At 35.8% G+C, this 144,179-nt stretch overlaps 3 protein-coding genes and 1 pseudogene across 3 annotated transcripts; 3 read left to right on the top strand and 1 right to left on the bottom strand.

Moving 5' to 3' along the window:
• Positions 1-37,434: 37,434 nt before the first annotated feature.
• On the bottom strand, positions 37,435-39,571 carry LOC113196506 (septin-2 pseudogene; annotated as a pseudogene).
• A 1,736-nt stretch (positions 39,572-41,307) lies between these two features.
• Positions 41,308-58,153, top strand: LOC113196518 (albumin-like). Its single transcript, XM_077803531.1, has 15 exons — positions 41,308-41,431; positions 42,105-42,162; positions 43,104-43,236; positions 45,176-45,387; positions 45,919-46,051; positions 46,868-46,965; positions 48,464-48,593; positions 49,500-49,711; positions 50,750-50,882; positions 52,013-52,110; positions 53,520-53,658; positions 54,258-54,481; positions 55,830-55,962; positions 56,571-56,639; positions 57,999-58,153. Exons 1-14 carry the CDS (start codon positions 41,353-41,355, stop codon positions 56,610-56,612), a joined length of 1,824 nt encoding a protein of 607 aa, XP_077659657.1. The 5' UTR covers positions 41,308-41,352; the 3' UTR covers positions 56,613-56,639; positions 57,999-58,153.
• Positions 58,154-74,386: 16,233 nt separating this feature from the next.
• Positions 74,387-96,729, top strand: Afm (afamin). Its single transcript, XM_077803532.1, has 15 exons — positions 74,387-74,481; positions 76,503-76,551; positions 76,843-76,975; positions 77,680-77,891; positions 78,874-79,006; positions 79,605-79,702; positions 80,171-80,300; positions 86,000-86,214; positions 89,202-89,334; positions 91,618-91,715; positions 92,630-92,762; positions 93,593-93,813; positions 94,596-94,728; positions 95,843-95,904; positions 96,661-96,729. Exons 1-14 carry the CDS (start codon positions 74,394-74,396, stop codon positions 95,861-95,863), a joined length of 1,797 nt encoding a protein of 598 aa, XP_077659658.1. The 5' UTR covers positions 74,387-74,393; the 3' UTR covers positions 95,864-95,904; positions 96,661-96,729.
• Positions 96,730-99,887: 3,158 nt separating this feature from the next.
• On the top strand, positions 99,888-141,059 carry LOC113196504 (alpha-fetoprotein-like). Its single transcript, XM_026408454.2, has 14 exons — positions 99,888-99,972; positions 101,356-101,407; positions 101,548-101,689; positions 103,364-103,575; positions 106,017-106,149; positions 109,135-109,232; positions 110,187-110,316; positions 114,433-114,647; positions 116,263-116,395; positions 118,422-118,519; positions 121,325-121,463; positions 123,013-123,239; positions 133,965-134,097; positions 141,015-141,059. The coding sequence occupies exons 1-14, from the start codon at positions 99,888-99,890 to the stop codon at positions 141,057-141,059; spliced, it is 1,842 nt and encodes a 613-aa protein (XP_026264239.2).
• The last annotated feature ends 3,120 nt before the right edge of the window (positions 141,060-144,179 follow it).

Raw genomic sequence — 144,179 nt, 5'->3', positions numbered from 1 at the left:
CAACTACTGTGTAGAATCATAAAACTCGAATAAAAATAAATGAATAACTTTTTTTCTTTTTCTTTTTTGGTATCAGGGATTAAACCCAGGGGCACTTATGAGTTTATCAGGATGAACCCAACTATTGTGTAGAATAATAAAGCTCTAACAAAAAATAAATAAATAAAACAGATTAAAAAACCAAAAAAAAAGTATTTCCACTTACCAATTGGAAATATTTATCTAATTTCTCTCTTTCTTGTTTTCAACATTGTTGAGCAAGTAATGTGAAGTCCTTTTGGCTTACTGTGTGAAGACTCTAAGAAGCAAAAGAGAATGTCTTAAATATTTTTCAAAGATTATCTAAATTATCTTGCTTATTTCTTATTTATATGAGAAATGATTTGTTATGGTAAATGTTCTAGGAATTACAATATTTTTTATAATGATGCAAGAAACCTTATAATTTTAAGTACTGATACAAATTCTTCCTTTTGTTCTAAGAGGAAGAGTTCAGAAAGAGATCTGTTTCTTCCAGCCCAGTCCTTTTAGGCCTGGGAAGGAATGTACCCAGCCAGGGAACATACCCAAGGAACACAGTGTTTGCTCACTGCTTTCTGCTTGTTGACTGCAGTTCTCTGCTTACAACTAAAAATGTGTGTGTATGTTACCAAGAAATTGATCTGTATGCATTCCAATTTCTATACTTTGAATTTTTGTCATAATGTCACTTAGGACCATAGGCTTGACTTTCCTTTGGGCATAATATAGTGTCTTGAGATCCTGTGTCTTCTGAGTGAAGTTTGCAGTGATCATGGAGCTTATAACTATTCATCTAATCATACTTTTCAAAACTCCATTTAATATTTAAAATCAGATCTGAGTTTCAATTCCCATCGGTGCAGGCAGATTTAGTTCTTGGAGAATTAAGTGGAATAAATGAAAATCGAACCATCAACCCTGCTGTGGACCACTGTTGTAAAGCAAACTTCTCCTTCAGAAGGCTCTGCTGCAAGGATTTGAAAGCTGATGAAATGTATGTGCTGCCCTCCTCTCAAGATTTCTTTACCTCTTGTGTGGACTGGGGTCAGGCTTAGAATGAGGACCTTCAGAGAAAGACAGATAGGTACAAACCTGCTCTTCTATGCCTGTTGTCTTCAGCCAGGGGGCAAACCATGCAACCAGTTATGTGCTTTTGGTGTTCCTTCTACCAAACTGTCTACTCTCCCCTATTCAGAAAAACACCAATGCGTATTTATTACCACTGTTTATAACAAAATCCTGTTTTGTCTTTTCCTCTGCTAGACACTTGGAGTGCTTAGCAGACTGTGATTTGGAAATGTGAACTAAGGCAACTAGGAAAACGTTCATGGACAGGTTCACAATGAATTGGATTTTCTTAAGAGAATGACAAGAATATTTGTCTAGAGTATTTCACTTAATGATTGAAAAAAGTAGGGGTCGTAAAGAATTTTACTCTCATTCTTTAAAGTGATATTTTAAATGCCAAGAAATAAACCCATTTTTAAATTTATTTACATAATCTGTTTGTCAAAAATAGTGGAAATTATATCTTTACTGAAGAAGGGAGATTGGAGTTGTTTTGGAGATAAATTTTCTGGAAAAATCAAGTGTCGTTGTTGCCAAAAGCTTGCTATTGTCCCCCATGCCAATGCAATAACAAGGACATGGTTTTTGAGAAAAAGGCAAAGAAGGTTTATTGCTTTGTTAGCAAAGGAGAAATATAGGGGACCCTTGTCTCAAAGGCTATGATTCTGCCCATCAGTAGGAACATGGGGCTTTTAAAGAGGTGACTCAAAGGCTACATTCCTTGTGTTCTCTGTCTGCAGTTGTAATTCACTTGTTAATTTGGGAGCTAGTCATTTCTGAAATCTTGAGGTGTCATCGATCCACAAAGTCTGGATTACTTTGTTCCTTGGGTGTGTGTGTACTCAGGGATAGTTAACTGTGTGTAGGATGGGAAAGAAAGGTCATCCTGTTTCCCCTGAGATTTGGGAGGGGAAGAGTTTAGGGAGGAGCAGGGAGACCAGAAGAGAAAGAAACATGTCCATTTAAAAAATAAGTTGCAGTGAGCGAGCAGCAAAGGGTATATTCCAAGCATCAAGTGGACCACTGTTACAAAGTCGTTTATTTTATAGTTCTGCTCATTTTTATACCATTTTGCTTGTAGTTCCATTACCCTCCAAAGAGTGCATCCTAGAAATTTAATGAAAAAAAATTTAAAAAATGGAATATTTTAGCTCTTTACATTTCCTCAAGTATTGAGATGGCCAAGACATGTGATTCTCCAAACAAGCATTTTGGAAAAGAGGAGTGTCAGGAAGAAATTGAATTAATTCTGTTTGATTTCTTTGGGCCATAGGTTTCTTGTCAATTTGGTGAAGCTTAAGCCCTGGACTCTGTAAGCACAGTCAGGCTTTGGAGGGGCTCATTTTCTGGGTGGAAAATGGCCCGTGGTTACAGAGGGGCTCTGAGTTTTATAGGTTACAATGAGGGTGAATTAATCATTGGGGATTGAAGCAGAATGTGTTGGTTTGGCCAATCAGGAAAAAAGTTGTGAAACATCTGAAACTTCTTGTTACTGGGAAGAGCCAAAAGCCCAGAACCCAGCAGGTGTTCACTGTTTATCTTCCTCCTCTGGAACTTCCTCCTCTGGAATTTCACTATTTGCTTTTCTCGCAGAAGGACTCATTGGCTATGGAAAAGGGTGAAAGTCCATGGCCTCAGGCTCTGTCCCTTCCGGATTCTTTGTTATTGGGAAGGGTTAAGGTTTGCCTTACTTTTTCTCCCTGCTCCGTCTCTAAACTGCCCTCCCGTTTTCCCTGGGGGCTGTCTTGGGGGATGTTTATTTCCCTAATCCTTCACACTTATCCAGGAGGAGCTGCAGTCTTTGTTAACAAACTTCTCTAATTTGGCAGAGAAATGCTGCAAAGTGCAGGAGCCAGAAGCCTGTTTTCTGGAAGAGGTAGTTCTGTTTCTTTTCCACTAAGATTTAACTGGTATCTCTGGTCAAATATAATCAAATGGAGCTCCCCATGGGACTCTGCCTTCTCTGTGCAATGTCCCTGAGTCCTGTGTTTGAGAGTATAGGTGTTGTCTAGCTCACCAGCAGGCACCTCTCTGATTCAGGTATTGGGAACTGTCTCCTCCATGAGCACATGGTGTCAGGAAAGCCAGGGTTCTAATCCGTGCAGCTTTGGTCATGTCATTCAAACTGAATTTCAGTCGATCCTATGTAAATGGATGGGTGATAATGCCCTTGAGTTATACCACTGATCCTTACTCACCTGTTTGGAATCTCTCATCATAATAAACAGAGTCAAGGTGACCTACAAAGGAAATCCTGATCTGCTTCAAAGGAAGGAGTGTAGGAAGGATATGAGAAAGGGAAGCCTTGCAGAGATAGCAGTCTCACCTTCCTGAGCCATCCAAGTAGCCCTAGTTGAGAGCACATGAGGGAGTGGAAGGGAAGGAGTGGGGGTAGGGGTGCCCCTACTTCCTCTTGCTCCAGTGACTGCAGCAACTCCTGTGGAGTGAACCTCAGTTACTCGAGAATGTTACCTGCAATGGGTGATATGTGACCTCTAACTCCTGTGGTATTTCATGTCCAGAGCCAATAAGTTCTCATTAGGATTTGGCAAAGTTTTGTAGGAGAGAACAGAGTAGACAAACTTGTGTGGGGATTTTCTGGGAGAAGACACAATGTGAATGTTCTAGATGTTTTTTCCATGTGACGTTTGACCTAGTGATAAACTGCTGCCAAAGAGACTGTTGCCATCTAATGACATGGGCTATTCTTCCTGAGACCTTCCTAGAACACCATGTTCTTGTCCAAAGATAGTGTTATCACAAGGACAGCCTGATATCAGAATGATGGTCATTTTTCAGGACTTTATTTCCTTTCTAATTTGGGGCTCACCTAAAGGGATGATTAAGATTTAACTTCCCATTCTGCCAAGTATATATGGTTCTATGTTTTACTCCTATGGAGTACTTTTCATCTTTTCTCCACTGTGTTTAAATCTAATTCTCTTATTGCACAGGATTCTATAGTGTACTATCCACACAGTGAACTATCCCGTGTAGATATTTCAAACTCTTTGTAGCTGAAATATGCCAGGATTCAACTTTACCTAAGATGAAGCTTTGGTGAGGACTGTATTTGGCTGTCCTCACAAAGCATGGCAGATAAATTCACCAAATAGGGCTGTCCTACCCCAACTTCAGACCCATGAGCTGGCCTACGATCTTAGTTCATATCTTTCTCATCCACTCACGGGACATGTGATCATCAATATTCAAGGCACAGTGATAAAGATCCTTTAAGAACTCTCTTGTTACTATGTGATTGTATTTATATCCACTCTCTAGGAGCCTCCCTGGGTTGGCCCAGGCAGTTATTTTGTGAGAGAATTGTTCTAAAATTTCCAAATAAGAAGAGACGTGGTGCAAAGTTGCTTTGGGCTTTCTCCTAAATCTATCTAAATTTCCTTCATCTTACATCCGTTTTAAGGGACAATAGGTCGCAGAAATATTCTTCCTATTGTCATTCTTTTTGAATGTCTCTTTTGCTTTCCTTATTTTCCTCTGGAAAGTCTCTCCATTTTGTTTTTAGGTAGAATGGCATGTCCCTTTTTTACATTCAGAGTTCTAGCCACAGAAATCAACAAAAATGACATTAAAAAAAAAAAAAAAGAATGAGACCATTTAGCTTTTGCTTTTGATATGTAGATGAATAAGATTCAAGTGTAAAATATTTCTCTTCTGTCGAAAAAAGGTCTCAAGATTTTTGCATTCTGAAAACTCTATAATGACAGATGGATAGTAGCATTTCTTTCTCTTTTATTCCTGCTATAACATTTTAATCTTCCCTAAAGCATTGAACACAGAGAAGATAATATATAAGGAAGTAAAAATAAAAACTATTTCAAAAAATTATCCTTTGTAAATATGTATTTTCATGTCTACATATATTTATTTCCTCTGCCTTCTTCTTCTTCCTGGTTTTAGTAAATTAGCTTTAACACCCAACATTTGTTTCAGAAATAATTGTATTCTCTCATTCTCTTCTCCCTTCCTTTAGAGAAGAGGTTGCATTTTTTCCAATAAAAATAAGCCTATGATGTTTTAAGAAAATTCAATAGAAGAACAGAATTACACTATCAGAAGTTGAAGAACACCTTGAATTTTAATGCAGAATATTATAAAGTATAGCAAATAAAGTTTATGATATCATAATAAGATATTTTAGCATTATTTTTAAGTAGCTGTAACTCAAGATCATGCAGGATCATTCTCTTGAAGAAAAAGCAGTTTTTCTATTTCACGGAATAATTGGAGGAGTATTGGTACTAATTCTTCTTTGAAGGTCTTGTAGAAATTGGCTGAGAATCTCTCTGGTCCCAGGCTTTTCTTGGTTGATACGCTTTTGATGGCATATTCTATTTCATTGTTTGAAATTGATCTGTTTAAGTTGTGTATGTCCTCAGTTTGGATGAATCATATACCTTTAGAAACATGTCAGTGTCTTCAAGATTTTTTTATTTTATTGGAGTATAAATTTTCAAAATAGTTTCTAATTACATTTTTATTTTAATTTGTTTGTCATGATATTTCCTGTTTTATCACGAATTTTGGTAATTTGAGTTTTCTCTCTCCTTTTTGTAGGATGGCTAAGGTTTATCAATTTATTTTTTTCAAAGAACCAGCTTCTTGTTTTGTCAATTTTTTCAATTGTTTCTTTTGTTTCAATTTCCTTGATTTCAGCTGTGATTTTAATTATTTCCTGTTTTCTACTACTTTTGGTGTTGATTTGTTCTTCTTTTTCTAGGGTTTTGAGATGTAATATCAGGTCATTTATTTGTTGAATTTTTATTCCTTTAATGAATGAGTTTAATGCAATAAACTTTCCTCTTTGCATTTTATAGTGTCCCAGAAATTTTGATGTTGTATTGCTGTTCTCATTTACCTTTAAGATTTTTTTATCTCTTCCCTGATATCTTTTGTTATCTATGCATCATCAATAGCATATTATTTAGTCTACAGGTGTTGGAGTAACTTCTATTTTTTTATTTTATCTTGATTTCTAATTTCATTCCATTATGGTCTGATAGATTGCAGGGTAATATTTCTATCTTTTTTTTTTGTATTTGCTAAGACTTGCTTTGTGGCATAACATATGGTCTATTTTAGAGAAGGATTTATGTACTGCTGAGAAAAAAAGGTATTTGCTCATTGATGGATAAAATATTCTCCATATGTATGTTAAGTCTAAATTATTGATTATATTATTGAGTTCTATAATTTCTTTGTTTAGTTTTTGTTTGGAAGATCTATCCAATAGTGATAGAGGTATGTTAAAGTCATCTAGTATTATTGTGTTGTGGTCTATTTGATTCTTGAAATTGAGAAGGGTTTGTTTGGTATACATAGATGCTCCAGTGTTTGGGGAATAAATATTTATGATTGGTATATCTTCTTGATGTATGAGTCTCTTAAGCAGTATGAAATGTCCTTCTTTATCCCTTCTGACTAATTCTGCCTTGAAGTCCACTTTATCTGATATGAGGCTGAAAACCCCTGCTTGTTTATGCTGTTCATATGAGTGATATGTTTTTTCCCATTCTTTTACCTTCAGTCTGTGAATGTCTTTTCCTATGAGTCTCTTGAAAGCAGCATATTTTGGGGTCTTTTTAAAAATCCAGTCTGCCTATGTCTTTTGATTGATGAATTTAGGCCATTATGGTTTGTATTCTTGGGCATTTTGGTTTATTTTTGTTTTTTAACTTGACCTGATTTCTCCTTTGGTTGGCTTTTTCCTTTAGCATAGTTTCTCCCTTTGCTGATTTTCATTGTAGTTTTTCATTTTCTCCTCATGAAATATTTTGCCAAGAATGTTCTGTCATTTAGATTTCTTGTTGTAAATTCTTTTAACCTTTGTTTATCATGGAAGGTTTTTATCTCATCATCAAATCTGAAGCTCAGTTTTGCTGGATATAAAATTTTTGGTTGGCATCCATTTTCATTCAGAGCTTGGTATATATTGTTCCACAATCTCCTAGCTTTGAGGGTTTGGATTGAATAATCTGTTGAGATCTGAATTGTTTTTCCCCTATATGTAATCTGATACTTTTCTATTGTGGCAAAGAGAAAAGAAGAACTCAAATTATTACTATTTGCCAAGGACATTACTCTATATTTAGAGGATTCAGAAAATTCCACCAGAAAACTTTGAGAACTAATAAACAAATTTAGCAAACTAGCAGGATCCATAATCAACACCCATAAATCAAATGCATTTCTATACATCAGTGATGAATCCTCTGAAAGAGAAATTAGGAAAACTACCCAATACACAATAGCCCCCCCTAAAAATAAAATACTAGTGAATCAATTTAACAAAAGAGATGAAAGACCTCTACAATGAAAACTACATAGTGCTTAAGAAAGAAATTGAAGAAGAGTTTAGAAGATGGAAAAGACTCCCATATTCTTGGATAGGAAGAATTAATATTGTCAAAATTGCCATACTACCAAAAACTCTATATAGATTTAATGCAATTCCAGTTAAAATCCCAGCAATATTCCCCATAGAAGTAGAAAAAGCAATCATGAAATTCATTTGGAAAAATAAGAGAACAAGAATAGCTTAAACAATCCTTATCAGGAAGAGTGAAGCAGGAGGCATCACAATACCAGACCTTAAACTATGCTATAGAGCTACAGTAACAAAAAAAGGCAGGGTATTGGCACCAAAATAGAAGGATAGACCAGTGGTACAGAATAGAAGACACAGAGGCCATCCCACATAAATATAGTTATCTCATACTAGAAAAAGGCACCAAAAACATACAATGGAGAAAAAATAGCCTCTTCAACAAATGGTACTGGGAGAACTGGAAATCCATATGTAGCAAAATGAAACTAAACCCCTATCTCTCACCATGCACAAAACTCAACTCCAAGTAGATCAAGGACCTAAGAATTAGACCAGAGAATTTGCACCTAAGAAGAAAGAGTAGGCCCAAATCTGAATCATGTTGAATGGATTAGGTGACAATTTCCTTAACAAGACTCTTAAGAAGTAAAGAAGTAAAAACAAAAAACAAACAAACAACAACAACAAAAGTAAGAAGTAAAAACAAGAATCAATAAATGGGATGGATTCCAATTAAAAAGCTTCTTCTCAGTAAAGAAAATAATCAGTAATGTGAATAAAGATCCTATAGAGTGGGAGAAAATCTTTACCACATGCACATCAGATAGAGCACTTTAATTGTCAGGGTTCTCTACAGGAAAAGAATCAACAGGAAATATAATTATATATAGGGGATTTATTAGGTTGGCTTATGTAACCAGAAGTTGGATAGTTTACAATGGCCATCTGCAGGCTGGAGAGCTGGAAGAAACAGTAGCTGCACAGTCCAAGAAGCTGAAGCCAGAACAAGAGGAATCAACGGTGCTACCCTAGTCTGAGGAAGGCTTCTGGGGAATCACTGGCAGAGTCTGCTTTGGAATAATGAAGAAGGGAGAGTCCAATATCCTCAGATGATTACAGCAGGAATCAAGAACCTGTTCAAGAAGAATCAGGCTGGCATCTGCTACTGCTTTCTTATTCTTCCAATTTTTATTCCATCCAAGCCATCATCCTATTGGACAGTGCTTCCCACAATTAGGGAAGGTCTCCACTTCAGTTGGCTATCACACATGACAATCATTCCTAGACACACCCTCATTGACATACCATAAGTGTTGTAATCCTTGGCATCTCTTAATCCAATCAAGTTGACAATTCAAATTAATCATTGCAAGCACTAATCTCCAGGATATATAAAGAACTAAAAAAACTTAATACCCCCAAAACAAATAATTCAATCAATAAATTGGATAAGGAAATGAACAGAAACTTCTCAGAAGAAGATATACAATCTATCAACAAATATATGAAAAAATGTTTAACATCTCCAGTTAGAGAAATGCAAATCAAAACTATTTTAAGAGTTCACCTCATTCTAGTCAAAATGGCAATTATCAAGAATACAAGCAACAATAAGTGATGGCGAGGATGTGGGGAAAAAGGAACACTTAAACATTGTTGGTGGGACTGTCATTTGGTTCAACCAATCTGGAAAGCAGTGTGGAGATTTCTTAGAAAACTAGGATTAAAATCACCATTTGACCCAGCTCTCTCACTCTTCGGGCTATAATCAAAGGACTTAAAATCAGCATACTATAGTGACACAGCCATATCAATGTTTATAGCAACACAATTCACAATAACTAAACTGTGGAGCCAACCTAGGTGCCCTTCAATGGATGAATGGATAAAGAAACTGTGGTATATATACACAATGGAATATTACTCAGCATTAAAAGAAAATAAAATTATGGCATTTTCAGGTAAATGGATGAAGTTGGAGAACATCATGCTAAGTGAAATAATTCAATCCAAAAAACCCAAAGCCAAATGTTTTCTCTGATAAGAAGATGCTGATCCATTACGGGAGCAGGTAGGGAAAGAATGGAGGAACTTTGGATTGGGCAGAGGGGAGTGAGGGAAGGACAGGAGGTATGGTTAGGAGAGATGGTGAAATGAGAAGGTCATCATTACCCTAGGTACATGTATGATTGCATGAGTGATGTGACTCTACATCATGTATAACCAAAGAAATGAAAATTTGTGCTCCATTTGTGTAAAATGAATCAAAATGCATTCTACTGCCATGTATAACTAATTAGAACAAATAAAACAGAAAGGATGGAGGTTTATTTTGGCTTGTAGTTCTAGAGACTGAAAATCCAAAATTGGACATCTGCATCTGGTGTGGGCCTTGTTCTATGTTATAATATGATGGGCAGATGAACGTGGGAAGAGACAAAGCAGGAGGGATGGTCTTAGCAACCCTCACTTGTGGTAAATAATCCAGTGCCAGAGAATAGCATTACTCCATTTATGAGGACAGTCCCTATGACCTAAACACCTCTTAAAGAATCCATCCCTTCTCCGTATCATTACATTGTCAATAAAATTTCAATATGAATTTTGGAGGTGAGAAATCACGGTCAAATCATAGCATTCTCCATGAATTTTATTTTATTTTATTTTTTTATCTGAGTATTTGTTGGCTATTTGGGTAGCACTGATTTTATTTGCAGAGGATGTGGAGTATTAAATTTAAGTGCTGTCACTTAAAAATGGACCCATTTGCTTTAAGAGCAGTTGAGCTGATAGACACATTTCTTACAAAATAAGGTTCTTTTCTCCTCCATTTATTTTGAGGAAGGTGTTTTTTTTTCATTTTTCATAAACATATTGTTTAGTGGTTTCTATTCTGCAAAGCCTTCTTATAACCACCCAGCAGAGTTGATTTTCTTTGTATGTAATTTTATTATCTTACCTGTATGCATCATACATACATTATGATCTCACTTCACTACCTTATATTCTAATTATATGTCTGTGCATCTCCCTCTAGGCTATCAGTGTCTTAAGGTTAGGAACAGGTATCATTCATCTTTTTGTGTGCCTGTGCTCCCCAGGACAGTGTCTGACATGATGTATAAAGAACAAGTATAGTGAGTATCTATATATGTTAAATGAATAAATGAAGGACACCCCAGTGTTGAAGCCTGCCTCCAGAAGATTAGCACCTCATGCCCAGTATTCTGGATGTAGCCCTTAAAACTTGCATACTGTGTTCATTGGCAAATTCTTGAAACCTTTTTCCTCTTAGCTTATAGAGAAGCATCCTGATGTGTCTCATTGTGATCTGACAAGTGCTTGCTTGATTGCTTGTTGATAATGAGTGGTGATAAGTGCCCTCATAGCAAGGTCATATCTTTCTATTGGTTAAATATAAGTGGGTTTTACATTTCAAGATGTAGACTTATGAAATAAAAAGAAGAATAAAGCAGCAAGGCAGAGGTGTCTTTTCATATGAAATGTAGGTGACAGAAAAGATGGGAAATCTGAGTACTTTTTCAACATGAGGATTAGAAGTTTTAGTCTGTACTTTTCCACTATATTCCTAACTCGTGAAATGTACTATTTCAGGGGACAACACCTCTTAAGCAGCCTGTGTGTATGTCCAAGGTCTTGTTTAACTTAAAGAGATACAATATCTACCAATTTCCACACAAAAATGATCTGTTCAAAGTTCTGTGACCAGTGGCATGTAAGGTAATCCAATCAGGGCAACTCTGGTGATGCTCTGTTAAATTTCAAAGGTTACCATGCGTGGGCTTTAGAATTTGTTTAGAGAAGCTGTGATAACCTTTACTCCCTTTTGGCAGAAGCACAATTTTATGAATCTGAGACCCACCCCTTATGTTTGAATCATTAACGTTTACCTTGAGTTTCAGGTAATAACATCATTCTACTTCAGGTTACTTGATTCTTGAAGCTGGGTGACTATATCTTGTTTGCTTTTCTTCATGCTCCACCATCTTAAATTATCTTTCCATAATTTAATATTACTTCAGATTATTAAAATTAATGAAAGATGGTCAAATGCAGTTAATAGGGGTCCTTACTAATCTCCTTGTAAATAATAAGATTGGGCTTGTGACTTGATTGCTAAACTCAAGTTTAGGCATTCGTTTTTTTGTTGAAGAAATGGAAATAGATCTTAATTTCATCTTATAAATATTCCACTTTTTATTGGAAAGGTCTTTTGTATACAGGTCAACAAACATTTCTTTCAAAGAAAAATTTAAAGATAAATTGGTTGAGATTGAACCTCATCAAACGCAGTAAAGAGGTGTTTAATGTGCAAGAACATATACTCCATGAGTGCCTTCAGGTTTCTCACTCAGGCTTCCCCCTTCCTCTTTTTCATGTGATCAGTTCTCAGTTTTCTTTTATGGTGTCTGAAAGGCAGATTTGCATTTCACTTTATGATGTGTAACAAAACCATAATTGTTATCTTCTGTTAGTTGTGATCTCCCGGTTTCATCCTTTCACGTGCCATAAAAATAAAGCTTTTTTTAAAAAAATTTTATTTTGGTAGATGTTGCTGTGACCACCTTTTATTTGACATCTATATTTAATACACATTTCTTGGATATTGGTGCAGAAGGTAATAAATCTGCTCTTGTATGCTTTACATGTTTTAAATGAATACTAGGAGAATGGGAGGATACTAGACTCCAACTTAGAAGAACCAGGTTTTCATCCTGCTCTACCACTTACTAGTATTTGAACTTTGGGCAAGTTTACTCTTCTCTCTGAGCTTTCTTCATTGCCTTCCAGTGCTGTTAGAAGAGTTGTATTCAATTAATTGTGTTGCATAGCTGGTAGTGTTACAGTTCTTGTTAGGTCCTGAAATTAAGAACAAGTGCCTGTTTAATTAAATTATGAGGGTCATATTTTGAGCAAAAATCATTGTCAAACCAAAGATTTTTTTCTTTATGAATTTAAATGGGAAGACTTAAAATGTATAACATGAAGTCATATTCACACATGCTTTTATCTTTATTTTGAAAGATAATTATGTAGTTATCTTTATCTGGAGATAATATTAAATAGAATAGAATTACATAAAAATTAGTTTGTCTCAGAAGATTTAGATGGTGATTTGTCACATGTAGGAATCAAAAAGCAGTAATTCGATCGTTTAAAATACTTTGAGTAACATTTCTCTCCATTACATGTATTTGTTTTGTTGCAATGAGAAGAAATTGTAGAAAATCAGCTACTTTTATAAAGAATAATTTAAAAATTTTTGTTTTTAATTCAGGAAACATTTGTTGCATATGTGCTCACTCACTTAAGAAATACTTGTTGAATGTACAGTATTTCCCCCCATGGAGATAGAGTAAGAATTAAGATGGGTTAAGTCCCAGTCCTCAAAGTGCCTATCGTCTTCAGTGAGAAATGTTTCATAATAAAGAAACCAGATCCATTGAAGGCTTTCAAGAAGAGGATGGGAATTCAGAATATAATAAGGATAGTCAGAAGAACATCTAAATTCTTCATGAGACTTCCATTTTCAAAACATAATAGCAACTATTATTATAATGTCCAATGGGATTTCAAGGATATATAAATATGTGTGTATGTGTGTGTGTGTGTGTGTGTGTGTATCTCACATTTTTTCAACCCTGCCCTTTGCCTTTGGTTAATATTTAGGGAATCTCAAAGAGTTCTATGGTCTTAAATGAACAGCGCTTTTCATGTGGATAAAGTATGAGGTTTCTGTGACTCTAAGGCATGCATCAGAGTAGAGTAATTAAGAGAACTACTTTTGAAGCCAAAACTGCCTGAATTTTGCGTTTTCACCACACTACTTGCTAACTATGCACTCTCAAATTATTGAGACTAATACTTCAGGCTCTTCATCTGTTGAATGGGCATAATAATAGTACTACTTTTTAAATGAGAATTAAATATGTGCATATGTGTAGGGTGTGGTCCATTTAGTGCTATTTAGGGGTTTCATTGGGGGAGTTTAGACAGTTTTCCTGGACAATCTTTAAAAGGATATATAATATGAAAAGGTTAGAATGAAGTCTGTCATATAATTTCCACTTTTCCTGATGCTCTAATTATTTTACTGTTATTACATATCTCTTAGAATATTTTTTCAAGGTCTCAGAATATAATGTTTTATTTAAACCATTTCTTGAATTCATTATTTTTACGATTTCTTGGTTTGAATAGAAAGCTTGCTAAAGTAAATATATAATTTTCTATAATTTAGTTTCAAATTTTTACCTATTGAACAATTCCTGGCACACTGCAGGTACTCAGAAAATATTGGTGGACTGATTAACTAAAACAATGAATATTTCAAAGGAGCATAATGTATTTTAAAATGAGCTCAAGATTTTGCTAAAGAATTTTACCAGGGTATTGAATAAAGCCTACAAATATACTTAATAGTGAAATAGAAACAGAAAGATACCAGATTAACAAATTAATATAATTTAGAAATCATAGAATATGTAATGCTGAATAATTAATCTGTTTGATCAATTTCCCCCATTATACTCGATAGTTTGGGTGTTTATTTGCATCATAAATTTGTGAGTCCTCTGGGGTTTGTTGAATGTGTGGGGAGATGTAGAAAATCTTTTAAAGCAAAATTAGTTTTAATTTACTTGACTACATATAGGTATATGTATGTTTGTGTGTGTTAGATATGTTTGATGTATGAGTGAGAGGGTTCACGTATGTTTTGTAAAAAGAGCAACTGTACAAGAATGTAACTTTCCTTAATTGTAAAAATAGGTTACATTTTAGAGCAATTTTAGGTTAATAGCAAAATTGAGCAGAAATTCAGAGACTTTGCATATTTCCTCATCCCCTGTACTTGTATGTATCCAACGTCTTCTACCAGAATGGCACAGTTGTTACAACGGATAAATCTACAAGGACACCTCATTATCACCGAGAGTGCACTGTTTACATCAGTCAGAGTTCATTCTTAGTGTTGTGCATTCTATGGGTTTGGATAAATTTATGGCATGTATTTACCATTTTAGTACCACACAGAGTAGTTTCATTGTTCTAAAAATCCTCATTGGTTTGCCTATTTATCTTTTCCTCCCTACCAGTCTCTGGTTATCTTTGTACTATCTTCATAATTTTGCCTTTTCCAGAATTTCATATAGTTGGTGTCATATGGTATATAAACTTTTCAGATGGGCTTCTTAAACTTAATAATATGCCTTTAAATTTCCTCCATGACTTTTCATGGATTGATACCTTATTTCTTTTGAGTACTGAATAGAATTCTATAGTCTGAGTGTATTGTAGTTTGTTTATCCATTCACCCACTAGAGGACATCTTGGTTGCGTCCAAATTTTGGTGATTATGAATTGATGTTTTACAAACACTTAAGGTTCTATAGTCATCTGTGCATTATGTGGACATGTTTTCAACTCCTCTGGGTAATCAGCAAGGAGTAGAATTTCTGGATCCAAATCAGCCTCATGAGTCATTGAATGACTGTTTTATTATTAAGAAACATCTGAAGTGTCTTGTAATGTGGCTGTACATCTTGAAGTCTCACCATCAATGAATGAGAGTTCCTGTTACTCCATGCTTTCTGACACTTGCTGTCATGAGAATTCTGGAATTTAGCTATTCTAATAAGTATGTAGTGGTTTCTCACTGCTATTTTAATTTTGTATTTCCCTGATGACATATGACATGGAACATCTTTTCATGTGTGTATTTGCCATCTTTATATCTTCTTTGGGTGAAGTGTCTTTGGTCTATATTTTAATCAGACTGATGTTGCCTTATTACTGAGTCTTAAAAATTCATTGTGTATCTTGGATAACAATCCTTTATTAGTTGTCTTTTGCAAATATTTTTTCCAAGTCTGTGGCTTGTCTTTTCATTCTTTTGGCAGTGTCTTTTGCAGAGCAGAACATTTTAATTTTAATGCAGTTCAACTTATTCAGTTCTTTCATTTATAATTTTTTTTTTGCCTTTGGTATCATACCTAGGAAGTCACTGCCAAAATTGAGGCCTTCTAGATTAATTTCCTAGAAGTTGTATAGTTTTGTGTTTAAATTTAGGTCTGTAATATTTCTCAAGTTAATTTTATCAAATTTATAAATTCTGTGCCTATATTCATTTTTTTGACTGTGGATATCTTTTCGTTCTAGCACCATTTGTTGAAAACACAAACTTTTCTCCACACTATTTCTTTCAATCCTTTGTCAAAGATTTGTTGACTATATTAGTTGACTATATTTATGTGGGTCTATTCCTCATTCTCTATTTAGTTCCTTTGATAGGTTTGCCTGTTCTTCTGCCAATACTCCATTATCTTGCTTACTGTAGGTTATAGTGAGTCTTAAAATAGGGTAGTGTCAGTTCTCTGACTTTGTTCAATATTGTATTGGCTATTCCTGATCTTTCATCTCTTTATAAATTTTAGATTCACCTTGTCAATATCTACTAAATAACTTGCTAGGATATTACATTGACTCTATTAATCAACTTGGGAAGAACTGACATCACAACAATATTGTTTTCCTATCCATGAACATAGAAAATCTTTGAACTCTATAATACACTTTGTAGTTTCTTATATAGATCTTGTGCATGGTTTCTTAGATTTTTTTATCCTAAGATGTCCTTTTTTGGGAGGTGCTAAAGTAAATGGTTTTGTTTTTCATTTCAAATTCCACTATTCATTGGTGACATATAGGAAAGCAATTTACTTTGGGGTATTAATATTGTACCCTGAAATCTTAGTAATTACAACAAAATCTTCCAGATTTTCTATCTTGATGATAATGATTATGTCATTTGCAAAAAATTATCTTTTTCCTTCCAAATTTGTATACCTTTTCTTTTCTTTCTTATTTTATTACATTAGCCAGGGCTTCCAGTACAATATGAAAAAAAAATTATTGAGAAGAGACATCCTTGCCTTATTCCTGAAAACACTCCTTAACTTTGTATAAGCCAAACTTTTTTTCTATTTTAAAGTGGAGACACTTTAATTTTTTATGTGTATGGTTATTTTCTAGGCCCTTTGGATATACTTAATCACTGAATACTCAAAATAAACTTTTGTTCTTAATTTGTGGTTGAGGACTTTGAGACACAACAGAGTTAATTTGTCTAATAGCAAAAACTAGTAAATGGCAGAGAGAGAATCATACCCAGGCAGACCACATTCTTAGTCACTTCTTTTTCTGAATATAGAAGGCAATATCAGGGCTGTATGTTCTTATTGAATATCATGTTTTTTTTTTTTACATTGGGAATTGAATACAGGAGCACTTTACTACTGAGATACATCCCCAGCCTTTTAATTTTTTCATTTTGAGACAGAGTCTTGCTAAGTTGCTGAGTATTTTAGTAAATTGCTGAGGCTAGCCTTGAACTTGCTATCCTTCTGCCTCAGCCTCATGAGTCACTGGAATTAACAGACATGCACCACCACGCTAAAGCCTACATCATGGATTTTTGACAATGGTTTAGTGGGGAAAAGAATTATTTACATAAGCCAAATATATTTGGAATAATTTTTCTAATTTGTGTGTAATATACTACACATTTATATAGATATAAATGTGTAATTATAATATAAATAATTAATTACACATTTATATATATATAAATGTGTGTAATATAGCACACACTTATATATATATATATATATATAAAGGTTCGTCATATGATGATGAACCTTTATTTATTTATTTTTATGTGGTGCTGAGAATTGAACTCAGTGCCTCACATATGCTGGGCAAGTGAGCCACCACTGAGCAACAACCCCCACCCACACATTGCAATTTTTAAAAATTTTTTTCCACATTGAAATACATAAGTGATCTTTATAGATATTATAGAAATATGACATAACCTCTGGTTTTACCTTACCACATTGTCCCTTACAAATCTTTCTCCACTTATGTCTTTAAAATTGGACTTGATAGAACATGAAACTTTAACAATAAAATATGATTTTGGTGTTTCTTCAAATGAGATCTTTATATTTAATTGAATGACTGTTTTATTATGTTTTTCACTGGAGGTTTTCAGAATTTTATACTGTCACCCACATTAGAGGATAATGGGACTCATTTATTGACTCTCTGCCTGTGAGATATCCCAATTGATACACAAATGCTGGACTCAGCATTTGTCCTTCCTCCAAACTCATAGACCTTGGAAGGCATGCTTTTGTGTGTGGACTTTCTGTAATTCATTTGCTCAGTGTATACTTTTCAATGGACATAGTTCAGTCTTTGTCAATTAGGATTGTAGAGTATTTGCTGTCTGCCTGGATTTTGCAAATTATCTGTGGCAAAGGATTATGGTGTAAACATCAGGTCAGAGGCCTTCAGAGGTAGATGGACTGGCATTATATTTCTAAGATGTTTAAATGAATTCATCTTTTACTATTAAAGGATTCCTACAGGAGACTTGTATGTCAAAGTCTCTAACTATGGTTAGAGGTGATTCTAAAGTTTAAGGTGTTGAATATTTCTTAATTTCAAAATTTGAGATTACTATGAATGGGAATACATAATGTTTGTAACTCTGGCACTCATGGCTTTCTATCATGTATTATACAGTTTTCCCCCTGCTTTAGTTTTTAATTTATAAAATCCTTACAAGGAATTGATGCACACTTTTATATTTTTGTATGTCTCATAAAAACTCAGAACATTAACTCTCAATAAAACATTTGGAGTTAATTCTTTGTCCCAGTCAAATAACTATAAATCTACTTTGTTCTATTATTTCAATTTTGGGATCAGGATATAGAGGCATGGTCACCAAAATAGGTAATATGTCATCATGACATTGGTTAGTGTGATGTGACTAACTAATAATTGTCCATGAGGATAATAACCAAGCGATGTTACACAGAAATATCCATTGACAACTCAGTAGGACTACAAATAAGTAAAATAGAAGTTTATTATTTTTCATATAAAGGTAAATTTGGTTTGCATTGGGTTACATAAGTATTTAATCAATCAACAATAACTTAATGAGTTCTCCCCATGTTTCCATATAGTCAGCTCCATTAAATAGTGTTGGTGATAGAGAAATAAAATAATTTAAGGCCTCTGCCAACTTCAAGGTGCATATAAATTACTTATAAGGTGACAATAGAAGTCTGGGCTGTGCTACTAACCAGCGACATCACAATGCATGTGTGCCTACATCCTGCATGCTCCTGGCTTTTCAGTGCTTCACTGCTCCTTTCTGTTGGCTTTCTCCGTCTCTTCCTCTAACCTCAGACTCTAAATGGTACAGTCCTGAGGGTTGCATGCTCAGCACCCAACTCTTTCTTGTCTATACTCCTTTCCTGGGTGTATACCTTATTCAAATCCATTGCTTTAAATACTATTTATGTAAGATCTTTTTTTTTCAAATTTTTATCAGTGGCCTGGATTTCTCCCCTAAGTTACAGATTCGTATGTGGAATAACATGACATATCTCTCAGGATGTCTAAAAACTTCATACTTGATAAGATGATACAGAAGTATTGATTAGCTTCCTTAAATCTAGTTTATATCCTCCCACCTCTGCCCATCTGCCCTTACCCTTAACTTTCCTCACCTCCATAAATGGCCTTAGCATTATCTCAGTTGTTAGGTCAAAACCTAAGAGTCATCATCGAGAGAATATTTTTTTCTCCTTACACTTCAATTCTGATTTGTTAGTTACTACTGACAGCTCTAATCCCAAAGTACATTCAGAATTTTGCCACAGTTTATCATTTCCTTTGCTATAATCCTGGTACTCTGGACCTTTGTCTTCTCTCGCCTGGGCTATTGCCACAGCCTGCTAGTTTTCTGATCTCCAGTCATGACCACTGTGGATCTTCACATTCAGTGATCTTTCTAAAGTTTAAATCAGATCTTCTCATGCTGCTTCTTAAGAATTGACCTAAAACACAACAACCAGAATAAAGTTCAATCTCTTTACTGAGGTAGAGAGAGCCTAGCTTCTGCCTCCCTCTGGGCTTCATCTCCCTCGCTCTCCACTTGTTCACTCTAGTAGAGCCACCCTCTATTAGACCCTTTTCACCTACTGTGTCTTTTGCATTGAGTGAACTTGCCCCTCATCTTCCCAAACATATATTGGAATGTGTCATCATTCCAATCTCAGCTGAAATGTCACTTCCTCAGACAGGCCTTCTCTGACATCCTTCAGTAAAGTTTCTGCCTTTCATTGGTCACATTAATTGAATACTTTTTAAATTTTATTATCATCAACTTAGTACACAAAACTAAGTCATTTGCATTTTTGTATTTACTTGCTTATTTTCTGTTTTCCCCAACTGAAATGTCAATTCCTTCAAGTCAAAGAATATGCAACCAATTTTCTCTAATGATTATTTTTAAATTATTATTAGATTTTTAAATTATGTGTGCATCATAGGACTAAAATCTATTTTATTGTTTTAAAACTGAATTGGTCTGAATAATGAGGATAGTAAAATGTTCAAGCTGTACTTTTTTTTCTAAAGACATTCGAATAAGTCACATCTCTGACCATGGGGACCCAAAGAAGTTTCTCCCATCCTGTGTGGATAATCTTAGAGTACCTATAAGGCAATCTGCCTTGATACTTAAGTGCTTTTGTGTGCATATCTACAATGCCATTTTTTTAAATATCAGGAATTGAACCCAGAGGCACATAACTACTTAATCACAACCCAGTCCCTTATTAAAATATTTTATTTATTGCTACATTGCTTAGGTCCTTGCTAAATTGCTGAGGCTGGCTATGAACTCATGATCCTCTGCCTTAGCCTCCTGAGCCACTGAAATTACAGGCATGTGCCAGGCTACAAGTGCAATTTCATTTGAACATCTCTGAAGCAAGACCCTCTGCTGGTCCCAGTCTTCTTTCTCTCACAGTACTAATGATAAAGTTTGTTAAAATTTCCTGAGTGTCAGCTTGTGCCAGACATTGTTTATATTGACATGTATTAACTAATTTAGCCCTTATTGCTACCCTATTAATTAATATTATCCCTAATTATCAGGAGAGGAAATCAAGGTGCACAGTGTTGAAGTGACATATCCAATTACATACAAGTAGTAAGTAGTAGAGTTGATATTTGAATTTGAGAGTCTATTTCCAAGTCTGTGCTTTAAAAAATACATAATAATATCTCATATGGTATTTAGAACAGACACATGAAATAGTGGAAAATATAGCATACACTAGACAAATATTCGAATAAATTTGGTGAATAAATAGAAAAGAAATACAAATGTGCAGCTTTGTGGAGTGCATGTATATCACATATGTACTATTTTACTGAAAATAGTAAATTAATATGAAATAGTGGTTTCCATCTAGAATCTGTTGTGAGAATATCTGAAATTTGAAATGGTCATAGACACTTACAAAAATTCAAAATAAATTTATTTTTAACTGATAAATAAAAATAAAAGTTAGCTTATTAATGGAATATTCTATAATGTAGTGATACAGGTATATATGGTGTAATGTTTAAATCTGGTTAAACACACACACACACACACACACACACACACACATATCCTCAAACATTTATCATTTCTTTGAGGTGAATACTTTTAAATTTTCTCTTTTGACTTTTTAAAATGCCCAGAACATTATTGTTATCTGATGTCATCCTGTTATGCCATAGCACACCAGCGCTTCTTGCTCCTATCTAACTGCAACTTAGTACACATTGATCAATCTCTCCCCACCCCTCACTTCCCTCTACACTCTCCATCCCCTTATAACCACCATTCTACTCTCAACTTCTATGAGACCAATTTTTTAGATTCCACATATGAGTGAGATCATGCCTGCTTCGGAAGAGAAACACATTCCCCTTACTATATATATATCTCACTTATTACATTTGTTTGGTTTAACAAGAAGGGGATCTATGTTAACATCTAGCCAAACCAGATTTGTTCTTTTGAGTGAAAGAATGCCACCAATATCTGCCCTTCCTTTTCTTGCAAACACATTTTATATTTGATATTTCCCAGGATTATTCTCAATTTTAAGCCATAATGAGAATGAGCCAAAGAGTAACCTCTATAAGGAGGGATTAGGTTGTTGTGGCTGACATTTCAATTTGACTTTCAAGAACCATCAAGAACCATGGTGAGTGGCTATGAACAAGTTTCTCTACAACAAAGGCCCTTGTTTTGCAGGATGGTTGAGTTCCTGGAAAGATTTTCATGTTTGACTTTCTTGAGAGTCCCTTTTGCTTACTAAGGTAACAGAATACAAAAGAATGTAAGTGGGAATTACCATTAGGTTGGGACTTAGATTTGGGTGGGGAGGGCAAAGAAGTGTCTGTCTTAAAGGCTCATTGTAAGTAAGTATTGACCAATATTCTTTGCAATGAATGTATCTACTGGGCCAATGGGATAGATCATCAACCTGTTTAAAGAGACCCCAGTATATCTAATGCTAGAGTGTTTTAGCCTCTTCAGTTGGCCATGGTGAAAACAAGAGAGCTTCTGCTAACCTGTTTACCTCCATTTTATCTAACTATGCTAATATTCATGGCATTCTTGTGGAAAAAGACAAGTGTGGGAGGATGCATCAAGTTGCTCAGGCCACTTGCCACATGGGTGAGGTTGTCTCTTTATCAGTCAAATTAAATTAACAACCAGTGAAAATTTTAAATAGCTCTTGATTCAAGATATGTTCTAGACTGTTAGATATAGTGAGCATGAGACATGGATTGTGCTTTCAAGGACTTTATGCTGGGGATGTAGGACAGAAAATGAAGCATTTCACTTGTAAGGAAACATTAATCTATCAACCTCAATGAAAGAGAGGAAGGAATTCCTGACAGCCAAACAAACAAACTTTGGAATCAAAGTTTGCACATCAAAGTTCAGGCTGTAATGGCTATTTACAAGAGTCAGTTAACCTGTGTCCCAGTGGGCTAGGACCTGTGTGATAAGATCTGAAGCAGCACAGAACTACTGCTTTAGTTTCTTCTCCACTTTGTCACCTCACTGAGATACCCTCCATTAGGAGCTCACAGAGACTGTAGCAGCCCTTTCTAAAATTCCTCTACTTCTAGGAAGGTTAGGCGTAGTTTGGGAGTGGAAATAGAAAATCGTGAATATATGTGATTTTGAGGTAGGGAGAGATAGTCAGGTTTTGTGAAGCTTGTTTAATAAATTGTTGCTCTTCATCACCTGTCTGATTTTACCATCAAGTTAAGAAATGGAAATTTCTGTCATGTGGTATGCATTAGAGAAAAGGCACATGGGAATGACAGGCTGGGTAATAGTGCAGGACTTGGTGCCCCTAAGAGATTGGGGTTGGGGGAGACCAAGACAGGCCTTTGAGGTAAGGGTTAGGGTTATAGATTTTTCTTACTTTTCAACATAGCCCAAGGCAATCAATCTCTCCACTCAGGACTCTCTCTCATTCACTCTGACTGCCTCATGCTTCTCCATTTCCCTTAGTATTCAACTCCAGGCTCTTCATTCTTAGGTGCCCCTACTTTAAAGACAAAACACTGTAGGAGTTACAGATGGATTTTGATTCTAAATGTACAGTTCTAACTGTATCTACATCCATTCAATCCTGCTTCCCTTCAGTTTTGCTAGGTAGACTGCTCCTCTGCTCAGCTTCATTTGTACTTTTGAGCTTCTCCTTTCAAGAATTCATCCACTATCTCTTCTATTTTCTATGTTTAATACCTGAATCTCAGTGGAAACTTCTTTTGGATTTCTGTATGATCTCAAGCAAAACTTTTCATTTACCCTCAACTCTCAACACCTGTCCACTTCACATTCAGATTTTTTGGGAAAGTTATCTAAGCCGGTTTCTTATCTTTCATATTTCAGTCCTTTCTATATCCACTCCCGTCTGGATTTTGGTCTTATCATTCTAACCAAAGTAGCTGTATTAGGGATCTCAGTCACCTTCATGCAACAGATGGTTTTTCAATTCTCATCTGTAATCCTTGCTGGTAATATTTGTAATTCTTGAACTATTCCTTCTCAAGCATTCTCTTCCCTGTGCTCCTTAATATAAACACTACCTTGACCTACCACTCCTCCTCACTTCTGTGGGCCACCTATTCTTGATTCCTTGATTTTTCTCAAGACTCCATCATGGAGCTCTCCCTGTTTCACTTTCCTTTCTCTCTAGGCTATTTCAATCTTGCCCTTCTCGAACATTCACAAATAATGTTTCAAGGTTAGGCTTACCTTTAGATCCTTATATCTATAATACTTACTTGATATCACTTCTTAAAAAAAAATTAAAAATGCCTAAAACTCAACATGTCCAATCCTACCAAAGATTTTTCTATAGGAAGACTGACACTTGCTAGACCATTTTGTTGTATTAAAATTATTGCATTATACAAGGCAAAAGGTCTAAATCATCACACTTGGAGTTTTGTGCTGGGGACAATCAGGCCCCAGCCCTGGCCCACATCTCTGCTCTGCCCATCCTTGGCTCCCTCATGCATTGTGTGGAAACTTCACTCCTCCTTTCCCAGCTCCACCCTTGCCCCTGTGAATAGCTGCCTCCTGGCCACTCCTCAGGCCCAATGGTAAACACGTCAGTGATATTCTTTGCTCATGGTGGGATTTGTGCAGGTCAGAAGCCCTCTCAGGCTCTAGAAGAGAATTGTGGCTATTTGGATAGGGAAACCCAGAATCAGTGTGCCCAATCATGGTCTAGAAGAGGAGGAAGGCAGACTTTGGTGCTCACATAGACTTGGTTTTGTAAACTTTTTGCACCATGGGGCAGAATTGAGATGGAGAAGGTCATGGGGAGGTCTTCTTCTAAGCATTAACTTTCAGAAAGGGGACGCTCTTGCTTAGGTGAAAAGTTAGTACTCCTCCTCAATCTAATATTTTTCCTTCTCTCCATTTCTCCACCATTGATGCAATTCAAGATGTCATTCTCTGTTTCTCAGATTGTTGCTTTAGTTTCCTGATTAATCGTCCTATATATATTCTTGCCCTCTTTGAGTTCTTCCCCACATGGCAACCAGAATAACCTTTCTGAAGCATAAGTCAGATTGTATCATTGAGCTAATAAATTCATTGCATGTCTTATCATGAATTTCGAATAAAAACCAGATACTTACTGTAGCTATGAGGACATACAAAGCCACCTCCTACTCTTGTTGTACTCACACTATACTTCCCTCCAACTTGGTGTAGTGTCCTCAGTTTCTTTCATGCTGTTTTTTAAATTTTTTTTTTAAATTTTAATTTTTTCCCCACAAGTATTTGCACATGTCATTCCTTCTACCTGGAAAGCTATTTTTTTCCCTCTCATTGTTCATGTGCATTTAAAATATACTCAGCTCAGAAACACATCTCCACAATGGCCCTTTCAGATTCCCAGATGTATGCTATTGATAAAGAAAATGCTGGCCTGGCCTGGTGGGGCACACCTGTAATCCCAGCGGCTGGCGGGGGATGGGGGGTGCTGAGGCAAGAGGATTGCGAGTTCAAAGCCAGCCTCAGCAAAATTGAGGCTCTAAGCAACTCAATGAGATGCTGTCTCTAAATAAAATGTAAAATAGTCCTGGGGATGTGACTCAGTGATTGAATGCCTCTGAGTTCGATCCTTGTAACCCCTCCCCCAAAAAAGAAAGAAAATACTGCTTGAAATAGGAAAACTGTTTCATCCTTAAATAGTCATCTACAGACTTTCAATCATATTAGATAATCTATATCCCCATGGAACTTTTGTAGTTTTCTATGAGGATATTATTCTGTGGTGGTGGTGGGTCTTATAATATTAAAATGACCACATTCTCTTACTTAGCTTTGCCTGGAAACCCAAATAATTACAAATTCTGTTTTTCTTTTCTGCTTGCTAGACTGTTTTTCTTTCTTTTTTAACATTCCTGCAGGATGTTCCATCATGTTCTAAGTTGGAGCCGTTTGCTTTTTTTATTTGTTCTTTTTAGCTATACATGACCGTAGGATGTATTTAATCAAATTATCCATACATAGGATATAACTTATTCTATTTAGGATACCAATATTATGATTATAAATGATGCAAATTTTCTCTGGTCATGTATTCAAGTAAAAGGCTGGGAAAGTTATGACTGATTAATTCTACTGTCGTTCCTTTCCTCTTCCCTCCTCTCATCCCTTAGTTTCCCTTTGTCTAATCTAGTGGATTTCTATTATTCCCCTCCTTGTTTTCAGTTAGTATCCATAAATCAGAGAGAACATTTGGCCTTTAGTTTTTTGGGGATTGGTTTATTTCACTTAGCATGATATTCTCCAATTGCATCCATTTACTGGTGAGTGTCAGTATTTCATTCAACAGCTTGGCTATTGTGTTGTTGAGCTGCTATAAACGTTGATGTGGCTGAGTCACGGTAGTATGCTGTTTTTAAGCCCTTTCATAAAGACTGAGGAGTGGGATAACTGGGTCTAATGGTGGTTCCATTCCAAATTTTCTAAGGAATCTCCATATTGCTTTCCATAGTGGTTGCACCAAATTTCAGTCCCATCAACAATGCATCACTATGTCTTTTCCCCCACATCTTTGCCAACATTTATTGTTACTTGCATTCTTTATAATTGCCATTCTGACTGGAGTGAGATAGAATCTCAGTATAGTTTTAATTTGCATTTCTCTAATTGTTCGAGATGTTGTAATTTTTTTCATGTGTTGGTTGACCATTCATTTTTATTCTTCTGTGAAGTATTTGTTTAGTTCCTTCACACATTTGTTAATTGGGTTATTTATTCCTCTGGTGTTAAGTGTTTTTGAGTTCTTTGAATATCCTGGAAATTCATGCCTTACTTATCTGAGGTACTGGTGGTAAAGATTTTCTCACATTCTGTAGAATCTCTGTTCACGTTTTTGATTCTTCCTTTGCTGAGAAGAAGATTTTTAGTTTGATACCATCCCATTTATTGAGTCTTGATTTCAGTTCTTGTGCTTTGGTCTTGTTGAGGAATTCAGTTGCCAAACTGACATGTTGGAGAGTTGGGATTACTTTTCCTTCTAGAAGTGCAGAGTCTCTGATCTAATGTCTAGGTCCTTGATCCATAGTTGAATTTTGTGCAGTGAGAGATATAGGGGTTCATTTTCATTCTATTACATATAGATTTCCAGCATCATTTGTAGAAGTGTCCATCTTTTCTCCAATGTATATTTATGGCACCTTGTCTAGGGTGAAGTCACTGTATTTATGTGGATGTATTTCTGTGTCTTCTATTCTGTTCTATTGGTCTGCATGTCTATTTTGGTGCTAATACCATGCCATTTTTGTTACTATAGCTCTGTAGTATAATTTGAAGTGTGGTATTAGGATGTTTCCTACATCACTTTTTGTGGTAAAGATTGTTTTGGGTATTCTGGGTCTTTTATTTTTCTGAATAAATTTCATGATTGCTTTTTCTATTTATGTAAAGAGCATCTCTGGATTCTTTATAGGAATTGCATTAAATCTGTATAAGCATTTTTGGTAGTATGGCCATTTTGATAATATTAATTTTGCCTATCCAGGAACATGGTAGATCTTTCCAATCTGAAGTCTTTTTCAATTTCTTTCTTTAGTGTCCTGTAGTTTTCGTTATAGACGTCTTTCACCTCTTTTGTTAGGTTCCAAAATATTTTATTTTCTTTGAGGCTATTGTGAATGAGAGAGTTTTCCTAATTTCTCTTTAAGCTGATTTATCCTTGGTGTATAGAGATGCAATTAACTAATTGGTGTTAATTTTATTTATTTATTTATTTATTTAATTTATTTATTTTTATTGGTTGTTCAAAACATTACAAAGCTCTTGACATATCATATTTCATACATTAGATTCAAGTGGGTTATGAACTCCCATTTTTACCCCAAACACAGATTGCAGAATCACATCGGTTACACATCCACATTTTTGCATAATGCCATATTAGTAACTGTTGTATTTTGCTACCTTTCCTATCCTCTACTATCCCGTTACTTTGCTGAATTTGTTTATGAGTTCTAGAAGCTTTCTAGTGGTGTTTTTTGGGTTTTCTAAATGTAGAATCATGTTGTTAGTAAACAGGGGTAGTTTGAGCTCTTGTTTTTCTGTTCCTATCCTTTTACTTTTTTTGTTTTGTCTGATTACTCTGGCTATGGTTTGGAGAACTGTGTTGAATAGGAATGGTGAAAGAGGACATTCCTGTCTTGTTCCAGTGTTGGAGAGGGAATGCTTTCCTTTTTTCTTCATTTAGAATCATATTGACTTTGGGTTTAGCATAGATAAGTTTTACAATGTTGAGGTATGTTCTTACTATCCCTAGTTTTTCTAGTGTTTTGAGCATGAATGGATGGATGCTGAACTTTGTCAGATGCTTTTTCTGCATCTATTGAGATAATCATGTGATTCTTGTCTTTAAGTTTATTGATGTGGTGAACTGCTTTTGATTTCTGTGTGTGGAACCAAACTTGCATCCCTGGAATGAACCCCAATTGATCATGGTGCACTATGTTTTTAATTTGTTTTGTATGTAATTTGCCAGTATTTTATTGAGAATTTTTGTATCAATGTTCTTCAGGGATATTGTTCTGATGTTTTCTTTCCTTGATGTGTCTTTGTCTGGCTTTTGTATCAGTGTGATACTAGCTTCATAGAATGAGTTTGGAAAGGTTCCCTCCTTTTCTATCTCATGGAATAATTTGAGAATTATTGGTGTAAGCTCTCATTTGAAGGTCCTGTAGAACTCATCTGAGAACCATCTAGTCCTGGGCTTTTCTTTGTTGGTAATATTCTGATGGCATCTTCAGCTTGATTGTTTAAAATTTCTAAGTCCCCTTGATTCAGTTTGGATATTTCATATGACTCTAGAAATTTGTCAATGTTCTCAGGATTTTCTATTTTAATGGAATATAGATTTTCAAAGTAGCTTCTGATCATCATCTTTATTTTGGTCATGTCATGGTGATATTTCATTTCTCAACATGAATTTTATTTATTTGGCGTTTTCTCTTTTTATTTATTAGATTGGCTAAGGGTTTACCAATGTTGTTTATCTTTTCAAAGAACAAACTTTTTGTTTCCTTGATTTTTTTTTTAATTTTTAGTTTGTTTGTTTCACTTTAATTAAATTTGGCTCTGATTTTTATTGTTTTCTGTCTTCTACTGCTTTTGTTGCTGGTTTGTTCTTCTTTTCCTAGGGCTTTGTGATGTGAAATTAGGTTATTTCTTTTCTTTTCTTTTCTTTTAATGAATAAACTCAATGCACTGAAATTTCCACTTAGAACTGCCTTCATAGTGTCCCATGGATTTGAGTATGTTGTATTGCTATTCTCATTTAATTCTAAGTATTTTTAAAATTTCATCCCTGATTTCCTCAGCTATCAATTATTCATTCAATAGTGTATTATTTCATCTCCATGAGTTAGAGTAGCTTATATTTTTAATTTTATCATTGATTTCTAATTTCATTCCATTATGATCTGATAGAATGCAAGATATAGTCTCTATTTTTTGTATTTTCTAAGAGTTGCTTTGTGGACTCAGATGTGATCTATTTTAGAGAATGTTCCATGTGCTGCTGAAAAGAAAGTGTATTGAGTGTTGATGGATAAAATATTCTATACATGTCTGTTAAGTATAAATTAATATTTTTTTAGCTATATGGTTTCTTTCTTTAGTTTTTGATTTGAAGATCCATCCATTGGTGAGAGAGGCATGTCAAAGTCATCCAGTATTATTGTGTTGTGATCGATTTGATTCTTGAAATTATGAAGGGTTTGTTTTATGTACATAGATACTCCATTGGTTTGGGGCATAAGTGTTTAAGATTGTTATGTCTTGTTGAAGTATAGTTACCTTAGGCAGTGTGAAATAGCTTTCTTTATCCCTTCTGATTAATTTTGACTTGAAGTACACTCTATCATATATAAGAATAGAAACCCCTACTTGGTTGTTATGTCCATATGAATGATACATTTTTTGCTACATTATAACCTTCAATATGTGGATATCTTTACCTATAAGGGGAGTCTCTTGGAGACATCATATTCTTGGTTCTGATTGTCTTGTTTTTTAATCCAATCTGCCAGTCTATGTTTTTTGAATGATGAGTTTAGACCATATACATTCAAAGTTATTATTAAGAAATTATTCTTATTGCCTGTCATTTTGAATTCTTTCTGGTTTTTAATTTGAAGTAGTTTCTTTTCTGATTGTGTATACTTCTCATGTAGTTTCCCCCTTTGCTGCATCTCATTTTTATTTTTTATTTCTTCTTCATGAAATATTTGGTTGAGAATCTTTTATAGTGTAGGCTTTTTGATTGTGAATTTGTTTATCATGAAAGGTTTTTATTTCTTTGTTAAATCTGAAGCTTAATTTTGCAGAGTATCGTATTCTTGGCTGGCATTCATTTTCTTTTAGTGTTTGATATATATTATTACAAACCTCCTAGCTTTAAGGGTCTGGATTGACAATTCAGCTGAGACCCAAACTGGTTTCCCTCAAAACGTGACTTGATATTTTTTCTTTGTCAGCCTTTAGAATTCTACCCTTAATCTGTATGTTAGTCATCCTCATAATAATGTGCCTTGGTGTGGGTCTGTTGTCATTGGGTATATTTGGGGTCCTGTATGCTTCCTATATTTGATTGTCCAGTTCATTCTTAAAGTTTTGGAAATTTTCAGACATTATTTCATTGAAAAGATTGTGTATTCCTTTGTATTATATCTCTGAGCCTTTGTCTATTCTGATAAATCTTAACTTTGGTGTTTTCATGCTATCTCATATTTCCTGGAAGTTCTGTTCATGGGTGTATGTGTGTGTGTGTGTGTGTATACACACACAAATATATATATATAAAACATTTTTTGCATGCCCAACTATATTTTCAAGATTATATATTTTGTCTTTACTGCCTGAGCCTATGTCTTCTAGTTGGTCTAGTCTGCTGGTGATACTTTCTAATGAATTTTTTATTTGATTTATTGATTCCTTCATTTCCTTAATTCTTGTTTGTTTGTTTGTTTCAGAATCTCTATTTCTTTATTGACACAATCTTTTGTTACCTATAATTGTTCCCTTACATCAGCCTTCACCTTACATATCAATTTAACTCTGAATTTCTTCTCTGACATTTCCTCCACTATGGTGTTGATGGATTCTGTTTTTAATGTATTTTGTTTGTTTCAGGCAATTGGTTGCCTTCCTATTTCATGTTATTTTAATGTCTAGCCATCTAACAGTTGATTTTGAGGCAGTAGAGTTTCTACCTTGTGGACTTAAGAGTGTCCCTGAATACTGAAACCAGTATTTCACAGTTTAGGGGGAGATAAATAGTAACAACAAATTATCCAAACAATTACAGGATTAAACCAAGTGCCTCTTGTAATGAAATCTACAATGCCAGTTGTTACAATACTGAGAAATGATATGATTAGTTATTGCCCACATAAAATCAGTAAGTTTACGTAAGGGTTTACAATGTCTTGTGATATCCAGTGAAATAATAGAAGTGATGTAGGATACAATGATTATGAAGGAGGAAGAGCAAAAATAGAGGTAAAAAATTAAATAATGAGTGAAAGAGAGAACATTGAGGTTGGCTCTTAGTGGAGGAAAAGGAAGAAAGAGAGTAAAAGGAAATTGATAAATGAGAGAAAATTAAAATAAAATAAAAAATATTTTTAGAAAACAATTGAAAGAAAGATAAAAAATAAAATATACAAAATAGAAATAACAGTTTACAAAAACAAAATTGATATATTCTAATTAAATATGTTAGTCTTTAAAATATTGATCCATGAAAAAGAATTGCATTCTAATAAAATGGTAGAAAGGAAAAGAAAAAATGAATATATGAGTATGTATATATATCCAAAGATAGAGTTATTTAAGAGGAAAAGAAGGCAATATGGGGCAGTAGAAAATGGTTTTAAGATTCAAAGGGTGAGTAGGGTCTATATAGAAGCCACAGGAAATATTATTAAGAGGTGAGAACAAACAAAAAAAATAAGTAAAGAAAAAAATAGACTAATAGAGTTAAAGGTAGAGTGAGAGAAGGAGCAGTACAGTTTGGCTGTAAAAAAGAAGTATAAATAAAGGAAAACAGAATTGTGAAGGAGTCAATAGGAAGTCAATCCAACAGATACTAATTCATGACCTAATCTTACCAAATAAAAAAAAATTAAAAACTGAAAAATAAGAAACTTAAAAAAAAGAGTGTGAAATAATTTTTTTTAAAGCTAAAGGCTAAAGAAAAACAGAAACAAATATATGTGTGTACAAACACACATACATCCTTCATTTGTCAATCACAATACATTCAAAAATAAATCAAAATGTACCAAAAGCAAAAACAAATTAGCAGAATAGTCAATGAAAGTCCCCCCGCCTCCCATACTCTTTTTGTTTTTTGAATTTCAAGGGTTGAGGGGAGGATTTGAAGACTGAACTCAGTCATTCAGCCCCATTCAGTTTCTCCCATCTGCTGGTCTTTCTCCCTGTGGATTCAATAGAGTGGAGGAGGGAAACACAGACTTTCTCTGGCCTCTCTCATCTTTAATGCCCCCAGGCAATATGATTTCTGTGACAGAGACTCCTGATTTCTAGGCTCACTTTAGATCTTGCAGTTTGGGCTGCTGGATTCATGTGATGGTTTTAGCTTGGAATTCTAGGATCCAAGCATCCGGGTTGAGTTCATGCTTTCACATGGAGATGTTTAAGTCTATGCATCCTGTGCAGAGCTGGCTGACCATACCTTTTGCTTACCAGTTTATTTGGCCAAATAGCCTCTGGGTCTGCCCAGGGTGGTCCGCCTCTCCGATTCTGGGGTTCCCCACATCAAGATATTTCAGGACTTATAGATCTTTTCAAACCTTGTATTTTTCTGTTTTCTTTTTTTCCCCACCCAGCTCTCACCTGGAGCTCAGCTCCAATTCAGTTCCATATCCTTGTCTAGTGTTCACCAACTTTTCCAAGGTTCAAGGCTTTCTCTCCCACATTGAGTATAAGCACAGTGGCTTTTTCTCCCCCCTTTTTCATTTCTTGGAGATATGATTTCCTTGCTATTTGAGTCCCAAAGTTGTGAGAACTGCCTCTTCCAGTTAATCTTCCATCTTTCCAGTTTGCTTTAATCTTTTATCAAATATACAGAAATTGCACATCTTGATCCTCCTTACCTCCCTCAGTACTCTGCTGACTCACCATTTCTGCAGGCAAAATTCTTTCACAAGTAAAAATGAACTCATTGACAAATTTGAAATTCAACAGTCTGTTTAATTGCATATGTAGCTGAAGAGGTTAAAGCCCACAGATCTGATTTATGGACAAGATTGCCTTTCTCCAAGTCCTAACTTGTATTCTACATGTATAGTAACTTATAATGTTGCACTATAATTATCTTCCAATGTTTGTTGAACTGTGTGCTCCTTGAAGTCAGGGAATATGCCTTATTAATCTTTTGTATCCTCAGAGTCTAATAAGGCTTGACATATAGGGGACACTCAATAAAGTTTAAACCTGAATAAGAGACACCACTGAAAGCATGGAACGTTATTTAGTGCCTTCTGCCCTGTCAACAAGAACACTGTGGTTCTTAAATAAATAGTTACCTAACCGTTTACTTCACATTTCTCAATTATTTACTCTGTAGATAAATTCAGTTCAGTGTCAGTTTCTAGCTGCAGACTTGAACATGTAGATCTGAATATATCTCCATGCTATATGAGTCAAATTGTGTTAAATTATCTTTAAGGCAATAATCTAAACAAAGTGTTTGCTGTGATGCCAGGGCATTGTTTGCTTCAGATACCATCATTCCTGATGTGCTCCCACCCTGCCCCAATATTCTATATAGCTGCAAAAAGAAGTTTGGACTAATCAATACCACCACTTGCTTTTAAGACATTAAATGCAGAAAGGCTAACATATAATTTTAATGCATGAAAACATAAATTGTGCAAATAAAAATTGAAATTACATTGAAATAGTAAATTATATGTATTTAAACTACTTATTGAAGCTGTTAATGCTAAATATACTTGCCATGTCACAACTATAAATCAGAAGCATTTTGAAAGGACATTACCATTATCAACATCCCATGTTACTAAAATTAGTTCTTTATTCTATTTGAATATGTTCTTGTCACAGTGTATTAAGTGGACTATTTTTAGAAAATACCTTCAAACCTACATACATTATTCTAATAAGAGAAATTTTTCTATTCAATGTCTATATAATTAAAAACTAATTTGAATAATTCAAAACTTATACATCCTATAATCATATTTAAAAATCACTTTAAAACATTTACATTAAGTAGTTTTACTATAATTAAGCTAGAGCAGAAAATAGACCAATTATTTATTTGATCTATTTTTTTTAAAAAAAATATTCGTAGTTGTATATGGACACCTTTTTAAATTTATTTTTACGTGGTGCTCAGGATCAAACCCAGTGCTTCACACATGTAGGCAAGCACTCTACCACTGAGCTATAATCCCAGTCCTAGATCTATTTTTTAAATGTTTCAAGTTTTTTTTTTTTAGATCAGATAATTTATTTTTCAATGTTATCCCATATGGAGCTGCTTGAAAAGATACAAGAATTCCAGGACTTAAATTCCCAGCTTCAGCCAGGGAGCAGGTTGGGAAAGATTTAGCTAAAACCACTGGAAGATCACAAAACACTGACGATTTGTTAAACTTTAGAAGATACTGAGGAGAAAAAATTTTTTACCCTGTAGTGAAAACATTCTGAATCTGATCCACTAAAATTTAAGGAATGGAACATTGTAGCTATACAAACTTAGTACAAACTATGAAAGTTTATTTTTGTAACTTTAAACTTCTTTTAGTTAGTAAGTCTCTTGATTTGTATTTGGACAAAATATGGAATGTGAATAAACTCTCAACAGTGCATTCATTTCTGCTTGATTTCTATCTTAGCTATCATTATGAGTGGAGTCATTAATATTAAATTGTTTCTATGTTTATATTATATATTCTATTTGCTGTTAATTTTTGAAAAAATTGATATGCACAGATTAGAGGCATTAGCTCTATTTTTCTTTCATAAAAGTTTGATAAAAAAGTATGGGAAACTCTCATTTTATTAATACTGTTTAGAAAGTTTGCATATTTCCTTTCTTAAAAATGTTAAGTTGATCTGTATAGAAAGTGATGCCTGCAAAGCAACTGTTTAGTTTAGGAATGGACAAGCTCTCCAACTTGAGCCCCAATTTCCTAACTTGTTACATTTTCCCCTACCATTTAGGACTTTGTCTCATTTAATAAAACCATCACATGGGAAGCATGGAATTATTAAGTATTCAAGGTAGAAGGATCTTTAGGGATAATTTGATCCAACTTGATCCATATAACATAAAGATATACATAAATCTACCTGTACAGACCTGAAGCTAAAAATTATACTATACTATTTATACTATAAATACTAATTATACTATATATTTACACAGAGTAAAATAATCAAGAAATTTAAAGTAAATGGTTAGTAAATCTGAGTGGAAATAGACAAAAATTCCAGAGGCTCAATTTAAACTAAGAAAAGGGCAAAAACAAACAAACAAAAAACCAGGAACCCTTCACCAAGGGAATTTTGGGGGAAAGTAAGAGAAGGGACAAGCCAAAGATGATAATTGTGTGTGTGTGTGTGTGTGTGTTTGTGTTTGTGTATGTTTATAAATACATAGACAATAGTGCTTTATTGAAAATATTAGTTTAAATAAATATAAAATTGTTGTGTAAAATGAGTGTTTCAAAATACAATTCTATAGGTATAAATTATCTTTTAGTAAAAGAGCAACTATGAGCAAAATTATGTATTTAGATTTGGGTATCAAAACAGCAAGGATTAAGAAGTATGGCTATGTAAGCCCTCCCACCCTTCATAACCATTATTAGGGGGCAGTTAATACAGTTTTACTTGAACATACATAGAGTTTTCATTGATTACTTGAATATTTGATTTTCTTTTTTCTTTTTATTTTTTTATGAGAAAAGTCAATAAATACCAAAATAACTGTAGTAATCAACTCTGCACAGATGTACTCTGAAGTCACATAACACTTTTCTTGGTCAGAACTTGACACACTGAGTGTAAACATACAGTCTTTGACCATTCACAATTACGTAACAGTGAAGGGGCAAAGTTAGAATGGCAGATTATTTTCTGTAGTACATTTTTGTAACTAATATTTCTTGATCAACACTGACTTCATTTTATATTTTTCTGGTCAAAACAGCAGCAAAAATAAGAGTTGCTTTCTTATTCTTGAATGAAGCATTTTTTTTCCATTTCAAAATGATAGCACTGACCCAGCACTTGCCTCCTCTTAATGAGTTGTCTCCTTTCTGTGGGCCCTCTCTGTGGTCAGGTTTCCTAACATTAGTATAAATGATTACCAAAAAAAAAAAAAGAAAGAAAGAAAAGTGACCCTTGAAATGTGTCACAGGGAGACAGAGGAAGAAAGCACAGGAAAGGGGAAGGACAAGACCATAGTACACAGAAAACAGACCAGGAGCAGCTTTGACTGCTGTTGATAGCTTAGGCTACAGATTTGAAATGTTTTTCATTCTGCATCTACACAAAGAAAATTGTACTACACAAAAGGAGAAAACGACAGTGGCTGAAAATAGAGGAGACAGTCTGCACTGTCATTTAAAAGTGATCATTGCTATTTTCCTCCTAACAGAAAAAGTATTCCAAAAGGAAACAGTTAGAGAAAATCCAAGACAGAGAAAACTGGTAGGGATCTGGGCTTCAGTATCTGGAGGCTTGGAAGCAGGAACCCCGATCAGTGACAAGACTAGGTTCAGGGGGCATGCCTACCAATGGACCTCAATTTTCCATTGCTGAGGTGGATCTTGTACACCTGCAGATACAGAAAAGGCATTAAAGTGCAGTATGAAATACAAAAAAAAAAAAAAGATGCTTTCTAAAGAGATAAATTGCCAATTTTTCTTAAAAAATTATTTTCTAATTTAGTTGAGTAAAAATAGTTTGCAAACATAATTGCAGTATGAAAACTGGAGCTCAGAGCTGCTTTGGTTTTCTCCATAGCACAGTAATAGCAGTATTACTGGAGAACACTAAATAAATTGGCTTGTGGAATATACTCTGCACAGTGGTATGAGAATCTGGAGATTTCTTAAAATTTATGCCTCAAAGTGTGTTTTAAAAAGCTATTTAAATGTAGACATTTACCTCAGATAATTTTATTTTATTTCACTAACAAATGTGCATATGTATATATGAAGTAATGGTATTGTTCTAGCAGCAAAACTGGTTTTGGATGTTGAATATAAACATAAAATTGAGGAAGTTAATTGTCTCCACATGGTGTAACTTAATAAGTAAATAATTTTTGTACCAAATCAGCAGGGCTTTTTTTCTTACTATTTGTTTTAGTTGTAGATAGACACAATACCTTTATTTTATTTATTTATTTATATGTGGTGCTAAGGATCTAACCCAGTGCCTTATACATGTTAGGTAAGCGCTCTACCACTGAGTTACAACCCTAGCCCTAAAACAGGTTTTTGTATCACCAGATATATTTCTCACAGGAGCATTGTGGGTAAGTCTGAATCTTCTAGATGTAAATTAAGAATGCTTCTAAATGTAATTATTAGACCAGTTATATCAAAGAAATTCAACATGAACTATACATTCTGACTGATTCTTGGAAATCATTTCTAACATTGGTGATTAGTTAAGGAAGAAGAAAATGAAAGAGCACCTTCCAAAATATAACATAGCATGTAACATAGCAGTAAAATACAAATGTTAAAAGCACTTTATGGTGGGAGGGGGAAACCCACCACATCTAAAGCTAAAAAAAAAAGAAAGAAAGAAAATTAAAATTCAGACAGAGGAAAATGTGGATGGGCACCTGTCCAACAATCTCATGAAAACTCAGAGCTCTAGCACTAATTTAGGGTGTTTTCTTCTTTCTTTCTTAGTGTGTGGTATCCCAGGTCCCCACCTGGCCATCCCTGCCCTGCATTTAGAGTAGCTGCATCCTTGCAACCACCTTTTCGTGATGACAGAGATCAGCTTCCTTTCCAGCAATATGTGGTTTTTATTCAGGCTGTAGTTCTCCACTTTGCTGCCTCCTCTTTTGGGCCTCACAGAATGGAGGTTTTGTGGTGAAGGCCCTGGCTCACTCACTGGAGATCCAGGATGTGGGTGATGCAAATTGTTCTCAGCTCCAGAAAGATGTGTTCTGAGTTCTCCACCTCCACAGTACCCATGGGTGGAGGTGGCCTCTGATTTTCTTGCCCTTGGTTTCTATCAACTGATTGGATCCAACCACAGAGGGCAGGAAACCGACTTTAAGTCTAGTCTTCTCCTTAAAATCTATATCTTCATATGACTCTTCATTAGGTGAGTGATGGATCTTGGTGCTGTTCTTCAGTTCATCCAGCAACCTGTTTTATTTTTTCAACCGCTCCAGTTCCTTTAGAGTGAGAGTGGGAGCTGTTGCAATGACTGGCACAGCTTATTGTGCGCTGTCTTCATAAATGTCACTTCTAAGGGCTTAACTGTCCAAATGGTGAAATAAGACAAAAGCAAAATAGTCTAGGTTATGAGTGATGTGCTATCTACTCAAGCTCCTCTTCTCATGCAGGTACCCTTTACACTCTCATCAATGTAGGAGATAATCTTCTTAAAATAATTTCTGCTATTGATGGCATCACCGTAGCTGGGTGTGTTCACTAGTGTAAGGCAAATCCTGAGTCCCTCCTGACCTCCTTTCAATCTCAACAGTTGAAACTGCAATTTGGACAGTTCTTTCAATTTTCTGTGCAGCCTCAGGCATGATTCTTTCTGGGCAGAGATCTGTAAGAAATAGGTTGTTGATAAGAGTTGATTTCCTAGACTTGAACACCATTATTGTGAACTGCACATTTTTTTTTCACTCATTTTCCATGAACTTGATTGGGAATATTGCAAATCTAGTGCAGCCATTTCTGGATATATAAGTTGAGCTAGTTGTGACACCTTTCACAATGTTTCCTCTCTTAGTGGATCAGTTAAAGAAGAGGTGAATATTGACTACACCATGGGCTTGCCCCTCTATCTTGATTTTGTGATGTAAACTTTTCTCTTTCTCATCCCTAAAAACACCTTCAGCAAATTCTATATTTCTCATTAATCCAAGTGGATATTTTGGAGACATTTTAGGGTTTATGGGAGTAATGTGGGAAAAATTGATATTTGGATTATAATTTTTAGTTGCATTGGAAAAGCCTGTATAAGTTTATACATTTTGAGCAACTGTCTTAATTTTTATTAGGAGATATATCTCCTTTAGTGAATATGAAATTAAAATTCTTATGTTTCCCTAAGTTACTCTGATTCTTTAATCTTTCACTCTTCTACTATTATGTATTTTTAGAAAATACTTCAGGCCATTCATGATAGGTGGGGTCTGCATATGTACATTGTATCTTGAATGAATGCTAGGAAAAGATACTTTCCCTTGTGTTCTCTCTAAATAAATCCAAATTTCCTGGTTTTTTGGAATGACTATAAGTTCAATGGTTGTTTTAGAAATTCCCTTAAAATATCAAGGATATTACTAGGTATTGTTGTCATGTTTCATGTCTCTGTTTCACTTTATTTCCAAGAGGAAATCCATGAGTAGTAATCTCTCCCAGAGGGATATGGCATAAGTCTGGGCCAAGCAGATTTCCATGTTGGGAGCAAGCCTGGTTTGAATGACTCTGTGAGAAGCTTGAGGAATCCCAGGGTGGGTTGAAGGTATAAGTTTAAGGTTATGATTGAGGTGGTAAGGAAGTGAGACTAGTCTAATGAGATACATCATGTTCTTTCAACCAGTGCCTTTTCCACCTTGTTAAAAGGAATGAAAAACAAAGGACAAAAGGAATAAAGGCTCAGGTTATTTCCAGTTATATTTGCTTTTCAATTGGGATATTTTTTTCTCTTCTCAGTGATTAACACACAATTATACTTTCCAAATAAAGTAGTTTTCTAACTACTCTCTATTTTTAACCTCTCCAATAAACATAAGAAAACATTTAAAAATTATTGAAGCTATTTTATTCTATTTAGGTGGAATTTAGACTCTCTAAACCATATTTAAAATTTTTAGTTTAAATGTTTGCATTTACCTTCATGCCAAAGTTCTCTGATGATTTACTAAATATAAAGTTTAAAAATTTGAAGAATAGGATATTTATAAATAACCAACAATGATGTGGCTTTATTACTCCTAGTACAAATGTACATGCAGAAATCACACCAGGATTTTCAGAGAAAAAGGCAGGAATTCTTACTTTGAGAATCTACAAAACACAAATGTTCAGAATTCTCTTATTAACTAAGATGAAATTTATGCATGGAGATAATGTTAAGAATTATGTATTTTAATTTCTCAATTATCAAATAATCATTAATAAGGATACATGCATGCAAACCACCATATTGGAACTGTTAAGGAAAGATTATTTCAGGTATTGTCATTTTATATTTTAAAGATATTGAATCTTTATTAAATATAGAAAAATCCATTCAAAGTTCCTACTCTATCATAATGAATCATTTTTAAAGGTTTTTGATATTTATCATTGTTTTACATAATAACTTATTACAATATCAAGTAGATAGATATTATTCTTTTTGTTTGTTAAATTAAAAATATGCATAAAGTATATATGTGAGTGACAAAGGCCTGAATTTGTGAATTAGTAATATGAATATATTGAGTGCTGTGATTGCATGCCTGCTTATATATCTGGGCTCACATGAGGAAAAGGCTAGGTTTGGCCACTGACTTCAATTAATTATCACCCATTCCTTGGAGGAGATTAAAAGAACAATTCATAATTTATCAAAGAAAGAGTTATCTTCTCTGTTTAGAAATTCAGATCAGTTTCCTTTTTTCATTTCCAATATAAGTTTTCTGGCTTTTTAAAAAGTAGTTTTCTTCAATGGAAATAATTTCATGAGCAAATCTTCTTTAACTTTTGTTCATTTTTGGCCTGAAAGACCAGGCTGGTATTGCCTTTCAGAACTCCTTTGAGTCACTGAAACAAAGACAAAAACAGAAACAAATCAATAAAAACTCCTTGGTCTCTCTCATCTATTCTAGGCTCTTCTGTGCATAACTATTTAAAGTAAGGTCATAGAAAATATATTTCTTTCATTATAAAGTGTCTCTTGAGTATTCTTATTATTTTCTGTACCTGTATGTGTCAGGGGCATTTTGACTGACTCAGTTATTTAGTTAGGTTATTTAGTTTAGGCTTGTTTTTTTAGGCCATAGCTAGGATGGAAACATTGAACTTATTAATATCTATTTTAGTTGTTATTGTTTCTATGCTTTTCTCCTAGTTTGTGTTTGAGGCAAAAATAAGACTTTTTTTCAGATGGTTTCAAAAAGAAATAGAAGCCCTATAAGATGTCTGTGCATATAAATATTTCATTACTTTTAGATAAAAATCATACTTGGAATTAATAGTAGTAGATGCAATTTGGATCTTAACTTTTATTTAATATGTCTTATTTCCAAGGAGAATCATTGGGTTGGTTGCATTTTTGCAAACATCACAAACCAAAATGTTCAAATGGGAAATAGCAGATAAAGAACATGGTAATGAATAATAGGTACAAATCGTTTAAACTGTTATGTAAAATTTGATAAGGTGTTTTACATAACTTTAATAAATTGACAAAGTGTCATGGAGAAAACAGTTCCAGATGGCAAACATATGCAAGGGATCTAGTCAAACAATTTTTTTTGGCAAGAATCTTATGATTTTGTAATCAGTTGGGAGCCAATGAAATACAAAGATGAATCTAGTTAATAATCTACAATTATTGGCTAAAGAAGTATATTAGGGCTAATTTCCCTGCATTCATCCTACCTTTTCTATCAACCCCACAAGCCTTTGGCACAATGAAGTGGGTAACCTTTATTTCCCTTCTCTTTCTCTTCAGCTCTGCTTATTCCAGGGGTGTGTTTCGTCGAGAAGCAGGTAAGAATTCATTTTTTCCTTTGTACAACTTTTTTCCCTAGGAAAAGTTTCAGTAAGCCCTGCATACTGAATTAAGTTTCCTTTTAACATTTATATCTAGAATGTGATGTTCTTTTGTTTTTGTGAATGCTTATGTGGTTATTTAATTAATGTGGTTCGAATATCTTAAGTAGAAACAACATGGTGAGAATTACTTAGTGAAAGTAATTTCTTTTCTCTATAAAGAAATGCCAAGCAGAGTGACTTAAACTTCATAGAACAGAGAAGAAGATAGGATTCACCACTATCTCCAAGGCCTACCTAATGGACCTTGCTCTATGTAGAACAGAAAAACTCTTGTATTATTAATAATATAAGTAGGATTTCCATTTGTATTTACTTTTAGATTTTCTTCTCAGTTGCTGTTCACAGGCACTATAAGAGCATTAGCTCCTACCCACGTTAGAAAATAAATTTATTAATATTTAAAATAATATTCTTACTGATTGAATAATTCTTCTGTAAATAAAGAATATATACTTCATCATCCTAAGACTTTCTGCAATAATCAGAATCCAATATTTTGAAGCAATGAATAATCTAAGTTCAATGAAAAGAAATGGTAGAATCTAATTCATTGTTTCACTTAATATTTAAACACATATTGTGTTTTTTTTCTCTCCTTTTCCCCTAGGCAAAAGTGAGATTATTGATCGGTTTAAAGAATTGGGAGAGCCACATTTCAAAGCCCTGTAAGTTAAAATATGGAAGAGTCAAATTTAATGTTTCTGATTCACATTGGTTAATACACTAAAGGTGTTATATTCTCCTATCAACAGGGTCCAGATTCCATAGCATTGCAGCTCCATAGAATTTTCAGCACTGATGGAAATATTCTGTATCTGTCTAATGTGGTAGCCACTGGCCACACGTGGCTGTTGAGTACTTTAAATATGGCAAGTGTAATGGAGGAATAAAATGTCAAAATTGTATTAAAGTTTAGTTAAATTGCATTTAAGTATGTAAATTTTAATTGATTTAAACTTAAATAGAATTTTAGTTAAATGTAAGTATTTTAAAAATATAGTCACATGTGTTTAATGGCTACTGTATTGAACAGTTAAAATCTGGACTTCTCATACTACCCAGAAACTCTGGAACAGTGATGGGAAGACTAATGCATGGTTCCTTTGGCAGCTCACTTAGTAAATTCCCTTTACATACCAAATTGTTCTGGGGTTTCTTGGAAACATTTTAATATTTTTTTAATCTAGTAAAAATTTAGAAAATAGCCTGTTTTTTAAAGGTCATTACAATCCTACAGCCCAATTAAATGAGGTATGTGGGTTTTATTTTTCATTTTAAATAACTCAAAGGATTTATGCAAAGCCGAGTCTCAACAAGTATAACTATTTGGTATACAGTTTTCTAGTTTGCCCTATGTATGTGTCTCTACTGACATGAACCCATACACTTTAGGACATGGCTGAAATACTATCCTCCCTACCTAGGAAGCCACATGTGCCTGATTAGGTCTCAGATAATACCTCATATGAATAGGCTTTCTGGTTAACTATAAGAAAGATATAGAAACATAGATTGTAGACACATAAGTGATTTGCTCTCTAGTATAGCAAGCTGTTTTATGTTAAAGTTTTAAAGTGCTACATGTTTCTGTGTTTTTTTGTTTTAGGGTACTTGTTACCTTTTCTGAGTATCTCCAAAAGACCTCATATGATGACCTTGCAAAATTCACAACTGAAGTGACTGACTTGGCAAAAGCATGTGCTGCTGATGATTCAGGGGCAGATTGTAACAAACCACTTGTAAGTTCTGATTTTGAGGATTCTTTCTTTTTCTTTATTATGAGTATTTCAAAGGAAAGATTCTTTTAAAACATTATTATTAAGTGTCTGAATTTGTAAGCTACACTCAAAAGTTTCATATGGACTGATAAGTCATTCACTGTTTATTCATGGACACAGATATTGTGGGTATGCCCACAGTTTTAACAAGATTTTTTCATTGAGAAAACACACTGATAGTCACTGTGTATTTAAATGACAATTTGTGATTTGTAACAATCTGTTTTCAAGAAGTTTGGTTTCTTTTTATAGAGGCTAATAGTTATAATGTATCTTTGTGTATTTATTAGCTTTATTTTATTGGGGTTGGAACACTTGACAGGAGTTCTATCCTCTTAAAAGTTTATGTGTGAAATATGTTATTTGTGATGATTGTTACAGTTTATTCATCTTGTTTAAGTGAAATCATGCCATTTGATTAGTCACTCCCCATTCCCTCCTTTTCCTAGCTCTTGGCAGCCATCTTTTTATTCTTTGATTCTGTGAATTTGACTATTTCAGATACCTCATATTAAAGGAATCATCCATCTTTGTATGTCTGTGATTGGTTTATTGCACTTAGCACAATGTCATCAAAGATCATCTGCATTAGTGCCAATTGTAGAATTTCCTTCCTTTAAAGGATGAATGGTATTCCCTTGTATAGAGATACTACATTTTATTTATGCATCCACATTTTCTTTATCCATTTATTATCCGTTGATGGACACTTCAGTTATTCCCATACCTTGACTAAATAATGTAAATAATACCCAACTGAATACAAGAGTCTAATATCTCTTTGAGGTAATAGCATGATTTTTACTTCTAGAAAGCACCAACTGATTTCTATGCTATGGGCAAAATAATAGTTATAGTTATTTATTCATCATTTTAGGGTTATTAATGTTTTTACATAAAATTAAAAAATGTACTTAAAAATCCTTTTGAAGAACTTGAATATTTGCTATTTCCAAATACATCTTCAAAATAAGAGGTCTATGTTTCTTTCACCACTCAATCTATATATGCCTCTTTAGGGACAAGGTTCATATTGTCAGTGGACCCTTTCCTCTTCTTGTTTCTCTCTGGATGCATCTCTCATTGTTTAAGAATAAGTAATTTTACTTCCCCCAATTTTTTAGTTCTACATATGAATTTTTAAAAGTGCATTTAAAAAAATAATAAATTCTGTCTAGACCAGTGAATTTTCCATATGGTTATATTTACTTATAACAATGAATGAGGGAAAAAAGGATTTACTCAATGAGTGAAATACTTTGAGAGAAATATTTCTAGAATGAAAAAATTCTATATTTTAATGCAGTAATAATATGTAGTAGATTTATGTTACTCCTCAACTTGTATATGCTATCTACTTAAAAGTTGAGTCTCTCAAAAAGAAGCAGATTAAATGAGAAAGTATTAAAGTATCAGAGTATTTCCTCCCTAAGATGAATTCACCTGCTGCACTATAGGCTACTTTCCCTAGTGATGGGTAAGAAGCAGAGAAAGGTAACATTCCTTAGGGCCATCAACTCTCTTTTTGTCCTTCAGTTTTATTCATCATAAGTAATATTGTGGCAGTTGATTGTTATGACAATTTCACAGAGGTAGCCAAATCAAGGGGATTTATTTAATGGAGGAAGTAATTTCTTATACAATTTCCTTTTTTGATAGGTTTAAAATTTTGTATTTAATTAAAAAATTTTTCATATTTAAATTTATGTTCTACCTCATACATAAAACATATGCATGGGGTCCCCTGGGATGTTTCAATATATGATATACCATACATATGTGCAATATAGATGATTTCTTCACCAAGCTTTAACAGTATGTTAAATTTTTATGCTGTTTTTTGGCAATAAAGAAAATAAAGTCCTTCCCAGAAAAATGAAGAGTGTTCTCTTTCATTTAGGACACTATCTTTGGAGAGAAAACATGCTCAATTGCCAATCTTCGTGATACCTATGGTGATATGGCTGACTGCTGTGCTAAACAAGATGCTGAGAGATTCCATTGCCTCGTAAAGCACAAAGAAGAAATGCCTAACCTCCCTGCACTTGACCTAAAACATCCTGAGGCTTTGTGCACCTCCTTTGAAGAAAATGATAAGAAGGCTTTGGGACAGTAAGTAATCTATGTTTCAAAGTTTAAAATTAAGGAATAAGTCAATACTCATTATAATAAAGACCATACCACACACCATTTCCAACATTGACTTGGAAGTTTTGCTCTAAGGATGAGTTTTAAAGGAATAATATTTCATAGCACAAAATTCTACACAACGAAAAATATGATCAAAGTTCTTTGATCTTGAAACAGGGTATGATCCATATGAAATGTTGAAACATGCATGTTTGATAAGATTCTGAAAAACATAGTTATTCTCAGAATTGATTTCATTTTAGTCAGCAATATTAGATCACTCCTTTTGACCATATATATGTGATTCACACACACAAACTTCACACATTCAACCTCTCTTTTCAATGATTTAAAGAATGACTAAGACAAGACAATGAGGCAAACATTAAGCTTTAATGGTAAATGACCTGTCTTTGGGTTTTTGGAGGCTCTTGGAAGAATGTTGATTGTAATTGTTTTTGTAATGTTATGTGGTATGGAAAAATGATTTCTTGTTATCTTTTTTTTAAATAGTTTTTTATATGAAGCTGCCAGAAGACAACCTTACCTCGGTGGCGCAGGACTCATTTACTTGGCTGAAAAGTATAAGAGCTATCTGACAGAATGCTGTCAAGCTGCTGACAAAGGAGAATGCCTGACACCAAAGGTACTCCCCCCCAAAGAACCAGTTCATAGTGCCACCTCAGATTTTGAACATCTTGTGGCTAGATTTAGAAAAGCTTAATCGCCTGAGGAAAGTTCCCTACACGTTCCAAACAGCCTTCCTTACTCTTATGTTCCCCCAAGAAGTTTTGTTCTCTTTGAAGGCTTCTCCTAGGCTTCCATCCTCCTTCTGAGCTTTACCATTGCTGATCTGATGGAGGGAATCACTGTGCACATAGTTAAATGTCCTGCCCCTCATTATTCTGAGGATCTCTATAATGAAGTGTAATTGCACAGCAAGGGCCCACAGTGTTTTGGTTTTTTTTCCTAAGAGACTTTTTGTTGGAGAGAGAATTCAAAGTCTAGAATATTAGTGCAACTAGAATCAAGAGCTCATTTATTCCTTCCCTAAGTATTTATTGTGTGTCTCATTCTGTTCTCTGGGGAGTTTGTTGATGTTGTAGAGGAGGAACTTACACGGATTATAAATAAAATTAAGAACTCAGCTAAATTATATGTACCTGGGAATTAGTGTACACTTTTTTTTTCAGAAGCCTTTTCTCTGGCAATGTGTCCATGCTGGTTTTAACTACATAGAGTCCTCTGTTTTTACCAGACTAATTTTTCCTCTTACATAGTAAAATAATTATTTCCCAAAGGGAGTACTTGGGAATGTAGAATGAATGTGGCATAGTCTCATCTGGGCTTATGAAGTGGTATTTTATACAGAAGTTTTATTTTCTCTCTCTCTCTCTCTCTCTCTCTCTCTCTATATATATATATATATATATATATATTTTAATTTGCTTTCTTTCTGTAGATTGAGAATTTGAGGATGAAAACAAAGTTTTATTCTGCCAAGGATAGACTCAAGTGTAGCATTCTTGAGAAATTCGGTGAAAGAGCTCTCAAAGCATGGTAAATATTTTTTAACACAACTTGTATCTTTTTAAAAATGTAAAAATGATAATGGTTCCATTGACAAAACCATATATTTATGTGTCATTTCTCCCAATCCTTACAGATATATTTTGTTGTCATTGTTATCTAAAAGGTAGAGAGTTAATAGAGTTGAAATCCAGAAAATGAGTAAGAAGTTGACATTGTTTGTCTTATTTTTCTAAGTTGTTAAAGAATTTGGAATACATAATCATTTTTGTCCTAAAAAGAAATCACATAAATTCTACTTGTTTATGTAGAATAGGAATCTTACACTAATCATCTATTTCTTTTACAGAACTCTAGTCAGTATCTTTTATTTAATTTTATTCTTTCCCACAATGACCTGAAGGTGTCTACTCCTCTTGTTATGTCCCGATAATGAAATTCAGTCACAATTAAGCCACAGTTACTACTTGTAGTTTTCACATAGCTCCAACTCTATTCTCAATCTCGTGTTTTTGCCTGTGTCTCTGTTTGTATAGTATTTAGTTGATTCTGTGAACATTCTTCAGTATCTGAACTAAGGAAAATATTACCTGCCCTTCCAATCCTTTACCTGTCAGTCAACAATGAATCAATGTAATTAATAGAAGTTAAAATTAAAATAGTAGCTATTATGCATGCTCTCTAGAGACTCTCAATTGAATTATCTTTGCCTATCATTCCTACCATAAAAACCATAAAACAAAACAAAATTGATAAACAAAATACCTCTAATTTAAAAAAATACACTTTATGCAGGCAATGACTGGTTCTGAGAAAGAAGTCTTCTTACAGCATTTAGACAGTCCTAAAAGGATTTTGGGAAGAATGATGACATTAGCCTTTTATATCCTGTCATAGAATTTAGAGGCTGTGCTGGATCAATTTATTGTAAAAGTATGCTTAATAAAAACTCCCTCATTATGTAGATGTTATGAAATTAATTTTCTTGAAGAACTTTAGTAGTCAGGCAGGAAGGAAAAAAAATAAATGAAAAAGGCAACTGGAGTTTGTGTGATACTTCCCAGATTATAAAATATTTTCACATGCATTGTATAATTTATTCTTCAAAATAGTCCTTCCATTTAGCATGATGTTGTGACACTGAGAAGGCTAAAGTTCAGAGAAGTTAAGTAACTTGCCTAGGATTTTACTGCTAAGAAGATATGAAGTCACATTAGGAAGACAGATCAGGACTCCATACCTGATGCTCCTCATACTGTTTCCCCTTTCAGCATTCCTCTTTGATTGCTGATTTTATGAATCATCAGCTTTCCATTCATCACACACTTATACAATGGATAATTTTAAGAAAATAGGCAAAAAGATGACCATTTGGTTCAGCTCTAACATTAAAATAACCAATGACTTAAAAAAAATAATTCTGTGTTAGTCTGTCTTGAATTCTTTGTTATAAGTGGAGTTTTCATAGGAATTTCACATCAGTTATTGCCTGATTATAATGTATTGATGGGGGGATTTTTTTTTAAAGGTTAGTAGCTCGTCTAAGCCGGCAATTTACCCATGCTGAATTTACAGAAATTACCAAGATGGCAACAGATATTACAAAAATGAACAAGGAATCCTGTGATGGTGATCTGCTTGAAGATGTACATGACAGGGTAAAGAGCCATTAATTTTCCTTTTGTAGCTTACATGCTTAAGTTGGTAGAATAAACGTACTTAGCATAACTAGGACAATTGTCAGTTACTAAATCACCTGAAAAAGTTTTTCACCTATTTGTAACCTCTTTCAGTCGTACTCTGAGAATCTAGGCTGAAACTGAATGAGGACAGCTGCAAGTCAGTGCTAAGATATTTTTTGGGGAAAAGTGGGTTTGAAGAAGGGCTATTATCTCAAGAGACCTTTGGAAATGAAGCATTTTTCCCCTTTATGTTGTCTCCTTTCATTAAGTGTTTTCCCAAATATAATCTCTTTCCCCAAATTTGTAGTGTTGTCTCCCTTTTTTCAAAGATCAAAAATAATGACCATATATCAGAATCCTGAGCTATCATGACACTTCCTGGAAATTTAAGATAATATATATATATATATATATATATATACACACACACACACACACACACACACACACACACACAAATATAAATAAGACCCATGACTGTGATCTTGACTCATTTGTTAAAATCTTTACTTAGTTATTTGGTTTCAAAATGAATTTGAGGGCAATATTTGAAAAAAATAGCATGGGATCTTAATTTAAAAAACTTAAATTCCTCAACAGTGGAAATATGAAATTAATAAGTAGCTGAGATTAATTAATTATAATAAACAAATAAATGACAACGGTTCCTACCTTGTCTTTTGTGATCAAGTGCATATGTTTTAGTAGTTAAGAGGCTCCAGGCTCAGAAGCACTGACTGAGGATATGTGTTCATTGAAGCCACATTGGTTGTGAATGAACGGCCTTGGAATATAGTGAACCTGTTCTGCAACATCATAATGGTCTGGAGAGAAAGTGTAGCAATGCCAATTTATGTTGAACAATTGTTGACCTCCTCACAGGTAACTCTTTCCAATTACATTTGTGATAATCAAGACACAATCTCCAAGAAAGTGGGGGAATGTTGTGCTAAGCCCCCGTTGGAAAAAAATCACTGCCTCGTTGAGGTGGAAGATGACAAGCTTACTGACTTATCAGCACTAACAGCCACTTATGCTGAGGATAAAGATGTTTGCAAAAACTATGCTGAGGCAAAAGATATCTTCTTGGGCACGTAAGTTAGATAAGAAATTACCCTTTCATAGTGCTTGATTTAGCAAGATCATGATCTAGGAAGATATGCTAGGGTTTCCTTTGGAGTTACTACAGTTTCCATGTTACCCAGGATGCTTTTTCAACCCATTGTCTCCCAGTCTTTAAAGGTTAAAACAATTAATTAATTTCAAACATTGCCATTCAGTATATATTCATGGTAAAAGCTCAATGTTTATTAATCCTTAGGATATCTCTGGGAATATCTCTAGAAATATCTGTATGTATACAAATTATGTATATAACATTTATTTGCTTAATTATTATTAAACAGGTATTTTTAAAATATATAAAATATATGTGAACATATATTGCCTATCATCTTTATCCATCTGTATGTTGGCATCAAATATGTATAGAAAAAGTATAGAATTTGACAATAGGTGTTTCGTATCTGAATGAAAAGACCAAAAGCTCAGTAGTATGATAAAGCAGCTAAATAACAAATGATTATATATGATCAACAAGAATGATGACCAGCTTTACGTTTTTTATAGTTGGATTACAGTATTTTTTTCTGCACCTAAATAATATTTAATAAAATGATGTATTGTATAAGATTTCTGTCATATGAAGAGGAAAAAATTAAGAATAAATCTCTGTCTAGTGAAATGCTTTTTAGATGTAATCCAAATAAAATTACACATACATAATAATAACAGGTACAATTCCTGACATTTTTAAGATGTGTCAGGCAATATATGTTTTGCACACATTGTGTCATGTATTTCTCATAACCCAATATATGAGATGAGTATTATTATCATTCCCAATCTACAGAGGAGGAAACTAGTCTTTATATGTTGCCTAATGTAATAGAGTAAAATAAATGGCAGAACCAGAAATCGAGCACAGGAAGAACCCCAAGTCCTTTGCCAGTAAACTTCACTACATGGGGTTTAGTCAAATTCAGACCCTGGGAATTTTAGTTACACTTGGAGTTATTTATGTACACATTCTTGCTCGTTGGTACAACTAAATCTATATTCCTCTTATTTAGGTTTTTGAATGAATATTCAAGAAGGCACCCTGAGTATGGTTCCCTTTTGCTGCTGAGAATTGCCAAGGTTTATGAAGCCAAACTGGAGAAGTGCTGTGCTGAAGCTGATCCTCCTGCATGCTATGGCAAAGTGGTAGGTGTCCTGCAGGGAAAGAAGAATACAGCTCTTTGCTGATTCTAATAATGAGAAAGAAAAACAATACAAGACTGAAATGATACACAGTACAATTTTTAGATCTTTTCTTGAGATGGATTCAGTTCTGTGCTCTTAAACATCTTAGGGAAAAATAGCCTTATATAGAATGGTTAATAAATTTTAGAACAGTTGGTCTAGAAAAGAAAGCTATGAAGTTCGTAATCTCTAATTTCACAAAATCTTGGCCATCCTTTCTTTGTTTTCCATATTCCTGAGAACTAAATAAGATCAGGTAAATTTAAATGTCAATTAAAAGAGATTTAACTTAGATACAAAGAAAGTTAACCTGACCCAAGATTATATCAAGTACTGGAGGTAATATCTTTAGGGAGGTTATGAAACTTATTTCTTTAGAATATTTTAAAATCTTTTTGAGAAGGTTTAGGAATTGTTTTACAAGATGGTAAGTTAGAATACACCTGTTCTGGAGGATTTTAGGGTGCCTACTAGTATATATTAAAGGTTTCCAAACTGTTATAGAATCAGAGAAATACTTTCTTTCCTCTACCAAGAAGCTGCTGTATGCCAGGCACCGTCCTGCAACTGATGCTAAGAGCAACATTCCTCAGAGAGCTGAGGATCCAACTGGAGAGATGGCCTAATAATAATAGTAATAGTAATAGTAATAATGATGATGATGATGATGATGATGATAATAGTAATAATACTCAGGACCAACATTTATCGGCCTTTTACTATGGACTAGGTGCTATTTTAATTTCATTAGCTTAGTTGATTCCCAGAGCAATTCTGGGTGGTAAGCACTATTTTTACCTCTATTGTGAAGATGAGGATTCTGAATCTCAGAACTGGTAACTAAAGCTGCACCACTGGAAAATGAGTCAGGTGGCCTGGCTCCAAAGTCAGCCACTGATCTCTGAGGCTGAAGATTCTTAACTACGTGCACTATACAGTCTTGTCAAATAAGAGAAACAATTTGATGTGATGTGACAGATGTGGCACTGAACATCTACTCATGTGGTTTTGGGAAGAAAGAAGGAAGGGGTAAAAAGTGACCAGTAGCTGGTCCTCAGAAGGATATATAAATGGAGTCTTTTATGTTCCAGTTTGAGGAATTTGAGCCTCTTGTGACTGAGCCTCAGAATGTAGTCAAGCAAAACTGTGATCTCTATGAGCAGCTTGGGGAATATAAATTCCAAAATGCGTAAGTAGTTTTATTTATTCGCTGATTTTTTTTCCTTGACCAATTTGCTATTATTTAATACTTCATATATAGGCTGCCTAGCATATGACTTTTAATAGCAAAGATACACATATATTTCTAAACTCTCTTTATCAAGAAAGTCTGGAGAGTAGAGAAAATATAGTCGATGGGATGCAGAGGCCTCTATTTGTGTACAGTTTTAAAAAATGTTCTTTTGAGACTGGGAGTATGTAGGCTGGGAGGGTTAGTGCCAAATGTTGACTTATCAACTGAGTACGTTCCTTGGAGGTTAAGGGATAGTTTTTGAGTAAATGAACCCTAGCAGCATTTTACAGAGCAGGAAGTAGTAGGCCTTGAATAGCAGTAGTTCAAGAAGTAATATAAGAGCTGAACACAAAAACATGCCAAAGATATGGACTTAGCTAATATGGGAAATTGAATTCCTATTGGTCTATCGGTGGGAAGAGTGGATGTTCAGAAGGTACATTAGACTTTGATGATCATGACTTTGTTTTCCTGTGGAATTTCCCTCCCTAGAAAAGATAGAGACAAAAGGACATGCTGAAGTAATGTCCCCATTTAATAGGCCCTTATGTATGGAGGAAAAGTCATAGATTCTTCCATTGAGTAGATTACAGTCATACATTGACTTTACATGGTGATTGGGATTCTTTATAAGTGATTCTTACATGCTGGATAACATGCCTGGTTCATTGCCTTGTCAATGTCACTTTCAGTTTAATCCTTGCACCATTCCTATTGAGACAGGGATATTTCCTCCCATTTTTCACCCACATATTTTAAATTTATCATAGTCCTGATTTATATTACATTCTCAATAGAATTTAATGAAACAAAGATGCAATGATTATTAATTATATTAATAATGCAATGATTATTAAGTATATTAATGTCACTGGATTATAAGAAGGTAGATAAACATCCTAACATTATTATATGGTGCAGGTGGCTTTAAAGCCATGTTTAATGATTGGTCAGGACAAAGTCTTTTTCTGACACACTCAGCCATCACCCTGAATATGAAGATATTTTTTGTTGGCAGGTACTGGGGATGAACACGGGAGCTTTACCACTGAGTTACAACCCTACTACTTTAATTTTTTTTTTTTTTTTTTTTTTTTTTTTTTTTTTTTAGGTAGAGTCTTGCTAAGTTGCTTAGGCCCTCACTAAATTACTGAAGTAATCTTCTTGCCTGAGCTTCCTGAGCAGCTGGGATTAGAGGCCTGTACCACTGTGCTTGACATAGACAAACATAATTTGATGAATGGCTATTTAGGATATATTAGTTAATTTTGGATGGATTTTCCTCTGCCTGATCTACTATATTAGAAAAAGACAGTTTCTTGTTTCGCTAAACACACATGCCCCCCCCCTTTTTTTTTAAACAGACTTCTAATCCGTTACACTCAGAAAGCACCCCAGGTGTCAACTCCAACTCTTGTGGAGGCATCAAGAAACTTAGGAAGAGTGGGCACCAAGTGCTGTAAGCTTCCTGAATCACACAGAATGCCCTGTGTTGAAGACTATGTGAGTCTTTTAAAATATAATAATTTTAATACTGAATTCTCATCTTATGAAATTGACAAAAGTAACTTTTAGAGGCAGGAGTGGACTAGAATGTGTGTACATGACTAACAGGGGTATATCTGTGTATGTGCATGGTAGTAGCAGTTAGAACTTGATCACCTATATCCCGAGTATAAAACGTAGAATTTAGTTAAAATATGAAAGTTATAACTTGTTTTTTTTAAAAGGATCCACGAGTTTTCAGTGTTTTGGCATTTCCTAAATTTTTACTTTTAGGTGTCTCTGTTTCATGTACCAGTATAAGACTACTTCTTTCCTATTCTAACACATGTGTCAGGATATATCACCTCCAATTATTTTCATGAATTATTTTCTCAAGTATTAAGAATATTGAGACATCTAGACTTACTTGTAAAAGAGTCATGTTAAAGAGTCCCTTATGCTTAGTTTCAAAGATAGTCATTTGTTGCCTCAGTCAACTTTGGATTTATTGTTACTAGTTTAATATGTCACAACTTTGGGTTCGAGGGAAAAGGAGTGTTCGTGGACAATTTCAATTTTGCCTCTTTTGAATTTCTGCTCTCCTTCCTGTTCTTCAGCTGACTGCAATCCTGAACACAGTGTGTGTGATGCATGATAAGAATCCAGTGAGTGAGAGAATCACCAAATGCTGCTCTGAGTCCTTTGTGAACAAGCGGGCATGCTTTTCTGCTCTATCAGTTGATGACACATATGTTCCCAAAGAATTCCATGCTGATACATTCACCTTCCATGCAGATATATGCACACTTCCAGAGACTGAGCAACAAATCAAGAAACAAACGTGAGCAATATTTCCTTATCACATGTTTGTAGTCTTATGAAGAGAATATTAATTGAAAGGAGCAAACTGTCTCATGTACTGATTATACTTCTTAGAGTAATGTACTTAAGTATTGGCCTTTTTAAGTTGATAAAATTGTCAAGAATAAAATGAATGGCTTTTTTCCCTTAGGGGGCAAAAACTATATTATTAGACTCTTATCTGCAAACTATTCATAGTGATATTGTGGATGAACACCCCAGTAGAATAAGATCATAGGCCAGGTCCATGAGAAAAGGCTGAACATTTAACTGATGAATTTGTATCCAGAGGCAAATTAGTTGTAGAAATCATAGGGGAATTTATTTCTAGGAATGAATGGTACTTTAAGTTGGTTCTAGAGTGACCCCACAGGTGAGAGAAAAGCCTGTGATGTGACTTTTGAGAATGGCAATGGAACAGAAAACATCTAGAAATGTGAGTTTTGAGGCTTAACTTCTCAGTGCTATTACAAAAGGTGACCATAGCATGAACTTTAGTATCAGAAAATTGCTGTCATCTCTGATGGCCTGTAATCATGATCCATACTTATAAATAATATTTCAAAACTTATTATTCCCACATAACACACTCTGTGTCTCTGTTGTCTTTTCAGATGTCAATGAAAGGGAAACACCACCTCCCACTTGTTTGAAATCTTAAACCCGTATAATCTCCCCATAATTAACTTTGAATAGGGAAAATTTCAAAGATGAACTTTAAAGATTCTTAGTGAAGAAGATTTTTCAATGATGTTTAATGTCTTAAAAATTTAGAGGTTATTTTAAACCCTTCAATATCTATAAAAGTCAATGTGGCATAGCTTATAAAATCTGAAACATATCCAAATGCCACAACATACACTTTCTGGAGATCTGCTGAAATTCTAAAACACTGAGTGATTGGCCCTGATTATCTGATTCTCCCACCAGCCCTATGAAGTGGATTTTATTAATCTCATTTAAAATTAGAATGGCATGCCTGGCCTCAAGCCCCAAACTGCCTGGCTCCAAGATTTATAATCTTTTGTTTGTTTTGGTACTGAGGATTGAACCAGGGGTGCTTAGCCACTGAGCCACATCCGCAGCTCTATTTTATGTTTTATTTAGAGACATGGTCTCGCTGAGTTGGTAAGTGCCTCCCCCAAGTTGGTGAGGCTGGCTTTGACTTTGTGATCCTCTTGCCTCAACCTCCTGAGCTGCTGGGATTACAGGTGTGCGCCACAGTGCCCTGCAAGGTTTATAATGTCAGGTGCCATTCTTATATCCTTCATATTTCTTATATTCTTAAGTTTTTCTTGCTGTGTCTTTCATTTTCTGTTCAAATGCAGAGCACTTGCTGAGCTGGTGAAACACAAGCCCACAGCAACAATGGATCAACTGAAAACCGTGATGGGGGATTTCAGAGCTTTTCTAGAAAAGTGCTGCAAGGCTGACGACAAGGAGGCCTGCTTCTCCGAGGAGGTGCTGGAGATGCTTTCATTTTAATATTTCCAACTTTCATTTTTGTGCATTTGGTCAGGTCAGAGGTTAGGGACTTAGGTTTTGAAAGATGCATGGAGCAGAGATCTTATTCTATGAACAATTGTCTTACAAAATGAGTTTAGTAGTTCTTGGTTTTATCTCCTGCTGCACCGTGGCATACTATTAAATTTTTGTAATGTCTCTTCTGTTCCAAATTTGTAATCGGTATAAATAGATAGACATATTTATAAGGCCTAAAATGTTTTGGTCAGTAAAGTAAAGCATTAATTTAAACATTTTCCCCAAAATTGCTATCTTCTCATTTGACTAAATTTTACAAGTTAGTTCAGGTGGGAATGGACATTTAAATATCTAAATCATTTAATAGTCACCCCTATACCCTGACAATAGATATATTTTTATTTTCTTGGGGAGGGTGATTGTTGGTGAACTTCCCTATAGAGATCCTGGTAGTTTAATGTGAATTAAAGGGGGTGATGCAGGTATAATCACTGTATATCACCTATTTTTTTGGTAGAACCTGCCATTTTATGTATTCTATGATAATGCTAATATTTTCCCAACATCTGTCATTTCTTTGGATTCAGGGCCCCAAATTGGTTGCTGCAACTCAAGCTGCCTTTGCATAAAAAACATCACAATCGAAAGCATCTCAGGTAACTATATGCTTTATGTTATTAAAAAGAAATTATAATCATTATTATTTTTTTTAAGAGAGAGTGAGAGAGGAGAGAGAGAGAGAGAGAGAGAGAGAGAGAGAGAGAGAGAGAGAGAGAATTTTTAATATTTATTTTTTAGTTCTCGGCGGACACAACATCTTTGTTGGTATGTGGTGCTGAGGATCGAACCCGGGCCGCACGCATGCCAGGCAAGCGCGCTACCGCTTGAGCCACATCTCCAGCCCATATAATCATTATTATTAAAAAGCAAAGATGACTAAACATTTGTTAAGACCCATATAGACAAACACCAATCAATACTCTTAGCTCTTTATATATATTAACTTATATAATTATCAAAATAATGTCTGAGTTGGGTATTCTTGTTATTCCCATTTTGTAGATGAATACATGGACACATAGATAAAAGGATAGGTTACATAATTTATCTATCTAAGGGACAACCAAGATAGTAAGAGGTGGAGTCAAAATTCCAGAAAGTGTTAACCATTGTCCTCTTCTGACATATGTGACTGTGTACACAGTCATCCTAGTGATGCCTCACCAGCAGAGACTCTAGGTGTTAGAACCATATGAAAGAACATTTTTGCAGATCAAAAATATCAATGAATATCAGTGGATTCACACGGTTCAACCTAAATATAATTCAATGAGGGATGTATTCTATATGAACTTGTGCTATAGAATGAATAATGTGCTACTAAATTTCCAATGTGTCAACATATTAAGTTTAATAGAATTTCTCTTCTTATGACAAAACACCCACTTTAAAACATATACATCTAAGCATAAACATGTTTTACTTTTTTTTCTGTGTGTGTAATATTTTGCAGCAGTATTTAAAAAATAGAATAGCACTGAAAAAAAAAGTATTGGTAAAACCAGGTTGTTTAACCATATTATAATACCTACTTGTGCATCCAAAGAATAGCAAATTTCTATCTCCAAAAATTTGGTCATTCCCAAATGTGATGTGTTTCAGTCCTAAGTGGAACAAATTTCTTCCTAGGGTTCCAAATTTGAGCAGATATTTTTTGTTTAGGTATGACTTAGGTAAGAGTAGGTGCTAGATAGCCCTGAGGAGTGGTGATAGAGGCCTCTGACTTGAGTCTGGCAGAACCATTGAAGAAGAGGGCACTTCACAACATGTTGGTGTGTCCTGTGCCCTTGCCCAGCAGAAGGGAAACCCAGCTAAGCCTTGGAAGGTTTAAATTGTTTCTGCTGGTGGAAATTGTAGAAGGACAATCGAAGCAATTTAGCATTAGTTGTAGCAGACTGGAAAAATATATGACGTTTTACAAACAGCTCTTCTATTTTTCTCCTTTTGTTTTTCAGGCTGACCAGAGAAGAAGAGAAAGAGACTAAGACTTTATCCATCTGTTTGTCTTTTCTGTTGGTGTAAAATCAACACTCTAAGAAACACAACTTTTCTTCAAATGTTTGACCTCTTTGCTCTATGTTGAAATTAATAAAAAATGAAAAGAATCGAATATTGTGGTCCAGGATTGTTATTTTCCAAAAGTGTGTTTCCATCCTGAAAATTTTGTGGATTTGTGAAAGTTTCAATTTTCTGTCTCTCACCCCACTTCAGCAGAGGACTTCTAGTTCCTCAGAGGCTACTTCATGAAAAGAAAAGTTAATTCTCATCTGAGTTATGGGTTATAAACATTCAAAACAGCCTCTTAACATTATGAAAGAATAACACCTGTGGCAGGGATAGGGCATTTACAGTCTGGCTCCTCCTCACTACTGGGACTCTCTGAGAACTAGTGAGGGACAAAAAAGGATGGAGATGACTTTAAAGGTGGCTAATTAAATTTTTTAAAAAAGTCATTCTTGGAGAAATTTGAGACAGTTTAGGATGACAATACATGAAATGTGTAAAAAGTTTGGAGAAGCATTATTGGAAGAAGGGGTTGGGTGATCTGGAGGAAGGCATGAATAGGAGTGATTAACTGTACTGAAATGATGAAGTGCAAGAGTCTTTACAGTTTCTTGTAAAGAAGTTGAGATGTTATACCCAATACTGGGCCTCTTTTCCCTGTTCCTGGAGGTAATTACTTACACCATACTTTCATCTAGGAGCTTACATACTTAGTCATTTATAATCATATTAGTTTGTATTTTTTGTATTTTTATAGACTTGGTTTCATAGTGTGTGTAAGCAACAATAACCAACACAATTTTAGCACCATTATGAAAACACAAATCACAGGGATGGAAGCAGCCCTCAAAGGGGTCATCAAACCTTCCTTTATTCCCTAGTGGATCAATCAGTGAGGCACTGGAGGGGTTCATTTTCTGCATAGAAAAATGGCCGCCAGTTACAGAAGAGGTTTGAGTTTTATAGTTTACAACAAGGGTGGTTTAATTATTGGAGAAAGAAGTAGCATGTATTGGACAGTCAGGAAAGAAGTTGTAAAAAGCCCCAAACTCATGGTCACTGGAATAATCTCAGAAGTTGGTGTCACTACTTAATTCTCTGGAATTCCTTGTTTCCCAGAGCTTTACTACTTGCTTTTCTCCTTTTCTGGGTCATTAGCAACAGGAAAGGGTAAAAGTCCAGGTCCCAGAGTTTCAGCATCTGTCTCCACGCTTCAGGACCCATTGTTGTTGGGAAGGGATGGATGTTTGATTCTGGTGGTAATGCTTGGGATGAACCCTGGAAGGGATGAAAGTCTGATTTTCTCCCTCAGGGCTTATTGTTACTGGGAAAGGATTTACTGGGAGAGGATTAGTCATTGCCTTCCTCCTCCCTCTTCCTCTGGGTCAGACAGTTTTGGGGTGTTGTCATTTCCCTGTCCCGAGGATTGTCATTTTCCATATACTTCATTGTGTATACTATTTCACAACTTGTTCTTAATTAATAGTGCTTCGTAGTTTCATTTTAAGTCTAATGCTTGCTCAAGTTGAAAAAAAAGTCCCTTCTTTTCCCCTTATGTTCTGCACTCCCACCCTCCCATTCCCCCATTCTTATGCAACTCCTACTTTGGCCTCAGTCCAAAAAAATCATTGCAATCATTCCCAAAGCAGGAGAGAGCCCAAGGGGGAATGAAGTCTGGGGTCTCTGGACAATTGAATATTTTTAATATTTCATCCACTCGGTGCGATGATCCCCAATGCTTGACATCAGGGATGAGTAGCAAAAACGTAAAATTCATCTCAGTTTCCAAGAAAGCTTTTTTTTAAAAAAGGTAAATTATTTCAAATGGTTTTGGGGTCAGGTTGTCATGTACAGAGATACTGCCTTGAAAGACTGAGCAGGATTTGACAAGACATTAAATGTGCTTCCTTTTCTTTTGAAACATCAACATATTTCTTTTCTACCTCTGAGTTTTAACTGTGCTGATATTCTCTGAATGCTACATCATTCTGATAGTTAACCCAAATTGATCTTTAAATCATTTCTTCTCCCCCTAGAACTGTTACTAAACCAAGTCCAAAGTTTCCCAGAATGATTTTTACTGAAATTCAGAAGCTGGTCTTGGATGTGGCCCACATACATACATGAGAAGTGTTGCACAGTAAATGTGTTAGGAATGTCTGTAGGATGAGGTGAGGAGTCTTGTTCCAAAACGATATATCTCTGCCTTTCTTTCTTTCTTTCTTTCTTTCTTTCTTTCTTTCTTTCTTTCTTTCTTTCTTTCTCTCTTTCTTTCTTGTCTGATTCTTAAAGAGAGGAGGCTGTCTGGCTTGAGCTGGTCACAGGGTATGGTAATTAGGTGACCAAGTAACTTACCCACTTGTTGCTAATAAAGCTTAAACCATCTTTTCTAATCCTGGCTTTCACTTCTCATTTTTGTGAGACCAGAGCCCATACATTTCTTATGTTTAAAAAAGATATAACCTCTCAGGAGAACTCCGTATAATATCTTGAGAGGCAAGCTCTTTACTTTTATTGTATTTGTTTTTCCTTCTATTTATTTCTTCATATTTCTTCAATATGGATACATATTGAGTACTTCCCTGGGGCTAGCCACAGTGAGGGACACTTGTTAGGAAGGCATAAATTGACCTTCAGGAATTTTTAGTCTGATAGAAGAGATAAAACAGTGACTTCCTTGAAGTCAGGGACTGTTTTTTGTTTACTGTTCTCTTTATAGAACAATTCCTGGTATGTGGAAGGCATTCTATTACAGTTCCTTGCATGACTGAATGCAACTAAAAGAACAAGAGGAATTGCTCCCAAGGCCAAAAGCTAGTCATGCCTAAGAGAGGTGTGAATAAAGGGCTCTAGAAGAATTAAACAAAACCCAAACCTCTACCAACAGATTCCTTATGTATGCCATAGTCAGTGGTGATCAAATCAGTGTGGCTATCTGGACCACAAAGGACATTGACTGTCTTTTGTTTGCTGTTCTCTTTATAGGACAATGCCTGAAACATGGAAGGCATTCTATTATAGTATGTTGAATGACTGAATACAACAAAAAGAATACAAGCAATCCTAGCAGCTTGGGAGGTGGAGTCAGGAGTCAGGAGTTCAAAGCCAGCCTCAGCAAAAACAACATACTAAGCACCTTAGTGAGACCCTGTCTCTAAATAAAATGCAAAATAGGACTGGAGATACAGCTCAGTGCTCTAGTGCCCCTGAGTTTAATCAAGTTAGCCACACCTAAGAGAGGTATGAATAAAGGGCTCTAGGAGAATTAAACAAAACTCAAAATCCTGGCATTAGATTCCTTGTATATGCCATCTCAGCAGTGATCAAAGGAGTGTGGCTGTTTGGATCAACTCTAGGCATCCTAGATATTGTACAAGAGACCTGTCTACTCCCAATTTTCTTCCTCTCTGGTCCTATGTGACACACCCTTCTCTCAAAGGAGGCTTAAATCACAGTTCTCAGAGGCTCAAATGACCTGAAAACCAGGCTGGATCCTGGATTCTAGAGGGTTGATCATGCAAAGTAAAATGCTTATTTCAGCTCACTCCCATGGCAGCTAGTCTTGGAAGTCTGCAAGCAGCAGGGTGCAGAAAGGCCTCAGAGTGACAGTCCTTGAGCACAACAGAGTCCTGGAGCAGCTAGGAAGGATGAACTGGAAACTTTGCCACTTCACTGCCTTTCTCATCTAGAGGAGTTCACACACAGATTAGGAACACAACAAGAACTATTTCATTTTTCTTTGAAGTCAGAGTTTTCGATTTTTAAGTGGCAATTTTGTTGATTTTCTTAACTAGCTTCCCTGTGCTAGGAATCAAATAGAAGGCCTCACACACACTAGGTAAATGTTCTACCACTGAGCTACATCCACAGCCCTAAATTTGTTGATTTTATGGTTATTTAAAGGAAACATTTTTTAAAAATTGGAACTCATAAAGACTCTTTTCCTTTAAAATGGCAAAATTAATTTCCATATGATACGTAAGTTAGATTTTAAAAGCTGAAGAATGGATTCTAGTTGATCCTGCTGAGAATGCCTGGAATTTTCAGTCCCATGACAGGGGTGTATCTGAGAGCTTTCCCTTTCTGGCCACTGGAGTGCACTGCCCTCTGGCGGATTTAGTGGGTCACTGCAGATTGTTCTGATACAGAGTGGTAAGTTTGCTTTCCATGACACCAGCTGCAAGTGTTTTGAGAGGTGAATCTGAATACTATTAGGTGCTATTGGTTTTAGTAGCACATTTCCCTTTTGTTTTGAAATAAGATAATAGTGGTTAGCTGACAACTATGGGAAAAAGAATTGAACAAATGGGTATCTGGAAAGGAGTGGGGAAAGTATTTTTAGGATGGGAGACAAGAAAAGTGTCTTTTTTCTTCCCCCTTCCTCGCTCCTTCCTTTCCTTCTTCTGCTCTTATCTTTCCTCTTTATTCTCTCTAGGACTTTTTAATTTTTTCCCCTTATTCCTTCTTGGTAAAGATGGAGTGGAAAATTTGTCTTTTGTAGTTTCCTCCCTCCTGACTTCTCTCCCTTTCTCTCTCCCTCCCTTCTTTCCTTCCTTCCTCCTTTCCACCCTAGAACTGGCTCTGAGGTCCTATTTACAGAATAAAACTTTAAGACTTATATTTGGTTTTTCTCCTTACAAGGAAAAAATTATGCCATGCATTTGTTCTCCACAAGATGCTCTGTCAAGCAGAATAGCAGAATGCTGCAAATTGCCCACACTTGAACTAGGTCATTGCATAATCCATGCAGAAAATGATGACAAACCTGAAGGTTTGTCTCCAACTCTGAACAGATTTTTAGGAGATAGAGATTTCAACCAAGTTTCTTCAGGGGAAAGAAACATCTTCTTAGCAAGGTAACACGTTCTGCAAATGTGTGTTCACATAAGAGATCATTTTCTCTGGAGTGAGAATTATTGCCATCATAATATGTTATTCATCTAAAGGCCACCATTGAACGGACAAATAAGATACGGATAGTTTTGTAATATGAAGGACTTATGATTAAGAATGTGCTTTTTTGGTTATGCACATTTAAACAAATTTTCCCCAAAATATAATTCCATATATAATGCTAGATAGAAGGTTTATTTGCTATTTGTTGAATACATGTTATATATTTTAAGAAAATCAAGACACATTTAGAGACATCTGCAGTAGAGTAATTTGTTGTAATAGAATTCATAGACCTAGTTCTCATTCCATTTGCCTTTAGGGAAGTAGGCATTCAGGTTAATACATTCTCCCTTTTTGTATATGTCCATAGACACTATTAAGGGGCATATGTGCAACTCTTAGGACATTATACGAAATTATCTTCAAGGTTCTTCCAAATTTAAGAGTCTGATTCTGATGCAGTAATGAAAATAATGGCCCAGTTTACTTTCTAATATTCCCTGAAGATATTGCATTTTGTTACATTAAAATTAGACAATCATACATTGTTTGAACTGCTAATAAAGTTATGCAAATTAGAACCAAGACCAGAATAAGGAGACACACGTTGACATTTTATTGGTGTAAGAGCTTAATGCGAGCAATCTCCATAATCTCGGAGTACAGTTAGTAAATTCAAGAGTTATCTTTAAGTTTACACATCTATCTACACATCTCTAAAGCTAATTGTTTGCTTAATGGAAGCAGTTCTTCAGTTGAAAGGGATTTTAGCAGCATAAATAATTCTCCCTCAGGCACTTGCTTGGCTTCCTTAACCCAGGTTTCTGTTCTGATATCAGCTGCCCAGATGAGCTGTTCTTGACCCCTTGCTAAATCAGTGTCCTCTCGACTTGTAGGAGTCACCTCCTTTCCCCTCTTTCCCTTTATCAATGTATCACTATCTGAGATAGATGATCTATTTTTTGTTTGCTTTTTTTCTGCCTCTGTCTAATAGCGAAGAGGGCAGGCATTTTATCTTAAAAGGGTTGTCTCTTTACTGCCTAAAGCAGTGTTAATGTAGACACAACTAATGAACGTAAAACTCCACAACTGAAACTACAAAGTGAGCTAAGAAAGAAAATGAAATGCTACCTTACAGGACAACTTGAGGGACATGGTTTATATTCATAGTATTGTCATTCAAGTGTTCAGATCATATTTGATGTTCAGCTTTATTTATTTATCTGGTTTTAAACTTCCATGGACACTATTACATAGAAGTGATTAGGGAAGCAATGGCTTCATTTTGTCTTAGTTCCAAGGATTTATGATATTTTTCCCCACAGATTTTAGTTTTGTTCATGATTATTCAAGAAGACATCCCGAGTTTGCTGTTCCACTAACTCTAAGAGTTGCAAAAGGATACCAGGAGCTATTTGAGAAGTGTATCCAGTCTGAAATCCCTCATGAATGCCTGGATAAAGGGGTAAGTAGATTGAGAATTTCAGGGAGAACCTGAAATAAATGGATTGACAGTATCCATTAAGAATTGCTGATGTGGTACCTGTTATCCCAGCTACTTGGCAGGAGGATCGAAAGTTAGAGGCTAGGCGGGGCAACTGAGTAAGACCCTGTCTGAAAACAAAATTTAAAAAAGGCTGTGGATGCAGTTTAGTGGTAGAGTACATGAGTCAGGCCCTGAGTTCAAATCCCAGCACCGAAAACACTCTTTGAAATATTCTAGTTATTGACTAGTAGTTAGCTAGTTATATCAATGAACTAGTAATATAGACATTAAGTAGTTATTAACTAATAGTCAGCAAATAGTGCCTTACTTAAGAATAAAAATGTTAACCAAACATTCTTTGATACACGGAATAACGATAATATTCATTTCTGGACAGATCCAGAAAGGCAAGAGTTTTATACAGAAAGAAATACAGATATTTGTCCAAAGATGTAGTTCTGCTACCAATTTTGTGATTCATAAAGTTTTAAATTAAATCTCTCCAAGTCCATTTCCTTTCATTCTTAAAATTTATACTTCACAATGTTTAAAAAGCCTCTAAGATTGGTTTCACAATAGCATAAAATATTGGTCAATTTTATATAAAGTTATGTGTCCTCTCTACTTATGTGTCCAGGAAGAGAGGAAAATGTATGCAATAATGTTTGTATCTCCTGAGGGATATGGAAATGACAGCCCAACATGATAACCCCCAAGAGAGTCTGTGACCTGGGAGGAGAGGGGAGGGAGAAGGCAAAACATTGATCCTTCTCCAGTAAATCCTTTCCCAGTGACAGGACAATCCTTTTCCTGGGAATTCCTTCCCAGGAAGGAGCTCATATCAATCCTAAAATGGCAGTCCCTGGGAAAAGGACAAGTATTGATCCTTTCCAAAGTAAATTCTCTCCCAATGATAGTGAAACTAAACATTAATCCTGTCCCTGTGATAACACAGTGATCCCTGGAGGACAAAGCTAAGCGCTGAACGCTGAGCTGAGCCCTGAACCCTCCATTGCCCTGTAAAAACAGTACCCAGTAAAAACAAGTTCCAAATGTTTGCAACATTTGTCCACATCCTGTTGAAGTCTTCAAGGGCTGAGTCACCTCCCAATGTAACCTATACAAACTCATAGCTTCCTGTAACTGGGGGCCATTTTCTACCCAGAAAGTGAGCCCATCCAGTGCCTAACTCTGCTGTTGAGTAAAAGACAGTGCTATTCCATGAGGTTTGATCCCGTCTTTGTCATTTGTGCTTACATTTCCAGGAAGAAGAATTACAGAAATACATGCAGGAGAGCTAAGCATTGGCAAAGCAAAGCTGTGGCCTTTTCCAGAAATTAGGACAACATTACTTACAAACTGGATATGTTTTTGTAAATAATATTTTCAGTAATTTAAAATTACTAACAAGTGAGGGAAATATAAATCTAAATGACTGAACCAAGGCTACTTTAATATCAATTGCTATTTTGGATGGAAGTCAGTGTAATCTGATTAACACATTTCCCTTGAAAGAGGTTAGCCTTCCCTATTTTTCCATTTAGGGGAGGAATGGCCCATGGAACTCCAAAGTTCCCCAAACTTTACAAATGTTTGCAATAAAGATATCCATTCTTCCATAGTTTCTCACTGTTAAAAACACCAAAAAAATTAAAATAAAATAAGAAAAAAGAAAAAAAATCACATTTAAAATCAATGGGACACTGAGGTTGGGAATAGAAGTCAACTTTCTGCCCAGAATTTGCCTTTCCATGATGACATGTTGGGACAATGATAGTATAGAGTGATCTTGAGAGTTGACGCATCCTCAAAGTCAGTCCAAATATGGAGTCTTCTGATGCCAGAAGAGGGTCTTTGAGAGGACCGAAGAATCCAGAAACTCATGAGGGACTCAGCAGGACTTGGTGAAAAATGCTTCTTTCAGGTTTCTCATTGCTTATATGAAGAAAGTGCCTCAGCTGACCTCAGCTGAGTTGATGGCCCTCACCAGAAAAATGGCCACCATGGTAGCCATGTGTTGCCAATTCAGCAAGGACAAGCAACTGGCCTGTGGTGAGGGAGCAGTGAGTGTTTTGCTTAATTTTTATCTGGTTTCTGCTTCTTGACTGGAAATGGGCTTCTAATTCCCATGTAGGGGAAATGGGAGAACCCAGCATGCAGATGGCTTTCACATGTGTGTTCAGTGAGGTACAGTTGGCGACCATGTGAGAACCCAGCTCCAAAAGGTTGGCCTGTGGCCAGGACTCTAGTCCTTCTAGAAGGTCTGGTGGAAATGCAGCCAGGCTACTGCACAATGTCTGAGCAAGCTTTCTGTACAGGGAAGATGGAATACTAACCTCATATTTCCTCTTTTTGCTCATCAAATGCTTACTTTAATCTTACAAAAGAAAGAAAAAGCTGTACCCTCAATAGACTAAAAATTGTCATGTAACTTGAGCCATACTTAGATTTTTGCCTTTTGTAGATAATAATTTTATAATCTTACCATTATAATGATATCAGGGGCAATTTGTTCCTTTTGACAAGATATAAGGTATAGAACGTGTAAGTAAGTCCCTTGTTCTGAAGTGTAAAATGACTTTCCAGTTGTTAACAGCAATAATCTTTACTTTCTAGTACTCATGTCATACATGATTACAGACTGAATTTTTTTTCAATGTCTACATCTCTTTTTTAAAAATTTATTTATTTATTTTTGCATTACAATTGCAGACTGAATATTTTAAAAATATTTTTTAGTTGTGAATGGATCTTTTTAATTTTATTTATATGCGGTGCTGAGGATTGAGCCCAGGGCCTCACACATACGAGGCAAGTGCTCTACCACTGTGCCACAACTCCAGCCCCACAGACTGATTTTTCTAAATTATTTTTTTCCATTAATGTCACAATTGTGAACAAAGTTACATATCAGTTTTTCCTTCTTCTTCTTTTTGACCATGGGGAATTAGTTGTTAATTAAGATTAGGAGCAAAGGGAGAGCTTCCTGTGAGTGTTACCTTAATCAATGATTAATTTCTTCCCTGAGAAGCTGCAGGGATGCCAGGTGATGTAATGATTCAGGAGTGGAGGTTCTGAGGCTGCTTTCCTACAAGCCCAGCCCATTTCATCACTTAGTATTTATGTCACACTGGAAAAGATATGTATGTCATAAGCTTCAGCTTTTTCAGCTGATATTTGAGAATAAAAATTGTACTATCATCATAGGACAGCTCTCTGAAACTAGGTCATCTGAGTAACTCATATAGCATTAACCTGATACACAGTATTCACGCAAAGCATGTTACCACTTATTGCATGCTATTCCTAGGAATTTAAGAAATGTCTGTGAATGGAAAAGCAGGTTCCACATTAGGAAAGCCTTCATGGCACATGGATATTGGCCCCATTTCTTTTGTTGTTAGCTGTGTGTATGTGTGGATTGATAGATGGGAGAGAGCTCAGTTTTTACTATTCTTATCTTAATAATGAAAAGAAATAAATAAACTCTATACAATCTATGGGACACCATCATGAGAAATAATTTCCAAATATGGGAATTTCAGAAAGAGAAGAAACAAAATAGTAGAAATTTATTTAAAGAAAGAGTGGCTGGTTCAAATCCCAGTCTTTTGAGGACTCTCCATATTGCAATCCAAAGTGGTTGTACAAATTTGAAGTAATAACAACAATAAGTAAGATGACATTCTCCTTCACATCCTCACAAGAAATTATTTTTATTAGTATTCTTGATTACTACCATTGTAACTTGAGCGAGACAAAAGCAATTCCACTCCTTGGTATCTATCCCAAAGAACTAAAATCAGCATACTATAGTGATACAAGCATACCAATGTTTATAAAAGTACGATTCAAAATAGCCAAAGTATGGAAGCATCCTAGGTGCCCATCAAAAAAAAAAAAAGGTATTAAAAAAAACATAGTATATGTACACAATGCAGTTTTACTCAACCATAAATAAGAATGAAATCAAACTGGTGAACATCATGCTAAGTGAAATAAACCAGACCAAGACAGTCAAAAGTATTCTCTCATATATGGAATCTAGAGGGAAAAAAGTAAAAGAATAAATAAGAGGATCTCACAGAAAAGAAGGGAAACCAATAGAGTAGAAGAAAGGGACAGATGGCCCGGAAAAGGAAGGACATGTGAAAGTAATGGAGTAAAAATTTACCCAGTTATGCAGTGCTCATGTATGAATACTCCATACATATATTAGTGATATATATTCACTGTATTAGTGAATATATATTTACTAGTTAAAATGACAATATAAAGGAGATTAGTAGAATAGAGCAAGGGAGTAAGAGAAAAAGAAGGTACTGGGGAATGAGACAGATCAATTTATGTCATGGTCATGTATAAAATATGGCATAATAAATCCCACAAGTACATATAATTACAACACACCAACAAAAAAGCCTGAAAAAAGTACATGTTCTGATTCCATTTACATAAAAAAATTTGAGAATGTAAACTCTTTATGATGTCAGATCTCAGTAGTTGTTTGAGAAGGGAAAGAAGGGTGGGAAGAGTTTGGAGGGAGGGATTTTACAAAGAGTCCTAGGGAAACTTTTGGAGGTGAAGGATATGCTTGCCATGTTGATGATGATGCTGACTTCATGGCTGCTGCAACATGTCAAAATTTGTCAAAATTTATCACAATATGCACTTTAAATGTGTGCATTTTATTCCACATCAATGCTACTTCAATAAAACTATAAGATTCATTAAAAATTATGTTGCATAGTTTCGACTGAATATTTGTTGCTTCTTTTCTTACACTCTGAACATTATGACTCGTAAAACAATAACCTAATTCCTTATTTTAATTATTCTGCATGATATATAAAATAGTTTGAAAGTAATAATATAAGAAATATACTTAATATAAGATTATTTGAAGTTTGAGATTAATTTTCAGAGGACTGATGTGAGTGTGATGGCAGAGTAATATATTCAGCCTTCTTCTTCTCCACAAAGACCAGTAGTTTGTCATCTATCATGAACAAATTAACTCTGGATAATTTAGGATCCACTTGAGGAGCCACAACAATACAATGAAAGAAAAAAAAATAGGAAAAGGAGTTGTTAGGTCAGTTTGAGGTGGCTAAAGAATAAGACACCAGGCAACCCACCAATCAGGCCTCAACAGAACCACCTGTCAATCAGCGGTGTCTCCTGACCAATCCTGGATCTCAGCTAGCTCCCCCAACAAACCCTAGTAGGACAAGGGACTCTAAAAACCTCCCTTTCCTGTCCCAAGCCCTCCTTTTCCTGTCCCACGCCCAATAAAAATTCCAGTCTGGCTGGGCCTGTACAAGATTCCCCAGACTTGCTCTGTTGGACTGGAGGGTCTGGCCCAGGAGCGAATCTCAATAAAGCCTCCTTCAGCAGCCTTTTAATCTGTCTCCTTGGTCATCGGTGCCTGACCTTACTGGAGTGACTTCAGCAAGATGGCAGAATTGGAAGTGCCAGAAACACATTAGAATGGTAAGAGGAAGGTCTCTCACTTGACCACATTGCCCTTCCAAAGTTGTCATGGTGCCACACAGAGAGGATTCTCCTAGATACAAGAGTGGGAAAAGATAAATGGAAGTGTACATCTAGTTTATCCAGCACTGTAGGATTTTTCTCCGGAGCCAATACTGTCTTGATTCATGGGGCACAATGAGGATCAAAACATGGCTAGATTGTTTGGAGTCAGGTAGAAACAAAGAAAGTGGGCAAGGCTCACAGTGTGCAGCATGCAGATAGTGGTAGTAGTTCTCTGTTTCTGAGGCAGTAGTCCACTTTATGCTTTGAATATAACAATTGCAGTTCTGCTTCTGCTACTTATGTTTAAAAATAGACTCGTTTCTTTCTTTTCCTGTCTCCCTGCTCCTCCCTAATCTCTCTCCCATCATTAATCTCAGAGGAAACAGGATTACCTTTCTTCCCCATCCTAGGCATAATTATCTCTCCCTGAGTACACGCCCACCATAGGAACAAAGAAGTCCAGACTTTGTGGATGGTACCTGAAGATGTCAGAAATGACTATCTCCCAAATTAACAAATTACAACTCCAGATTGAGAACATGTGGAATGTAGCCTTTACCTCTTTAAAAGCCCCTGGATCCTGCTGATGGGCAGAATCACAGGCTTTGGGACAGGAATCCCCTGTGTTTCTTCTTTGCTAGCAAAGCAAAAAGTCTTCTTTTTCTTTTTTATCAAAACTGTGTCCTCATTGTTGGATTGGCATTGGGGACAAGGATCTAGCTTTTGGCAGTATTTCTTCCACCAGGGTGATCTGAGATTGCCTACCCATTAAGCTGTGCTGACTGCTCATAGAAACACACTGAGGAGTTCCACCTGGTTTAACTCTTTAGACAGCCATCCCTCCCACACTCAGAACCAATCTGAAGGCTGTCCATACATTTCTACAGAGCATAGTGGCTGCCCCCACTCAGTATGGGAGTCTAAACATGTATTCATCCCAGCCTCACCCAAGCCCACCCACCCCAAAGCTATTCCTAGGCAGAGAGACAAGCCTCAACTGTACATCCCCATTGAGCATAATTTCTTTTTCTGTTTGTCCCAAGCAACAGCTGTAACAAAATTGGAGCCCATACTGCGACCCTGCCCAAATGCAGAATACAAACAGCAATACCATCTGACTAATAAATACAGCTTGCATCCCTACTTGATGAGAGGCTATTGAAGTGCTCAGCCAGTAGCTTTGCCTCATTTCAGAGTCTAGCCAGTGATCTCATCAGATAGTGGAGCCCATCTATGTAGCCCTACATACTCAGAGAGCAAAGTCAATGGACTAGCCTAACTAAAGAACCCAGCAGCAAAATCTGCCTGCCTATCATAATTACCAACTGGCCCATACAGAATCCTAAAAGCTATAAAGAGATGGTGTATTCCTGCCAAAGAACACGTAGAAAGTCTGGAAAAGGTGGTTTCTTTTTCAAATGCACAGACAAAAATCAAAAGGACACAAGGATTGTGAAGAATCAGGGAAGGTCGGGTGCAGTGGCACATGCCTATAATTCCAGCAGCTCAGGAGGCTGAGGCAGGAGAATGGCAAGTTCAAAGCCAGCCTCAGCAACAGGGAAATGCTAAGCAACTCAGAGAGAATCAGTCTATAATAAAATAAAAAATAGGGCTGGGGATGTAGCTCAGTGGTTGAGTGCCCTTGAGTTCAATCCCCAGTACCCCTTCCACCCACTAAAAATTAAAATAAATAAAAAAGAATCAGGGAATCATGACATCACCAAAAGAAATCAATAAGGCTCTAGTAAAGAGCACAGAATAGATGGCAATTCATGAAATTATTGAAAGGAATTCAGAATTAACATCTTTTAAAAGTTCAGTGAGCTACAAAAAAATGTGTATAGAAAAATTAAATAAAGTTTGAGAAACAATAAGGTAATAAATCAAGAAGTTTGACATAGAGGCATAAACAATAAAATGTTAGGTGAAGAGTACAACAGAATTGAAAAATTCAATAGAAATCGTTATTAGCAGACTTGATCAAGCAGAAAAAGAATCAGTGAGCTCATGTCCAGGACATTTGAAATTATCAGCTAGAGAAAAAAGAAGAGGAATTTAAAAAGTCTGTAAAAATTATTGGACACCATCAGAAGAACTACATTTGCATAATTTTAAGAAGTATGAGAGAGAAAATGGGCCACGAAGTATATTTAAAGAAGTAATGGCTGAAAATTTTCTAAATCTGGGGAAAGATGGACAACTTTCAGGAATAGTATGCTCAGAGGTCTCCAGTCAAATTCAACAAATTGAGGAATTCACATTATAATCAAACTATGGTAGATCAAAGAAAAATTATTTTGGAAGTATCAAGAGAAATGAAGCATATTACATAAAAAAAGAGCCTCAATACAGAAAAAATTTTATAGGCTATGTGATAAGGGGATAATACAAAGTGCTGACAGAAAAAACTACCAATCAAAATCATTTAGAAAAGCTGTTCTTCAGAAATGAGGTAGAAATAAAAACCTAATCCAGCAAACAAAAGTTGAGGAAGTTGTTCAGCATTAGACCAGTCTTACAGAAAATGTTAGAATTCTTCAAGCTGAAAGAAAAAAATGCTAATTTGTATCAAGAAAACATACAAAAAATACATTCTTGGTAAAATGAATGCATAGTCATATTTTAAGTAATCCTCATGATAATCACAAAGCAGAAACTTTTGGTAGGTACACAAAAGACAAAAAAAAAAAAAAGAATTAAAAGCCCATTATTACAGAAAACCACCAAACCACAGAAGAAGATAGCAAGAGGGGAAGAAAGGAAAAAAGTATGTGTAAAATACTAGAAAAAAATCTAACAAAATTGTAATAGTAAATCCTTATCTTTCAATAATTATCTTGTATGTAAGTAGATTAAATTCTTTCATCTAAAAATATAGACTGACTGAATGGATTTTTAAAAAAGACTCAACTCTATGCTGTCTACATGAGATTCACCTCACTTCTAAGAACACACATAGTCTGAAAGTGAAGGGATAAAAAAGATATTCTGTGCAAGTGGAAACCAAAATATAGCAGAGGTAACTATACTTATATCAGGCAAATGAGAGTTTAAGTCAAAACCTGAAAAGTAAACAAATAATGCAATTATTAATGATAATGGGGAAATTCATCAAGAAGACATACTATTTATAAATGAATATGCATCCCCAATTGTAACACCTAACCATATAAAAAACATTGATATAAAGTGAGAGATAAATTGCAATGTTTAATAATAGGGACTTCAATTTTCCACATTCAGCAAAATTACACTTTAGACCTAATAGACATATACACAACATTCCATTCAAGAGCAACATAATGAAATTTTTATCAAAAGTCTTCATAGCTGAAATCTAACAAGCATTTAAAGAACTAATGTCAATCATTCTCAAACTCTTCACAAAAACTCAAAGAAGAGGGAACACTTCCAAAATTATTTTATGAAACTCGTATTACCCTGACACCAAAGCCTGACAAGGACATTACAAGAAAAGAAAATTGTAGTCCAATATTTCTGATGACCAATAGTGCAAAAAATTCTTTAAAAAATCCTCAGCAAATCAATTGAATAGCACATTAATAGGATAATTCACTGCAATCAAATGGGTTTTATCCTTGGGGTGAAAAAATGATCAAACATAAGCAAATCAATAACTATGATATACCACATATGGAATAACGGACAAAACCTGTATGGTCATCTCAATGAAAAAAAATTGACAGAATTCAACCTTCATTCATGATGAAAACTTTCAGTAAATTAGGTACAGAAAGGAATGTCCCTCAACATAATAAAGGCTATGTATCAAAAGCCAGAGCTAAGAGCCCATATTAAAAAATATTTCCATATATAGAATCATGTCTTTGGAATAGATTTCTGGAATCTGGGTGATTGGTACAAATGACATGGGTATTTAAGACTATCACGTCTCATTATAAGCTTATTTTCCAAGAGCTTTGACTATATGAGCACTTATTTTGCTCTATATTTCCAGAATTAGATATTTTCATAGTTTTCTTTGTTCTAATTCTATGAGATATACAAAATTTAATAGTTTAAAGTTTAACTTTCTTTGATTAACAGTGGAACTTAATGTTACAGTTGTTTTTATTTTGGTGAATTTTCTATTCTAGTTCTTTCTCCTTTAATATTTTCAGTATTTCAAGGTTTTTTCCCTTTAGTTGTATAATTGATTAAGTATGTGCATACTTAGCTTGTGGACCCTTTTTCTAACATGATGGATTTTTCCAGGAAAATACAGAGGCATTTTTCCCTAGTTAATCGTTAGCAAGAAATTCTGCTGTGTGACTAAAAATCAAATATGCAGTATTTCATAAATAGACCAAATAGGTTACTTTTTAACTAATTGTGTGAAAGAATAATATAAAATGGCTTTCTCAGCCACAAGACTTTCTTTTGTGAAGGTGATTTCTTTGGAAAAATGAAACAATTAAAATTTTCAGGTTTTATTTTTTTCTTATTGTTCTTGACTGAATCCCTAAGCCTGCTTACAGAGACTCAGGATGTAGGTAAGAAATGTACTAAATATCAGTAAGGAATGACAAAATTAGGGTAGTTAATCCTTTTTAACATTTAAAAAATTTATCTTTACTGGTTTTTCCCTCCCTCTCTGTAGTTTATATTTATGAATCAGTTATCTCAAAGCTACCTTCTTCAAAATTTGTATTTTGTTGATTATATGACACAATCTGTAGGCATAGATAGTTTTCACACTCTGGCAACCTATGGCAAGATTGATGGTGTTGCTTTGAATTTCAAAATATTAATATTTCTTGCAAACATATAGAGTTAATGGTAAAATTAGAAGAACAGATATGAGTTAAGATTTTTGGGGAAAATTTTGTGTCATCTAACATATCTCCTAAGAGATGGTGAACAACTTTAGAGAATGTAAAACCTTGCTCCCTCTTCAACTCTACATTTTGTACTTTTGCTCCTAAACTTCTCTAGGAAGTGCAAGCTGGAGGAAAGGGCAACTTTTCTTTCTTATGTCCAAAGAGGGAAAACTTCATTTGAGGAGGGTCTTGTAAACCATCTGTCCTGGAGGTTGCATCTTTTTGTAACTTGCCTAACATTCCCTAAGTGTCCCAGTGGTCCTCAAAATGTGAATTATGTTTTACCCAAATTGACAACTTCTAAAGAGCCTGCTAGTGAAACTAGTCACAGGGCTTGATGAAAATGATCATTCTTTAGTTCTCCCTCTCCTTTTGCCTTGTAACAACCTGTTTCAAAATCCTATGGATTTTTGTGTAATATCTTTCCTGTCTCTGTTTTCTATTCCATTTCCATTTCTCCTACCCAAATAAAGGTCCTGCTGATTTCTCACTAGGACAATTGCAAAAATCTCCTAATGGCTTTCTTCTTCTGTCCATACATGTGACCAATAGTTCTTATTCATTTCTGTTTGCTAGGCATTGTGGAAGTCCCTGTACATAAGATTTATCATTACCTGATTGGTATTTCTTAGTGGATACCAATGATCATATTACTATCTTGTGTAAACATATTTAATGGCTTCCAATTGAGGGACCAACTACTCAATTTTACATGCAAAAATCCCAGAATCTGAATCCAGGCCCTTTCCATCTTATAGAGGTCCTATTACCTTTTTTTATGACCTACCTTCTCATCAAAATGATTTGGTTTTCCTCAAATATATCTTAAGATTTATCATCTTTGTGTTTTAATCACATCACTTTCTCCATATTGAAAAACAGGGTTTCTTATTTTCATGTTAGTTGATTCTTTTGCATTTTTTCATACTCAACCCATAGGCCACTCCTATAAATCCTTTTCTGGTTCCTCACCCAGGGATCACAAAGCATCCCTGTGAAATATATAACCAGATTGTAAATGGGATAATGGTCATAGGCACACGCTTATTCCACTATGAGGGGGCTTAAGAACCCCACATCCAGGGGACTTATCCTTCTTGGTCATTGTCTATGGCTTCATAGTGTCCAGCTTGATAAAACATAAGGACTCCATAAACATAGTCTATGTGTAAAAAATAAACGTCTTCTGGTACACATATTACCAATGGGAGAGAATCTGTGATTTTAGGTGAGTCTGGAGATCACTTAAATATCTATGTCTGACTAGTACTATAAACTATGCTGACCATCAACATGCTGAGGCCTCTCTTATGAACTCCTTTTCTGGAATTATATCACTTAATAGTTAATCTTCACATCACTTCTCTAGTCATAAATGACAGACATTTGGCATGGATATGGTGTTAGTATTTAACATTTGTTTTGGGAGAGCCATCAATGGAAAATCTGAATTCCTATCAGTTTGAGATTAATTCAATCAGTTCAATTTAGTAAATGTTTCCTGAGCACATAATCAGCTGGGATTAAGATCTCCTATTTGGCTCATTTGACTCTTATCTTTTTCTTTAAATGTCAAGGAAATTTCTATCATAATGTTTTATACTTTGTATGCTGAAGTGTCATATAATAGTTATTGACTAGGAAAATATTAAAATACCAGAATATTTAATAACCTAAATATCTTTACTTTTCAGAAAGCTTTGGTATTACCCAGAAGTTTATAGAAGAGAACACTGGATCTGTGTGAGTTGTGCTAGATTCTTCCTGATGATTATAGTTTTATAATCTTATCTGATTCATTCCAGAAAAGTTAATGCTTCTCAAAGATAATATATTCAAGTTGAAACCATATAAAAAAGTAAATACAACAATAATTATAAAATTCAGGCCAGGCAATTAAATTATTAGGAAAATTAAAATTTATAGCCTATGTACTTAATCTCATGAAGCTATTGAACAAGTGAACATTTCTCTGAGTTTTTGTTAGTGGGAATTCTGCAGATGATCATTGATTCTCCATGTGGACTGTTGCAGCACCATTGTTGCCTTCGCTCAGTATGTTCAAGAAGCAACCTTTGATGAAATGAAAATTCTGGTGAAAGACATCATAGAATACAGGGATAAATGTTTGGCTCACAAGACACTTCCAGAGTGTGCAGAAATAGCTGTAAGTCAATCCCTTGCAATTCTTATATACATAAGATTATTTGCCAACACTGAGAAAGTATCTGGATTGAAACATGAGAAGAAACATGTCCTGTGTGCATAATTTTTATTTCACCTAGTTTCAGTATTTAGGAAAAGTAATGTTCATCGGGTGAGATGCACTTCATTTTGCTATATAAAGGAGAACTTGGTTATGCACTTGCAGTATGTAGGCACATGGCTTATATATGCAGTGTGCCACATGTATATAGGCAGCAGAGGAGCATGAACATGCATGTGGAAGTGCAGAGGTATTCTTAGCTGCTTCTCTCTATATGAACTTGCAGCCACACCCCCATTTGGGGCCTCCTCCAGAGTTACGATCTGTATCTCTAGAAACTACTGAACACCATTTCCAAGTCCTTTGCTGATACACTGACTTTGTTACCTTTGGAGACCAGGAGAAAGGCCGTGATACAAGGGAAACGTAGGTAGCAAAGAAAGAGTAACAGTTAAGGGGGCTTGTGGTGGGATAAAGACAGCTTCCCAACTCACGGGATGGTTGTCAAGGGTGTGGGTAAAGATGCTCTGCTGGAAATAGTGGGGAAATTGCAATCCTTTTCCCATAAGATAGCACCGATCATTTGTTCTGTCCATTGTTTCTTTTCAGAAGATAGAACAGCTTTACCATGACTAAAAATTGTCCTCTTGTTCTCTGTTGTCCAGATTAATGTGTTACAGGGAAAGATATGTGCTATAGAGGGATTGCCTCAGAAGTATAATTTTTCACACTGCTGCAGTAAAATGGGCTTTGAAAGAAGACTCTGTTTCTTGTATAACAAGAAAGCTGATGTAGGATTTCTCCCTCCTTTCCCTACTCTGGATCCTGAAGAGAAATGCCAGGCTTATAAAAATAACAGAGAATCTTTTCTAAATCAGTAAGTTTAATTTTGGTAGATAAATGATTTAATCAAACCATTACTCTTAGGCTGTATCCAATATTCACTCAAAATAACATGACTGGGTTTGTTGATTGATTGATTGATTCTACCAATGTGTATTGTGTGGCAGTTTCTCTATCTATCAATATAAAAACGTGGGCCCACCTTTAAGTCCTTTACATTAGTACTGTGTATCTTCTGATGAGAAAAACCCTAGAACAGAGGTATGTGCTATCAAACTGCTAGAAAACCAGTGAGGAAATGAAATATTTTCCCCAAGGTGAAGTTTCAGCTTTTACCTTGGGAAGACATTAAATTATTGGATGTTTTAATAGTTCAGTAATTGCAGAGGCACAGGTTTTTCTGGAAAGTTAGTATGCTTTGAAATCTGTCATAAGTTTATTTGAACATAAGCAAACATTATCCTTGAATCTCAGATGAGGTGAGTGTAAGTAGCTGTTCTTTGAATATGTAAGGGAAATCTGTTACCTGCCAGGTATCAAGGGGAGGGAAAGCGATTATTCATAGATGAGTGTGTAGGATTTGAACTGCAATTATCAACCTTGATGTGGTGTTAGGGATGTCAGGGATAAGGACTGGATAATGTTGGACTCTTACTGGGGACTGGATAATGATGCCTGGGATAAAATTTTGCTAAAATGGAAATCTTTCTTTTAAGTTCATTTTTTTAGAACTTGCTTTTCTTGTCCTCTTCTTTCCCTTTCATCTTCTCTCCCTTCCCTTCTGTGATCTACCATTCCTTTTCCTTCTCCCCTTCTTTCCTTCCCCTTGCCTCTCTTTTCTTTCTTCCACTGACTTCTTCCTTCCTTCTTTTCTTCCTTCCACCCTCCCTCCTTTCCTTCCTTAGTGCTGGGGATGCAACTCAGGGTCTTGCCCATGTGAGGCAAGTGCTCTATTACTGAGCTATACCCCCACCCCTTCTTCTCTGCCTTAAGAAATATTTTGAACTTTTTCATAGCTACATGCATGAAGTTGCCAGAAGGAACCCCTTTGCCTTTGGCCCTACACTTTTAACTGTTGCTGCTCGCTTTGAGGAAGTGGCAAAAATATGCTGTGAAGAACAACAGAAAGCCAACTGCTTTCAAGCAAAGGTGGGTATTGCATTTTTTCATTAAAGGATAAGGAATAGTCCCACTCCAAGGCTCTGGACACTTAAAAGTATAATTGTTTTTTAGAAAAAGAGTTATTTACCATATTCCCGTATACCAAGATAGTATCATGGTACATTCACTGATTTAAACCCATTCTCTTTACCCAAGACCCTTGTCAGACAGCCACAAATTTCCAGGTTCTGTGTGCTGGCTTTATTTTCTTTTCAAGTTGAAGGAAAACACTAGTGAGTGAATATCAGGATGAAGGGAACTGTTTATCTTCTATCCTGGACAAACTCTCTTTGACACTTCCTCTTTGGCATTGGAGCCATCCAAGTAGAGATGGCCAAGTTCACAGCATACTGCCCAACCAGGTGAGCACCACACATCCTAGTGAGTTCAGCCATCAGAGACACCAGCCTAACCTTCAGAGTGTACCACAAATGCATATTTCTTTCCCTATGCAAATTTGCCAAAACAAAAATTTGTTAGATTTTCTTCTCTGAACAAACTTTCTAATGATGGAGATGTAGTTTAAAAATAAGAGAACAGGGAGATTTTGATTTTGTTTTCAACAGAATTTCCTCTTTTCCTTCAGGCAGCACCTATCACACAATATTTAAAAGCAATGTCTTCCTATCAAAAAACTGTCTGTGGGGCCTTTTTGAAATTTGGACCCAAAGTCTTAAACTCTATGTAAGTTCCATACCACTTGTCTTACTTGTGTTTTCTTGCCTGTATCCCATTTTGGTTAAAATAATTGATTCTTTCACTTGTATTCCTCCTAGTCCCACAGAGGTAGGTGAGCACGGATGGCTCAGAACCAGTTCATTAAAACAAGATGAGATAAAACTTGGGAGGAAGGGAGATGCTAAAGAGGCGCCCTTACACAGTGTGTCCTACTGTGATTATGGAAGGAAATATCTCTCTCTGGTCTTTTGTTTGCTTGGATCAAGCAGTGTGCAGGGCAGAAAAGATTAGCCTAGGATTTTTTTTATAGTGATCCTACCAATCGTGCAAAATACCATCAGCTGGTAGATAAGGATGCCTGGGCAAACAGTGGTACCAATGGCTTTGGTATTGTTTATGTTGTATTAACAAAGAACTCACTATTGTTTTATGGTTGTTCAAATTATTTCAGTGGTTTATCAATTCTCTTTCCAGAAATATTGCTGTATTCAGTCAAAAATTCCCCAAGATTGAATTTAAGGAGCTTACTTCCCTCCTAGAAGATGTTTCTTCCATGTATGACGGATGCTGTGAAGGGGATGTTTTGCAGTGCATTCGTTACCAGGTAAGTATTCTCCAAAAGTAAGTAAAAATGTGATTTGTGACACTCATGAAATTGTACATATTTCTTAGAGTGTGATATTTCGATAGACATATAAATGCATACTGATTAAATTTGAATGTAGCATTTTCATCTCCTTATCATTTCTTTATGTTTAGATGTCTTCAAGCTCTTCTAGATTTTCATAAAATATATATAAATTATTATGAACCATACTTACCCTAATGAACCGTAGAACACCAGAACTTGTTCTTCTTGCCTAACTATATTTTGGTAGCTGTTCTCCAACCTCCTCTTCCTAGTGCTGCTCCAGTCTCTAGTAATTGCTATTCTACCCCAATCTACTTTGAAATAAAATTTTTAAGCTACCACACTTGAAAGAAAGCACGTGATATTTGTTTTTTTTGTACCTGGATTATTTCTTTCAGTTAATATAATATTCTCCCGTTTCACCCATCTTGCCATCAATATTTTATGGCTGAATAATATGCCATTTTTTTTAATCTATTCAATTGTCAATGTACACTTCGGTTGGTTCTACACCCTGGCTTTTGTTAAAAGTGTTACAGTAAATGCAGGTGTGCAGGTATCTCTTTGATAAGCTGATTTCATTTCTTTTGAATACAGACCCAGAAGGGCAATAGGTGGATCATATATCTATTGGTAGTTTTTGAGGAATCGCCAAAGGGTTCTCTATAATAACTACTAATTTATGTTTTCATCAGAAGTGTATGAGTTCCCTTCTCTCTACATTTTCACCAGCATTTGTTATTTTTGGCTTTTTTTGGATCATATCCATTTTGACTGCAGTAAGGTGACATTTCATTGTGGTTTTGATCTAAATTCCCCTGACAGCTAGTGATGTTAAGTCCTTTTTCTTATATTCTGGTCATTTGTATTTCTTCTGTTGAGGCATGTCTACTCAGGTCATCTGCCTCTTTTTAAACTGGGTTATCTTTTTTCCTATTATTTAATTTTTTAGTTCATTCTCTATTCAGAATGCCAACCCTTTCTCAGATGAATAGTCTGTAAATATCTTCTTACATCCTCAGGTTGTCTCCTTTGCCATGCAGAAGCTTCTTAGTTTGATGGAATTCCATTTCTCTAATTTTGTTGTTGTTGGTGTCTGTGTTTTGGGGTCCTTATAAAAAAATGACTGTCTATACAGATGTTTTGAATTGTTTTTCTCCAGGAATTTCATAGTTTCAGTTCTTAGATTTAGGTCTTTGATCTATTTTTTGAGTTGATTTTTATATGGTTAAAGGTAGGAGTCAAGTTTATTTATTTTTTGATATGGATATTTAGTTTTCCCAGCAACATTTATTAAAGAGGATGCTTTTTTTAAAATATATGTTTCTGGTACCTTTGCAGAGACTCAATTGGCTGTAGATGTGTGGATTTATTTCTGGGCTTTCTCTTCTAGTCTATTCTATTGGTTGGTATCTCGGTTTTTATTCCAGTACAATGCTGATTTGGTTACTATAGCTATGTAGTACATCTTGAAGTTAGGAATTGTAATGATTCTATCTGTCTGTCTCTACCTGCCTTCCTTCCTTCTTTCTTTCCTTGTTCATTTCTTTCTTCCTTCCTTCTAATTGACAAGTAAAAATGTGTGCATTTATGGTATAGAATATATTTTGATATATGTATACATTTTGTAGTGTAAATAAAACTGTTAGCATATGCATCTTTTTATACACTTAATCTTTTCTGAGGTAAAAACACTTTAAATCTACTTTCTTAGCAAATTTCAAATGTTTAATAGATTTTATTAACAATAGTCACCATGATATATAATAGATCTCTTGAACTTACTCTTCCTGTTGAACTGAAATTTTGTGTCCTTTGAGCAACATCTCTCCAACATCTGCCCCTCACCATCTGGTAACCATTAAAGTAGTTTTATAAGAGAATGTATTGGCAAACATCTTGTTGGCATGTTTTAAATTGTCTATGAAATCAAAGGTAACACAATTTCATGAAAAATATACTGATTTCTGCTTCAGGGAAATTAGGCTTTGTCATAGTGAATTTAGTTTAATTGTTTTAGACTCTAGTGAAGATAGTATTTTAATTAAATAACATGAATTTCAGGATATTGAGAAATATCCCTTTTGTTTTAAGCAATGGAGAGCAGACTTTCCCAAGAATTGTTTTATTCCCAACAGTATTGCAGTTAAAGGAATCTCACTAGTGTTTATTTTTTGTGGTGTTTTGTTGCTTATGGAAATGTGGGATTTATAATGTTAAGTCTCAAGTACTAAATTAGGACATAATTAAAAATTTCTGTGAAGCTTAGAACTAAAACTAAGATATTGTATTGGATTTCAAATGAACCTCTCTTTAATGTCTTTATAGAGAAATAAAAGGAATTCAATTGTTGTTAATTGAAAATAGAAGTAGATTCTCAGAGAATCATGATGCTGCTCCTGGGACGCTGATGGCCTCAGCTGAGATCTGAATGTGGGGAGTGGTGCCCTAGTTCTATGTGGTTTATTACGAACATGGTGCCAGACCCCATTCCACTTTTTGCCTCAACCCCAAATTTCATCCATTCTTTACCCTCAGTGTTCACCAAAAGATTCCAGGCAATGAGAATAATTTGAGTAGAGGCAGGGAGACCTGAAACAGCCCCTGAGCCTGGATCAGAGTAAGAAGAATGTACAGCATTATTCTGGAGAATCTGGAGAGAATCAGGGGCCAGATTAGATTTTGTTTTCTTTCTTTTGTGGTGCATATTAACTATACAGCACAGTGTGTTGTATATTCCAACATGAGTCTGATTTGATCAGTTTCATTCCCCATTGCCTTCTCTTAGCCTCCCCTCTCCCTTTCCTCTACACCAGTAGTCTCTTTTCTACATTCATGATGACTTTCTTGGTCTTTTCCTTCCTTTAGCTTCCACATATGAGAGAATACATGTATTACTTGTCTTTCTAAATCCGATTTATTTCACCTAACATCAGTTCCTGCAAATGACATAAATTTATTTGTGTCCTCTTTGTGGCCGAATAATATTTCATTGTGTATATATACCACATTTTTTTTTATTCCAGTCATCTGTTGATGGGTATCTGGGCTAATTCTACAAATTGGCTATTGTGAACTGTGTCACAATAAACATGGGTATGAAGGCATTTGTAAAACATGCTGACTTTAATTCTTTCAGATGAATACCCAGGAGTGGGAAAGCTCCATCAGATGATAGTTCTATTTTTAGTTTTTTGAGGAACCTTGTACTGATTTTCATGGTGGCTGTCCTAATTTACATTAGTATGTAAGTGTTTCCTACACATCATTGACAGAATTTATTCCTTTTTATACTCTTGATGATAGCCAGTCTGATGGGGATAATATGGAATCTCAATGTAACTGTGATTTGCATTTAAAATTATTGGCCATTCATACATTTTGGAGAAGTTTGTTCAGTTCATTTGTCCGTTTATTGAGTGGGTTTTACTTTGCTTTTAGTGTTAAGGTTTTTGGACTTCTTTATATATTCTGAATATGAATCCTGTCAGAACAGTAGCAGGCAAAGGTTTTTTCCCATTCTATAGGCTCTCTCTTCACTCTGTCAATTGTTGCCTTTGCGGTGGAGAAGTTTGTAATTTGATGACATCCCATTTATCAATTCTTGCTGATATTTCCTGAGTTATAGGACCCCTGTTTTTGAAATTATTGCCTGTTCTTATATCTTGAAGTGTTTCCGTGTTTTGTTTTAGTGGTTTTCAAAGTTTCAGGTCTTATACTTAGGTCTTACATCCATTTTTAATAGACATTGGTACAGGATGAGATCTACATATGGATATTCAGTTTTCCCAGCACCATTTGTTAAAGGGGCTTCTCCAATTTTATGTTTTGGTATTTTTTTTGCAGAATCAAATGACTATAGCTGCATGGGTTTAATTGCAACTTTATTCTACCCTATTGCTCTACATGTTTGTTTTTATGGCAATGTCATGCTGCTTTTGTCACTATAGCTCTGTAGTATATTTTGAAATTGGGCGTTGTGATGTCTTGGGTATTGCTCTTTTTGCTCATGAGTTCTTTGGATATTCTGGGTCTTTAGTTCTGTGTGGAAGGTTATTTGTATTTTGAGGCAGATTGCATTGAATCTGAAGATTGCCTTTAGTCCACTTTAACAATGTTAATTTTGTGTATCTACGAATATAGGAGGTCTTTCCATTTTCTAGCCTCTTCTTTAATTTTTTTTCTGGTGTTCTGCAATTGTTATTATAGCGGTCTTTCACTTCCTTGGTTAGGTTTACTCCTAGGTATCTATGTATATATGCATGTATTTTAGTTATTGTGAATTGTTTTCCTGATTTCTTTCTCAGTAGATTCATTACTGATATATAGAAAAGCATTACATTGTACACATTTTCACTTGTACAATAATTTTGTATCCTGCTACTTTGCTGAATTTGTTTATCAGATCTAAAAGTCTTCTAGTAGGGTCTTTAGGATCTTCTAAGTGTAGGATCATGTCAGCAGCAAATAGGGATACTTTATTTCTTCCTTTTTCCACCCCTTTAATTTCTTTCTCTTACCTAATTGCTCCAGCTAAAATTTCAAGTTTGGTATTGGTGAGGAGTAGGAAGTGATTGCAGAAGAAACACTTTCAGTGTTCCCTCATTCAGTGTGATGCTGGCTTTGAGTTTGTCAAATATAGTTGAGGTGAGATGCTCCTGTCCCTAGTTTCTTCAGGGCTTTTATCATGTATGTGTGTTGAATTTTATCGAAGTTTTTTTCTGCATCTACAGAGAGAATCATTTGAATTTTGTCCTCGATTCTATTTATGTGTTTTATTACATTTGTTAACTTGCAAATGTCAAATCATCATTGCATCCATGGAATGAAATCAAACTGATTATGTGTCAATGTTTTAATGTGTTTCTGAATTCAGTCTGCAAATATTTATTGAGGATTTTTATATTTGAGTTCACCAGAGATTATCCAACTAATGTGCAAATAAAATAACCTCACCCTTTCCCTAACTTCCAAACTTTATGTAGAGGTCAGAATTGGGATGAAGAATATGGATAAAAGACAAGAGTAAGATTTACTATTTTGTACATTATTTGATAATTTGAATGATTGATTATTTCAAATTTATAGTATCCATAGAAAGTGATACTATGAGTAGGATAGCTTTTCATATTTGAGAAGTTTTAATTCTGATAATTGCTGTAGTTGTTTATTTGCTTACAATTCTTTCATCCATTTAATCAAATATTTATTGAATTTTGTTATGTGCTTTGCCAAAGAGTCTTATGCCACAAGAGAAGACCAAGACAATAGTCATTACATTGACATGTCTTTGATGGCCACCATTAAAAGCACATGAAACTTTCATGGAAAAGTGTCAATACTTAGAATATAAAATGCTAACATATCACAGGAGGAGGGGTAAAGTATTAAAAGGTAAATACTTAACAATAAATGTTAACACACAGAGAAGCACTTTTCATAATTATATTACTTTAAATCCTGAGGAGAATAAAATTTGTGTTAATGTGAAACTTCGAATGTATTAAGTGAATAGAAAATTAAATGAACTCCAGCTATAAAATTAGCTTATGAAGCAATACTAGATATTATGTTCATGATTGATTTTCTATGCAGCCATTCCTTTATGAAGCAAAACCCAGCCCTGAAGAAGCTTTGTAAATAAAGTCATTTCTCATTCTTATTTGTTACAGAGCCAGGTTATGAGCCATATTTGTTCAAAACAAGAATCCATCTCCAGCAAAATCAAAGAGTGCTGTGAAGAGAAAATGCCAGAGCGTGAACCATGCATAATTAACTCAAGTAAAGATGGTAGACCACAGGATTTATCTCTAAGAGAAGCAAAATTTACTGACAATGAAAATGTGTGTCAAGAAAGAGACACTGACCCAGGCAACTTTTTTGCTGAGTAATATAACTATCTACTAAAATTCATAAGGCAAACAGAAGGAACCCCTATAAGATTTGTTCTATGTAGGCTAATCTGTGTGAAAGGACAAGAAAATTTATAATTCACTGGATATCATGCAATTTTTTTAAAAAAAGGTCACAGCTATAATTATAGCATTTTCACATAGTTAGTTGTATTATTGGAATGGTGGCTAACATATATGGAGTACTTGATATGTGCCAGGCAATACACTAAACATTTTATACAGAGTGTCCTTTTTAATTCTCACCACAATCACATAAAATCAGTAGTTTCACCCAATTTTTCAGATGAGCTTAAGAAAGAAGTTAAGGGACTTAAGATTCACAGCCATAAATGGCAGAGTGAGGATTTGACCCCAAGAGGTCTGGCCTAAGAAGTTAACTGCCGTGCCCTGCCACCCCACAGCTGTTAAGGGGAAGGTTAGCGTGGACTAAATCTGAGTTCTGGTTGAGTCACTAGGACACGTTAAATGTTCCGTGCTTTAATTTTCATCATATAGAAAGTTCACGTAAGTATATTCATTTAAAGTTATTGGTAATGAAATATCATCCACAGACTTTACTGGGTCTCTGCCTCCAGGATGGCTTCATCCCCAGGGAGTGTGAAATGGGAAGAGAAAATCATACAACTGAATAAGTGCAAAAAATGTCCTTTTCGTTCTGATAGCACTATATGCTAGGTAATGTGGGGATAAAGGAAGAAGTACCAATTGTATCTAGGGACTCTGGAGAGGCTCAGTAGGGAAGTGGTACTTGAAGAAATCTTGGCAATCTAGACAGAGAGGGCAGAGCATGGATTGAAATAAAACCTTCTTGGTGTATACACGACTCTGTAGGGAATCTACAATGAGAAATCAGGGTAGTGAGGTGTAGACGGATCAGATCATGCAGGCATGCTAAGTAACAGGAAACCCCAGAGGGTTTTTAATGAAGAATCAGAAAAGGCAAAAATCACTTTTATTTTTTAGAAACTGTACCTGGAATATATCCCAGTTTGAGGTTAACGTGACTGGGATAGGTGGTTTCCCCATTCAATGGGAAGGGAGGTGTGAGTGAAGAAATAGGTTTTGTTGGAAAGAAAACACACTTGAGATCTGAGCAGATTGACTGTAGGTGTCTGTGGAGTAATTGAGACTGTCCAGAGATGACCTTACCTGTGAACCTGGAGCTCTGGAATGAAGTCTCCAATTGAAGTTACAGAATATAATAATGGCTAATGTTTATTGAATGCTTACTAAATTTTAAGGGCTGATCATCTATTAACCAACTGGATTTTCCAAACAACTCTCTGAGTTTATTGCTCTTTTGTTACCACCATTTTACAAGTGATGAAACAGGCACAGACAGGTTAGATAACTTGTAATACAGCTTATATGTGACAGAGCCAGAATTTCAATGCAAAAAGTTTGGCTACAAACTCTTGCTCTTATCATCATGGTGTTGTTTTGCTTCTCATGACTTATGGGAAGTTAATCAAAATAAAAAGAACAGAGTGATAAGTTTCACCTGACGGGTGCTCAATAAATGGGAACAATTATCCTCATCATTGGCATCATTGTTGGCATTCTCGTCACACTTAGTTCATGGCTTACGTCAGGTCTTAAGGGCCCAATTCTCTGAAGGTTAAGCACCAGTCCAGTAGGGGTGGGAATGTATTCCACACATGGGACCAAGAGGGCAGATGGGAATCTGGAAAGAATCACTTGGTCATGAAAAACTTTTTTGAGATATTGTTCTCACAAAGCATGAAAGATTTCAAGCTTATGTTGCATGAATAGGTGAGATTCTTTTAAGAAGAATATTGTAAATAGCATAGCTGAGAAGATAGCTCTCTTGAGGAAGAGTTGACTTTTTATTAAAAAACAAAAACAAAAACAAAAAAACGGAGTAGGCATCCCATGGGATCTGTGGGTCAAATTTTGAAGCTTCCATTAATACAGGTTAAGAATCTCTTAAGTGAAATGCTTGGGACCAGAGTGTTTAAAATTGTGATTTCTTTTTTTTTTTAATTTTGGAATATTTTATATACTTATTGAGGTATCTCAGGGTGAGATCCAAGGATAAACATTAAGTCTTAAGATTCATATACATCTTATACATATAACCTGAAGAAATTTTATACAAGGTTTTTGGTGCAAATGCATTTTGACTGCAACCTATCAGATAGGTCAGGTGTGGAGTTTTCCACTGGTGGCTTCATGTTGGAGCTCAAAAAGTTTTGGAGCATTTTGGATTTCAGATTATCAGATTAAGGATGCTCAACCTGTAGCAAACCAGTCTGGGACTTAGTTCTTCAGCTATAAAATAGTATCTGCCTTGAGAACTAAGTGAAATAAAGTAAGAATACAAAGTCCCCAAAGTGTATCTTTATCTCCTATGTCCAAAACTTGATCCAGGGCATAGTACCTACCAAGACTCAGTGAGTGTTAGCCTCATTCCTCTCCCTTCCCACCTTCTCCCCAGGTCACATCCACTTGTATTCTGGGAGCCTCCTCAGAGGCCATGGAAACCACTTCCAGTGATTTAGAGCCAAACGGGTGATTTATCCTATAATTTGACAAATAACAAATGGGAGTAACAGGAGAAGCTGCTCTTCATCTCTCACAAAGGCTGCCCTTCCTGAAAAGAAAGCCACCCTGCCTCCATCCCAAATTTGGAAGGCTGAATGTATTTTCCGACAGAATTCCTCTCAGTGTGTACTTGCTAACGTACTGGTTGCACCATGGAAATTTCTGATACTTTATGAGTTGCATTATGTAATAATTAACTCTAAGAAACTAATAATTCTATCCACTCAAGTTAAAACAAATGTCTAAAACATAACATGGAAGAGAATTAACCAAACCAGAGGAGGAGCTTAGCATTTGAAAGCAGATTCAGTATTAGAAGTGAGTAGCCTAAAAGAAAGTGGGGCTGGATGTTTTTCTCTAAGTTCTAATATATAAAATATTTTACATATCCCAGATTTCTTTATGAATACTCAAGGAGACACCCAGAGCTGTCTACACCAGAGCTTCTAAGAATTGCAAGAGTATATGAGGATCTCCTGGCAGATTGCTGCAACAAAGAAAACCCTCCAGACTGTTACCGGCAGGCGGTAGGTTCCATTGTCACAGGTTCAGAAAAATCTAAAATAAATAAATAAATAAATAAATAAATAAATAAATAAATAAATAAATAAAATGCTTAAAAATCCACATTGAAGTTTTACTTCAGTTTAGGACTGTAAAATGTGATTGATTGACCTGAGTCTATTTTAGATTCAATGTGGATAATCATTGGCAAAAACTACATCATCAATTTGGTTACTATGTTTTGGAGTACTAGTTCAGTCGTAATCCAAAAAACTCCATTTTAACATTTTCTATTTCCACTTTTATTTCTGTGCTCTATTTTATGGATTCCTATTGGATTTTGGTATGGTTTTAAAAGTAATAGATTGTTATAGATGACTAGAAAAGTAGTAAAGATTACAAAGAAAAAGTTAAAAAAAGAGACTTTCTGATTCTTTCATCAAGAAATAGCTATAATTAACATTTACTTTCATCTTTTCTGTACATATAGGTGTGTGTGTGTGTGTGTGTGTGCATGCATGCATGTATGTGCCTGTATAAAAACAAGATTGGAATAATTCCTTTATAGGAAACATTTGGACATGCAATTTATTTGACGTCATAGAAATGTTTGCTATAGATAGTGCTATATTATTTTCCTATTAGGTCACAAAGTCAGTGACTTAAAATGACAGAAATCTCTGTTTCAGGAGGCCAGGAGTCTGAAATTAATCTTACAGGGCTAAAATAAAGCAGTTGAAAGGATCATGTTCCCTCTGAGGCTCTATGGAGAATCTGATCCTTGACTGTCCCAATTTCAACCTTATGGGTCATTAAACAAACTTAAAAATATATATCATTTTAAATAATGGTTTCATATCATAGTGATTTAACTAATTTAACTGCTTTCCTATTTGGTGTAGGTATTGTAGATGTTTAGTTAGGAGTTTTTTTTTCATTTTATAAGTGACATAAGTATCTCATTTTATTATTTTTTATTAATTTTTATGAGTTTTGTTAGGATAGATTGTCAGAGGGGAAATTATTGGGTCTAAATATATGGACTATCAAAAAAATTGAATACAAAATGCCAAGTTACTGTCTAGAAATGCTTTGCCAGCTTATAGTCCCAACGCAATGCTTGAGTATGCTCATTTCAATTTCATATTTACCAACATTACACATGGAAATTAGCTTCTTAGTCTATGCATAAAAAATAGGGCTGGGTATGTAGCTCAGTGGTAGAGCGCCTGCCTAAAATGTGCTAGGTTGTAAGTTTGATCCCCATCAAAAAATAAAAAAATTGAGAGAGATTTATATGTAAAAAATAATAGTTGTATTTTAAGCAAACATTTACTTGATTTTTAAAATTTCATTAGATTTTAGCTACTACATTTATAAATTTTCTGTGAACAATTTGTTCATGTTTGTTACCCCTACTGAAATTAGATTGTTTTTCATATTAACTCTAATGGAATCCTTATATATTATAGAAATGTAAGTATCTCACATTCTAAAATTTCTCATTCCTTTGATATGTGCTACTTTTGGTTTTTAAAACTTTTTTCTTTTACATGCAATAAATGTTAGTTTACTGGTTCAAATTTGACAATGAAGTAAGAAGACTGAGTTTTTTAATTCCTGCCCTGTCACTTATCCCTAACAAGGTAGTCTGCTCCTGATTCTTAACCAATCATGGTGCTAGAAAAGTCTCTTTTTAAAGGGAAAAATATTTGTCCCATGGCATTCATATGCTGATATGTAGTTCTTTCTGGTAGTCACTTGAAAGATGTCTATTTTTATGCCATGCAAGAGAGTCCATAAAATATTTGAAGAAGACTGTTGGAGGCCCCTAAGCTCCAAATCCAAATAATGAAAAAAAGATAAAGATAAACATCATTTAAAATGTTCTGCAGTAATACTTAATTGTTGGTTCATTCCAAGAAAGTCAAATTAATTTTACAAGACCAGTTTCATTTACTTAAAAATGCAGATAACAATTACTCTGGCCATTTGAATTGATAATGTAATATAGTCATTGTCAACATAAAATCTGAATTGTACTTTGAAACTCTTGAAGATCCAAAAAGCGTACAACATGATGAAAATTTTGGACTTTCAAAATTTAGCAAAAAATAAATCTATAATTCAAAAATTCAAATTCTTACACACATGTGTAAAAAGTGCTCTTAATTTAGTGAGTAACATATAATAAGGAAAATCTCAAAATGTTCTGTAAATAGGGAAGCTCTTGGACAAGTTGACATAGAGCTTGTGTTTGAATCTTAGATAAAATGTTTGTAACTGTGACTGTTCTTAATTTCCAGGAAGACAAATTCAATGAGACAACTGAGAGAAGCCTCAGGATGGTCCAACAAGAATGTGAACAGTTGCAGAATTTGGGGAAGGATGGCTTGAAATACCAGTAGGTTGCTTATACTTAAAAAAAATAAAAGTCAGTCTTAGTTATGGCAATTTACAAACTCTGGGAAAGAATAAAAACACAAAAGTCAATTGTCACATTAAAGCCTCTATCAGAAATGAGGTTAGAAATGGAAAAAGATACAAGATTCTGGACAATTGATTCTCTGATATTTTATTTTATGTTTGAAGTTGGCTTTCCCACTCCCCAAACAGGGTCTCTGGATTTTGCCTTGTTTGGGAGTAGAATGGAGCACACTAAAGGTCATTACCATGTCCTGAGAAAGAGATGCTTTGCCTAGGATTTAAACTTATCTTAACTGAGCTTATAGAAATAACTCTGGATTTGCTTAACACTGCAATATTTATTCTTTCAGTGCATTCATGAGTAATATGCAATTAATTCTGATTTTCTTAGTTATCATGGAGTGCAGTTTTTGTTGATAGCGAACATCTTCAAAGCAAAACATTTTTAAAAAATATGACTTCCCTATTTCTGCCATCTTGCTGTTAGCTGAGAATTCAAACCCAGTGGATTAAAGATCTTATTTTCCTTCATCTCATTGCCAACACGTGTCTATCCATTTCTCCGGTTAATACTTACTGACTACACAAAGGATTTCAAGCAGGATTTTCCCTTACAAGCCAAGGTATTTGCTGCCATGGAGCTCTACAGGGGAGACAAGACAGGCAGATCTAAGAGCTTCTGAGATGACCATGAAATAAGAAAGGGAGAAAAAATGCAGAGATATAGGAGGCAAGGTTGAGGAAGATGGAGAGTGAGGAGACATTTCTCTACCATTTTCTGAGAGCAGGGAGCACATTGTACTTATTTTGACTTACCTTGAAGGGTCTGGGTCTCAGTGGCTCTTCCAGGGACAATGGGAACCTGCTTTTGCTCAATGTATGTTCTTTCAGCTCCCTTGTCGAGCTCACAAAGATAGCCCCCCAGCTCTCCACTGAAGAACTGATCTCTCTTGGCAAGGACATGGTGACAGCTTTGACCACCTGCTGTACATTAAGTGAGGAGTTTGCCTGTGTTGATAATTTGGTGAGCATGGCCCATACATCTGAAATTGATTCTCGTGCATGTATGAGTTTATTGGGATGAACCCAACTACTGAGTACAATCATAAAACTCCAATAAAAAATAAATAAGTAAAACAAAATTTTTTTTTTAAAGTAAGAAAAAATATTTCTACTTACCAATTGGTAGTGGTTTATCTACTTTCTTCCCTTCCTTGTTTTCAACATTGTTGAGCAAGTAATGTCAAGTCCTCCTTTTGGCTTATCGTGTGAAGACCCTAAGAAGCAAAAGAGAATGTCTTAAATATTTTTCAAGGATTCTCTAAATTATTTTGCTATTTCTTATTTATCTAAGAAGTGATTTGTTACAGTAAATGATCTAGGAATCACAATATTATTTCAAAATGATGCAGGGAACATTATAATTTTAAGTACTGATATAAATTCTCATTTTTGCTCTAAGAGGAAGAGTTCTGAAAGAGATCTGCTACTTCCAGCCCAACCCTTTTAGGCCTGGGAAGGAATGTACCCAGCAAGGGAACATAAACAAGGAACACAATGTTTGCTAACCACTTTCTGCTGGCTGACTGAAGTTCTCAGCTTACAATTAAAAGTTTGTTACCAAGAAATTAATGTGTATGCATCCTAACTGATGTCCTTTGAATTCTTGTTATAATGTCACTTAGGACCCCAGGCTTCACTTTTGTTTGGATATAAGATAGTGTTTTGAGATCCTGTGTCTTCTGAGTGAAGTTCACAGTGATCATGGAGCTTATAACTCCTCATCTAATCATATTTTTCAAAACTCCATCAGTATTTGAAGTCATATCTGAGTTTCAATTCTCATCGGTGCAGGCAGATTTAGTTCTTGGAGAATTATGTGGAATAAATAAAAATCGAACCATCAACCCTGCTGTGGACCACTGTTGTAAAGCAAACTTTGCCTTCAGAAGGCTCTGCTTCAAAGAATTGAAAGGTGATGAAATGTATGAGCCACCCAGCTCTCAAGGTTTCTTTACCTCTTGTGTGGACTGGTGTCAGGCTCAGAATGAGGAGCTTCAGAGAAAGAAAGACAGGTATGAACATGCTCTTCTATGCACCTTTTTTTTTTTTTTCAGCCTGGGGATACACCATGCATCTTGGAGAAGGTTTATTGTAATGGATTATGTGCTTTTGGTATGCCTTCCACTAAACCGTCTACTCTCTCCTATTCAGAAAAACACCAGTGCATATTTACTGTCATTGTTTATAATCTGGTTTTGTCTTTCCTCTGCTAGACACTTGGAGTGCTTAGCAGACTGTTTGGCAATGTGAGCTGGGGCAATTAGCAAAACGCCCATGGACAGGTTCACAATGAATTACGTTTTCTTAAGAGAATGGCATGAATATTTGTCTTGAGCATTTTACTTAATGATGGAAAAAAGGAGGGGCCCTAAAGGAATTTTATTTTCATTCTTCAGGGTGACACTTTAAATACCAAGAAATAAGACCCGTTTTTAAATTTATTTACACAATATCTGTATCAAACATAGTGGAAATTACTTTGCTGCTGAGGAAGGGAGATTAGAGTTATTTTGGAGATAGATTTTCTAGAAAAATCAAGTATAGTAATTTATTTTGTAGTTCTGTTCATATTTTATACTATTTTGCTTGTAGCTCCATAACCCTCCAAAGAATCCATACTGTACTTTTAATGGGAAAGTTTAAAAGCCTTTTTCAAAAATGGAATATTTTAGCTCTTTATATTGATTCAAGTTGAGATGCCCAAGGTCTGCAATTCTCTAACAAGCATTTTGGAAAAGAAGAGTGTCAAGAAAAAAATTGTGAATTAATTCTGTTTGATTTCTTTGGGCCATAGATTTCTTGTCAATTTGGTGAAGCTCAAGCCTGGACTCACCTATGAGGAGCTGCAGTCTTTGTTTACGAGTTTCACTAATATGGCAGAGAAATGCTGCAAAATGCAGGAGCCAGAAGCCTGTTTTCTTGAAGAGGTAGTTATATTTCTTTCCCACTGAGATGCAACTGGTGTCTCTTGTCAAATAAAATTTAAAAAGTGGGACTCTGTGTCCACTATGCAATGTCTTTGAGTCCTGTGTTTGACAGCACAGGTGCTGTCTAGCTCACCTGCAGATACCTCTCTGATTCAGGTGTTGGGTACTGTCTCCTCCATGAGTACATGGTGGAAGAATAGCTGTCAGGAAAACTAGGGTTCTAATCCCTGCAGCTTTGGTCATATCATTCAAACTAAATTTCAGTCTCCATAGTGTAAATGGATGGGTGATAACTGTCCTTGAGTTATACCATTGGTCCTTACCCTCCTGTTTGAAATCACTCACCATCTTAATAAAACAGAGTCAAGGGGACCTACAAAGGAAATCCTTATCCACTTCAAAGGGAGGAGGGCAGGAAGGGTATGAGAAAGCAAAGCCTTGCAGAGGTGACTGGCTCACCTTCCTGGGTCTTCCGACATCCCTCAGTTTAGAGCACATAAGGGAGTGGAAGGGGAGCGAGTGCGGGTGGGGGTGTCCCCTGCTTCCTCTCACTTTAGTGACTATGGTATCTCAGCAACTACTGTGGCATGAATCTTGGTTACCCATGAATGTGAGCTGTAGTGAATGGCACCCTGGAAGGGCCTGTTCCTTGTGCTCAAAATCTCCTTTCTTCTTATCTCTGCCCCCTTAACACCCATTCCACTTCAAAACTCACAGTTCATATACAGGAACACACAACATACATCTTTCATTCTGGTTGAGATCCATCTACTAAGTACATTTTTGGTATAAATTATCAGATTTTAAAAAATATATGCTTAGTTTAACTTAGAGGATATTGATTGGTATCTAGCATTTCCCTGAATGTGTATATTAGGTCCAAGTAAAGAAAATAATTAAGGTATTAGCAGTTCATGAAAGACTTTGAGTGTCTGTTCTCAAGTTGTCCTCTGTCTTCTTATACAATCTAGAAGTGATTTAAATTTCTATTTTAAAATTTAACATAACATGCTTTTCTAAATTTAGATATTAGTAACTTAACCTTTTCTTCATTTAGATATTAGTATCTTAACCTTTTCTTCCTATATGTTTTTATTTCTTTTTTCCATTGCAGGGTCCCAAAATTGGCAACTAAAGTCAGGCTGCCTGAAAAACATGAAGTTAAAAGCACCAGAGGTAATCCCTTCTGTCTCAATCAAAGGTCAGAGGTACTTGTAGCTGATTCATTCTCCCTGGCTTTACCCCCTCATGCTTCAATGTCTACTTGGGGTCCATTCTACATGGCCTGGAGCTCATAATCCCAAGGTGGATCTTGCAATATTTTTCGGGCTGTCACTCACTCTTTTGGGGGTAGTAATGCTACATTTGTGCCAGCACTTTTCAAAATAGCTGTACAGCAACCACTCCTCTGCCTTTCTGCTAATGGCATTCAGTTGTTTGGATGGTTGAGTCTCTGAATGTTGATATAAGGGAGAGACAAATCCTTGAGGGTTGGCTTGGACACACAAGCCTTGGTAAACCCTCTTCCGAGAATCCTTTTTGAGAGTCTCAATACAATATTGAATTGAGATATAATTGACATGATATTGAATTGAGATATAATTGACTGCAAACCAAGAGTATTGTAGCATTTACATGAACAAAAAGAACTATATTTGTGATTTCTAGAATATATATATAAATGATGTTTTTCTTATGCAGTTTATGTAAGACTCATAATACAAACTTTTGGAACAAAATGTTGCATAGATACAGCAATATTATAAAAATCTCAAGAAAGAAAGACCTGAATCCCAACGAAGGTGGGTTTGCAACCACTAGAGGCAACACATGACTACCACTAACTGTTTTATTGAATACATGACTTTCCATCACCAAGTTTATAACATTTTGTATTCTTTTGATGTTTAAAATGCTACCTTTTCTTTTCAGCAAAGATCAACTTATGGGCTTCCTATCTGTCCTGTGGTAAATTCCCTTTTCTGAGAAGAATAAAGTGAAAGGATTCTTCTGTAACCTTTACTTGAAATCATGTTATTGTGGCAAACAATAAAACAAAATTGTGAAGTTGTTCCTCAGACTGATGTCGTCTATCAATGTGACCCAAATCAAGCAATCATGATTCATTTATTCTGTCAACACTGTTTGCACACTGGCCTCACCTGCCCTATTCCCTGGAAGTCAGAACTCTGTAGAGGTTCTGGGTGGGTAGAGTGCTCGAGGCTTCCTCCTTGCCAGGGCTAGAAGGAAATGGCCCTTGAGGGCTTGCACCTTTACTGCTGCAGCTGCTGCTTCTACTCACAGCCAGCCTTTATTCAATCTTTTCAATTATCAAACATTGTTACAGGTACTTCACATGATGATGTCATTGGTCACAACCACTGTATTAGTAGGTTTTATTTTACACACAGGAAACCTGAGATTTGGGGAGATAAAATAATCTGCTCAATATGATATGACTAGTAATTGGCAGAACCAAGATTTGGGTCTGTTTCCTCTAATATTGGTAACTGCTGTCCACACCTCCTCAGTATGGCCAAGTGGCATGCCTTAAAAATGTGTTATTTAGAGAGGGACAGGGCCATTCAATTGACCAGCAACAGTAGTGCTTTTCTCATGTATTCCACACTGAAATCATTATGGGTTGGAGCTATAAGTGCTTGACAGTACTGTCAGTGGAGAGGGGAACTCAAGAAATGAAGGATGATTAGGAGTTCATGGCCTGTTTTCCTGACTGTTCTCTAAATTTAAGGTTTTTAGTGGTTCAGTGTCTAAAGTTAAAGAACATGACCATTTAATAGATCACATGAGGACATTCACAAATTTCTTTTAACATATTCTTATCCATTTCAACTAATATTTATTGGAATCTCATTGTATGGCAGACACTGTGGATACAAACGTGAATCAGATGGACACAGTCCCTTTGTTTTGCTGAGTGGAGGAGAAGGTGGTCACCTATGATGTCAGAGAAATGAGAAAGGACTCCTACAGTGGGACACACTGCATGGGAATTGAGATGAGGATGCAGGATAGAATCTTCAAGTTCCTAGTGCTGCAGACTTGTTGCAGGGCCCAGAGAAGTTCCTTACACTCTCTGACCTCCATTTCCTTGTGCAGAGTGGGATAATAACCACCACATCACAAAGGCTTTTCATAAAGTAATTAAATTCCTATTTAACTTATTACATTGGTCAGCGGGTGATTGGTGAAAAACTCATGAAACTATTTTGTCCTTTGATCTTTTCTCTAAACACTCACTAACTGGGGAGAATAAGGAAGAAAGTAGAAACAATAGATAATAGGTTTAATAAACAGAAATGAAACAGCAGAGTACAGTTAGATGATTCAATTTAATACTTAATGTTGGATTCTGCTTTATTGGATTCTAATAAGAGAAGCAGATATAAAATCTTAGATCCAAGAAACTTCTGCCACCTAACTGTATTATCATAGAGGAACCTGCCATACACTTCTATCTCTACTTCCATATCAAGGAACTCACTAATAAATTCAGGTAACCAGTGTGATATGAGGAAAGGAGGGAAAGAAACAGCTTATTCAAAAGACACATTTTGCCTGGAGAAGAGCAGATTTGGAGTGAGGGCAAGTCAAACTCGTTCTGCATTACTTGCCCAGAATCCATATCAATGACTAGAACATACCTGGACACAGGAAGAGTTCAATAGAAAAGATTGTAAATGTGATAAGACAAATGGCACAATAGTGAATGTCAAAACTATCTTCACCTGAGCTGTTACCCCTTAAGGTTCTGGTGAGATGCAGGGATCTTGTCCTAGTCCTTCTAAGATCCTGTTGAATCTGCTTCTATGACTTGAGTAAGAATTATATTTGATTTGCAAATAGTATTTGTTACAAATCATCACTAAATCTTGTATTTGTATACCTTCCATTTTTTATTTTAAAGGCCAGCCTGGAGAGCTTCCTTTGTTAAAGAGCAAATTCTGTGGAATCCGTTGAGTGACGTTCCACAAACCAGCTTATTCACTTAAATAATCCCCATGAATTCACTTTCCTAAGGTCTGAAATTCCACGATAAATCACTATCATTAGGCTTAACACATTTTTGGATCAAAAATCTCATTCTAGTGATTGCAAATGTTTCTGAAATGAGGACCACCATGGAGAATTTGGGTCACTTATTATTTTTACAAGGAAAAATTAGTTTATGATGCTTTTTGTCCCTTCAGTGTCAACTCCAGTCCATCAATAGTGGCTGCCCATAGCACTGTGCTCTTATAATTCTAAGGTTGAGCTTGGCTCGGAGGAGAAGAGTTTACTGGTCAGTTAGTCACGACCTCGGTAGGTAACAGTCTGACAGTATTCACCCAAAGGATGGAACTTAGTTTAAAAGTTCCATCTGATAGTTCCTGGAGGCTTATAGTAAGAAGTCAAGGGAACAGCTCTAAGGACGAGTGACAGAAGAGACACTGAGCATTAGGACTATTTAGAAGATCCCAGAAACGATGGTGGAAACTGATCAAACATAGTCTTCTCTTTGCCAACCTTGGCTTTCTACCACATAGGGCCACCTGTATCCTCAACCAAAAGCTAATATGTTCCAAATCTAAATAACAGATTTGGGGGTTGTTTTCAGGAAAATGTATCTCTCATCCATAGTAAGCATTTAATAAATTAGGTCCCAATTCCTTGGAGTTGCTCCCAATGCATGTGGGACTTGAAACTCCTCTTTTTCCAGGGTCTTGTAAATATGCCCAGCATTGACACCTGGGCCCTGACCATTTACTTAAGCTAGGGTAGCACATGTTTACTGTCTCCCTTGACACTTCAGAACTTTGTACGTGTCAATAAGAATTTCTAGGAAATAAGATATTGCAGTCTAGTATTTACCAAAGGTGTTTATTATTTTATTACAAGGCCTGCATTTTGTAATCTTGGAACAAACAAGATTGACATGACTTGTTTTAATATCCAGTAGCACTAAAGAATGCAATCCATCAATAATATTTCTTCATTGTCATGGATTTCCTCAATTCTCTTTAGGGTCAAAGTGGACTTAGAAAAAAATATTAGCCAGAAAAGTTAATTGTTAACAGTCAATCCTCAAAAAGAATATAAATAAATTCTTCATTTCTTTCAAATGACAGAACATCTTCCATAAAGATTCATCTGAAATAATGAAGATTCTTAAACCCATATGTTTTCTTGTTTTCTTCAGCTACATTAAATGTCAAATTCTTCAGACAAGTTTACTACATGCAGGTAGGAAATCCTACTGATAACTTACACATCACATGTGTAAGGCTAAGGCAAGTAGGCATAATGACTATGAAAATACACGTGGAAAGACTTACTGTCTCAGCAGTCATGCTGTCAGTAGAATCACTGAAAATTGCTGAACATTAGCATGTGGGATGAAGTCAGAAAAAGGAAATGCACCAAGGCAAAACATACAGGAACATCTCACTTTAGCCTTACTTTCACTTTAGGTCAGAGAAGCAAACCAATATTGGAAATTGGATAAAGGAGTTTAGGCAGAGAAATAATATGAATGGTAACAGCAATAACATTATAAGCTTCATTATTCAGTATCTGTTATGTGCCAACCCAATGTTTGGTACTTCACACTTTTTATTTAATCTTGACCACCTGATATGATATGTACATTTACAGCTAGAGAAATAAACTCACAGAGCTTAAGATATTTTCTACAAATAGAAGTTGAACTTAGGATAGCTCTCTCCTAAGCCTTTCTCATCTTAATATAGCAACTAATAATGGTCTGTTTATTTAGTAAATAGCTGCCAAGTCCTTTAGAAGCTCTTAGTATAAGAAGGAAGACACTGTTTATGGTAGGGTGGTGGGCAAATCAGAGGTGTAAGACATCTTCTCTATCAAATTAAGCCTGACAAGGTGTTAATGTTTACAATTTTGTTTCCCATGCTAATATTTAACTGTGGGTGTGTTAATAACATCTAATTAAAGAGTTTAATAACCAAATCATCAAATTTAATTAACTCAGAAGTGTCAACACAACCATATGCAGCTTATTTGTAGACCAATGATAGAGTTCAGCTACACAATATGTTTGAATATAAATAAATCATTCATAGAAAACAGTTTAAAGATCAGTGAAAACATATTCTGGTCATTCATCTTATTCATTATGGCAATTAAGAATAGATCCAAAAATTTATTATTATGTACATACAGATTGAAGAATTTAAAGGGAGATTTAAATTTGGAAATTTTCCTCTTTTCTAAATGTCTTAGTCCATCTGGGATGCTATAATAAAATACCATGAATTCAGAAGATTATAAACATCAGAAATTTATTTTTTACAGTACTGGAGTCTGGGAAGTCCAATATCAAGATGTTGTCAGATTCTGGATCTGGTAAGTACTCTTATATTTGTATCTTGTGTAAATTCACTGTATGATTCAGAAATAATGCCTTCTTGCTATGTTCTCACATGGTAGGAAGAAAGAATGAGCTCCTTGGGCCTTGCTTAAAAGACATTCCCCTTAATGACCTCTTAGAAGTCCCCACCTTTAATACCATCTCTCTGAGGGTTAGGACTTCAATAAATGAATGTGGGAGTTGCAAGCACCCAGCTCATCAGCAAATGAAATTTTATTTTTCAGCCATGCAGCATCTTAGTACCCAAAATTATGTGGAAGAGAATTTAAAAGACCTGTGAGTTTTATCATTAATATTCTTTTGTTTGAAATTTAAAAATACAGTTTTGGGTGGGGGTGAAGCAACAGTGATATAATAAAAAAACAACAGAGAAAAAGGGTTTGATTCTATCTTTAACAATCACCAATATGTTTCAGTACCAGCATTATGATTGCTCAGTTTCTTCAGAAAGCAACTTATGAAGAAATACAAACTGTGGCTCAACAGTTACTAGATCTTGTGGAAAAGTGCAAGAATTTTAAATCACATGTGTCAGCCACAGAATGTGCTCATCAGTTGGTAGGTGAATCATAGACTGCTTCTTTTTTTCTCTTTTTAAAACTATATTGTAAACAAGAGGTGTTGCTATGAAGAGAGGGTTGCTATAATTAGGTAGGGGATTGTAAAGCAAGAATATGTAGAGTCACAGCTCAGACATAATCTCTGTAGGTTTATAAACCTACATTTTATCAGTTCATCCTGGGACACCAGATTCTGAGAACCAAACCCTCAAGAGAAGGATTTATACCTTGAGCACAATGTGCTAACTTGTTAGTTGCTCTGAGTCTCTAAGCACTATTATCTGACATCCTCATTTAAAGAATTCTGGGAAATTGGAGTATTAATTATAAAAAGTCTCTGAGAGGGCATAAAAAAGAAGAAAGAAGTGAATAATATTACAGACTGCTTTCCCAGTTAGTAAAGAGTTGTGGGAATTATTATTATTTCTTTATAAACTATGTCTCTCTTGTGATAGCAAATTCCCTCAAAATCAGGATTTCCTCAAGAGATTCTTGATAAACACCAACATGGTCTTACAACACACATTTTTTTTCTTTTTACAACACACATTTTGATCCATTATTCTCATGCTAAATAATTTAAAATGTAAACCATTTTTCTTCTTTATCTACATTTTTTTAAACTTCATCTTCTTAAGGCTAAAACCTACCTATATATTTTTACTGGATTCTGAATAGACAGAAAAGTCATCAGTCTCATTTGAAACACATTTGAAATGAAGTTCTTCTATCAATGTCTCATTTTATAGTGTCACTGTTTTATTGTGATTCCTACTTATTTCCATTTCAAAAGATGAAATGTTTCTGCTCTTATCCCTCACATCTGAAAACAAATGTCACTTAAGGTTTACTGAATCCCACACATTTATTGCCACTTAAAAGTATTTGAAAGCTAACCAAAATTATTGTATTTCGATGTGGATATTTGAAAACAAATACACATTGCTTCAAAGTTCATTTCCCAATATAAGTTCTCATGGAAACAAAACTAAAGAAGTAATGAAAGCTATTTGGAAGTAATGAAACCTATTTCTTGGCAAATCATTCTCTTTACATATACCTTGACCTTTGAATTTCATTTTGTTAGGATCCACTTTTTAAACTTCCCTTCCCCTAGAGTTACAAATTCTGCATGTACCAGTGCCTTAGACGTATGTGAAACTGAAGTAACTGGATGGGAGGAACTCTCTACAGGGTTTGTCTTCCAAAGTACTCAGAGAAACAAAACTATAAACCTTCCTAAGGCTGTTATAAAGCCATTTGAAAAACTCAAGAGTAAGGCTTATGAATGGAAATGTAGTACCAAAGTCACATTCTACTTTAAAGGATGATAAATATAGATGAGTTTTAAAAAATAAATATAACTTGCCTAAACATTCTGGCTTACGTTTATTTATTTTAGTAACTCCACTGTTTGAAAATGAAACAATTGCTTTGGAAAAGGGAGAATGAAAAATTCTACTTGGTTAAAGTCCAAATTTGGGAATTTAGACTTAAATTTAGGTTAAAGTCCTCTAACCTAAAAGGCTTCTGCTCAAAAGAGCTGCACCTAGGGACTAGTTTAATGTGATATACTTAGTTTCTTCTTCTTTATAATAATTTCTTAACTTTCCTGCAGTCAGGAGTGTCAATTACATAGACTCTCCCCTCTAAGTCATCATTCTTCCTATAGATGACCAGCTTCCTAGAGCATATTTGTGACAACCAAGGAATGCTTGCCAAATACCTGTTTACTAACTGTTGTAATACAAATAGCACAGCAAGGCTCAAGTGCTTCTTATTCTATAAAAAAGATTATGGAGATCACAAGGATGGATTCCAAAGTCTAAAGCCTGAGATGATCTGTGAAATGGACAAAGAAAATCAAGTGACCATGAAGGAGAGGTAAGCCATCTTTATTTGACATTGTCTTTGAAGGAGAGTATTTTCCAACATTGAAGACAGATTATTTTTAAAATTTAAGTTCCTCTGAGGATACAATGTTTTATTACATGGAATTAAATTAAAAATTTGAGACACTATATATATATATTTTTTCTCCCTCATAATGACAGTTACTATTCTATTGAACAACAGGACAAAAAAAAATCTCTCTGTGTGAAATAAACTAAAAATGAATAGGACCTATAAGACTCATCTTCTTGAGAGCTAGATTAGGCAGATCAACAGCAAATGATATTGGAAGGTACAGTCAAATAGGCAGCCAAGTAGGCAAAACATAATAAACAGGTAGAGACAGAGACCAGGTAATAGGGACCAGCATTAGGGAGGGTCAATGATAAGGAGCAGAGAGGTTATCTGACAAGCATGAAGAAAAAGTCTGTCATTGAGAGCCTAGAAATAAGCAGCAGTTGTAGGTTAGATAGAAATGAGTTTTCAACTTAAAAATCCTGGCTCTGTAATTTCCATGTGGAGTGGATAGCACTCCAGCAAATGTGTTGCTGAGCTCATAATTTGGAGTCCTCCTTGGCACAGCATTCATATGATGAGTCTGAAGAGGGTACTAGCAAGCAATTGGGGTTTACAGTCAGAAAAGGACGGGGAAATATGAGACTTTGACTCTCAAAGAATGCAGTTCTGGCTATATTAGTCAAGACAGGCTCAGACATGAAGAATAAGGCAGATGATAGACTGTAGAAACCAAGCAGTGATTTGATTTTAGGTTTTAGACATGCAATCCAGACCAGGCATGAAAAGGAGACAGGGAAACTGGATGATGAATGGCTTAAACGCCTTTACTTCACCCATATGAGGTAGAAATGCTTCCGGATCTTTCTGAAACTTCAAGAAGGAATTAAATTGTATCAGACATTAGGGAGGAAGGACTCGGGGATAAAGGAGTCAGGCAAGTTCCAACATGCCTCATGTTAGGGGAGACCAGCTGGGAATCCAAACATGAGCTTAACTACTCATTTATTAAAGTGTTAACATAGGCTATCATTGACCACAGTTTCATGCCCAACAACTGGCCATCTCAGAGTCCCTCCTGGCACCGGAATGGGTACACAGCCAGTGCACGGCAGAGCCTAAAGGGTGTTGCAGTCAAGGACGCAGGCCTCGACTGCCATGTGGCTGCTATGCTCCCACCCACAGCTGCATCCCTAGTTCAGCTGCCTGTTTCAAGACCTCCTTCTAGAGGACCTTCTGCAGAGGCATTCCCAGTGTACCTCTGCGAAAATCCTGTTACTAAGGAATGAAAGGAGAAAATTGAAGACATTTCTCCGCTCTGACTTTTCCATTCTAGCCTTTTCCCTCTTCCTCTTTCTCTTGCTCCAGGATGCCTTTTTTGGGGACTCCCTCAGGGATGAGCAGACCCCACATCTATACTGATCTATGCTGATCCACCGGATCCTTTTCCCTGGGACATGGGAAAAAAATGGGACAGAGGGAAATTGGTACTTTCTTCAATTTAGCCCTTGTTTTTTATGATGCTGGTAAATGATGAAAGGTGTAACTGTTACTTCAATTTTGGCTTCTAAGTCATACTTGGCTACTTTGACACCTGATAGCTCAGCTCATTCCAGCTCACCTCAAATCCTGACCATTCTCCTCCACAGTAACTATCTTTCCAACAGAAAGATAGTTAGGAATTTCACAAAGCAATGAATGGCCAAGCTGAGAAGGGGTACATAGAATACCTATTCATATTTTATCCGCCAGAACTCAGTTTCATGTTCTCAATTTAAGTGGAAGAGAGACTGGAAAGGTAGTCTTCCTGTGCACACAGGAAGAGAAAATATATTTGTGTGAGCATCAAACCACTTTCTATCTGTGATTTGCCTTTTGTTGAGTATATTTGCATGTGTGTCCAGGTAGGTCTTGAATAAGCCTTGAAGACTAGTAAGAGGAAATGATTATTGGGAATTTAGAAACAAATGAATGCACTGAACAACACACCTTGAAGGTCAATGGTGTTAACTCTCATAGTCTAGAAAGGACTTCTGAAAGATCGTAAGAGACTTCTGTGTACCTGTCAATTCTTCTAAATTTAATTCTTATGCAGCACTGTTTACAATTCAGTTTAGACTCTTGAACTTTCTACATTCCACTCTATAAAAAAGTGGGAAGTTATATTACTGAGTTTTCTTTTCCCACAGGCCTTGGTCACTTCATGGGCATTCAAGGAATGTCTGACCAACCTCACAGTGATCTGTCCACAGTGAAGATGTGAAGCATTTAAGCAAAGTGTGCTATTTCATCTGAATCACTATGCATTTCTAGAAGTTTCAGGTCAATAAAATGAAAGGAATTCTGTTTTTAAGAAATAGTGTCACCATTAATTCTTGAATTCCAAATTATACAATTTTGTGTTTGTCAAATTACAGGTACAGTTATGAAATTTCTAGAAGGCATCCATACTTATATGGACCCACTATCCTGACCATGTCTGCTTGCTACAAAACAGCTATTCAGTCATGTTGTCAAGAGGAAAATAAGACCGAATGCCTGCAGATAAAGGTATAATAGACACGGGCCAACTGCTGTTTAGGGCCTTGCTATGGCAAGTGTGACTCTGGATGAGCAGCATACTCATCCCCTGGCAGCTTGTTAGAAATGCAAAGTTGGAAGCTGTTCTCTAGACCTACTAAACTGATTTCATTTTAACAAGATACACAGGTAATTCATCCAATCAGTAAGATTTGAGAAGCATACTATAACATAGATATTACTTCCTAATAAATAATAAATATTTAATATTCCAGCCACTATTCCTGCATAATAAAACACCTCCAAACTTAATAACTCAATAACTATCAGTTAATTATCTCTTATAATTTTGGGGAATAAGGAATTCAGGAAATAGCTCATCTGGAGGTTTTTGGCTCATGATAATTCATGTGGCTTCAAGCTGAAGCACTGGGCATTGGTTTGCCATCTTTTTTTTTCCTTATAAAATATCAAATGTCTCTCCATGCAGTATCTCTGCCCTGGGTAAGTTTGGGCTTCCTCATAGCATAACAGCCTGAGGGCAGTTGGATGCAGAGGACTTGTAGCTTAAGGCTTCAAGGCATTGTGTAATGGATAAAGACCAAGTTGCTTGGTCCTTTGTATCTAGTGTCAGAAGTCATTTTTGCCATGCTCTACTGGTTGAAACACTATGAAACCTCACTCATTTGGAGGGGACCATATACCTACCTTACCTCTTGATGGGAGGATTGTTGAGGTCTCTTTGTAAGAACATGGGGTATGAGATGTTGTTTTAGCCACCTTTGGAAAATACATCTGACAAGCAACTTTGTTATGTGGCCTTTCCTCCTTCATTGTATAGATGTGAATCAGTAAGTAGTTCCATTGTAAAGGGGTTTTTTTTGCATTTTCACTAAAGGTTCTAAATATTAACATAAAGTGATCATCTTTATTTTACTGAAGGGATACTAGGTCAATTTTCCAAAAGTCATGCTAAAAATGAATATTAGTTTAGCAATCATTTTGATGAATTCCTCAAGACTAAATGCAGTGCCACTTTTTCCTTGCTGTCTTCTTTGAACTTCTCATTGAGAAATTATCTCATTTCCTCTAAACCTCATATTTTAGAATAGGACAATTTTATTTCATTAATCAGCTTTTCCTTGTCTGTCAGAAATTAAATTAAATGATGTTTCTTGCATAGGCTAAGTACTCAATGATTGTAGCTGTTTTCCTTAAATCTATTTATATATATTTCCTATTTCCCTCCTCATTCTTCTCTTGGTAAACTCCAGTTTTGTCAGAAGTCTATTCCAAATTCCTAAGCAAGATAGCCATTTTTACTTCTTTTGGTTTCATATTAATTAAAAACCCCAAAGCCAGTTATCATGCAGAGACATATCTCAATACCCAGCATTTCTGAAGGATGCCCCCCCCCATGGAGGTGAATTTTGTAAATAACTTGCATGTATTTATGTTTTAATTATAAAGTCTTTTATAATTAGATTTTTTCCAGGGGAGATTTGTCCTAAATTTCCCCGTGTTGTTAAACACAAGCAGGTGTTGTAAGTTAGCTAAGAAATCTTTCCCCCTCCTCCTCACTTGGTGATATTTATAGTGTGGCAACTGCTAGGACTTCTGTTCCTAGTAACTCTTGTTGCTTCCTTAGAGAAAGTTACATAATCAATTGTGTAAAACTTATGTCTATGATCAGAGAATGGAATCTATGAGTTAAAACTCTATTATGTAAAAGTGGATGATCTTATTTATACTTGATTTTGAATGAGTGTATATAATAAATAATAATAAATAATAAATTATAATAAATAATAACAATCCATAATTGGCTATAAAATAAAATTAACTTGTATTTGATAATATTCAAGTCAAGCTATTATTATCATGATAGTTTTGTGGTTTGAATATTGCCTTTATATACATTATTTGTCTTGTTTTTGAAAATATCACTGTAAGGCACAGTTACTCATAGGAAAAAATAATATATGGCCAATATAATGTTTTAAATGAAAACAGAACTTTTTGGAAAATTTTAAATATTCTATTTCTACCACATAGAGATGACAATTGGGGTATATTTTCTTTAATAATAATAATGTCTTATGTTCACCGATTTCCTCACAGATTTTATTTTAAACGTGGTTGCAATCACACTGAACATACAATTTTTATCAGAGCGTAAACATTCCTGTTTTTATTAGAAATATAAATTTCTCAAAAATAATGTGCCTTATTTAACTGTCACTCTGAAGTTGTGTTATTTTATTGTCTCAAAATTTTGCTATCATAAAAAGCATGTATGCATTTATTTTTGCATAATTATGATTTTATTTATTCATGGAAATTTGTCATAGCTTCAAAAGTAGAAATCTGAGTAAAAGAATATCAACATTTAGCTGGGCATAGTGGCAACGGCTATAATCCAAGCTTCATGGGAGGTTCAGGCAAGAGGATTGCAAGTTCAAGACCAGGCTGGGCAACTAAAAACCCTGTCTCAAAATTTTAAAAAGGGGCTGGGATGTAGCTGAGTAGGGATAAAAGTCTCTGCGTTCAATCTCCAGTACTGCAAAAACAAATCAAAACAAAAGAAGAACATGTGGAGGAGAAGTTAATTAATAGATATTGCAAACAAGGCACATTTTAGTTAAGCAGCATGAGACTTGTCCAGGATGGCAAGGTTAATAACTTTGATAAAAGCAAAATACAACTGTAAGACATTATTGAAATTCATTCTGGTGACTCTCCAAGTTTTTATTTGTTCACTTTCTTGTTTTCATTTATATTCCAAATGTTTGAGGTTCTGGGACAAGTGATCTCTAGGGAAGCAAGATTCTATTTCACAAGAAAATCCATGTTAATGCTTTTACATTTTGCCCTCTTAAGTATTCAGTGGAAGACTTTCTAATTTCGAGAAGATATATAATATTTATTTTTCTTTCCTTGGTTTTTTACTAATGCTGAGATTAATGTTTTCTGTTACTATCATATTTCTTTGATATACTGTTTCTCTATTTACAGCTAGAACCCATCAGAAAATACATTAGAGAAATATCTTTGAGACATCATCATTTATGTGAAATTGGGGTTAAATTCAACCACAAAGTAGCAAAAGCTGTGTAAGTTATCTGTGTGGATTTGTGGACTTTGTTGCTCTTTTGACTAAACTTGAAAAATCATTTACCCTCTCACTTAGCAGAGTCTGTCAATAGAAACCTGGAATCTTTCTCTAAACGTGTTACTTGCCTGTTCAAATAGAGCACACAAGGCTGTGGATGAAATTGCATAATACCCAACTGCCCCCACTGTCTCCTGCTTCAAGTTTTCCCATTTGCTTCAATCCCTTCATTTCTTCTTCAGAGAATCAAAGATTTTAACATTCAGATACAGGCATTTACTAAAAATTTCAGCCCGCTAAAGGTTAGAGGACAAAAGGTATTCTTTTCTTTTGGAAGATAGGAAAGATTTTGGCTCCAACACCATGTAAAATAGAAAAATCGAGGAGTGCTTTTGAGGGTGGAGATAGAGAATTTGATGCTGCTCAGCTGCCTCCTTTCTGGTCCAGATGGCTTTTCTGTCCAAGTTAACCCATGAAGATAGGCATCTTTCTTACATTGCCTTCTTCCTTAATTTAGGACAACAGTGAACTTCCTGGGAGCTCAGTTATCCTTCCACGGAAAGACCAGAGAGATTTCAGGGAAGTTATTCCCTTGTCCACTGAAGTAAGGGCCCAGCCTCATAATCTCTGCTTTGATGTTGACAAGGTTTAAGTGGGAAGTCAGACATTTCCAAGCCTAGCTAGCCTTGCATTTCATTGCCTCGCTAAGCAACTCAAGTTCTTTAAGAGATCACTAAAATGATGAAAATTGCCATATTTTACATGATGTTTAATTGCTTGTTTCTGTGACTTGATCTCTGGCTGCTATCACTGAAGGAGTAGAATGCATTTGTAATGTTCTCTCTTCACATTTGCAAATACATTTCTCTTCTTTTGGTTACTTGATGAACTAGAACTAATTTTAGAAATGATAAAGTTCAAAATACTGTTTAAAATGTGTTATTTTTCTTTTCAGGGAATTGGTTCTGCTCACTAAAAAACAACCTAAATCTAATTTTTCTGAAATTGCCAAACTGACCACTGATGTTAAAAATCTGCATGAGACCTGCTGTGAAGGAAACACAGTTGCGTGTGCTCTTGGTAGGGTAAGAATCTTTTTCCTGAAACTCACTTTATTCTTTAGACAGCTTAGAATTCTTAAATAATGGTACAGTAATACAGTAATAATAATTGATCTAGAAAAATAAGGATGATTTCTCAATATTATCAGTAGAATGCTGTCTTCCTCCTCTCTGTTCCCAGCTCATGTAGTAATTTTTCTTCTCTCCTTTCTTTACTTTCTTACTTCTTTTATTTTAATTTACTTATATGCTTGTTTGTTTGTTTATTTCTGTGCTGCTGCTGGGGTTGAAATCCAGGGCCCCTCACACATGCTAGTCAAGGGCTCTACCACTGAAGTACACCCTCAGCCCCATTTCTTTATTATTATTATTATTATTAGGTTCTTTTTAGTTATAGGTAATAATAGAATCCATTTTAATAATAAAAGCATGGAATCTGTCATGTTCTAGTTCAAACCCCATTACCTCTCCTTCCCCTTCCTTTCCCTACACCCTCATTCCTTCTCTATATTGATCTTTATGCCATTTGCCTACAGTTTTTTTTTAATTAATTTCTTGTGGATGCACTTGATGGTGAGATTCACTGTGGTGTATTCATGTATGTACATAGGAAAGTCATGTCAGATTCATTCCACTGTCTTTCCTATTCCCATCCTCCCCCCACTTCTCTTCAATCCCCTTTGTCTACACACTGACCTTCTATTCTCCAAAACCCCCTCCACCTAGCGTGGGTTAGCTTCCACATATCAGTGAAAACATTTGATCTTTGGTCTTTGGAGACTGACTTGGCTTGACAGTCTCCAGATCCATCCATTTACTGGCAAATGTTTTATGACTAATTAATACTCCATTGTGTAATACTCCATTTGATTTATTCATTCACTTATTGAAGGGCACCTGGGTTGGTTCTGTAGCTTGGCTATTGAAAATTGTGCTACTATAAACATTGTATAAGAAGGTTTTCACTATTTTCTCGAAGAGATCATTGCATCCTACCATGTTATTTCACAGCATTATGTTACAAAGCAGTATGTCTATAATGAACATTAATATTAAGTGACATAAATTAATATAGTTTAACATTTTTTATATCAGCCAGTCAACACAATTCAGTTAGGTTCTCTCATTCCCTGACTTCATAGCACTATAGGAACAACTTTCTAAGATTATATAGAAATCACTTTTTTAAAATTTGATAAACCATTTTATAGCATTTAGTTTGTACTAGGCTTTGTTCCTTGATCTTAAGAAATATCAATTCATTTAATTACCATAGCCATGTCAAGTATTATTTTTATACCCGTTTTATAGATTAGAAAATTGAGATACAAAGAGATGAAGCAACTTGATAAAGTTGCAGAGCCAGGAAGTAGCAAAGTCAAGATAGCTCTGTCTTTAAGATTTTATCTGTCATTCAATGCAACAATTTATTCTTCCACAAAAGATGGTGGGAAAAGTTTTTCATCTTAGAATGTCTATATTCTTACAGTTGCATTCATCAAAATTTTTCTCTTTTTTTACTACCCTTTAAAAATTGATATTCTAGACAGATGTGTTAGTGGCTTTATTTTATTTAATTTTTTTTGTGTACTGGGGATTGAACCCACAGGGTGCTTAACCACTGAGTCACATTTCTAGCCCTTTTATTTTTTATTTTGTGACAGGGTCTTGCTAAGTTGCTGAGACTAGTCTTGAACTTGTGATACTTCTATCTCACCCTCCTGGATCACTGGGATCACAGGCATGTGCCACAATATCAGCTGACCTTTCTTTTTCTTACCCTATAAGTTCTGCTGCAGATATTGTTGTCTGGCAAAGGATTCAGTCTCCTTTTCCACAGTCCAGGGTGGTTGCTGGGCCATGAACTCTATTTCCTGACTGTCTCAAAACTAGTTTTGTTCAGAGGTGGTCTATGCCTTTTCTAGGTCTGACCCATAGAAACCTCCTGGCTATATTCTACAATCCCCCCAATACCTGGTAGATTTTAATGCTGAAGGGTACATTGGAAGGCACAGGTTGGATATGGCAAAGCCTCTGTCAGCCAACTTCCCAGAACTACTGCTAGAGGACATATACCTTTCCTCCCTGCTGGGACTTTTGGAGAGAGATGACCTTGTGTTTGTTGAGCCACTGAGAGCATGGTGCTTGCTTAATTGAGGCACACTTTCCCTGAAGCACACTTGACTTGTAATTTAGTTTCAGCTAAAGTTACTACTCTCAGATTTGTACCTTCATTCTATTCTTTTTTCCTGAGACATTAGTTTATACCCCCAACTTGTTAGAGGAAATCTCCTCCTAGATGCTTCATAGATGCCTTACATCATCTTAAACTCTACATATCCATAGCAAATTCTTTGGCTTCCTTTTTTAAAACATTTTTTTTTAGTTGTAGATAGATACACTACCTTTTTAAAATTTATTTGTATTTTTTAGTGTGGTGCTGAGGATCAAACCCAGTGCCTCACATGTAACCCTGTCCCTCTTTGGCTCCCCCCCCCCTTTTTTTTTTGAAGTCCATCGACTTTATTGATCTAAAAAACTTGACAAGGACAGTGACTGCTATGCCCAAAAGGTGACAAAGGGCATCAAACCAACCAGAGTTGAAGGTGGGGATGAGGGAAGAGACCAGGAATCTAATCAGAAAGGCTGGTTAATGGTTTCCATGGAACTGGCAGGGAAAGAAAGGGAGTTGCATCCCAGAGCAAAAATTCCAAAAAGATTGAAATGGTGAGGGGAGAGAACTCCCAAAGACAACAGCAATCTTTTCCTTTGTGGAGGACAAGGAGCCCCCACTCAGCTGCCAACTCTGGAGACTTGATAATGGGGCTGGGGATGGAGGGCCCCCCAGAGAACATCACAAGAAGGCACCCAAAGCAGTCCTGGGACTGCTTACGTTGGCGCTCCATGTGTCCTTCAGCCATTCCTGGAAGAGATCTTCATCTTTCTTTATCACCAGAAATTGACCAAGGATGACATGTTCTTCCAGCTTCTTGCCCAGGTCTTTGCCAATCCAAGTCAGGCTCCTCACTGGCTTTCCCCCATAGGCTCTGCCACAAGGTGTCCATGCTTTGGGGAGGTTGTCATCTTGATGGAGCTTAATAGGCAGCTTGGGCTCCCTGAACAGATGCTCTCCTTACTCAGCCCTTGGCTTCCCTTTTGTAACCACACTCCTCAAACCTGATAGTTCCCCTGAATATCAGTTTCAGTAAATTATACTATCATCAACCTTATCCCATATTATATCCTAGGTTATTTTTCCTCACTCCCCTTTAATTCTTATTTATTGTTTATTAAAATATTTTACATTCTACTGTCCGATCACTGATTTGATTCACCCATCATCATTCCTTGACAAAATTTTCTCAATAACTTCCAAACACCCTCCATTTATTCCATTTCCCAAATATGTCATGCTTTTATACTTTTAAGATTCTTTATATATAAAGATAAATAATTCCAGAATTCTTTTCCTCTTCACTTGCTTCAAATTAATTTCTATTTGTCTTTCAAGACTCAAATCATTGAAGATCTTTATTGTGACATCCCTCCAGTCTGAACTCCCAATCTCTCTTTTTGCTTCCAAAGAAAAATGTGTGTACTTCTCTTACAACATCTAACATTATAATGTATTAGGATTGTTATTTAATTATTTGACTCTCCAGCCAGATTGCAAATTCCTTAGATGCAGAGACTAGTTTATTTATATACACACCCAATTATTTGGATGCATATATAAGTAAACATGTAAGTGTGATAGTAATATAGAATGTATACAATAAAGGAAAAATTGTGATGTGACTCAGGGACAAAATGCTCCCTAAATTGGAATCCCTCAAAAAGAATCACAATAGAAAGACAGTCAAATTTTTCATTTGTGTTTTTCTGGGGCTAAACATAGAAACAATAATAAAGTCTGTCTCATATGTTCTTTGCTAGATGTTAAAAAGAGCTGTGAAAATTGACTAAGTTCAAGTAGGTGAGTATGTCTTTCTAAAATGAGTAAATATAAATGACCTTTTTGGCCTACAGATAAAGCCCTCTAAGGTACCAATTTTTCCCCTGGTTTTCTACTAATAACAATAAAAAATAAGTTCGGAATGAAGCCATCAAAAAAGTCCCCCTCCTGTCTCTGTTTTATAGAGCCAGCTTATGAACTACACCTGCTCTACACAGGCTGCCCTATCCAGCAAGATCACTCAGTGCTGTGAACTTCCAGCGCCATTCCGAGGGGAATGTATTATCAACGCAGGAAATGAGGACAAACCTGACCTTTCATCCCTGCCACTCAGCAGGTTTACAGAAGACCGATTTGTATGCGAACGATTCACTGACAACCAAGATGACTTTCTACAAGAGTAATATAGCTTTTTTTTTTTTAAAAAAAAAAACCAAAAAACTGAATATCTTTTTTTTTTTTAGAGAGAGAGAGAGAGAGAGAGAGAGAGAGAGAGAGAGAGAGAATTTTTTTTAATATTTATTTTTTAGTTTTTCGGCGGACACAACATCTTTGTATGTAGTGCTGAGGATAGAACCTGGGCTGAATGCATGCCAGGCGAGAGCCACATCCCCAGCCCAGTAATATAGCTTTTTGTAAAATCTAAAGGATGGAATATATCCATATATATATGGATTCTGTAGACGAGGTTGCAAATTTGAATCATGATGGGGCCCAGTTGGTGATGGAGCTGAGTAGCCAAGTGAGAGCTTTGGGCAAAAAGGAAATGCTTTGTGGATGCCAAAGTTGGCAGCGGCTATTCAGGTCCAGTCAGACAGTTATGTGGAAATGTGGGTTTGGGATGTTGAGTCTACTGCATTGGAAGAAGCTAAAAATCTCTTGATTTTTTTGAAGGTCGACTACTAATATAGGAATTTCAAAAACAAAAACACCCAGTGTTTGCAAGCTTTACTCTTAGGGACTAGAGATGAGCAAAAGCTTCGGATTATTTTATGTACATGGCCAACTCTTCTAGTTAATATCCACTATCAAATCCATGCTGTAGTATTTAAAGATTAGAGAATAGGGTTATTAACATTTTCGGTGTCCATTCAGAAGTACATGTTATTTTGCGCAAAAGGCAAACTGATTTCAATACATAGTATCAAGATGATATTGCTATGTAGTTGAAATATTTTCAAAGTCACTTTGGGAAGCAATGGAAAATTGGAGTTTTCCTCAAAGTCCATTGTAAAATGACCTTAACTGAATGTCCAAAATTGTATTTTATACTGGCTAATAAAATTAGATGCCACTATCTGAATGTACCCATTAAAAAATTACAGTCAACAGGCATAGGTCCTAGTGTAAAAAAGAACAAGGTTTATGAGTTAAAGAGACTTGAGTTCTAATTCCAGCTTTGACATGCATACGCTGTGGATGGTAGGTAAAAATCACTGGATTTCCCCAGGGTTTGAGGTGGTTAGACAAGATAACTTCAAAGGCCCCTTCATAATTTTGTAATTCCTTTAAAAATATTCTAGAACCCAATTTTGTTTTTGTGAATGAGATGAATGTGTAGATTATGAGTAAACTGTTCACACTTAAAGGCTTCTTTGGAAAATAGGTGAACACAGTGATTCAATACCTAGAGAGCACTCTATCTTAAAAAAAAAAAAAAAAAAAAAAGAGCCTCAAAGATTACAGGGAAAAATGATTGTTATTCTACCCAAACACTTGAAATTAATTTCCAGTAAAAGTAAGTAGAGACTCAGAACCAGAAACTACCAGTGAACAAGTATGTTTTAGGTTCAAGTTCTGAATCTGCCATTCATTACTGCGTGACTTTGGAATAGTCATATTATTTATTGATTTGGTTTTCTGATTTCAAAATAAAACTTCTCTTCCCTTTTCCCGAGGTTTCTACATGCCTTAGAGTTAGTTAGACATCATGACTGTAATTATTGTTTGTTTTAAGTAAATTCATGGCCTCTAAATTTTTTTGTTTAACTTCCAATACATTTTACATGATACAGGTTTCTCTATGAATATTCAAGAAGACATCCAGAGTTGGCAGTTCCAGTGATTTTAAGAGTAGAAGCAAAATATAAAAATTTATTGGAAAAATGTTGTAAATTAGAAAAACCTTTGGAATGCTATAGTCATGCGGTAAATTTCTTCTTTTCCTTTTCTTTTTTTTTTTAATGTGTTTCTCATCAGTGATTACAAACAGGAAAAATTCCAGTGCTGTAAGTAGTGCCATATTTTTGTAAGATGATTATAAATGTTCTAGCTAATTGCAAGCACTAACATCTTACCTTAGTGACTCTGGGTGAGTCATTGCCTTACAGACTGTTTCCAGAAACCTCAGCAATCTTAAGTGACTACAGATGTATGCTCAGCACAGTAGCAGGTAGCTTGAGAGTGCATTCCATTTGAGTATGGGTAGTTTACCTCTTACGGAGCCCTAGAAGATATTACCTTTCCAAGCCAGAAACCGTACTATTCACAGGTAGAAGCTCTTGTGCATTTGAAATGTAAAAACTGGCTGCCTAAAAATCTTCTCATCAGCCTATCAGTTATCTTTGAATTAAGATAGGGTAGTTCTGGATTTTTTTTTTATTCTGCTCAATGCCTTACACATTAATAGAGGTCTAGGGTTGTGTGTACAAAGGGCCATCTTGTCCTGCCTGACCTCAAGCAATCACACCTGAGACTTCACTGTTCTCAGAAGGATAGGGAAGATGATTTAGTCTCCTGTATGGAAACACCCATCTCATTGCATCACTGTTAGTTTTTCACACTAATTACTATGACTATAGCAACTTGAAGGAGCATGGATGTTTAGAATTTACGAACAGCTTTACAACGAGTGTCCTATTTGATCTTCACCATAGCCTGGCATGATAAGTAATGCTTGAATTACCAAGCACACTTTATAGAGAGGAGTAGAAGAGTTGTTTTAGTCTTTGTGTGTGTGTGTGTGTGTGTAACTAAAAGACCTGACAAAAACAATTAGAAGAGGAAAAGTTTATTGGGGGGTCCATGGCTTCAAAGATCTAAACCCATAGATGGTTGACATGGTTGCTCTGGACCCGAGGTGAGGCAGAACATCATATCAGAAGGATGTGGTGGAATAAAACTGTTCAGGACCTGGTTCCACAAGAAAGCAGAGAAAGAGAGCTTCCCTCACCATGGAAAAAATGTAAACTTCAAGGGCACAACCCCCAGTGAACCCCCTCCTCTAATCACTCCCTACCTGCCTACAGTTACCACTCAGTTAATATCTATTAGGGGATTAATGTATTGATTAGGTTAAAGCTCTCATAATCCAATTGTTTCACCTCTAAACTTTCTTGCATTGTCTCACACATGAGCTTTGGGGGGACAATTAATACCTAAACCATAACAAGAGTACTGATTTCAGAAGATTCAAGTGATTTGCTTGGTATCACACAGGTAGTAGAGACAGTGCTTAGAATAAAATCTAGGTCAACTCCTTGCAAAATTGGGTGGAAATTTTACTGAACAAGAATTGCTTTTTAGGATAAGGTGGATTAGATCTGACTAGTAAGGTGATCATTTTTTCTACCAAAGAGTTCAGCCTGCAGGATCATTAGTATCTTCTCATTAGAATATTATTTTCATGGTTCAAGAATCCTGTGAATTTGCCATTACCTCTGAAAATTACATCTAGTTCACTTTGATGTGTATTTATGTAATGTTCACAGCCTGAACATGACTTTTTTTTATTAAACCATGACTTCTTAACACATATGTATATTTCTGTACATATATATCTATATCTGTGCTGCTTATATAAAAAGGCTATATTATTAAAATAACCAGTAGACACACATGCACAGACCAAACATAAATCTATCAACTTCTCTGCATTCCTCTCTTTGGCTTGATGAATGATTTGCCTTGTGTTTGTAGAACACAGCAGTTAAGCCCACAAATGAGTTTATATCATGGGAATCCAGATATCAATCTTGCTGTCCCACTTTTTTGCCACAAAATATATGGTGATTTTTCTTTCAGTAAAATGTGAGCTTTAAGATTTGTGAACTCACTAATGAAGATCTGGGTTTAGGGAAACATTTATATTATACTATTAGAAATGTGTTTGCAATCTCAGCTGCAGATAAATGTTTGCAACCATATGTAAACACTACTTATTTCTGTTTTTCAGGAAGTGCTGTTCCAAAGAGTGGTACAAGAAAGCCGTGATCATGTGAAAAATTACTGTGATTTACATGAAAAATTGGGAGATAGTAACTTCCATGACAGGTATGCCTCTAAGAAATTCAGATTTGTGTTTGTTAGTGACTGGTGGTCTAGGGCTCTCCTCTGTTCATTCTTGACACTGAGAATTGCTTCAATCTCCCAGGTTGAAGAAAAATAGAAGGAAATGCATTAGGAGAGAAGAAGGGGGTTATGGGGAGGAAGAAGGTGAGGGCAAGGGCATGTACTAAAGAGTGAAATTGATCAAAGTATGTTATATGCATGTTTAAATGTCCTACAATGAAACCCACAATTATATATGATTAATTTGCACGAATAAAAATTACATAGGAAAAAAACCCTTCAGAATTAACTTGCCCGTTGCTTTGTTAAGATAGATGTCTATGGAACTTTGGGTATATCCACATTGGCTTTCCAGGCCAGCTCCTCAGATGCCAGTCAATGTCCAGAGGTTAGGGAACAAAGGAGGCGCTACTGTCCCCTTGAAATCTCACAGAGGTCTCTTCCTTACATTTGAATGTTTAGTTTGAGTCAAGTGATTTTTGAGTCAAGGCTGCAACAGAAATCTAATCCAGGGTCCCTTTGTAACAGTTTTAAGTCAGGTTCATCAAGCAAATTTAGTATTTTCATCACTACCAAGAGATAAACATTATCAGTTACTTGCCAAAGAGAATATGTGTACAGAAAGCCTGGGAAATCCCACTGTATCTCAAAGATTAAGTTGTCACAAAACAAAAGCCAATTTTTAGGAATCTTTGAGACCTTACTGTAATAGTCTATTAAGAAGTAGAGTATTGAAAAAAACTTCAGTTTGATATAGTGTCTCATAATACTGAGCTTAAATTAAATGTCCAGAATAATGGATCACAAAAAATAGTTTTCTGACTCATCTAGAAAGAATTTCTTGGCTTATTACTTTTCTTTTTACATTGTGTTCAGTTGCTAATGAAGGATTAGATTGTGATTTTCAAGTTTTGGAATAAATCAAAATGCAGAGAGATGTGTTAAAATATAGACCCCGCATCCAGAGTTTCTGATTCTGTAAGTCTGGAGTGGGCCTGAGTATTTGCATTGCTATCAGATGCTTAGGGATGCTGATACTGGTGGTCTAGGGCTGCCCTCTGATCACCACATGATTAGATTGTTGGTTTCATTGGATATTATATAAACCACACTCTTCTCCAACTCCATTCATTACAAATGCAGTAACTGATTCTAATTCTTTGTTGTCTTCAGCACCTAGTTCTTTAGAGTCTCTTTAAAAATCTCTCTCCATCTCTTTTGATTCCATCCAACACTCTCTTAATTCAGGCCCCGGTTTTCTTTCACCTGGGATGTCAGAATTTGGAATTCTTTATTCCCTCACTTTACCTCTTGCCCATCCCCAATCCATTCTTTATGTCTTAAAACCAATGTAAATCTGATTTTATAACCAATTTTTTTTCTCTCCCACATCTCTCTGTCTTGCACTTTGTCCCCAAACCCCCAATCAAATAAAACCAAACCAAACCATAGTCAGTGACTTCATGACTTCCATTCCTCTTCACCCGACTCCCTCAGAGTCCTCGTCAGATCTCAGCTCAGAAGTCATTTCCTTAGGGCCACCTGTCTGAGTTCCCCGAGATGGGATTAGATACCATCTTTTGTGCACTGTTGGGAAATATAATTAAAAACAAAATCTCCCAACCCAGAAAACCTCTCTTCAATGGTAGTGGAAAAATGAACTAGTGGGTTTTTAAAATTGAATAAATATAAAATCAAAATGTGATGTGCATCACAGGCCATCCATGGAGAGATTGTAAAGACAGAAGGAAATCTCACTCCACGAATACAGCCAGGCAGAAACAACCCATTGCATACATGTTTTCATAAAAACAATAACTAGTCTTCAAGTGAGAGGACTTGACAGTACCATTTGTCACACATAGTTCATCCTAACTTTATCTGCTAATTGGGATGACCATTTGTGTTAACTATGTGACTTCATCCAGAGATAAAACAAAACCAAAAATGACAACAAAACAACAGCAACAAAAATAAACTTTTTAACTTCTTATATCTTTAAAAGAGGGAGTACTTTTGCAACTTAGAGTAAAGCTCCTACCTTCTCACAAAAACTGGGAGATAGGGGTGCTATCTCTCATGTTTGCATTTCAAAAGGATGGTTTCTGGGTCCTTGAGAAAGATGTTTCTGGGTCATAAAGCTGGAAAAAGCTGTTTCTAGTTTGAAAAAAAAATTGCATGAGTTTCAAAGAGAGATGAAAATACAAAATAAAGTGTTCTAAAATAAAGACACTAAGAAAAAGGAAGGAGGATAATTCTTCCTTTGTTTTCAATAGGATTTGATTCTCTTATTTTTAATTTCTTGTTCATCTTGACAGAACCTACAGTACCATGTACTTTCCACAGATTAAATATACTTGTCCATCTCCCTCACTAGGGTGTGAGTCCCTGGACCACAGGGGCTGCTTGCTATGGTTACTGTACCCTCTATTCCTACACATGGCAGATGATCACTAAAGGCTTTATAGTTTCTGCATATATTTGTTTCAGAAGCTGTTTACTCTAGGTCTGATTTCACAGCCATCTAAGTTAGCTGTCACAGTGTCCCTGATAAGGAGAAAAAAAAAAGGTGGTTTTTGAGTGGAGCAGTGCATGAGGCAGGAACAGACCTCCAGGTATATTCAATATGGCGCTGGTCCAATGGAAAGACAAAAGGGATACAATTAAACTCAATTTAATATCTTGTTCCTTCTCAATCAGAGATCATGTCAGCTATTGAGGAAAACTCTGTAGAATTGATGTTTGGGTGTGTAACCATTGCTAGTAAGAGCAAATTGATTTTTTTAGGCTCATGGTCCTTTACACCAAGAAAGCTCCACAACTATCTGCTCAAGAATTGGTTATGTTCACAAAGAAGATGGCAGCTGCAGCCTCCAGATGCTGCCCACAAAGTGATGAGCAACAGTTTGTCTGTATTGAGGACTCGGTAAGTACATCGGTGACATCATGTCTGCCTGTTCTTGAGAGTTCTAATTTGTAATCCCCACCAATCCATCTCACTTTTGTGGACATCCACAAACTGTCAATGGAGCCTCATAATTTTGTTCTCAGGGGACATTCTTGAAGGTAAGCTAATGCTAATTGTCTTCAGCTATCAACAGGGTAACCTCCCTAACTTCAGGCATGTTAGATTCATAAAGTTTTTCCCTGGATCATATCTCAAGGTCTATTGCTCGGATATTTAAGCACTAAAGTGATTTTGTCAGAAATTTCAAAAATAGTTTCTTAGACTAACTCATTCTAATCATACAAGTATTAAGTTTATGGGAATCCATATGTATTCAATTTCCATGAACAGTGTCTTTTTAATAGTAGAAATAATTGGTATAACTAGGCTACCCTTTTTCCTGTATGAAAAGGCTGAATTATGATATGAGTAATCATATCCTAGAATCAGAGGGAAAATAGATGGTCTTGAGGGATATTTCCTTCAGGCTATAGGAATCATGACAAATTATTTCTTCCTCACAATGGATACAATTCCTCCAGGGACCAGATACTCAAGTCTCTGAGATTTAGCATCTGGGTCTCTAGCAGTATTTTCTTAACACTCCTGAATTCTTGTTTGGTAATAACTTTCTCTGCTCTGTGTCCATGGTGGATCCCATTCTCTACAAGTGGTCTTTATTTTGATGAAGTATACATGCCACAATTGTAGATTGAAAAATTATTACTTAGCCCTGCCTTCCTTTATAAAAAACTTTTTTTTTTTAATTGAGTCATGCCTACCTTGGGGAACTCTTCTGATTAGACTTGTTTATTCCTAAAATCTAGTTTTGGGGCAATATCTTTGTTTACTTCTAAAATGGGTAAACTCATACATTAAATTTATTGATTTTAATTATTTCATCCTCACATATGTACAGGACAGAGAATTTGTGTAGTCAGCATACTCTGTGGGGCCTATAGGCATTCGGGTAAGTATGGGTGTCTGAGAACCATGTTGGAAGTAAGGCAAGGTGACAGGTCTAAAACTGTCAAGAAAATGGCAACAACCAACATAGGATTCCAGGAGTTCTTTCATTATTCAGTCAGCAAATATTCATAGAGCATCTACTGTGTGCCAAGTTTTGTGGTTGGTTACACATGTCCAATTATTAAAAAATAGGAAGAAATTGGATTTGAGCTTCTTAAGAACTGCAGTTACCAATCTTATATCTGAGTCAAGTTAGCAATAGTGTTGACTTGAGGCTTGATTCTAATTTGGTGGAGCATAAGAAATTTTGCTCTAATTAACACTGGTCTGTCCACTCGACTGGGAAGGAACCTGAAGATGACAGGAGGAGGAAGAATAAGGCTAGGAATAAGGCTGCACCTGGCACTCTTCTGTTTTCCCACACAGTAAAATCCAGGTGAAACTAGCAGAAACTGGAATTTGAAAATACTTAAATATAATCTTATGTTCTGTGGGCAAAAAAAAAAAAAAGCAATAACCATAGACTTTATCACTCTTATTTTAATTTCCTCTGGGAAAGGCAAAGCTAATTCTTGGAGCTCTGTGCAGAAGACATGAGGTTGAGCCTATCAATGCTGGTGTGGGTCACTGCTGTGACAACTCATATGCCTTCAGAAAGCCATGTTTTGATGATCTGCCAGTAGACGGAACTTATGTTTCTCCATCTTTACCTTGTGACCAAGTCATCATCCTTAAAGAGGACTTGTGCAAAGCTCAGGAGAAGGAACTCCAAATTGAAAAGCAAAAGTAAGGATGCTTGCTTACTTTTTTTTTTTCTTTTTTTGATAGCAACAAGAGATCTGATACAAAGAAATTTAAACTGAGTACAGATCTAACTATTGCATAATGAACAGAGCAGCAAAATGTTGTATTAGAAGTCAAGTGAAATTAAGAATATTCAGCAATTTAGCAATTATGCCTACCATGCCTGTTACCCTTACTTGATTAGTTAATGAGATAGAAGCAAACTGATCAGAAATATCAACAGAGACGTACATTAATGTGTTTTTCCTAAAATGTGAACTTTGGAACATTCTTCTTATAAGGTGTTGCATGCAAAGAGGTTTCTGTTGTCAGGTTCAGGTAAGTTTGGGAATAATTTATTTCCTTTCTCCTTTTGGAAAGTAATCTTCTCTATCAAAAATGGAAGCCAGAGAAGTCCTGTAATAAAGCAAACTGCTTGGCTTGTTCTTATGAAGAATCTTTTGGGTTGGGGATGTGACTCAGTGGTAGAGCACTTGCCTAGCACATGTGAGACTCTGGGTTCAATTCCTTGCACTGCCTCCTGCCAAAAAGAAAAAAGAAAAAAAAAAGAAAGAAAAGAAAAGAAAAAGAAAAAGAATCATTTGGGCCATAGGACCTTCAATTTTGAGGACCTATATTATGGGAAAGTACTTGAACTGTTCCATTGGAATGATGGATATTACCTCAATAGTATGTCTTTATTTACTACCACTTTCAATGCTATTATTAGGATTGCCTGAATCTGTTTTGAAGAACAGTTTTGGGGCAATTTGTTGAAGTTGACAGCTGGGAGACAATGTAACGCCTATGAATACAACTCCCTGAATCCTTGATTTCCCTCTTTTTCCTTGTTTAATGGAGTGCCTTGTATCAGATAATGCTCTGTAGTGACTTATTATAAGAATACAAAATATCACAAGGCATTCTCAGTACAGGAAATAAACATTTAAATGCCAAAACTCTTTTCTATAAAGATATAAAGTCAGTTAAATTATTATGAAAATGGGAGGAATTTTAGATATTAGTTTCCCAACCCCAAGTTTAGGAAATCCTTCTAAAACACTGTTTAGTTCATCTATAAATATATCCAGTGATGGGAAAGCAGCCTATTTCATCTTTAGATATGTTAAGTTATTGGAAACTTCATCTTTTTTTGTTGCTGTTGTTAAATAGAAATGTTTCCTTGTCACTTCCTACAAAATTTGTGCCTTTGAAGCTACACTACATGTAGCCAGTGTAAGGACACTATACCCCCATGCAGTATTGTAAGGACAGATCTTTTTTGTTTGACAATCAACTAGGGATGAGGTAGGATTTCATACTCAGGTGGATTTCTAAGGGGAATCTGAGAGGAATGATATACTATGGGAAATACAAATGCATGTGTAGGTGTAAGTATCATGTGAAAACATTTACACATTAGAGAAGTTTACGAATAAGTGATTTTGCAAAGTGCTATTGCTGTTACCAATATTAAAAAGCCTACTGATTGGAAATGCTGCTGGCAGAATGCACTCTCTCTACATTTGAGCAGGATTTCCCAATGGGTGCTCTATATTTAAGAAGGCTTCTGGATTAAGTCAGCAAAAGAACTGAATCCAAAACTCTTACCTACTCCCACTTTTATAGCATCTATTAAAATAGTTATTTCACTGTGCTGTTCTTATTTCCCCTCCACTACTACACTCCATTATCAAGTTTGCCCCTCATCCCCTACTCACAGATGTATCATTTAGTTTTGCAGCATAACAAGTGAAAATGTAATGACTTAAAAATGCTCACAAATCTATAGGTTGATTGGAAGAGTCTACTGATCTGGGCTAGCCTGGGCCATTTTCGTCAAGGTTTGCTCCTGTGTTTGCAGTTAGCCAGGGGGGCTGGCTGGCTCTGTATGGCCTCAGCTAAGATGGTTGGTTGTCTCTGCTGCATGGGGACCCCTGCCATTTGACAGGCCAATGCAGCTTCATTATAAGGTAGATGGGAGAAATGGCAAGTGTGGAGACCCCATGAGGCCCAGATTTGGAATTGAGCAATGTCAGTTCTGCTGGGAGGCAGGTCACAAGGCCAGCCCAGATGAGGGAGTGTGGAAATAGATTTTATTTCTTGATAAGATGAATTGAAAAGTCACATTGTAAAGGATATGGACACAGGCAAAGCTAGACAATTCGGTACCGTTTTGCAATCAACCTGTCACATGTGCATCATTGATGTAGTTGCTAAAATTACAAAAAATAATAAATGGTAAGATAATAGTAAAAAACATGACAATTAACTGGGTCTGAAGTCATAGAAAATGAGGGGCATGACCAGGCTTTCTCTATGTGAAAGAAATAGGGATAGGGGGTGAACGAAAAGTTCAATGACATATACTTCCTAGAAGATGTGGCTTTCAAAAGAGGATAAAGGAGATATCTGTTGGAAGCAGTAAAAGGGATCCAAGTGCTAAAGTCAGTAGTATTCATGGAAAAATAGCCTCCTCATGTTTCCCATTTTATTTTACTTATTTTTGCTACTGTTATTTTTATAAACAATAGATTTGCTGCAACATGCTCTGGCTCACTTTCTTGAATTTAAAGAATTAATGCATTTCAAAAATATCAAAAATACATCATAATGAGTCTTAGAACTATAGTATGATAATGATTGCTCAAAACTCTAAGATATGAGCCCACCATCTGCCTGACATCCAGTGGCAACAATGAGAGAAACCCTATGGCATCTGGGAGAGATGCATGAGGTTTAGAATATAAGGAGTTTATGCAGATTAATCACCAAGTGAGGGAATCAGAGCAGGTTTGACTGTAGCCACTTTTCTCCATCTAGAAGTGCTTACATAACCACGGGACAAAGTCACTACATGGAGAGAAAGAATAAGTTGTGTCCATGATTCAAGGCTCCACCCTGAAAAATAGTCTCCTCTTAAGAAAATTTGGAGTAAGCTCTACCATCAGGGAGCCAATGTCTTATATAGAGGGAGAAAGAGAAGTTCAGAGAAAAGGTGGATATGGGGGAGTTTTCTAAGAGAAAGCCCAAGTCCTGAGAAGACAGAGGAAGACTTAGGGAGAGCAGGGAGGCAGGAGATGGGTCAGATTAGGGATGTGGAAAGCATCAGTGTGTAGGTGGAACATCTGGAAGATGAGATTTCTGAGCATTACTAGGGCATGCCATGATGGGTATAGCCTTGCCAGTCATCCCTGCAATTCATACAACCTCAGGGAGTACATGTTACTCTTGTTACTGAGAGTAGAGGGGATTAAGATCTTACTGGCAGCCGGCTGGCACTTCCCTGTTTCAATATCACTAACATAGATACATGGAATGGAACACTGATCATCAGTTCCTAGAGACATTTTATTTATTTATTTATTTTGCTGCTGCTGACATAGAAGCATCTTTTTTTAGTCATGCATGTCTCTACCCCCACCTCATTCTGAGCCCAGAGTCAAGAAATTTCCATGGGTCATATATTCTCCTTGGAGTGACTCTATAGGTGATGGAGCCCAGGCTAGAGGCCCTTGTTGGAATCTGCCAGAAGTGACTGTTGGAGGAAACACCAAAGATTCTCATTTCCCAGTAGAATGCACCCAAAGCACCCCCTCCAATGTGGGGCAGTTCTGTTACAGGGCCACCCACCCTTTCTGCCCTCCTTCAGGAGAAAGCAGGCTCTGGTCCTCATTGCTCTTTTTCTCCCAAGATCATCAGAAGTAGCAGCTTATTTCTGATTTATTTACTTTAAGACTCATTCTGTCAAAGCAGTCTAAATATTATTAGTCCAAAAATATCACCTTGCTGAGTGAGACAGGTGTTCATTACCTTGGGAGTGAACACATTCTCCTGGTCAGCAAGTACAAGGTTGTTACTTTTTCTGTCTTTTTGCAGTGCTTGCTATTCATAGACCAGCTGACCCTGAAGTCCTTTCATTTCCCAAGGTGAACTGGTCTCAAACTAAATCTTAGAGATTTTCACTAAGTACCCAAAGACCTTTGTAAAATGTAGTTCATCATTCTTTGTCCCAGGATTGAGGTGAGAGTCCATTTCATTTCCAGAGAGCAGGTTTTGTTTGCTTCCTCTTGTGACCATTCCTTGAACACAAATAGGCACATGTCATGATGTCATCTCATTAAATCCTTACCATAAATTTATGACGTAGATAATATTATTATTTGTTTTAATTATAAAGAAACTGGGACTGAGAGGGCAAAAGTTCCTGCTATGACATTAGGCAGGAGGTCCAGAGGTAATTGAGCTGCGATGGGAACTCAAGCTATCTGGCTCAAAACATTTAGGCCTAACTCCCAGCATCAGGCTGTTAGTGTGCTCCAAATCCAGGGCTTATAATACCAAGCACTAGAATTTTTAAAACCTGAAGTTATTCACATAAAGGCTAGACAATAGTGCAAAATATTAGGAAGCATTTTTGTTCCAGTAAATGCACTGAGTTCTCTTTATGGAGAGAACAGGAGCATAGAGACAGTTAATGAAGGGGTTTATGGAATTTTTCTGGGAGGATTCATCCTGGGAGTCAAATGTCAGCCTAAAAAAAAATTCTCTAAGTTTCCCTGATAGTGGCAAGGGGTTTCTCACTGCTCTCAGCCTGTATAACTCTGGCTTACCATCACAGCACAGATCCACAGAATAGTAAAAACAAGTGAAGGGACTCCTAGAGTAGAAAGAAAAAAAATCAGCAAGATGGTAAAGAGAAAGCAGAAGTTGAGATCATGGAAAAGTGTGAAGAGTATGATAGAGAAAACAAAAAGGAAGTATAAATTCAAAGTAAAATAATTTAAAATGCAATTAAGAAAAAATATTGAGCCGAAATGTTGAGTGTAGATGGTAACTAAAAGTAGAATAAGGTTTAAATGAAATGATGGATAGTTTAATGAAAATTAAATACCATAGAAATGAAAAGCTGAAAACAAGTTGCTAATATTATGGGTCAAGAATATATGTCAAGATTTTAAAAAGTAAATAATAAAGAACTAAAGTGTTGGAAAGATTAGGGCAAATAATTTTACATAAAGGCACTCAGGCGGTATGTAAAGAGACTGGGTGGGGAGGGCATAGGAGAGGTAAAACAACTGCACGTGAGTCACACCATGTGCAACACAGTTGTTGGGGTGAGGGTCCAGCTCCTGAGAAGCACAGAGTTGCCGGGTCCTGAATCCCATTCCCAGACACACTGCCTGGACCACATTTTTCTTGCCTATTCTCAAGCGGTGGCGGGCCAAGGAGGAACTCAGCCGCTGTGCTCGTCTTCCCTCTGCTGGCCGCTCTGTGGAAGTGCATCCAGAAACTAGCTGACCCGCAGGGAAAGCAAGCAGAGAAGCTAGCTAGGTGTGACTCGGGGGCAGGCTGAGAGACAAGAGTGGAGGGGTCCAGGGTGGGGGGCAAATCACGAGGGCATTTGGGATCCTTCAGCCTGTGAGAAAAGAGAAGGCGACTGTATGACACAGATACTTGCTACCTCTCCTGTTAGGGTTCCCTGTTCTCAATGAATCAACAACTCAAGTCCTGAGGGCACTGTAAAGAAACTCACCCGGAACTTGCTGAAAAAATAAATGAATACATAGGAGAGAAGCTGTGACAATGTACCAACTTACTGTGAGGGTAAGGGAGGAAGGAGACCATGGTTGGAACAAGTGATAATTTAACATGAATGCAAGTTGTGTTATGTTATTTATTGTTATTTTTATTCATTGCTATTATTTTCTGTGTGCTATTTATTGAATACATTCAGTGTGCCAGGTACCCTGCTCAAACCTTTAATGTATTATTTTTGCTCTCACAAAAACCTTGCAGTATCCATGCTCAGATTTTCTTTTTATAGAATAGGGTCAGAAAGGTTAAGTGTCTTATCCACCATCTCACCAAATAATGAGTGGAAGACCAAAACAGAACTTGTGACCTTTTATGATCTTAGAAGAAAAGAGAAATCCAGGTTTTACAGGAACGAGCAGAAAATGCTGTCCCCATCTTATATCAACTTTGGGTCCTTACAGTACTCAATCCCCTTTACCAAACCATAGAAATCTAAATCAGGTGTTTAGAAATAGGACCATCCCACTGTGTAAGCCAGCAAGGTCTACAATTTTATTTTAGGTACCCAGGATCCTTGGTTTCTGTAATCTGGGACTTGGGCTACACTATTTTTTTAATGGGTTGGACAGTGCACTTTAATACCTCAAGCATTACTATTTCTCTAAGAAAACATATTCCACAAAAAAATCCACCAAATTCCAGTGGAAAGTAGTTTGTATTGTCATGTTAAATAATCAACTAAACACTGGTAATTGTCATTCCAGGATAGAATAACTTACTTGACTATATATCCTAACTATGCAGACTTGAATTTTATAGAGACACAAACAAGCACTGTGGTTTTTTTCAAGGGAAGGGGGTCAAATTTAGTTCTGCTTTAGAACAAAAATCGACTATGTATAGAACAGTTGGATAGAAAAATATTCTCCTAGTTCTTTAAAAACTTTTGATTTCTTTTATCATTAAAGTAATATACAATCACTTAGAAAACTCAGAAAAAGTAGAGAGAAGAAAATAATAATAATTTAATTCCAACACAGCAGATACATATTATAAATATATGTATAGCATGGGAACATACAATGTCATATGTGCAAGCCCACACTCCCAAAGTTGCCTTCTATCCATCTTTCATTCTAGATGATTAATAATGCAGGTTTGCAGGCTCCTGCTAGTATCTGTTTATGCTGAATTTCTGTCACAGAAATTATCCTCAGAATCTTTGGGAGGAAGAATTCTCCAGGCATGCTGTCTACCGTGATACCATGGGGAAAGACATCCTCTCCAGCACTGCTGACTCCTGCTCAGCTGCAGTCTGGATCCCTGGACTAGCAAAGAGGCATATGTTTTGTTGTAAGGGGAAGAGTCGACCTCTCCCTGCCCACTTTCCCTTTCAGAGGAAGCTTGCCAGTGCTGCTTGTGTGTGAATGGTTTGCAGGACTTGAATGAAAGTGCTTTCTTGGTATTTTTTTGACGTCTGACTTCTGAGTGTCTGCAGACCTGGCTGAGGAACCACAACTTTACAGACTTCACTCACCAAGGCTGTCTTACTGGGTGGAAGTCTGAGCCTGGTTTCTTATCTCAGGAAGAGTTCTCCAATGAGCATTGGTCGTTCCCCCATGCTGGTGGCTTCTGGGTGAGGCTCACCCCACCAGTCGGTTATGGAGTCTGAAACCACTGCTACAAAAGCAAAGTGGAGATGACATAGGACCTTTTTTTTTAGGAGACAACTGAAAGTACAACATGAATTAACATATATAAAGTGATTAGCACATTGCCTGAAGCACAGTAAATGTAGTACATACTAATATACCAAGAGATGTTGGCTATGGCCACTATTTTAAATATAGCTTGTCAAAATGTTATCATGTATGCATTTTGTCACTATTCTTTAAAATAGCATTTTAATAAATCTAGAATATTCCACAGTATGAATTTAACCATTTCCTATTGTTGAATACGAAGATTGTCTTCACCTTCTATATTGAATTGTTACAAAGAAAAACTTGGGCATAAATCTGTTCCCATATCTGATTTCTCTAGATTTCTAGGACTTGGAATTAGAGGCAAACCTGGACTTAGTTAATGGCCTCACTTTTTTTTGCACTGTCTTGCTGAGTACACCACTTATGTGCTTCTCAGACCGGCCTCACCTTGTGGTAACTTCTAGAAGAAGCAGGGGCTGTGCTTCCTATTGTGCTGCTGTTTAGTTCTGTTTATACTCAGGTGTGGGTAGGGTGTGGGGGTGGTGGGAATGGGAGAGGGTGACTGCTGCAATAAGAATATCAAAGTGGCCTGTCCCTGGGCTGCCACATTAAGCTGGAAGTCTGCTTTTATCGTTTCCATGGAGGTCTGTGAGCTGTGTTTGTGGGAGCTGTGGGCACTGCTTCTGTAGACTAAATCCTGAACTGAAGTGGCTGGTTGGCTTCATCTGTTTCCACTTTGCTTACAGTGCCTGTTTGTCCTGTGGTGACCCTGCTTTCTGCTGCCCAGGGCCTGCTCTCGTACCACATATACTTTGTTGTTGATGGCTACGGGGTCAGCCACGGGTGGGTGGTGTCTCCCTCCTGGAGTTAAGGGCCTCAGTGACTGGCCTTGCTGCCTCAGGGGAGACAGCTGAGAGAAGAAAAGGGTGTGCTGGGACCCTTGTCACTGGGGTGGAGTAAAACTGACCACCCCTTCCCCTGCTGCCAGTCACTCTTCCCCATCATCTCCAGTCAATGACAGCTGTCACAAACTGTATTTGTCACCTGTATCTGCCATCCCAGGCAAACCAAAGTTTTCTGCCTTGTAATAGAAGTATCCATGTAATATCCTAAAGCCTAAAATAGTTACTACCTGAAAGAGTTTGGTGATCTCCGATTTAGACTGAAATAGAAAATTCATACCCCATTTGAATCAAATGTATGATATATGATATGTCAAGATCATTGTAATGTTTTGAGCAACCAATAAAAAAAAGAAATAGTATACTGAGAACTTTGAGATATTTTTCTTTCATTTATAGCACAGATAAAGCCACTTAGTATTGTCAATGTGAATTTGAAAATGAAGACTTAAGTAAAGGTGTTGAGTAAGCTGTATAATATCGATCAATGTACATTCTTCCTATTGTTCGTGCCTCATTTTCCTTTTTTTAATGTTTTCTTGCTCTGAAACAGTGAAAGAGGGGGGAGGGGAGGGGGGAGGGTGGGAGGGGAGGAAGAGATTTTCTGTAAGCATAAGCAACACTAGTATCAGATTTGAATGCCTATTAAATAGGGAGACAGAAACCGGATTACAATGTTGAATGTTCAAGATATTAAAACACTGTTGTTTATAGTTGTGGGGGAAAATTCTGTGGGGAAAATCTGAGATGATGAATCCTTGAAGTTTGAAATTAACTTGTTGGTCTTACCATTAATAACATATAAGACATCCTCAATTTCTATGTGTATTGTACTTGTAATTTGCTTGGAAATTTATTTATTTATTTGTTTATTTTTGCGGAACTGGAGATTGAGTCCAGGGCCTCACATGTGCTAGGCAAATGTCCTACTACTGAGTTGCATCCCCAGCTCTTGGAATTTAATTGTTTGGAATGCACAAAAAGTATAGGAAAAACTTTAATTCACTATATACTATCCGTATGCAATCAAACAGCAGAAAACAAAGGTGTTTACCTAATAATAATTACAATAAAGAATTAAATTTAACATCATGGTTGTACTGAGGAGGCATGCTTGTAGAAAGTTTGCTCCGTAAACATAAAGATAGCAATGGCCATTGTGAAGGCAGTGAGGCTTGCAGGGCCATTTTGGGGGTCTTCAGCCTGGAGAGTGGGAGCAAGGATAAGGCCTGGGTGGTGTATAGCTCTGAGTAAGTGGGTTGTGATCTGGCCTGTGGAACTCAGGGAGTGCTTGTATTTTTTTTTTTAATTTTTATTGTTGGTTGTTCAAAACATTACATAGTTCTTTACATATCATATTTCATACTTTGATTCAAGTGGGTTATGAACTCCCATTTTTACCCCGTATACAGATTGCAGAATCACATCGGTTACACATCCACTGATTTACATATTGCCATACTAGTATCTGTTGTATTCTGCTGCCTTTCCTATCCTCTGCTATCCCCCCTCCCCTCCCCTCCCATCTTCTCTCTCTACCCCATCTACTGTAATTCATTTCTCCCCCTTGTTTTTTTTCCCCTTACCCCTCACTTCCTCTTGTATGTAATTTTGTATAACCCTGAGGGTCTCCTTCCATTTCCATGAAATTTCCCATCTCTCTCCCTTTTCCTCCCACCTCTCATCCCTGTTTAATGTTAATCTTCTTCTCATGCTCTTCCTCCCTACTCAGTTCTTAGTTACTCTCCTTATATCAAAGAAGACATTTGGCATTTGTTTTTTAGGGATTGGCTAGCTTCACTTAGCATAATCTGCTCTAATGCCATCCATTTCCCTGCAAATTCTATGATTTTGTCATTTTTTAATGCAGAGTAATACTTTATTGTGTATAAATGCCACATTTTTTTTATCCATTCATCTATTGAAGGGCATCTAGGTTGGTTTCACAGTCTTGCTATTGTGAATTGTGCTGCTATGAACATCGATGTAGCAGTGTCCCTGTAGTATGCTCTTTTTAGGTCTTTAAGGAATAGACTGAGAAGGGGAATAGCTGGGTCAAATGGTGGTTCCATTCCCAGCTTTCCAAGAAATCTCCATACTGCTTTCCAAATTGGCTGCACCAATTTGCAGTCCCACCAGCAATGTACAAGAGTACCCTTTTCCCCACATCCTCGCCAGCACTTGTTGTTGTTTGACTTCCTAATTGCTGCTAATCTTACTGGAGTGAGATGGTATCTTAGGGTGGTTTTGATTTGCATTTCTCTGACTGCTAGCGATGGTGAGCATTTTTTCATGTACTTATTGATTGATTGTATGTCCTCCTCTGAGAAGTGTCTGTTCAGGTCCTTGGCCCATTTGTTGATTGGGTTATTTGTTAACTTATTGTCTAATTTTTTGAGTTCTTTGTATACTCTGGATATTAGGGCTCTATCTGAAGTGTGAGGAGTAAAGATTTGTTCCCATGATGTAGGCTCCCTATTTACCTCTCTTATTGTTTCTCTTGCTGAGAAAAAAACTTTTTAGTTTGAGTAAGTCCTATTTGTTGGTTTTAGCTTGTATTTTTGCACCTCCTTTCTGATTAGGCTCCTCAGCAGCCTCGTGCGGCAGAAACCATCTGCAACAGAGGAGCAGTTCCAGTGGGTACTTGTGGACTTCACGTACCTGGTGGAGATGTGCTGCCATGCAGAGGAAAGTGACATGTGTTTTCAGAAAGAGGTAACTGTTTCCTTGTTTATCCTTAAACAGGAATGTTACTGCGAGAAAAAAACCTTTCCTCACTGCAACCATGAAAAGGTTAGAACATCAGGCCAGGTGGATTTGAGTAATTAACTATATTTCATCTTGGAATAGTTGGATATTTATGTGTATTTGAAGAAATTTGGCACAAATAGAGATGCATACAGCAGTCATGACACCAGATAGACTGGAAATGTTTAGCATTGGGTATGACAAGAAGGAGGAATCCGTGTAACTATAGAGAAATTATGTCCTTGGAAAATACAGAAGAATTAAAATTTTTTTATTTTTTTGCACAAAATTAACAGTTTAAAAACCTGTCTGGGAAATCTGGAGATTTGTTTTAGAAACGTAGGGGCACAATCAGGTCACTAACTATGTTTGGGAGAGAAACTAGGGAACCAGGTAAACAGATTTTATTTTCTCAGTGGTCAGAAGTTCATGAGAGCAGGAGTTAAAGAACAAACAGGACAGAGCACTGAGAGGATCAAGAGACCTGTGTGAACACACACCCCAAGCTAACTACCAGGACAATATTTTCTGTAATTTATCTAAGTGCATGTAATTAACAAGTAAATTATTTTTTCACAAGTTGGTGAATTATGCAACTTACATTGCAAAGAAAATCTTGGTAGGATGTGCCACAGCAAATTCATGTAAACTCACCAAAGGGGAATTAATGCAGGAGTACCTGGGTTGGACCGGCAGAGACATGAACTCAGGAGCAGAAATTAAAGTACAGCAGGTGATAGAATCTGAGTACAGGAAGGTGAGTATGTGGTTAACAAAAAAAGAGGAAGTATCTTGATGCTTTGGCAAGCCAGGCTGGGGCTGATTAAGAGTAAGGGTAAGTTCAGCAATGGCCCTGGATAACACTTTCAAAAGTAATAATTTTCACTACTGCCTTAATTACCTGCAGTGGCTTCTTTCCACTATTCAGCTAAACTTTGCATGTGTTTATATTGATATTCACGTAGCTACAGATGCTCCTCAACTTATGATGGGGCTACATCCTTACAAGACCCTAAGTTGAAAATTTCACAAGATGAAAATGTGTTTAATACACTCATCTTCAAACATCATATTGCAGCAACCCAGTACACTGTAGAGTGTGGTTGTTTACCCTTGTGATTGTGGGACTGACTGACGCTGTTCAGCATGTCTATAAATAGTATAGCATATCACCAGCCTGGGCAAAGATCAGAATTAAAGTTCAAAGTGCTTTCTACTGAAACTGTATGGCTTTCATACCATCATAAAGTCAAAATATCCTAAACCACCATAAGTAAGGGACCACATATATAGACTAGTCAAGGGCAGGCAAATGACAGTCCTCAGGATAAATCACTCCTGCTTCCTGTTTATGTATCAGTAAGAGTTTATTGGCAGATAGACTGCTGTGGTTTGGATAAAAGGTTCATGTGCTGGAAGCTTAGTTCCTAGTGTGGTCATGTTGAAGTGGTGGACCTACTGTCAGGGCTTGGTCATTGAGGGTACTGCCCTCAGAAGGGATTAATGTAGTTCTCATGGGACCGTAGTTATTTCCCACAACAGCAGGTAGTCATAGAAGAATAAGCCTGGCCCTTGAATCTCTCTGGCTTCCTGTCTTGCCATGTGGTCTCTCCATATATGCTCCCACCATTATGTTATCTGTCAGGATGCTCCCACCAGAAGCCAGATAGTACTATATGATCTTAATCCTTCAGCCTTCAAAACTGTGAGCCAAATAAACTTCTTCTCTTTCTACATTACCCATCCTCAATGGTTTTGTTATAGCAAGAGAATGCAGACGAAGGACAGATCCACCCATTAATTTATCGCGTGTCTATAGCTACTTTCTTGTTATAATGGCAGAATAGTTAGGATAGAAAATATATGAACTACAAAACACAAAATATTTACTATCTAGCTCTGCACAGAAAATGTTTGCTGACCTCTGGAATAGTACAAAATGTTTATTTTTAAATCCATTTTAACTTTCATAAAGCATTCAGAAAACATGTTCTCACCTGAGTAACAACCTCATATCCCACACATAAAAATACTTCCACTGAAGGGGCTGTGTCTGTAGATTCCCAAGGGAGTGTTTTTGAAGTGATCTTGCTTTTGAGGTTGAATTCTACTTGTTCAAATTATTTCATCAATAGTGTTACAGGAAGATTCCTGTTTCCTTTTACTTAAAATTGTTTTCCTAAAAGAAAATTTCAATTGAATGATGAAAAAGGACAAATATTGTTCATTTTTTTTCCTTCCTTCATTACTTTAGGATCTCTCCCAAAATTCAGGGGGAAAAACAGAAGTTATAGGAAGAGTATGTCATGCTAATTAAAATTAAAAATACAGACAAAAATGCTTATTTTACATAATGATGCCAATCTCTGAAGTTTAGTCAGGTTTACCTTTGTGCAATTATTCAAAGGCAACATTCTCAAATTTTAGTGTATAACAGAATCACCTGTGAAAGCTTGTTAAAATGAAATAAATGTGTTGCACTTGGAGTTTCTGATTCAGTAGGCCTGGGGTGGGGACTGATCATTTGCATTTCTGACAAGCTCCTGGTGCTTCTGCTGCTGCTGCTGATTTGGGCAGCACATTTTAGGAAGCATTTTTCTAAGGTGCTCCTAAATAATCATAACCTGCCTCTCCTCCTCTTCAGTATTTCCTTATGACTAACTCTTGGTGAGAAGTTGGAACAAGGACGGTAACAGAAATAAACAATTCAAAAATAACATAATTGTGAAAGAATTGGGGGACATAAAATATGAGGATAAGAAGACAATATATTCAAAATAACTGAATATAAAAATGCCTAGTATACAAGGTAGGAATAGAATATGAAAATATTTTGGAATCTTATCATTAAATTTTTTGCCTCTGGCTTCTACATTTGTGGAAGGAGTCCGGGATTGACTGTAGTGCAAAGGAATAATACCCAGGAACTTCCCAGGAGTCTCTACGAAACCCAATCCCAGGAGTGAGGAGGCATAGGTGCTCCTAGGGCTGAAAAGACTAACTGCTCCAAGGACCTACAAGGCATATACTTTGTTTTCTTTTCTGAGATAATAGCAGTCAATTATGTGAGCCTGTTCTGCCTGTTGAAAGAAAAGTGGGCAAGCTTAAAACCTGCCTGTCCAGCTATATCTGTTGGGAGGGAAAGCAATTTATAGATAAGATGGAAGCCATATTTTAAGAAGTAAGCCCACAATAAAGGATACTTCTAAGGAGAAAAAGGAGAGACAAAGTCAATATTACATTGTTGGCAAAAGTAAGAAGGAAACATAAAAGAGGGGAAAAATCAGGAGATTCAGATTATTTTATCTACACAGAGTGAAATAGTTTAGGGCGGATATAACCTGTTCAACCCATTCACCAATTTACCAGTGTGAATTGGGGCTGTCCAGAGAAGAGGCATTATGCATTTTGTGAAGTAATGTGAATTGTAGTCATTAGCAGGCTCAAAGAGAAAATTGTATTGACAGAAATTCTTTAGGCTACTCACAGAAAATCCTCCCTGTGAGGAATGAGAATTAAAGCCTGAGATATTAATCTACAAACCAATAAACTATGAGGATATTCTATTATGATCCCATATTCTGTTATGAAAATTCTGCTATGAAAATAACCAAGTTAATATGAATTAGCAGAAGGTTGGACAGGTTGAAATGATGGTTTGAAAAAACATATGAAATTTAACAAAGAAGAAAAGGTAAAGTTTTGCTGTTGGATGAGGCTTACTTAGCAGAAATTCATGTGAAGAGACCTGTTGGCTTTAATAGTCTATATGTAACCATGAGACTCACAGTTTGATTGCTCTACTGTCAAAGGTACTGCAATATTGGCATGCATTCCTGAAGGAAAACTATGATTGGATTACACACATTGATAACCTCAATTTATATTGATCTTATCATTTGGGGTTCTATAATTCATTGTCTCTTGATATTCTACATCATCTTGAAAATGATAGAAGTAATACATAAATTTAGCAAAAGTTCAAGTAGAGGAGCAGAGTAGCTTCCTCACTTCCAAGAGGCAACCAATCTTAAATTTTCACTACTAGTAACCTGTGATTTTTATCATCCTTTTAATAGTGTTTTAAAATGTTACCATCACTTAAAAATACAGTGCACTTACACTCACTTCAGTCATCCTGTCTGTATCCAAAGACTCTCTGTGTGTATGTGTATGTGTGTGTATATATGTGTGTGTGTGTTTATTGTTAGTTTTAATTGGTTATATTCTTTTTCTTGATCCTTCAACTTTACTCAGCGTCTAATAATCCTCTGAGGACTTGATTGACATGTCTAAACTTCCTTTAATTTCTGTGCAACCTTTCCTATCTTTTATTTTTATATTTTAAATATTTATTTTTTAGTTGTAGGTGGACACAATATCTTGATTTCATTTTTATGTGGTGCTGTGTTTTGAACCTAGTGCCTCACGTGTGCTAAGCGAGCCCTCTACCACTGAGCCACAACCTCAGCCCACCTTTCCTATCTTTTAAAAAAGCTATTCTATGACTTCTGCTTTGTCTAGATTTATACATCCTGCCTTGTTTCTATAACATTTATGTCTTTTGTTAATAGGTTGCTGCTGTAATCTGGGAGCTATTAAACAGTCTATTCAATGGCATGTTTACTTGAAATATTATTTATAACAGTACCATGTTCTATGTTGACAAAACAACAAAGTCCCTACCTTCATCACACCACTAAAATATTTCAGGTTCTTACATAGTTTCTGTGACAGAATATTCCATCAACTTAGAGCTGTATTTTGAAAACTCCTCTGGGTTAATGTTTCAGTTTGAATTAAGTTACTTTTAGATCCAAGTAGTATCTATCCACATGAATTTTCTTTTCACTGCAATCCTGGGTAAATTGGACTATTTCTATTATCCCATGTTATATTCTTTCTTGAAGTCTTTTAAGTTTTGTTGGGCTGCATTTTCAAGTTATGTCTGTCTTTTGTTATTTTTTTTTTTCAGAATGAATACCTTGGAGAAAAACTTTTTGTTTTTTTGCATTTTTAAAGATCATTTTGTCCACATATTTGCATAGCACTTTTGCTAGTATGCTAGTGGGAATTCTTTAATTGTTAATTAAATTAAATTCTGGCTAATCTAACCTAGGTAAAAAATGAATTTATTTAAAGCACAATGGTGGCTTTAAGAATCTGTGGGAAGTTTGAAAAAATGGACTTGGCACTAGACAGGAACAAAAGCAGCGCAGAAATCAATGACTCTCTGGTCTTTTGCTGCTGATACATCTTTTTATGGTTGCTATTCTGAGATCCTATTTATCCACTTTGATATATTGGTCAATATTATTCCCAACTGCTTTCTTTTTTCTCACTAGAAATTCATCAACATCTCTTACACTGATAGTGCTTTTTTTATAGTTTTTAAAACATTGACAGGGGTGTCTTCTCTTTTTGTATATTTTTACTGTTATTGCATTGTGATTGCAGAAAAGGTGAGTAACACATTTTAAAAGGATATGGGAAATTGTTAAGTCCAGAGTATACAGAGTAGAAAATGGATTAAAAGCCATGTCATGGGGATATGGAGGAATACACTGGTAATACTTATCCTAAATCTGAGGGTGGTGACATGATAGCAGTCCCCCAACAGGCCCAGCATCATAGGAAATCAAACAGTGGGAAATTTGAACTCAGTGTAAAGAAGATTTTTCTTTTCTATCCTCCACATTCCCTCACATGAGTCCAAGTTTTACATAACCTGTAACTAAGTCTTGGATGGGCCTCGTCTCTAGCTGTGGCGTTATCATCACTGGTTTTATTTCATTCTGGGCCATTCTCATTATTAAAAATATTTTTCTTAGAGACCTTTCTTTTACCTCATCTTAGTCAGAAACTTTTCTTTTTACAGAATTTTTTATCATAACAGAAATTTACCAGGGAACCATGGAATAAGTGTGGTCAGGAAGGACTGATGTAGGAAAAGATTGTTCAGAGAAATGGACAAGATTAAATATTGAAGGTCTTGGGTTACACTTATAAAGAACTTTCCCATGAAAATTGATTTAAAAAGTCATGGATTACCAAAGAAGCATCTTGACCTCCAGAAGCATTTATAAAAACAATCCTAAATAGATTCTAAAGTGTCTGAATGATTTAGTGTGGTACATTTTAAAGAGAGTAGGAGGAAGGACTAAATTAACAGTCTTCTAAAGATTTTCCACAGAGTCCCTGGGGCTCATAGGATTGCTAGCCAGCTGTGCCTGTGTGTGTGTGTGTGTGTGTGTGTGTGTGTGTGTGTGTACCTTAACAGTGGGGTTCTGGGGCTCCATTTTCACTGTAGCTCAAGATCTCACTTCATCTGTCTAGGCTGCTACAAATGATTTTTATTGGAATAAAAACTGTACAAGTGAAAACTGAGGAGAACTGCTGGACTGAATATAGAGGTCTATTCACGTCCACATGCAGGGGTGGAAACATGTGATTCAGATCTGGTGCTGGTGTCTCTATACCTCACTGAGTGGTGAAGGGGGCCAGACTAGACTAGTTTTACAATTCAGTAAGAGGTTGATGCTAATGATCTGTTTATAACCTGCAGCAAAAGAGTACAACATTTTTGTGAGGAGAAAAAAAAATTTATATATATATATATATATATATATATATATATATATATATATATATATATATATATATATTGTCCCCAAAGTAGGACAGGGCTTAAAATGAATTGACTCTTTATGCCAAGGGACTAAGTCTGTGGGAAAGTACCTTGAAGAAAGGGTATAGTAGAGCCTATCTTGGGCATAGTAATTCCTGAAGGTTTTTCTACTTGGGGACCATAGTTGTTTAGATTTCTCATTTTTTCTTTCCCATCCACCCCCTCACATTTGTGCTTATTTGCTTTTTTTCTCTAGGGGTCAAAACTGATTGAAAAGTGCCAGTCTTTCCTGGAAGACTAAATAATGCCAGAAATTGTCAACGTAGGATCTTGGCTAAGAAGACCGTTTTGTTTTTCATGAATAATGAAACTCATGTTGATTATTGAAAATAACAATTAACAAATAAATCTTTAGCACCTCACAATGTTATCCAAGAACACTGGCCGAGTGTATACTAAATATCTCCTTTCTACCCAGCAGAAAGCTACTTACCGAAACCCTCAGATGATCCACTCTCCTTTCCCTTTTCTTTTTAAGTTTTTGCCTCTGGAGAGCAGCAGGTAGAGGTAAAGGCTGCCATATCTAGCTGGGAACTGGCTGCTGGGCTTCCACCATGAAAAAGACCTCAAGGGTGATTTGGAATTCTGTCTATATCACTACTGAAAGTCAGTGGACTTAATTAAGCATGCTTTATCATAAAATTACCTTTTCCCACATATGACACTGATATTGGTACCCTGGGCTTCTAATATATTGATATTAATTTGATCTTTATGTGATGATTAGTCTTTACCCTGGAAATCTTGCTATACATAACCTAAAGAATTTATAATTTGAACTGATTTTTACTTTTGCCAGATTCTTTTGTATAATGAAATAATCAGTAATATTTACTTTCTAAATAGATGCGTACTTTTGATTGGAGAAATACAGAAGAAAAATTTCATTGTCATCATGGTGCTCTTTATTTGATTTTAAATATTGTTTTTCTTCACCACTGTGATTTCAGTATGGTAATACATGTTAGCAAATTAAATCCAAAAAAAAGTTGTGGACTTTATAATGTGTTCAGTTCACTATGCTAGGTACTATAGGAAATAATATAAATATGAATATAGTAAGAACAAATTTATAACGAATTAATATTAGATATAAGCACATAAGGAATTATAATAAAAGGCAAATTTCACATTTCTGTTTTTACAACAGTAGTGAACTGTCATTGTGGTGTACAGGGATTTGAGATCATATATTGTCATTGAAAGAAGTGGCCCTAGCCCAGCTCTAGAAAGTGGGAACAGTTAGTTTCAACAGAGATGTGAGGAAGGTCTTCAGGGAGGGTGAGTGATCCATCTGGCTGTTTTTAAGACAGGAACTCAGTAATGGTGGACAGTAAGGCTTAGTAGAATAGAAAGCTGCAAGGGTGGGTAAGGATTTCCACTAGTTTAACTGTACTATTTATCACACACTTCTCAAGTGCAAAGTGCCAGCTTTTCTGTGTATTATTCACATGACTCCCACAACCGTCCAATAGAGTAGGTACAGTAGGTTCTCCTTATTTCTGGGTTCCTCACCCATGGGTTCAATGAACTGCAGATGGAAAATATTTGAAAAACAATGGTGTCTGTACTGGACACGCACAGACTTTTTTCCTTGTCATTATTCCCTAAACAATATCACTACTATTTACATAATATTTACATTCTCTTAGGTAGCATAAGTAGTCAATAGACAATTTACAGGATGTGGGAGGATGTGGGTAGGTTATGTGCAAACACTATGCCATTTTATATAAGAGACTTGAGCATCCTCAGATTTTGGAATCTGAGGAAAGTCTTGACACCAATCCCCCACAGATACTGAGGGATGACTGTACGATGGTTCCCATTATATAAGTGAGGACACATAAAAAGAATTCCAGACTGAAAGAGCCTAGTTGAAAATGAGGACCTAGATTATGGGTGCTAAGAGTATGGATTCTAGAGTCAGAGGTACAAATCCTACCTATTTCTTCTACTAAAGATTTTAGCAATCTCCTTACCTCTTCATTGATTACTTTTCTCATCTATAACATGGACTTGAAAGAATAATGTCTTCATTGGGATTAAATGTCTTCATTTGCATTAAATGAGTCAATATATGTAAAGCACTTAAAATAGTGCCTAGTGAGTGGTAAATGTATTAGGCAGAACTATATGAAATTGCTCTTTTCTAAGTCAACTATTGATAATTTTAGGTGGCTCAATCCAATAAGTGTTAACATATTATTAAGAAGGCAAATAGATGCCATTGAAGGGTTTTGCCCTCCCTGGTTGCATCCTATTCTCCTTTCCTTTTCCTATGTACTTACCTCAGCCTAATAGTTACAACTGCTAGCTTTTTCTCTTCATCAATTGCCTTGCAAATGGAGTTCTTTCTACTTCAGTTCCTGAAAGCAATCTGAATAGCCCCCAAATCCATAAGAACACTGCCTAACTGTCTTTCACAGAGCCATGAGATAATAAAATATACTCCCATATTAGGGAAAATCACTTACCAGAGTTTCTATATTTCTTTAGCTATTGGATCAGACTGTGAAAAAGCATACTTATAAAGGACATTTTATAAAAATATTTAATAATAAATATTTAATAATTTACTCATTCACTAATTCACTAATTACTTTATTCAACTTATTTTTATTGAGCACATCCTATATACAAGGCACCATATGAAGTACAACAAAGTATATAAAGATGAATGTGACAGGTTCTCTACTGTTAGTAAGAATAATAAATTATCTAGAGTTTAATTTGATCAATATATAAATGGTGAAGTATTTGAACTACATAAAACAAGAAAAATGTGTTTGTGACAAAACTTTATAGTATTATGCAAAATAACTCTTAAATAGACAGATTTTTGCCTCAGAAATTGTGTTAGTTGTTTATTTCCATATAATGAGCTATCCTAAAATTTAGCAGCATATCACAGCAAGCCTTTATTCTCTGTTTCCAAGGATCAGAAATCCAGCAGTGATTGCACTGAGTTTTCTGGGTCTGGGTCTTGCATGAGTTGTAGTCAAACTATTAGATGGGGTAAAGTTATCTCAAGACTTGACAGAGGGTGGAAGATCCCTTTCAAACTGGTCCATTTATGTAGCTCTTGATGGGAGACCTGGATTCCTTGCTGGCTTTTGACAGAGGTGTAAGGCCTCGTGTAATGCCTCATCAGGTAAGTCTTTTCCTAAGACTACTTAGGCCATGGGAGTTGTTCCCCTAGAGCAAGAGAGAGAGAGAGAGAGAGAGAGAGAGAGAGAGAGAGAGAGAGAGAACTTGAGAGAGCGCAACGAGGAAGCCACAGTGATTTTTATGATCTAATCTTCAAAGCCTCACATGCTTCCTTTTGCTTTCCCTTATTAGAAGCCAGTCACTAATTATT

The sequence above is a fragment of the Urocitellus parryii genome, chromosome 10, assembly GCF_045843805.1.
Source record: "Urocitellus parryii isolate mUroPar1 chromosome 10, mUroPar1.hap1, whole genome shotgun sequence".
In the NCBI taxonomy this organism is placed as follows: domain Eukaryota; kingdom Metazoa; phylum Chordata; class Mammalia; order Rodentia; family Sciuridae; genus Urocitellus; species Urocitellus parryii.
The sequence above is the reverse complement of the archived record's forward strand: the minus strand, read 5'-3'. Positions and strand labels throughout refer to the sequence as shown.

What these genes read in the sequence shown, in the direction of transcription:
- Afm (XM_077803532.1), top strand. Translation starts at nt 74,394, where the DNA reads ATGAAACAATTAAAATTTTCAGGTTTTATTTTTTTCTTATTGTTCTTG. An exon ending in AGAGAATCTTTTCTAAATCA is followed by an intron (nt 77,892 to 78,873) that starts GTAAGTTTAATT and finishes ACTTTTTCATAG; the next exon opens with CTACATGCATGAAGTTGCCA. An exon ending in CTTCAGAGAAAGAAAGACAG is followed by an intron (nt 93,814 to 94,595) that starts GTATGAACATGC and finishes TTTGGGCCATAG; the next exon opens with ATTTCTTGTCAATTTGGTGA.
- LOC113196518 (XM_077803531.1), top strand. Translation starts at nt 41,353, where the DNA reads ATGAAGTGGGTAACCTTTATTTCCCTTCTCTTTCTCTTCAGCTCTGCT. An exon ending in TTGAAGATGTACATGACAGG is followed by an intron (nt 48,594 to 49,499) that starts GTAAAGAGCCAT and finishes ACCTCCTCACAG; the next exon opens with GTAACTCTTTCCAATTACAT. An exon ending in GAATATAAATTCCAAAATGC is followed by an intron (nt 52,111 to 53,519) that starts GTAAGTAGTTTT and finishes TTTTTTAAACAG; the next exon opens with ACTTCTAATCCGTTACACTC.
- LOC113196504 (XM_026408454.2), top strand. Translation starts at nt 99,888, where the DNA reads ATGAAGATTCTTAAACCCATATGTTTTCTTGTTTTCTTCAGCTACATT. An exon ending in TTGTCTGTATTGAGGACTCG is followed by an intron (nt 121,464 to 123,012) that starts GTAAGTACATCG and finishes CCTCTGGGAAAG; the next exon opens with GCAAAGCTAATTCTTGGAGC. An exon ending in ACATGTGTTTTCAGAAAGAG is followed by an intron (nt 134,098 to 141,014) that starts GTAACTGTTTCC and finishes TTTTTTCTCTAG; the next exon opens with GGGTCAAAACTGATTGAAAA.